The 124,637-nt window shown below is 36.9% G+C and overlaps 5 protein-coding genes and 2 long non-coding RNA genes across 13 annotated transcripts; 5 read left to right on the plus strand and 2 right to left on the minus strand.

Annotated features, from left to right (window-relative positions):
- Positions 1 to 5,876: 5,876 nt before the first annotated feature.
- Positions 5,877 to 22,092, plus strand: LOC129755365 (ras-related protein Rab-8A-like). Its single transcript, XM_055751816.1, has 5 exons — positions 5,877 to 6,698; positions 20,184 to 20,244; positions 20,321 to 20,525; positions 20,593 to 20,733; positions 20,803 to 22,092. Exons 1-5 carry the CDS (start codon positions 6,575 to 6,577, stop codon positions 20,896 to 20,898), a joined length of 627 nt encoding a protein of 208 aa, XP_055607791.1. The 5' UTR covers positions 5,877 to 6,574; the 3' UTR covers positions 20,899 to 22,092.
- On the plus strand, positions 11,639 to 12,404 carry LOC129755369 (uncharacterized). Its single transcript, XR_008739245.1, has 2 exons — positions 11,639 to 11,864; positions 11,958 to 12,404. It is a non-coding gene; the product is annotated as an uncharacterized LOC129755369 (long non-coding RNA).
- LOC129755368 (uncharacterized) lies at positions 11,708 to 13,210 on the minus strand. 4 transcript variants are annotated; one of them, XR_008739243.1, is made up of 3 exons: positions 12,920 to 13,210; positions 12,394 to 12,863; positions 11,708 to 12,092 (listed from the first exon to the last, which is right to left on the minus strand). It is a non-coding gene; the product is annotated as an uncharacterized LOC129755368 (long non-coding RNA). The 4 variants fall into 4 exon arrangements; XR_008739241.1 differs by having other exon boundaries at positions 11,710 to 12,092; positions 12,394 to 12,854; XR_008739244.1 differs by having other exon boundaries at positions 11,719 to 12,092; positions 12,394 to 12,597; positions 12,659 to 13,210.
- Positions 22,093 to 25,694: 3,602 nt separating the features above from the next.
- Positions 25,695 to 31,086, plus strand: LOC129753653 (uncharacterized). Its single transcript, XM_055749494.1, has 4 exons — positions 25,695 to 25,817; positions 26,016 to 26,341; positions 26,450 to 29,351; positions 31,030 to 31,086. Exons 1-4 carry the CDS (start codon positions 25,695 to 25,697, stop codon positions 31,084 to 31,086), a joined length of 3,408 nt encoding a protein of 1,135 aa, XP_055605469.1.
- Positions 31,087 to 56,202: 25,116 nt separating this feature from the next.
- On the minus strand, positions 56,203 to 117,914 carry LOC129755354 (trichoplein keratin filament-binding protein-like). 2 transcript variants are annotated; one of them, XM_055751799.1, is made up of 3 exons: positions 117,887 to 117,914; positions 57,679 to 57,983; positions 56,203 to 57,614 (listed from the first exon to the last, which is right to left on the minus strand). In XM_055751799.1, exons 2-3 carry the CDS (start codon positions 57,956 to 57,958, stop codon positions 56,380 to 56,382), a joined length of 1,515 nt encoding a protein of 504 aa, XP_055607774.1. In that variant the 5' UTR covers positions 57,959 to 57,983; positions 117,887 to 117,914; the 3' UTR covers positions 56,203 to 56,379. The 2 variants fall into 2 exon arrangements, with proteins under 2 accessions (XP_055607774.1, XP_055607773.1); XM_055751798.1 differs by lacking the exon at positions 117,887 to 117,914 and adding an exon at positions 114,144 to 114,391.
- On the plus strand, positions 67,562 to 97,560 carry LOC129755363 (peptidoglycan-recognition protein LB-like). 3 transcript variants are annotated; one of them, XM_055751814.1, is made up of 3 exons: positions 67,562 to 68,438; positions 96,891 to 97,208; positions 97,269 to 97,560. In XM_055751814.1, the coding sequence occupies exons 1-3, from the start codon at positions 68,360 to 68,362 to the stop codon at positions 97,481 to 97,483; spliced, it is 612 nt and encodes a 203-aa protein (XP_055607789.1). In that variant the 5' UTR covers positions 67,562 to 68,359; the 3' UTR covers positions 97,484 to 97,560. The 3 variants fall into 3 exon arrangements, with proteins under 3 accessions (XP_055607789.1, XP_055607788.1, XP_055607787.1); XM_055751813.1 differs by lacking the exon at positions 67,562 to 68,438 and adding an exon at positions 84,574 to 84,766; XM_055751812.1 differs by lacking the exon at positions 67,562 to 68,438 and adding an exon at positions 89,258 to 89,462.
- LOC129753654 (uncharacterized) lies at positions 105,975 to 119,079 on the plus strand. Its single transcript, XM_055749495.1, has 2 exons — positions 105,975 to 106,189; positions 117,973 to 119,079. The coding sequence occupies exon 2, from the start codon at positions 118,117 to 118,119 to the stop codon at positions 119,077 to 119,079; it is 963 nt and encodes a 320-aa protein (XP_055605470.1). The 5' UTR covers positions 105,975 to 106,189; positions 117,973 to 118,116.
- The last annotated feature ends 5,558 nt before the right edge of the window (positions 119,080 to 124,637 follow it).

Consider the following 124,637-nt stretch of genomic DNA (forward strand, 5'->3'; position numbering starts at 1 on the left):
GACTGACCGAACCCGCTTGTCCAGTAATAACAAGATCACAATCAACGGCGACGAGCTAGAGATATTCAAAGACTTTGTTTATCTCGGTTCACTGGTGACCGTAGACAATGATAGCAGCCGTGAGATCCGACAGCGATTTTTCAGCGGAAGTCGTGCCTACTAGACTTAGCCCTCGCACGAAGTGTAACCTGTATACTACGCTCATTAGACCGGTTGTTCTCTACGGACACGAGACATGGATATTGCTCGAGAAGGACCTGCGTACACTCGGAGTGTTCGAACGACGAGTGTTAAGAACCACCTTTGGCGGCGTGCAGGAGAATGGAATGTGGAAGGATGAACCACGAGCTCGCGCGACTCTATGGCGAATCGAGGATCCAGAAGGTGGCGAAGGCTGGCCGGGAACGCTGGCATGAACATGTTACGAGAATGCCGAGCGACTGTCCTGCAAAACAGGTGTTCGCTACGAATCCGGTAGGAACAAGAAGAGCAGGGGCGCAACGAGCGAGGTGGATTGACCAATTGGAGTGTAATCTGGCGAATGTGGATTTTCCGGCGAATGTGGGAATTGGAGAACGATTGCCATGGACCGATTGAGTTTTAGGAATTGTCGTGAGACGGAATACTATGAAAATAAAATAAAATAAATAAAAAATAAAAATATTCGATGCAATTCCTAATTGGACGCTATCTCAAAAACCATTCGACATTTCGTCAAATTTCATCAATTTCGATCCATGCATTCAGAAGATATTCAGAAAACAATGTGTTGCATTTTTTTCGAATAAACTCCTTAAAACAGTTTGCATTTTTCTAAATTTAATTTGAATGATTAATTTTTATAAAATATCAAATTTCAGTGTTTTTCGCCCTGATTTGTCAAACTTTTGATGCAGAATGTTATATTTCCAATAACTGTTAAAAAAAAGCTACGATTCCGACAATACTGGATGTTTTCAGCGACTTTTGGTTTACTTTCGATTTTGAACTCCGATTTCGAGTTGATGTGCATCATTTTTAGTTGCAATTGAATTGCAATGAAAGAAACATTCGGAATAACAAGTTTGGAGAAGAACGAAAATATGTAAAATGAATAAAAAAAAAGATTTTTCATAAAACATAAGTTTTGTCTCCAACCTTGGGTACGGCTTCATACTGACTTAATAATATTCACACATTTTTCCAATTTTCTTTCCGTCATCCAATACAATTTTGCTGTATTTAGCATTCGGATGATGAAAAGTTGAGAAAAGTACTTGTTTGTTCTGGAATAAGTTTGTATTTTTTTTTATAAAATCGGTTCTAGTGTGTGGAAACTAAACCACTGACAATAGTTCATTAAAGAACTGTTCAAGAAATAAAATAATGTATTCAGTTTGTTTAAAATTTAATGAGAAATCAAAACTAAGACAGTAGCATAACAATTTACTTACGTGATAGCTTTTCGCGCTTTGTATATATCAAGCTCATCTCTTCAGCATTTGTAAACAGTATGCTCTACATCACATTAAACAAATATTTGGAATTTATTTGCGGCTTTGTCGTTGGGAATTAATGCGTTGAAATGAAAGATGGATAGACCATCAGAGGAAATTTTTTAAGGCGTTGAATAGAGCAAAGAGCTTTTGAAATAGAAGCTTTACCCCGGTGTACCTTATCCATTTTCACAAAAATTGTGACCGATGGGAACCTCAGTTTTATCAATTTCTTGGGAAATCAATGGATATTCAAAAATTTTAAAATCCGATTAGTTCATGAATATAGGAACGTCTCTTAGAAATTAAAATCAGCAATGGATGGGGGGTGGTGGGGGATGTTTTTTAATTATCTGACAGGTTTACGCCGGAGGTCTTCAGATCTTTCCCAAAATTGAAAATTTGATTCATTTTTATGTCCGAAAAACACATGGTATTTTTTAAGATTTCTAAAATTTTCATTTTTCAAGTTAGATTTTGACAATAAAATGACAATAAAAAATAATGCGAAAAACAAATTAATTGGAATAAATTGCGCGGAGGCTTGTATGCAACAAAATCGCATACTATATTGTTGCACAAAACCTATAAATCAAGTAATTTTTTATCGAATAATTCAATGAAATCAAGAGAAAAAAGGTGAAATAACTCCCATCTTCTTAAATTTGTTTTTTAATCTTGTAATCTTTCAGATACTTATTGGAATATTTTTATTGGAATTCACATAAATTATTTCAAACTTCATTTATTTCCCCCTTCGGGTTTTTGGAAATTTCGAAGGGGGGGGTGACAAAAGAAGAAATTGATATTTGTTCCAGCATTGTTTAAACTTAAACTGGAAAGGTATGCCATTTTAAGATTTTGATTTACACATCTTAATATTTAATCACCTTTAGAAAATATTTTGAAAGTAAGTTTGTCCACGTGGACATGACCCAAACCCCTACCCCCTCTCCGTGGACAATCGTGGAAAAAATTTACCAAAGCTATCTTGAAAAATAAAAATTTTTAGAAATCTGAAAAAGCATGTGTTGTAAAAATTAACCAAATTTTCAATTTTGGGGAAGATCTGAAAACCCCCGGCGCAAATTGTCAGATAATAAAAAAAAATCCCAGGTAGTATAATTTATACACTTTTTTTACTCTTTCGCCAAATTGTGTATAATAAAGGATTTTTTTTCTGATAAGTTTATAAAGGTCTCCTATTAAACTTCAATGTTTTTTTTAAACCTTTGAAAATTCTTTCATAAAATTCGATTAATGACATTCTGGTTTAAATTGAAGCATTCAAATCTACTTCCCAACCTGTTTTTTTTTCTTCTAACGTAGTAAATAATCTGAATCTGGGAATTTTCCAGCACTTCCATTTTTTTTATTAAGTATACGCGAGTCATTTCGTTTTATCACCCCATCAGAAGCAAGCAACTCACGAAGACACTTCAGCTAGTGTATACCTATTTGCGCTAAGTACAGTAAACCGTCGCATTTCATAAAACGACCTGCCTGCCTGGGTCCGAGCCGAATATATGAGGACAAGACACAATAAGTAGCAAAAAAGCACGGTGTTACGATGTATGGTGCACACACTGCTACTAGCGAGGGGGTTCTTTCTTTTCTTGTCCTCCAGCCAGAGCCAGGGTGCTGGAAGCAGTTTGTCAGCCAGCAGATAGAGTCAAGTGATTCCAATAGGAGTAGAAAACTAACCATCGTCGAACGTTCCAACTACTGGACAATGATCGTCTGTCTTGCTACAGATAGAATACGCAACATCCCGATTAACGGGATTTCTGGAGTTTGTTATCAAAAAATTACCACATCATCCGTCATCATGTAAGTTTAGGAAGAAGATAGGATCCCATCCATCCCATCAGAATTGTAGCGTAATATGACTTCTGCTATTCACCTAGTGGATTTTTTTGTTCCGACTTTCTTCTAAAATGTTTTTTTTTGTTATTTTGCTATTCTGCAACAACGAATAGTCGCATTCTTAGGGGTTTCTTCTTTCCACTCTTTGTGCCATTGGGTATCCTTCATGGCAATAGTGACACAATTTCTTCGAGGAACCCTTTTCAACTTTTTTCTTGTCCCATTCCGGAACAATCGAACGCACTAACCTTTGCCCTTAGAAAACCCATCCACTCACAGGACACAGTTAAACGCGCAATTCAGGGAACATCCTCGACAATCAATCGCGACATTATTATTGTAAAGGTAGTAAATTAGTAGTTCAACGCAAAAGAAAACGCAGTAAAAATACTAAAAACTTCTTGCACTCGACGACGATTCGCGGAATGACTGGTGGAATGAAATTCCTGCTGCTGATGGCCTGACGACGGTGAAAAGAAAACTGCTGATACTGCTACGGACGGGCCAATGATGAATGACTACTAATGGTGCTCTTTCTTTCTGTTCCGTGCCAGCAAACGGCTTCCGCTCCGTTGTGTGATCTCTTTTTGGCGTTCGCAAAACCCTGCTGCGCCACTGCTGAAAAATTTAAATACACAAAGCCCCGTTCGATTCGATCGGACATCTCGCTTCGCACACTTGTCGCGTCGTTTCGCACACGGAACGTCATCATCGCCCGCGAGCACGATGATGATTTCAATCAACAGTGGTGAATATGGAAGCGAACGGGAAAAATGGCTGCGATCGAATTATTTACTTAGAGGAAGCAGTGGCGTGTTTATGAATATTATTACAAAAATAATTATTAAATATATCAAATATTGAGTTTAAATTTACAAATTTGAACAGAAATCTACAATTTTTCTTTAAATTTTAAGGAAAAATTGTAGATTTCTCTTCAAATTTGTAAATTTAAACTCAATATTTGTACCTAACATTTAATAGGAAATTTAACGGAAAACCTTTTTATGCCATTTGCCACCATCTAAGAGCACTAAACAATTTCTCGTTTAAGTTAAAAGTTGTTAAAAGCCCATTCACACTTCAAGTGAAAATGAACTCGAAAAATCTTATTTCGTCAATAACTCAACAACGTGACGAAACTAGGTTTTGTAACATAGTGGAATATGGTTGAAATTAATATGAAATTCCAGCAGGACTCGTTCCTTATAACCTGATAGAACTGTTTTTATTCCAATTCTCCAGCCATTACGAAATTTTCGCGATGAAAACTGTGGGAAACGGTACACTGTAAATTTTTGCCTCGATTTCCAGCAAAAAATTGCTGGAAACGTTCAGCAATCCAAATTTTTATTGGAAACCAGCAATCAGTTTTTGAATTGCTGGATTTTTCAGCATTCGATTGATTACTTGTCATTTTTGCTGAAAAATCAGCAACCGGTTTTCAAATTGCTGGACCTTCTAGCAATTGATTTAGTTTGCTGGAAAATCAGCAATCGTCAAATTGGAGTCTGTTTGTTTCCGTACGCTGAAGCAAGGTGAGACTCTATTTTATGAAAATTGGTTAGATTAATAAAATTATTTAATTTTCCTCTACATTCTAGCAACAAGATATCAAGTCAAGGGTGTGTTTTCATTGGACAGGACGTAGATATTCTATAAAAGATTCTAATCAAAACTATTCTTACATGTGGCGGATGATCAACACTTTGGCACAAAGCTGCCTCCTCAAAGCCGGTGTTATAGAATATTGAAAAAAATATCGTGTTCTTGTTCTGGGAATAAATGAATATATCCCATTATTAAAAGTTGGAAGAAAATAATTGTTTTTATTGCTTATTTTATATACAGCCAGTAATCAAAATTTAAATTTGAATTGAAATATAAATTTGATACTAAATACAGCTGGTTGTGTTGAAAGAAATAGCTGGTGTCTAGCAATCAAGATTGCTGATTTTCCAGCAATTTGAATTGCTGGTAATGGATGAAAGGATGGCTGGCTGTGATAAAAGCAGTTCAAGAAAGTTTTATTATTCATTTCTTGATAATCTTGTTTGGAATCAGAATTTGAGGTTGATAATCTGTTTTTTATTTTATTTTGAAAGCGGAAAATTATCTCCTGATTTGATAACAAATTTGAAAATGATGATTTTACGGCGTGTTGTAAACTGATTATTTTGGTGATGCATAATTTTTTTTTTGTTAGATGTCAAAATCACCTACCAATGCTTTTGCATACAGTTTGTTTTATTTTCGAACGCCAGCATCGATAGAAAAAATCACTTCGATAGAAAAAATCAATTTACGAACAGGTCGTTAAATAGCCAAAGAGTTGTAATTAAATGTATACAGGTAATTTGTAACGGCACGTTCGAATTTTCCAATATGATTGGGCTCACAGGATGCAGCCACTTTTTGCACACGCGTCAAAAATGTGAAACCCACCACAACCTTTTCCCTTTTACGGGACCCCGAGTTCACCACTTTTAATCGCGAAGGATGTCAATTCGAAAAAGAAGAGTCAAATTTTGACCATCATCGCATCGCAGCAGGGCCTTCTTCATCCAGCCAATCAGCCCAGTCACATACAAAATCACATTCGTCGCGTTTTATGTGGAAGGCAGCCATCAGTGAGTGGAAGATTACCCTTAAATCGGAGAAAGGGGAAAATCCGTCTGGCATTCAATAATTCCGTCGTTTCCGTCTCCCCGTAGAGTGTCGTGTCCGTATTAAGTGTTCCTTTTTTGGTTCGGTAGCCCCCGGGAATCGATTGGGAAAACTGGCGTTTGGTTCTATACTAGAGAGTGGTGCAGTCTCAGTCGAAAATCAAACAGAAGAAAAATCTCCAAGGCGGTGTAATCTTTTTTTTTCGTTCCTTTTGAGTTGGTGATATTTCTTGCGTTCACGGAACGATAATCGCAAAAAACAAAGACGTGTTGTGCAAGTTTTTCTGTTTTATAATTTGGTTTGTTAGTGTCGTTTATCGAGCCAGTTGCGGGAATCTCGGATTACTACGGATCATAGTAACGGGAGTGGTCACCAGCAAGCAGCGTAGGGGTTTCTGGCTGTGTAAAAATAGAGCAGGAGAAACCTGTCTTGTCGTCGTCGATTGGTGTCACTGCCCTCTGAGAAATCAGCCACAGCAAAGAAGAGAAAGAAAACGGCGCTAGCCATCCATCCATCCATCTATAGGGGCCTGGTGAGCGATCCTAGAGGACAATCCACGAGCCGAGATGGCCAAAACATACGACTATCTGTTTAAGCTATTGCTGATCGGTGATTCCGGTGTCGGCAAGACCTGCATCCTGTTCCGTTTCTCCGAGGATGCCTTCAATACGACCTTCATCAGCACAATCGGTGAGTCATAATATATGTAGTGCCTTTATCGTTAATCGTCTTTTTCTAGGAGACGTTGACGAGATTTTTTTCCACTGGTGGCTCGCACTTGAAATGAGTAATAGTAATCGCAAACGTTGCATTCTTCCGATATCATTTTCAAAAAACAGTTTAAAAGTGTTACTCCATTGCACTGGGGCCCGGTCAAATTGGCAAGCGAAAGTGGCCTCTATGTTCTCTGTTTTGTCTCTCAGCCTGGCCTGGCCTAGGCTAGCCTATGTCTGTTTGGTATGTGCAACCTTTAGCGGACGGATTCGTCCAACGGGTGGCCTTTTATGATACGAAAATGATTCAAAATCGAAACCGATTATACAGTGAGCGAAACAAGAATAGTACCACTATGTGTTTTGCTTGTTAAAATATGAATGGATGAAAAAAAATTAAAATTTTCTTCTATAATTTGTTTTAAATTGTTTAATGGATAAATCTAGCTTTTTTTGGATGATGCAATTGGCGTTGAGGACCAAAAATATGAAAAAAGTGCGAAATAAGAATAGTATCACTTATGTTTTTCTATAAAAATCAAGATTTTTTCTTGAAATTTTCTGAGTTAAAGTTAATAAACATGCTTCTAAAAACTATTTGACTAGTTTACAGTATTTCTAGACGTTTTTAATTGATGTTCTTCTTTAATTTTCCAAATTTTCAAAATTCAGTCAATATAAAGGAACGTAAATATTTGGTGACAAAAATCCTGTAGTGTTAGTTTAAAAATCACCAAAAGATCTTCCGACTGTTTAGCATGACAGATTGCCTTGTTGTCGAAAAAATATTCGGCTTATAACGGGATAGTTTTAATCCACAAGGAAAAAATTAAAACAAAGACAAACTGATTTTGGAAGATTTTTGCGTCCCAAACTCGATGTTTATATCAGATTTTTTTCTCATTTCTTATTTTCTGGCATTTAGTCATTTCAAAACTTATCAGCTTAGAGTGAAATCGATCAATGATAATTAATTGATAAAGTAACTAACCTACATGAACAACAAAAAATGTGTTAAATCTTTTCATTATCCTTTATTCATTCAACGATACAGATTATAGAGAAGAATGCCACAAAGTGGCCAATTCCCGGAAAAAACAATACAGATTTTTTCTCGATAATCTTGTTCCGAAAATACAACAATAAATTTAACATTTTTCTTTTGCTTTCGCTTGCTTTTGCTAGCATCGCAAAAAGAAGGTTTGTTTTGATAATTATTTGATACTGAAAATTTTGATCTTTTTCACAACTTTGTTGAACGTTGAAAAGCATTTTCACTCGTGCATTATCATAAAAATATCCAAGATTGATTTTGGTTCAAAATGTTTTTAAAACTCCCGCATTCTACAAAATGGGGGAAATACTTACTTCTTTAATTTTTTCTCCCAGAAGTCATGGTAAATTACTCACAGTCTTCATCGAAATGGATCTTTAATTGATAATTTTGCTGAAAAGAGCACAAATTTTTTCAATGAATTTTTGCCAACCAAAATTTATACCGGAAACAAGAGCTGATAAAAAAATCCAAATTTGCATTTAGTGCTCCTAAATAAGTCGAAATCAGTTTTCAAATTCTTTGCACCTCGGAAAATGTGAATTTTGTTTACTTGTGTTATAGTTTTGAATGTAGATTTTGGGTTCTAGTGATGGATTTGAATCTCTATCGCGAACACCAATTCCTTCATATTGAAACAGCTTTTATAAATACTTTTTTGTTCCTTTTTGGCTCTTAAAACCCATAGGGAACGCAAAAGTTATAACACGTAATCACTTCTTTCGATTTATTGTTGCTGGAATCTCTTGTGTTTCAACACATTAGCTGAAATTTAGAAATCTTAAGAAGATTTTTTAAAATTTTAACTCTTACTATGAATGTGTATGTACTTAACATTCGATTTCTGTTTGGCAGTACTTGCATTTATGGTCATCCGTAATGTGAATGTTTGATGTGATACATTTCAAATAAAAATTTAATAAAATCGGATCTAAAATTTAAATTTTTGTTTTTAAATTTCATAACATTAGTTATTTATTTTAAGTTTATAAATTATATTAGAATGATGGAAAATTGAGGGTGGAAAAAACTCGTGAAAGACAATCTTTGCTGTGATTCAGAATCTGAATTTTTATTTGCAATAAGTCATAAATTCCTTGTAAACGCAAGTGAGAATAGCAATGCTTTAGATTTTAGAATTAAGTTAGCATTAGACATCTGATATGACTATATAAAGTTTATAAATTCTCAATAAACCAGCTGTAAACAAAAAAAAAATAGAGTTTAAAATTCAAATTTATATTTCAATTTCAGATATGTATAAGCTTTTTTATCTTTAAGTAAAGTTTTATTAGAATGAATTTACCTGCTTCTGAATTGATATATTTCATGCGGTATCATGCGGTATCAACACTTGTTTTTGATTACGATTGAATTTGTTTAGTAAAAGACAAAAAGATAGATAAGAAAGTTAGAATTGAAATCATACGTTTCTTAAGGGGGGAGTAGGGTCTAACTCTTAAAAAAAATCGATTTTTTTATTTTCTTCTTGTAAAACATTTTAAGAATGTTGTGTAAAATTTTCAAGTCAATTGAAGCAAAACTGTAGAAATTATAGGCCTTTATCTCCTCCTATCTAATACTGCAAGAAAGCAAGAGCAGAAACTTCAAACGCGTTTTTCTCGAAAGCACATTTTTAAAGTCCGTGGACATCGTTATTTGAAAACTACTTCACCGATTCTTTTCAAATTTGGAACATATTTTCTACATATAAAATACCAGACCCCAACGTTTTTCTTTTTTTTTTTACTTTGGGGAGATTTTGAAAAATCTTAGTTTTTACTTCAAACAGCCACAAAAATTTCATTAAAAAAATTTAAGTTAAATAAAAACGTTGGGGTCCAGAAAAACATCTATTAAAACTATTTTTCTCTGATTTTTTGACTTCAGATGATTCTGTGCTGAGATACAGTGTCCAACGCAAATCCTGTTTTCTAAAAGGCATCCTCGAAAGTGCTTGATCACCGGCTCATTTTTCAATATTTTTCTACGAAAAAATTACTAAATGTTCTTTTAACAATGCTTTGTATAATGCAAAAAATTCGAATACATTTGTTAGAACGATAGCTCTAAAAAAAATTCGTGAAAATGGTGTTTTTTTTATCCGTTAGACCCTACTCCCCCCTTAATGTTAAAATATAAAAAAAATATTCATCAATGATTTCAAGAAATACCTACTCTAACTTTTTCATTAAATCTCTTTTTTATCTTTGCACACTTTTTTCAGTCATGTATTGATTTATTTTTTTACCACAGAAGCAAAATCATGATATTTTACACAAACTAACCTGGAAAAAGCAATTGGAATCTGGTTGGAACCTTTTCATGAGTAGGCATCTCGAAGAGTTTGATCTCTTAAATCCGGTTTTAACATAAATTTATTGGTGCATCAGAACACACCTGTAATATTGCGTAAAAACCGGATGCACAGATCATTATTAGATCTTTGTAACTGATCATTATTAGTTATTATTATACTTGGTTTCCACTAGTCAGACAACACTTTTTGCCTGCCGGAAATGGATTTTTAGCATTATTCATGGAGTCTGCATTCAGTTATCCCAAATAACCATAAACTTTTTACCATATTTAAGATCAAGGGTTGCACTCCGATGGTTGGATTGAACTTCGTGTGGATCCTTATACTCCGGACTCCTTATACTTCTTTACATGAGAGTTTTGGGGGTTAAACCCCTCCCATGAAAGTCCGAAGATTCCAAGTGAAATTTTGTACTTAACATAAAATTTGAATTTTCTAATCAAATTTTGATGAACTACGTAAATGATTCAAGAGTAACAATAGTGTAACAATCTTGACTCCAAAACTTCGAAATCTCATTCCAGGACCACAATTTTACAACAGTGTTTCAAAAAATTGCTCACTTGTTGATAGTAATTGAGTCCCAAGTATTGAATACCAATAAAGTGAGACTAACTCACCAGATTGTACGGATTTGGACCAGATTTTCACACTCTATTTGCAAAATTATACGAAAATTTCAATTGAGTCCTTAGAATCATGTATTTTGTCTCCAAATCATTTTTTTAATCGAATTTTATTAAAAAAACATAAACGATTTTTTACATGCCTGATTTTTATGACTCTGAATCGCCTGATGTTTTTCGAAAAAATTAAAAACAGTATTCCGTGTGTGATTTTATTGTGTGATTTTGGTGGTCTTCAAAACTCGACCTTATATCATAGTGTCCTTAAAAATGATTGTTTTGAAACAAATATAACTAATTTTTCTAAAACGGTATTTAAAAATTTGATAATTTCGATAGCGCTGCCTTGAACAGTACTGTTCGTAACAAATGGCAAAGTTTATGGAAGAGAATCTTTACAGAAAAAAGGAAACACAAGAAGACATGAGGTCTTCAATCTTCCTAATATTGCGATTCTAATCTTAAGGTTACTATTATTTTGCGCTGTACTGTAGATCCCTCGGCGCTCCATATGAAGTTGTCTACTACATCAGCTGTCCCCAACAAGTTGAGTCGAATATTGCTGGTACAAAATTGTACCTTCACGATGTAGCTACCTTTACTACTTTTGGGTTTAGATACAGTACACACACATTGTGATCTGTATCGAGTTTAGTCCGTCTTTTGGAATGTGATACATATTAACCAAACTTTCTATAACAACTTACTGTTCCGTTTTCATATAAAATCAATATCATTCCGGATTAAATTCCAATCTTTTTAATCTGTCACACTTTTGAAGCAACCTTTTATCGTGTCCAGTGTGATTGTGATTGTACTTGGATAGAGCCTGGTGGGTGATAGATGGTTTTCGTGTTTTTGTTCCTCCACACGGTAAACAAAGTTACTCTGTTCTGTATAAAAATCCATACAGAATCGAGAAAAGTGTCTCCACTTAGTTTTATGTTTGGGCGCTTTACACAGAGCGTGAGCAAAAAGCTTTTACACATTCGAAAGCTTCCAGCCAGTTAGTCAATTCTGTATATTTTGACATGGGGATGCCCATGCATTTTGGAAATTACGCTGCAAAAGTAGAGTTGGAAGGAATTTCTTCAAAAAAATAAAATCTTATCAACATTTAACTTTTTATTCATATCGTTCAAGGTAATAATTGGAACGATTTAATCACAAATCAATAACATTGCGGTGTCTGCCTGACGGGCGATATTAAAAGGCTTCCTTTTCTTTGGTTGTCAGTTGCAGTTCCTTGGGGCCGATCGTTGCCGAAGATAATCATCTTTAAGGGGTTATTTCTAAGCCGGCTCGGTTCTGTTCTGGAGCTCGTCAGTCTCCAGCTTTCGGTACGGATTTGCTTCCGTTCGATGCAGCCACCTGTGTATGATAGTTAAAAAAGAAGTATGTAGTATACATGGAAAAAGGATTGAAATTGTAATATTTTTCATAACAAAGTAATCAGTTATGTAATCAAATTCAAAATTGTTAAATTATGTTTAAAACAAATCTAAGATAGATTAACTCGAAATTAAATTAAACACTGATCTCAAAACCTTAACCATAGAGGGTGCTGAACTGAAAACCAAAAACTAAGATTTTCAACCAAATAGGAAACATCATGCACAGAGCAGGATTAGAATGAATTAATTCATGTAAAAATATATCAAATAAAACAAACCTGTTTCATCATGCCAGTTGATATTTTTTTGTTTTGACCCTCCAGAAAACTGTCACCCAGATGATGGTTCCCGTCGCTGTAAGGGATTTTCTGCGGGATCCGTTTCCAAGTGCTTTAGTGGTGGCTGCTCCGATTAGATGATAAGCACATCTCTTTTGGTTCCCTTCTTCCTATTCGGAGACTTTCTGCGCTCATTGTGAGGTACTTAAATAGACAAATTTAGGTTACCCATTATAATTTCCCTATAGAAAATTCAGTTACATACAATTTTTGAAGAAAAAAAAAGAACGTACCGCTGTGGTCCGCAATAATTAAAAAAAAACTCGGACCTCCCGATGCACTCTATCAACTTTCCCGAGTCATCGCGCAACTGTCCATTTTCGAAGCTTTGATTACTCTTGATGGCCTCTTCCGGGTGCGGTAAAGGTCGATTATGGGAAACAACGGTGTGGACAATATTCCTGAAATAACTTACATAGTAAGGTCAAACAATAAAGTAAAATGGTTAAATTATGAGAATACATACCTTTTGTAAGCTATTTATGATGATTTCGACGTAAAAAAGATGAAAAATTGAAGTCATCGTGACACACTATGCGTGTCTAAAAATTGTTTTGCTTTGACATCCCCGCCCTAAGCTTTCCAATAACAGCAAACTTTTTATACAGAGCATGAATAATCGACATTTAGTTCGTTTATGTATATTGGCAACCCAAAACTACTCAAAATTGAATTGGGGAAATACAAATTTTGAGCAACAACCGATTAGTTATAGTGATGGTGTAATCGCAACACATTTTATGAATAAGTCAATTTTTCCGTGCATAACCTCATCCTCCCACTGCTGGCTGACTGACTGCTACTGAAATAGCGAAGGTTGATTGAAACGAAAACATGACTCATGCCGAATAAACCTAAGTTGGTACAATACAGTGTACCACCAAGGACGTTTGTGTACCATCCACCTGTTCTACGTGGTTGATGAATGTTTTTCGCTAATTTTCCGGTGTCATTTTCGCTTTCGATATGCTTCTCGCGGGAAATGTTTCCCGCTCGGACTAGTCCCGGCTCTAAGTTTCCAGCACATGGTAGATTTAGCTAAGTTCGTTGTCAAACCCGTTTAAAAAAAAAAATTTTATTATTATGACTCATTAAAACTAAATGAAATGTGCAATTTAGAATTATATAATCGTGATGATCAAAAGGATTTTTTGATGGGTTAATTAAGCATTCCATGATTATTCCTCTCGTATCTGGGCCGGTCAAACCAAAGTGGTAGTCTCTAAAAACCTGGAATAATGAGGATATTCGATTCAAAAAATTTCAATGCAAAATCCGTACAAGTCCGGCATCATTAAATAAATCTTCAAATCTAGAGAATAAAGAAAGAGAAGAAAACATTTGAAATATTTCGAAAATCATCAGCAACATTTAATCATGGGTGGCCAACATTTTCATCAAAATTGCCTGAATTTGAAGCTAGCGGACAGCAGAAATTGAATTTTTTTATGCACATTTCGCATCATGGATCCGCCTGTGGGATCTTACTGTACATCGCAAAAGAAAACGTTTGCATAGATGCGGGGGTCTTCAATAGTCAAACAACAATTGGCCAGCAGGTCATAAGGTTTTGAATCTTAACACTCCTGAATATATGCATACATTTTTTCCATACCTACCTACCCAAGGGTCCAGCGCCGATTATCCGAAGTATAGCATAGGGTGACTATACACATCTTGCATGGGTTGATACACTAGGTACAACTTATAATCAAGCCCAACATACACTGCCGGCCAAAAGTTTGGGATCACCCGCTAAAAAACATGCAAATTTTGATCGTTCATATATCAGTCGTCTTAGTCATCATATTGCAAATCTTCTGATGTCATTTGAAAGATAATGAGCAATAGCTATTTCGGAGGTATTTTGCCCAGAAATAATATTTCAGTTTTGCACCTAAAACCTAACCTAAAGTTAGAATATTTCCAAAATATCGCACTCAATATTCAAAGCCGATCATCGCGGGATAGGGTGGACCAAATTTCAAAATTTGAGGTGCATTAGAATCCTTATTCTATACTTCTCAAAACACAATCAAAAAATTTTGTGCAAAAATTTAAGAATATACTTTTAATTAATAAATAGACACCTAAGTTATCGTTCAAAAGTTTGGGATTACCCCTAGTATGGTGTATCGGCAAAAAGTCTGGGATCATTCTTTTGAAAACATGCAAATTTATCTCATTCATATCTTTCTCATCTAACATCGTATTGCAGATCTAAAGGGTTCATTTGAAAGCTTAGAAATTGATGTTTTTCATAAATTCATCCAAAAATTATATTTTAAATCGATAACCATAAAAAATTCAGAATCATAAGGGTGAATTTAAAAAAACAATTAATTTCAGGTAAATTTTTTAATGGTTATCACTTAATAACTTAATAACTTTTAATGGGGTTGCATTAGAATGGTCTGATCACGTGAAGTACTTGGGACTCTCACTTGATCGGAATCTTACTTTTAAAAATCACATTGAAGATATTCGATCTAAATGTAATAAATACACTAAATTTCTTTATTCTCTCATCAACAGGAAATCCAAGTTGTGTTTGCGAAATAAGATGCTTATCTACAAACAGGTGTTCCGACCATCGAAAATGTATGCAGTTCCGATTTGGTCTAGCTGCTGCGTGACAAGGAAGAAAGCCATACACAGGATTCAGCACAAAGTTCTGAAAATGATTTTACGGCTTCCACTTTGGCACAGCACCGGAGATCTTCATCGGATTGAGGGCATTGAATCGATCGAAGAGATGGTCAAAAAAATCATCTCTAACTTCAGAGGGAAATCTTTACAATTAAGTTAGTTTTTAGGATTTAGGATTAAGTTTATAAATTTTTTTTGCTCTACAGGATATTCTCCTGTATATCAAATACTTTATTGGTATAGCAAATTTAAATCTGTATCCAGAAAATACGCATTTGAAAGAAATGCTAAATCATATTTCGAAAAAAGTAGAGATTTGTAAGAGGAAATGTAAGAGTACTTACTATGAAAATATTTTGAGCAATACATCTGATTCAAAACTATGAAAAAAAAAAAAATAAACTCTGTACTAGGAAGGTCGAAGACTAAATCCGACATCTTTTTAAAAGTGGATAATACCGTCGAGGAAAACCAACATGAAGTTTGTATTACATTTAACAATTACTTTACCAGCAATCTCTCGCAAGCACTATTACTAGAGACCCTGATTTTTACACTTTCTCGCATATTAACCGGGTTTCTAACTCATTGTTTCTGCGGCCTGCTTCAGTTAACGAGGTCACTGTTGCCATTGAATCTTTGGAAAACAAAAAAGGTTGTTGTCCAAACAATATCTAGCCACAAGTATTTAAAAATCACAATATACATTTTGCCAAAATTCTTGCGGAATGCTTCAACAAAATCATAGAGACAGGAGTTTATCCTGAATGTAAGCAGAATGAACAGCTTTGAAAACAACGTTTTTTATCATTTACAATACGGTTTTAAATCAGGATCCAGCACGCTTACAGCTATCTGCGAGCTGATGGATTCTGTCATTCAAGAAATAGACATATCACCTTTTAGCGGTATTTTATGGAGAATGGAGCGTAAAAGCATTTGTTCCACGTCATGTTTTACTGAAATTTTATTTTGCCTTTATACACTCCCGTCTATATTATTTGATAGCGGTTTGGAGCGCCATTTTCTCTCCTCTCTCGTTAACAAACCCTCCAGAATCGTTGCATTAAAACAATCTATAATCTTTCCCGTCTTTACTCAACCTATTTACTTTATTCCGATAGATCTTATAACATATTACCTCTCTCTATACTGTACGATTTACAAACAGTAATTTACTTATTCGATAATCTGCACTCGTCTAACCATAACCAAAACTTGATATTTAATGCGGGCCGAAGAGTTCATAATACCCGTCCAGCTCACCAGCACAGCTTCTACTTGTCTTAGTCAGTGTCGAATTTCTTTCATTGGCCCTACGAAGTTCAACAGCCTTTCAGAAGATATAAAAAACAGTTCCAATAGAAACATTTTAAAGATCAAACTAATACAATACTTCAAAGTAAACCTAAATCAATAACCAACCACTAATTTAGCAATTTTTAATTTTGATAATTTTCTTAGCAGTGAATTTAGTCCTAATAATTTAGTTTTAGTTTTTATTCTCAATTCTTATAAATATATAATTAATTTTTAAATAATTAAAATGGATCTCTTCAAAGGAATATTCTTCCACTGAGATTCATTGAGTAAAATTCATACTTCCTCGTAGTAAATAATATTTTTCTTGTTATTTTCTTGTTTGCTACCAGACATGCTGAGAACAGTTAGCGTCCATTACCAGGTGGCTCAAATGAGCTTTTTGGTATGGGGGAGTGTGGTGGGCCGCTAAGTATTAAAAAAAATCAAATAAACAATGTTTAGAATTTACCAGTGATTGAATTTTGCTGAGCATGAGTTGATCAACCATCTCTCGCTCAACGCTTTACTCGGAAGCAAAGGTTGCTTTGAGGCAGCGAAAACGACAAAACCGATGATGTATACGCTCTCAACATGGCCGCCTTCATGAAGCAATATACATTCGAGGCAGCGAATCCAAAAAACCAAACGAATGGCTCTCAGGCTGATGTCATGCTGGAGCAACTAGCAACGCGACCTACAACGCAACGTTCACACGACTAACCAGCTCTCATTTGATCTCCATGGAAATCGCGCAGACCTGTCATACTGGTCGCTTTGTGTAGCGCGACCAATCTGATGCCAATGTGTTTAGTAGCGCGACTAGTAGGAAATCCAATAGGAACATTGTTTTTTCTCGATTTGAAGCAGTGATTCCGGGTTTTAAGCACAATAGTACGAAGATCTGTCCGAACTTGTGATAATAAACTAAAAACTATCTTAATCGGCGAGAAAATTTTCATGAATTCTTAGTTTCGGCAAAAAAAACAAGGAATTTTGTCGGTTCAAATTTCGGCATTCTTGCAATCCGGGTCGTGATTTGATGAGTTTTTGATGGCTCCGGAAAGAAAGGAGACGATTCAAAGCATTATCAGATGTAGAGAAGTGATGATTTGTAGGGAATTTCAAAGTGACAGGTCGCGCCAGCATGACATACCAATGCAATGCAACGCAATCTTATTGGAACGTTGCGTTGCGTTGCGTTGCTAATTGTTTCAGCATGACATCAGCCTCACTCATCTCCTGTCACAACCTTGAGGGAACCGAATTCAAAAGGCAGAGCAAACCCGAGTCTCTTCGTTTGTGCCTGGATCGAATGCGTGAGGTTTTTCTGCTATTGCTATTATTGCACAGCAACCGCACACAGGCAGCTAGTTTTTTCATTTCTTTTTCTTCCCCCCTCTTTCACCATACGTTGCGGGCCGTGCAACGCAATAAGTTCGGTTGTTTTTGTTGTTGCCTCAACCTTTGCGGTCGGCTCGAGTTATTCAAATTCAACAACGTAAATGAGTGCCTCGTCTTCTTCATGCATCATGTAGCAACCGAACGTTGAGAGAGTTCGTTCGGGGCAGCAAACGGATAGTGTCTCTCAGAGCAGATCCTCCTCATGGAGGGAGGTTTGAATGAATGTATATGTATCGTCTCCTGTATAGCTATGCGAGGCCTCAAAGTGTGTATATTGAATGCCTCTGATGAGAAAATTGGTGAGGATTTCAATCACTGGAATTTACTGAATCAAAGAGTTGGACTGATCATAATTGATCTGAACACTTAATTTACTTTAATAATGTAACTTAAATGTAATGATTAAAAGACTAATAAAGACATATTAAAAAAAGCCCAACATAAGATGTCAAAATGAGTACCTGGATTCAATACCCATTTCAAGTGTTGCTATTGAGAATCAGTGTGGTACCACAATGCACACCGCGGCAAGTCAATGTCACCATATAGGGATAGTCTGGACAGCTGAACGAACTTTTCAGGCGCAGAGAACTCATACGATTCTACACCCACAATTCAGCCTCTGTGCCGATGGCGGCATCATTGGTACAAGAAGATAACGCGACCGGTGCTGATTCGATTTGCTCCCACCGGCATTAACCTCCCAAGTTAACCTAATTGCGTATGTCTGAAAGAAACAAAATAAAAACGAATTCACGTCCTTCCCTATCGCATCACAAGTACGAAGAAGGATAGAAATAAATACCGGCCAACACCAGGCAGCCAGCGAACCGAGAACTGTGCGTGTGTAGCAAAACCAACAACAAAAATATTCCTTCAATTCAATCCGCCGGCAAACAACCACGGTAGAGCTGTGCGTGTGTATGTAGTAAAAGCAACAACAAAAACATTGCTTCAATTCAATCCGCCGGCTAAGCTGTGCGTGTGTAGCAAAAGCAACAACAAAAATATTTCTTCCACCGGCCAAGCTGCGTATATGGCTTTGGCAACTGTGTATATGTAGCGTGTGTATGTAATAGCAGGAAGTAAGCAAAGCACAGTTCTAAGGCTGATGTCATGCTGAAGCAACTAGCAACGCAACGCAACGCAACGTTCCAATAAGATTGCGTTGCAACGCATTGGTATGTCATGCTGGCGCGACCTGTGACTTTGAAATTCCCTACAAATCATCACTTCTCTACATCTGATAATGCTTTGAATCGTCTACTTTCTTTCGGGAGCCATCAAAAACTCATCAAATCACGACCCGGATAGCAAGAATGCCAAAATTTGAACCGACAAAATTCCTTGTTTTTTTGCCGGAACTAAGAATTCATGAAAATTTTCTCGCCGATTAAGATATTTTTTAGTTTATTATCACAAGTTCGGACAGATCTTCGTACTATTGTGCTTAAAACCCGGAATCACTGCTTCAAATCGAGAAAAAACAATATTCCTATTGGATTTCCTACTAGTCGCGCTACAAAACACATTGGCATCAGATTGGTCGCGCTATACAAAGCGACCAGTATGACAGGTCTGCGCGATTTCCATGGAGATCAAATGAGAGCTGGTTAGTCGTGTGAACGTTGCGTTGCTAGTTGCTTTAGCATGACATCAGCCTAATTCAATGGGTTTCCCGTTCCTTCACTCCCGTTCCCTTTCCCGTTTCCATCACAAGACAAAGGAATGCATTGAAAGAAGGCCAAACGCCGGGAAGCCGAATCCATTCTTGTTTCCACACCACTGTTCTTAGACTGTTCCGTCTGTCGGCAGTTTCCACGCTCAGGATTTAAGCTGTTCTACGTATGGCTCCAACCGGTGATCGTCGTATCGGCATCCGGCTTGCTTTTCACGCCGTCTGACACGCGCAACTCCCAGTCGCCTCAGGCCCACAGGCCGATCCATGATGTGAAATTTTAGTAAAGAAATTCAGTTTCTGCGGACTATTTTGATGAAAATCATGGCCATTCATGATTTAAATAGTTTCTTTTAGATTTAAAAATGAATTTCAAGGAATTCTAGGATACATCAAGATTCTAAGATAGAAGAAAACGAGAATACTGTCGTAAGCTTTATATACACGGAATTAGTGCCTGCCAACGCTGAAACACTGCTTTCTGAATAAAAATACATATTTGATTTTTGAGATGGATTGTAGAAGTGGCCTTTTGAAATATATGGAGTATTTCATTTTCTTAGGCTGAAACTTCAAGAAAGCCCGTAGGCAATAATAGGCATTGACTTCACCAGCACATTTAATCGAATAAACTAGTACCACATGTTCTTTCAGAATTATCCATATAATTATTGTAATTTTTGCTTCTTCTTAATTCCAGGAATTGATTTCAAAATTCGGACAATTGAACTGGACGGCAAGAAGATTAAACTACAGATCTGGTAAGTAAACCTGAGTTAAACTTTTTTAGTTTTATGTCTCTAAGTGTCTTTCCAACACCAACACTCCCCTCCACAGGGACACAGCCGGCCAGGAGCGGTTCCGAACGATCACGACCGCCTACTATCGGGGGGCAATGGGCATCATGCTGGTCTACGACATCACCCAGGAAAAGTCGTTCGAGAACATCAAAAATTGGATCCGGAATATCGAGGAAAACGCCTCGGCCGACGTCGAGAAGATGCTGCTGGGGAACAAATGCGAGCTGAACGAGAAACGACAGGTGGGTTTATCTCTCTTCAGTGAAGATGGAAGATTTTTTAAACGTTTTTCCATTGTGACTTCCTTAGGTGACCCGAGATCGAGGGGAACAGCTAGCGGTCGAATATGGCATCAAATTCATGGAAACGTCGGCAAAAGCTAGCATCAATGTGGACGAAGCATTCTTCACCCTTGCCAGAGATATTAAATGCAAAATGGAAAAGCGAATGGTAAGTTTAAAGTGGCCTTCCGGTTTAAAAATGTTGTTACCTTATTCAAATCCAATTTTGTCTCCACAGGAAGCGAACAACCCGCCCAAGAGTGGCCACCAGCTGAAAGCGTCAGAACAACCCCGGAAGGCACCGAGTTGGTTATCGAAGTGCAATCTATTTTGACCTTGTAATAGTCCTATAAATTATTGTAACTTTTTTATATAACATACTAAATAATTATAATAACGATTACTGTAATATTATTAAAATTATACAATACTTGTGTAGGAACGAAGGAAAAAAAACGGCAAAAACACTAAGTGAAAAACAGACACACAGGCATACACGGGAAACAAAAAAAATAAAAACTCATAAAAAAAACTATTGCAGAAACCAGTTTGAAAATTACGGACGCCAATTTCCAACAATTGTTCCAACTATTGGCACTTCGATGTTCTGCGATCGAACCCAATCCACTACTACTGACGAAAACCCACTTGATCGAATATTTTAGAGAGCGCATGCATGTAAAGGTTCAGGGAACCAACTTGAGTGATTTCGTTTTTGTATCTTTGTTATTAACTTATTCCACTATCACACGGAGTGCGCACCGTACGCTACGATTCACTCATAACGAAACAATAGAAATAGTAATGCGAACAGGTAATATGTAAAAATCAGGTGTGATTAGAGGTTTAAATAAATTTCAACACAACACACAATAGAAACCGTAAACAAAATTCTTCGGTGAGATTGAAGAATGTCTTTGGAATGTCAATTTTTCTATTGTAGACGATAACAGAGTTACCGCAAAGGCGCGTTCGTTTTCAGCTCAAATTTCATCCGAGAGACCTTTCCTAGAGAAGTTTCTTAACTACATATTCCATTTCTTTCCTCATAGAACACTATTCTTTGCTTTCTACAAACAAGAGAAAAATACAAACAACATGTGATTAACTGTCCCCTGATAAAAAAGGTTGTTTCCATTTGTGATTTCATCATTAATCGATTTGTCATTTCAAGTCTAACTGCTACCTACTTATTATACATACTGGGTAGAACGAAAAAAAAACTTCATGAATTATTTGAATGAAACAATAGTTTTTAAAGTGATCAGCTGCTGATGGGTGATGCAGACAAAAATATTTAAAAATAAAGCCGTTTCAGGATCCAGGGTGTAACTCGTTTAGTAGGTACTAGTTCTTCTACTACTGCTACAACCTACCTACAAGTGTCGTATTTATGTAATGGTCAAATAAATCAACTCTATGTGGATGAATAAAAAACGGCTACGGTGGACGAACGAATAAATAGAATGATATGGAACAAGGTTTTGAAATAAATTAGGAAGATTTTTCTTCTCGTGCAAAAACAGGACTCGCAGCAGTTTCACTCAAAATCCGAACTATGATTGATGATTTTAATTTGAATGTATTATGAACTCGTAATTATCTCCAGATTTTTCGCTACAAATGTGGTGGAAAGTGGTCAATTACCTTTTATCTATCTCCTCACTAAACATCCTTCCTTAAAAGCTATAATGTCACTCGCTAACGGTGGCTCCAGAGATACCCCACTTGTCGAAAGAACTAACACCCTACTAGTCAAGCTTACCGGTAAACCCCTCCCCTCTGTCTGTACAAAAAACGGTCCATCAATTAAATATTTGAATGACACTAATCCAAAAGTAGATCTGAGCCTAGGCAGAGTAATCAAAGCCGGCAAAGCTTCAGCAATCATCCTGCCGCACTTTTGCCAACTTGTTAAAAACAAATACTCAGAAACTATCTACACATCTATACCGATGGCTCTAGAACGGCTGATGGAAAATTGGGTTGTGGCATACATGACGGAATCTGCAATAGAAGTCTGCCCCTTCCAGGCCAACGCTCCGTCTTTAGTTCAGAAGCCTAGCCTATGTTGATGCCGTTCAGAAATCTACCACAGACACCGGCACTTTTCTGATTCGCCCAGTGCTCTGTCTGCATTGGCAGCCGGCAACCCAAAACACCCCTGGATTCAATCTATTTCTCCGGCATTTCAGGTAACGAATCAGCCGATCGACTTGCCTCAGCCGGCTCCAAAACGACTCCTCCCTCGATTCTCATTCCGCAATCCGACGCTAGTTGAACAATTAAAAACCAGATACTGGTAGCCTGGGAAATCGAATGGGCTTCGAACAATCGCTAATTTTTTTTTTAACAAATGGTTTTGTTGTAATCTAGAAATCTTGAAATAAAACCCGGCTTGGACGGATTAATTTTATTATACGACTTGCTTTATTGAATGACAGTTAGCAACCCTCATTTACTTCGATTGCTTGGTTTTTTTTAATAAAAGATCTCAAAACTACCACATCTCCCTTTCTTTTAAGATTGAAATAAAAGTAAATTGATCAGTCTTGTGCGGCAGCTCCCCAAAATGATTTGCTCGCCTACAACATCGGGACCTCCAACACCTGTAGACACGACAAAGGCATGCTGCATTTATAAAACGATTGTTGTCAATTCTATCCTGGTTTCCAAATTGTTTGTTCTGCGAGAAGAAATCCTTTTCCAACAGAATAAGATTCACTGAATCTACAGGGGTCGCAGAAACCGATATCGGTCTGCTAGTTTAAATGTTTGTTGTGGGAACGGAATCTGACGCTTTTTAATTTGGTAAGCGAAAGATAGTCCCCTTCATCACAGCAGCTTAAGTTGTCCCTCGGATCCGGACTGCGTTGTTTCTGGTGGAAATCGGTAAACGAAACCTCTGTCTTTTCGGTTGTCTTTTCTAAGGAAGTTCCTCGGTGTAGCTGATCGTATAAACCGCTTCGAATGCGACGTCGGATCTGATTTTAATATTCTCGCTGCGAGCCAATCACGTTTCGCTTGTTGTTGCCGCTTTATCTACGTTAATTAAATTGAACGTTATAAGTCAATGATCAGCTTTCTCGAAAACCGTCAGTGATTTCGACTTTGCTCGAAATCGGTTTGCCATGGCAATCGAGATGACCCGGAGCTGGGGCACGGTCCAAAGCTTTTTGGTTGAACTAGGGTAAACCGGAACGGCTGCTGAACTCCTACCGCACACACAAGAATCATTCGGAATATCCGCGTTATCAGCTTCCAGATATCTAGGTCGGTACAACCGACGGCTTTTCTTCGGGCCTTTCTTGAGCGCTAGCCGTTCCTGATATTCCTATCGAAACATTTTAGCTAAAAAGTAGAACGAGTATGTTACCAATTATTTTTCTTCGGGAAAGTTACCAAGTCTTTTAAGAAACCAATCCGGGTTCTGACATCTGAGAAGACCGCCATTTGGACGTACGTAGCTTGCTTGATGGATATCATTTGAAGTAACGAGCACTTAAACGTGTTTCTAAAGCTGCTTACGTGCTTTCATGGAATAAACAGCTTTCTTGTTGATTAAAAATAATAATTACTATTTTTTTATTTGCCAGCCTTCAAAGAAAATTCCTACTTGAACTTTTAAGATTCTCATAATCTCCATTTTGAGACTTTTACGTTTGCTTTGAAATAGCTGCTTTGTCTATTTTGAGACTATTTTTACGTCTCCTTTGAGACCTTTTTTACGTCTCCTTTGAGACCTTTTTTACGTCTCCTTTGAGACTTGTATATCTCCTTTGAGGCTATAGATTATTTCCTTTGAGATTACTTTCATGCTCTTTTTTAAGGCAATTATTTTCGTCTCCTTTGAGACTATTAATGATGTCCTTTGAGAAAACTTTCATGCTCTCCTTTGAGACAGTTTTTCCGTCTCCTTTGAGACTTTTATCTCTCCTTTGAGGCTATTTAACATCTCCTTTGAGATTTTTTTTTGTATGTGTCGCGTCTCTGCTTAAGTACTCTAGCGGGCGAAAATTGTAGATGACAGAATTGTGGTAGAAGTAGATGATTGTCATAGTATGATAAGAAAAAGGAGGCAACAATCGCCATCGCTATTCGAGAACACGTTGACCAGTATCATTATCGTTAGTTTTCTAACAGTGAATAATCTCCTGGTAATTTACTGCGCACAGCTTAGTATGATTAAAATAGCTAATAATCCTTTATATTTAGATAGCTTTCTAGCGATAAAAGTTGAGCTGCGTAGCCGTAGTTGATTTAGTGCCAAGTGCCATCATAAAACCGCTCGCAACCAAAAACGTAAGACAATATGTTATTTAGAGAAATCAGGTTATTATTCCTAATTGAATCATTTTGATAGATTTCCATCATATACTCACCTTAAACCGTGAACTGCATCTTCCGTGCTAAGGAGAATACTTACCTTCTCGAACATACTCACCTGGAATACACCTGTAAGAACAATCTGTAAAGAAACAGAAATTTACCATTACTAAATACTTACCTTACATTAGCTTAGATACTCCTGCTAGTTAAATCAAAAGCTGCTAGAAAGAGTTGAGAAGTTGAGTGAAGTTGGAATAGCAGTAAAATCAGTAAACGTAAGTCATCATTCGAAAAATACTATACACACTAAGTAACACTGAAATCAATTGTAATTTTAGGATTTTTTTTAATACAACTGTTATTAAAAAAAACGGAATCATCGCCCACCTCATTCAACATCGAAAACTCATATTAAAAAAATCGTTTAAGACTTCCAAGGTGATGAAGAAGGTATCCTCCGCCCAGAATGAGAAGACCGCAACGGGAACTGTATCGAAAAGAGGTCGAAGTCCAATGAAGGTACCAACAACAACGTGTATAGGTGCTTCGTGTAGCTTTCCGGGCCTGACTACCAATATGCTACAGTGTAACAAATGCGGGTCATGGTTCCACTTTAAATGTGTAAGTGCTTCCGACGATGCACTTTCACGCGCGTGGTTCTGCAAAGGCTGCTCCCTCGAACCCTCGGATGTCCCACCGAAAAGGGGAACCAAATCCAAAGGAAAGGAGCAAATGACACCTCATTCCGTTAAAAGTGCAACTAGTCTCTGCCCTGTTTGTAATGGTCAACACACAGATGACATGGTGCAGTGCGATGCATGCGACCAATGGTACCATTTTCAGTGCGTGGGAGTCTCAGAGACCATTGCCGATATCAGCTGGAGATGCGCTAGTTGCGAAAAGGGCAAAGGTTCACAAAAACACGTAAGTTTCATTAGAGATGTCCCTGTATTTTCTACTGTACCCCCACTAGAAATTGATTCATTATCGAACACGATCGTTTCTTCGGATAATACGCGATTTCTCACCGTGCCGATAACGAATATTCCCCCAAATGTTCTCACTTACACCAGTATGCCCGCGAGCACGTTCGAAACAAAATATACGTACCCCCATCCTCAGCTAGTGCCAACCTTGTGCAGTGCCGAATTCACGAATGCCAATCTGTCATGCATTTATAACACGTCCAATCCAACAACAGCAACAGCTACAACCACAAACGTTTTTGCCAGTTCACTGACAACGTCTAGGATCGATCCCCATGTTTCGACATCAACGGAAATACCCGCCTCCATTTATTCTAACGATCGCCGTGTCAACCAGTTTATGGGTTCTACGGATCACCAGAAGCAGAAGGCCCCGAGTTCCACAAGGTCATCGATCAAACAACGGCGTGTGTCGTTGGAACTTCAGAAGCTGCTAGAAGAGGAACGTCTTAACGAAGAGGAGTATAAGAAAAAAAGTCAATTATGAACCGTCGTTTTGAGCTTTTACAAGAAGCAGCTAGCAACTCGTCATCTACCTCATCAATCCCCGAAACTGAACCAAAAACGAAGGTGGCAGAATGGTTGGACCGTTCACTTCCTGAATACACCCAGGGGCCTAGGATGGAAAGCCGCACACTCCAGCAACATCCGTATATCCAACAGCTTAACAGCGGAAATCCGCAAGAAGATGATAATCTTCACAGGCAGTGTTCCGCTTAATCAGCTGATGCACCGAATGCAGCTCAATCCGTATGGAACCAATACACACACTCGTCCAAACTTGGAGAAGGAAAGCTTCATTCCGGTGCAACAATCCACCCCGCAGCGTACCATCGGCTACCAACAAGCACACATTGACAATTTGAATAATTTTTCTAACAGTCAAGCACTAGCCCGTCAAGCTGCATCACGTGAGCTGCCTTCTTTCACTGGCGTTCCCGAAGAATGGCCGCTTTTTATTTCAACGTTCTACACTACCACGTCTATGTGCGGGTACACCCAAGAGGAAAATCTCTTAAGACTCCAAAAAAGCTTGCGTGGAAAAGCATTCGATGCTGTGAAATGCATGTTAATGCATCCCTCCAACGTTGAGTGCATAATATCAACCCTAAAAATGTTATTTGGAAACCACGAAGTTATCATACACAATTTGATATCGAGAATTAAGTCCACGCCACCGCCCCGTGATGATCGGCTCGAAACGATTATTGAATTTGCCTTGGTAGTTAAAAATCTTTGTGCTACAATTGTAGCTTGTCAGATGGACGAATATATTAACAACGCCGCGCTTGTGCGAGAGTTAGTAGATAAATTACCGACACAATTTAAGGTGGATTGGGCTAAACACAGGCGATTGAACTCGGATACTGGACTTAATACTTTCTGCAGTTGGTTGTACGATTTGGCTGAAACTCTTTCTCCTGTTGCTGCGTTATCGAGCTCCGATTCTAGAGCAGTCAGACCTGTACGAAAGGGAACCGGATTTTTGAATTTACATTCGGAATCAGAAGAAACTGACCAGCCTACTTACCATTCACCTCGAGCATGTATCATATGTAAAGGTGAATGCTCTTCTTTAGAAAGGTGCAAACGTTTTATTGAGTTGAGTAGTAAAGCCCGCTGGGCTGCAGTAAATGAGTACAATTTTTGCAAAAAGTGTCTTGGTAAACATAACCGATCCCCTTGCAAATCTCAGAAAATCTGCGGCACGAATGGCTGCACCTATAAACACCATCATCTTCTTCACAATCCTCAAAACGGTTCTACTCCACCAACGCCAGAAACATCGGTCGTCCCTCGTGATTGTAACACACACCATTACACGTCCAACCAAGCACTTTTCCGAGTGGTACCGGTAGTGTTGTATGGCGCTCAAAAGATGATAAGTACGTACGCGTTTTTGGACGATGGTTCGTCGCTTACCCATATGGAATCATCGCTTGCTTCCGAACTAGGAGTGTCCGGGGAGGTAGAACCACTTTGCTTACGATGGTCCGGTGATAAAACCCGTCAGGAAAACAATTCCGAAAAAATAACTATCGAGATTTCGGGTACGAACGCACTCCATAAGCGGTATCGACTCCCAGAGGTTCTCACAGTTTCGAATTTGAATCTTTTCCATCAAACATTGAATATGGATGAAATGTGTAAACGCTACAATCACCTGAGAGGAATACCAGCAGAATCGTACGAAGGAGTTCAACCTCGTATCCTCATAGGGAGCGACAATGCGAATCTCGGCTACGTTCTGAAAGGCAGAGAAGGAAAGATGCATGAGCCTGTGGCAACGAAGACACGGCTCGGTTGGATTGTTTACGGCGGAAACGAGTTCGGGCAACAAAAATATCTGGGCTACCATGGAGTACATATGTGTTCGTGTCAGGGTGAGCAGTATGATTCACTTCACCAGGCCATGCAAGAATATTTTTCGATTGATAGACTAGGTATCACCAAACCAGCAAGTCTAGTTGAATCCAATGAAGACAGTCGGGCACGCAAGATTCTTGAAAACATGAAGCGCAGAGAAGGAGGACGCTTCGAAACTCGTCTTCTCTGGAGATACGACAACATCAGGCTCCCAGATAGCAAACCACTCGCCCTTCGTCGACACCTATGTCTAGAAAACCGCATGAAGAAAGATCTAGGTCTGAAAACATTACTTTACAACAAGGTGCAAGACTATATTTCTAAATGTTACATTCGCAAACTTACCGAGGCTGAAATCGAGGACAGAAGTCAAAGAGTGTGGTACTTACCTGTGTTCCCAGTATTTAACCCCAACAAACCTAATAAAGTACGCATCGTGTGGGATGCGGCAGCCAAAAGCCATGGAATAGCTTTAAATTCACTTTTACTAACAGGACCAGATCAGAATTCCTCCCTTATCGACGTCCTGTTGAGATTTCGTGAGAATAAGATAGCAATTTGTGGCGACATACGTGAAATGTACCACCAGGTACTTATAGCAAAGGAAGACCAACACTGCCAAAGGTTCCTATGGAGAGAGAATCCGAATGATATAAAGATCAGCGAATATGTCATGCAAGTCATGACATTCGGGGCCTCTTGCTCACCCAGTTGTGCCCAATTCGCTAAAAATTTAAATGCCAGGGAACATGCAGGAGAATATCCACAAGCAGCATCAGCAATCACCGATAACCACTACGTAGATGATATGCTTATAACCACAGAAACAGTGGAAGAAGCAATCCGTTTGGCAAAGGAAGTGCGATTTATACATGCTCAAGCAGGTTTCGAAATGCGTAATTGGGTTTCAAATTCCTCGGAGGCTTTAGAAGCATTGAATGGAACGAATACCAATGAAAAAAGTCTAAATCTGGATGCAGAATTGTCAACTGAAAAGGTTTTGGGATTGTGGTGGTGTACAACATCGGACAGCTTTACCTACAAACTATCTCCGAAGCATGAAAAGGAGCTTCTGTCAGGAGCGCGCGTCCCTACGAAACGAGAGGTACTACGCACCCTTATGTCCATTTTCGACCCTCTTGGGTTCTTATCGAATCTGATGATATATTTAAAAATAATCCTTCAAGAAATCTGGCGCACTTCAATAGGTTGGGATGAGAAAATCACACCCAATCTCTTCAAGAATTGGCTGCATTGGTTGGCTGTCCTCCCAAAGGTACAATCAGTGCACACAAAACTTTCGGGGCTCCACTTAGCAAAATTTCGCTGTTACTTACCGTTAGCAAAAATATTTTTTTACCGTCGAGTTAGCAAAAAGCTAAATTTACTTGATTTTAGTAATTTTAAAGTTTATCTTGCTCGATTTTAGTTAAACGAAAGTATTTTAGCCGCTTTGTGCACAGACAGCAGCCGCCGCGTGTTGGGAGGAAAAAAACAAACTGACACGATTGAGCGCGGTTCCGAAAGTTTGATTCTGGTGCTCCTAAGAGCAAACGCACCAATAAGTGAGTATACGCGGCCCGGTTTTGCTCATTTCAGCGGACCGGTTTTGGGATACACACTCTTTCGCGCACCGGGCGGTAGCAAAATTATTTTTAAATTTAGCATTGCACTGAGAAAACGTTTGAAGAAAATCTTATTCTTGAATTAATACGGACCGAGTAAATTTTCGGAGTCGTCCACCAAACGGCTCTTCTTAGTTACATGATCATTTTTGGTCATAAAATACGATGCTTCGAGTTTGTTTATCTGAAATTGAGTGAGAAAGGAAAAAATGTTATCAAAATTCATAGGTAGAAAAAAGTCCTAAACAATATAAAATACAAAATAAATAACTCTCCACCAGAACCAGCAATTGCACTTTCTCGTTCAATTCCTGGATAAATCCGAAAAAATGTAACGAAATTGCGAATTCAACTGTTTATTCAAAAAAAAAAATCCATCCACAATTTTAATCTCATACACATTTTTTCTTAAAATGAATATCAACAAACATCCACACGCTGCGACGTCGTTTGTTTAATTCTGCTTAAATCTTCAACTTCTTTTTCTGTCCAACGTGCTGACTGAAATAGTTGCTGCTCCGAAAAACTGGGTCCCATTAGTTGCAAACTTATTGAGAGACCTCGTTTCGAAAGCCGAATTGGTAGGGACAGTAATGGAATGCCACCCATACGGTTGGATACAAAAATCCTGCACAGCGCACTGGTCTCGATTATTATTACTCCGAAAAAAATCCTTGAAGCTTCACTCAAGGTTGTGGGAATCAGTAAAATGTTTACTACACGGAATGCACAATCAAAATTTTCAGAAAGCAATCGTCGGACTTGAAGGGCTTTTCGGAAATATTTCATGGAATTAGTTTTTGCGCAATAAAAAAAGTTTCCGCTTTCCGTTCGTTTGTTTAATTCTGCTTAAAAACGGTAGAATTTTTTCAGTGCATGTTTGATCTCGCCCCTTTCTAGTGAGCAAATTTGGTGATTTTGTCGGTCCCGACGGCAACGGCCCTATTTTGCTCACCTTCATACTAACCCCCGGTGCGGTATGGAAGTGATCAAACTCGTGAGCATTTTCACTTTGCTCGCGATTGCTGCGGATGCCCTAAAGGTGGCTAAGTCAACTACGATATACTAGCCTAATCGACGCCGGAAGCGTACAGGTAGGATCAATTATAAATTATAAAGATTTTCCAACTTTTTAATTGTTTATTATTTTTCTACCAGGTTACAACTTCAAAAAGAAATCCTCAACAGTCTGGAAATGGAAAGGGCCGAGACTGAAAATTCAACGAGCTCCATCCGACACACAACTTAGTGCATTCGTTGGTAAGAATGGCATTGCAATCCGCTCGCCGGAAGGTGCGTCCCCAGGATCGGAACTTCTGTTCTACAAAGTGTCAAAATTTTTAAGAAAAATGTGAAAAATAAATTAAAAGTGAATGAAATTTAAGTATTGTATTTAAGAATCAAACATTCCCCCTAAATCACCACAGAAAAACCATAAATTTTAAAATTTCAGGTCCGGGCGATCTTTTTCTCCGGTTTTTGCTAAAAAAGTGAGCAAAAATAGCGGCGGCTAAATTTTTCGCTCGTTTGCTAAAATTTTAGTTCGAAAAAATTGCTAAATTGATTGCTAAGATTTTAGCTGGTCAAATTTGAGCAAAATTTTGCTAATTTCCGGCCTCGAAAGTTTTGTGTGTGAGCATCCCTCGATGCTACCGCTCGGACATAAAGTTAAACCCAGACATTATTGTGCAAATGCATATACTTTCGTCGACGCCAGCGAGTTAGGATACACACAAAACTTTCGGGGCTCCACTTAGCAAAAATTCGCTGTTACTTTCCGTTAGCAAAAATATTTTTTTACTGTTGAGTTAGCAAAAAGCAAAATTTACTTAATTTTAGTATTAAGAAAGTTAACCTTGCTTGATTTAAGCAAAAGGAAGGTTTTCTAGCCGCTTTGATTATTTAGACAGCAGCCGCCGCCAGTTGGGAGAAAAACAACAAACCGAAGTGATCCAGTGCGATTCAGATAATTCGATGCTTGCGGTTCGTTCGGTCGATACCGGATGCATACAGGTAAGGGCCGATCTTGAAGTGAACAGATTTTTCAATTTTTAAATTCCAAATTGTTTGTTTTTCTTACCAGGTTGCAACTGCTGGCAAACGCGACGGTTTATTTGCAACAGTTCGAAATGAAGAGGGACCAAAACTGGTATGTCAACGCGCTGCATCCGGCACAACCCAGGTGCATTTCTTGAAGAGGGTCGGAAGGTGCGTTCCTTGGATCGGAACACATTTCTAATTAACGAAAATTGGTAAATGAAGGTCCGAAAAAAATGTGAAAAATAAATTAAAAGTGAAGTTATTCGTTTATTCTATTTAATGATCTAACATTCCCTCCGAATTTGTCATGAAAAAACAAAAAAAATTGAAATTTAAGATCCGGGGAAATCTTTTCCTCCGGTGTTTGCTAAAAAAGTGAGCAAAAATTCCGGCGGCTAAATTTTACTCTCGTTTGCTAAAATTTCAGTTCGAAAAATTTGCTAAATTGATTGCTAAGTTTCTAGCTGGTCAAATTTGAGCAAAATTTTGCTAATTTCTGGCCTCGAAAATTTTGTGTGTATGCTGCTGTTGTCTATCTACGCTATGAAAGCGACGGAAATATAGAAACTGCAATCGTTGCCGCCAAAGCTCGGGTTGCGCCGTTAAAATTTTTGTCCATCCCAAGAATGGAATTAGAAGCTGCGGTCATCGGATCACGATTGGCAGCCTCTATTTGCAAAGCATTAACGTTGACTATCAAAAAACGCTTTTTTTGGAGCGATTCTCGTGACGTTCTTTGCTGGATCAGGTCAGATTTTTTTTTTTTTTTTTTGTAAATTCTTTATTTGAAACGGCTCATACCTCTACACACAAAACTTTCAAGGCTCCACTTAGCAAAAATACTGTGTTACTTTCGATTAGCAAAAAGAGTTGTTTTACTAACGCGATAGCAAAGTTATTATTTTGCTTGATTTTGGTAATAAAGCAGCCTAGCTAGCCGCTTCGTTCAGACAGCAGCCGCCGGTTTCGAGAAAAAAATAGTTCGACGCGAATCAGTGCGGTTGAGAAAATTAGGTCGAATTCACAGTGAGCGCGGTGCGAAGTGCGAAGCGAATTTCCAATTCGCGCGAAAAACCGCTTCTCATTGAAACACGTTGAAAAAAACATCGACCGGCCACAGTGCAAGCGAATTTTCGTGCGAAGACCCGGCTGGATCGCGCGAATTCATTCTGTTCATCTGGACATACACTGAAAATATTCTCTCGGAAATGTTTTATCGTAAAATGATTTATCAAAAAAATATTTTTCAAAAGTTTTTTTATTTAATTATCATTGCCGTTTCTGTGTTAGTAATAAAAAATGTACGGTTTTTTAGCGCGGATTTTCGAATAAAAAACGCGGTTTCAGTCTTTATCAATTGAAACAAATTCTAACTGGCAATAAACGACCGGTGGCATGGAAGCCCCACAATATGTGTATAGGGCGAAGGGGCTGAACGGATAGAAGTTGGAATTTGTTATCCGACGCCATCTTGAAATCCAATATGGCCCCTTCCACTCAACTTTAAAATGCTGGAAGTGACTAAAAGCCGATGAAACTCCCACAATATGGGTATTGGATGAAAGTACTCAATAAGTAGAAGTCGAATTTGACTGTCCGACGCCATTTTGAAATAAAAGATGGCGGTTCCCGCTTAATTCAAAATGCAATAAAGAACTGAAAATCGTATGGTCCATCCAAAATATAAGAAAAGAGTGAAAGGGATAAAAAAATTGATGAAAAATTACTGACAAAAATTTAACAAAATTTAAAAAAGCATGAAATGAATAAACAAAAATATGACAAGTGTTATAAAACTAAAGTAATAATGACAAAAATATAACAAAACTGTGGGAAAATATGAATAACTATTACTAAAATTAAAAAATATGACAAAAGAAATAAAGACAAATGACAAAACTTTGAATAAAACACGATAAATGTGGTAAAATAATTATGCCAAAAATATGACAAATTTAAAAAAATTAGACAAAAATATGAGGAAAAATTCACAGAAATAGCAGCAAAACTATGACAAATGAGAAAAATAATGTATGGCAAAATTATAATCAAAATTTGACAATATGACCTGACAGAGCTAATATAAGGACCAATATTTGTCAACAAATTTACAAAAATGACAAAATAATAACAACAAATTTACAATAAAATCACAAAAATCTGACAAAAAACAAAAACCCAAAATTAAAAAAAAAAATGACATAATGTTGAATATGTTAAAAATGTAACTCAGTTGGCAAGTTAGTTCCCTCCTAAGCCAATGTCCGTGAGTTCAAATACAAGAGTAATCATCGAATGCAGTTGTACTGGGTAAGACTTTCAGCACTGCTTTCAGTATGAAGAGAAGATGTTAAAACGACTAAAATCGAACGAAAAAAGACAAAACTCACAATCAAATGAACAAAAAATCTGACAGAACTATGACAAAAATACGACAAATGAAAACATGACAAAACTATTACAAAAATTAAAATAAAATGACAAAAATCTTACAGTACTATAACAACCTTTGTCAACTGTTTGTCATAATTTTGTTTTCTTATCGTTGTTTTGTTAAATTTTTATCATATTTTTTCATAGCTTTGTTACATATATATTTATTACATTTGTAAGATTTTTTTCATAGTATCGCCAGATTTATGTAATTTTATTGCAAAATTTTGTCATATTTGTAAATTTTGATTTTTCATATTATTATTTCAATTTTCATATTTTCCATAATGTTGTCAAGTATTTGTTAAAGTTTTTATTTCGAGTTTTGAAATTATTGTTAATTTTTTGTTATTATTTAGTCAACTTTATTAATTTTTGTCAGATTTTTTAAAAATTTGGTCAAGGCTTTGCCATTTTAATGTCAAATTTATCATAGATTTGGTATATTTTTATCATATTGTAATATTTGTGTCACCTTTGTCATATTTCTATCAAAGTTTTGTCAGCGTTTCGTAATATTTGTTGTTATTATATTGTAATTTTTTTTCATTATTTTGTTATATTTTTGTCATAGTTTTGGTAGATTTTTTCTACCAGAAAGAAATCTATTCTCCGACGTACTCATAAAGTCCAGGCAATTCATGACCTTAAGATTCCTTTTCATAATCCCCGCGGTCCTAGAACGCGCAAGGTTTTTCCGCGGTTTTCCGAAGTTAACGTGGTTTTTCGGAATTAACGCGGATTATTTTTTTTTGGCGCGGTACGTATCCCTCGCTCACAGTTTTGATTCTGCAAATTAATTTGCAAAGATTTTTTCACAAGTGATTAATTTTTGCAAAACAGAAGGTTTTTTTTCAGTGTTGAACCGCTTCGCAATTCGCGTACACTGTGGCCGGCCTTCAAAAATGAACTTGCGAAATTCATCCGGTGAATGAATATTTCGCTTCGCAGTTCGCTTCGCGCTCACTGTGTTCGTACCCTTAGATGCTGGCAGAACCTGCGGAGACTAGGCTGACAACGACGGAATGGAAGCCAGGTCAACTTGCTGCATGTGATGGAGATGGTGAATAAATTCACACCGGGAACGGACAGGTAATAGCAGATTTGGCCAATGGAAATCCGGTTTTAAATTTCAAAAATTCTGTGTTTTTTTCTACAGGTTGCGGCTGCCGGCGACAACAGACATCATTGCCATCAGGATGATCGACAAAAAGGAAACTGATCTGGCCGCATCGGTTTTCCGCTTGGCGGATGGTCAGTTACCGCGGACAAGTGCGGTTTTGTTTTTCAAGTGCAGGAAGTGTTAATTGAAATTTGAAAAAAAGTGTCAAATAAATTATGTGAAAAAAATTTTGTATTCTATTGTATAAGCAGATATTTCCCCCAAATTTCCTGGAAAAAGAATAAATATTGAATTTCAAATCCAATAGGATCTTTTCTACCGGTTTTTTGCTAAAAGAAGTGAGCAAAAACTGCGGCGGCTAAATTTTTCTCTCGTTTGCTAAAATTTTAGTTCGAAAAATTTGCTAAAATGAATGCTAAGTTTCTAGCTGGTCAAATTTGAGCAAAATTTTGCTAATTTTCGGCCTCGAAAATTTTGTGTGTATACACACAAAACTTTCGAGGCCGGAATTTAGCAAAATTTTGCTCAAATTTGACCAGCTAGAAATTTAGCAATCAAATTAGCAATTTTTTTAAACTCAAATTTTAGCAAACGAGAGAAGCCGTAAGTTAGCCGCCGGAATTTTTGCTCACCTTTTAGCAAAAATCGGTGGAAAATACCGCAGGGAATTTAGCTAATTATTATTTCATTTGAAATTCATGGGGAATAAAAATTCAATAACCGAATAAAATACACGGATTTTTTATAGATATTTCTATTTATTATTAAGAAATCTTCACGAATTTCACGTCATCACTACTAACTTATTTTCACTTGCACTTTGACTGGGTTGTGGAGTTCCATTCGATCTTTCCGGGTTGTTCCGAAGTGGTGGCCGTCGGGCTGATTTCAGTTCCTGGTGGGTTTCCGAACATGTCGTGCTAAATTCAATGCCAGCACTTGACATCTTCTCCGGCGATCATTCTTGCATTGTTCTGTTTGCCGGCAGCGAAAACCTGGTTGAAAAAATACAAAAAAATAACACAACATTAACCGGAAAAAAATAACACAACATTAACCGGAAATTCTACGTGTTGAGATCGATCCTCACCTATGTCGATTTGTCCACCATTTGGAAGTCGATTTGGCCACAAAAGCCAACGTTAGCCGCGAACTCTGCAACCGCACTACACTTCCGTTAGTTGAATTGGTTTGGAAACGGTTGGCGGCGGCAAAACGGCGTTTATCAAAGAGCAGGCGGCTACCGAACTTCGGTTTTACTCAAAAACAAGCTAAATCAGCATTTTGCTAAGTCGATAGCAAAAAAATGTTTTTGCTAACTGGAAGTAACCGACTATTTTTGCTAAGTGAAGGCCCAGAAATTTTGTGTGTAGGCTTTAAGGAGCCAAACTCGTTTTGCATTTTTACAATTGGTATGCTTAGCTTAACACTTGTTTAGAAGACAAAGAAGGATAGAAAGGGAAATATGAAAATAAAAAGAATTACAGCTGAAGATCAATAGCTTTTAGGAAAAGATATATTTCGAACATGTAGTCCAAATCCATCACAGCTAACACATCCCTCACTGGAACGTCAGGTGGTTTTCCTCGGGCCCGAAGGGAATCTATGAAATTCGCTCTGGCGACAAGGTGGTCCTCACACGACCAAACAATATGCTCGATGTCTTGGTATCCTAGGCCGCAATCGCATAAATTGCTGCTAGCAATATTTATACGATAGAGTACCGCATTCAAGGAATAATGATTGGACATGAGACGGGAAAATAAACGAATAAAATCCCGACTCAGGTTCAATCTATCAAACCAGGGTTTAAGGCTTACCTTTGGGATAATCGAGTGAAGCCACCGACCCAACTCATCCTCGTACCATCTGCGCTGCCAGTTGACAAGAGAGTTTCTCCGAGCCAAGAAGTAGAATTCGTTGAATACGATTTCACGCTGGTAAATGTTGCCTTCCATCGCACCCACCTTTGCAAGGGAATCTGCTCTCTCATTGCCTACTATTGAGCAATGTGAGGGGACCCAGACAAAGGTGATGAAAGAGCAACGTCTTGATAATGTAGTCAATATATCTCGTATCTTTTCGAGGAAGTACGGCGTAAACTTTCCTGGTCTTATAGATCGGATCGCTTCAACAGAGCTGAGGCTATCAGTTATAATATAGTAGTGTTCAACTGGTCGTGAGGCGATACTATCCAGAGCGCAATGAATAGCAGCTAACTCTGCGATGTACACAGAACATGGTGACTGGAGACTGTATGAGGCGCTGAAGATTTCGTTGAACACTCCGAATCCTGTTGTTTCCTCTATAAGTGATCCATCGGTAAAGTACATTTTATCAGCATCGACGTGTCTATATTTAGCTTCGAAAATTCTTGGAATCAAAAGTGAACGGTGCGTGTCCGGGATTCCACGGATTTCCTGCTGCATAGACAAATCAAACTGGACAGAAGAATGGTCGTAGTCTGGGCTACAAACACGAGTTGGAGAATACGAAGAAGGGTTTACCTGCATTGACATGAAGACATGGTATATAGACATAAATCTAGTTTGAAGATTTTGCTCAAGTAACCTTTCGAAATTCACAATCACCAATGGGTTCATGACCTCACACCTGATGAGGAACCGGAGTGAAAGTAAATTGAATCGATCTTTCAGGGGGAGTATTCCTGCCAAAACTTCAAGACTCATATTATGCGTTGAGGGCATACAGCCCAAAGCGATGCGGAGACAACGGTATTGGATACGCTCGAGTTTGATTATGTGAGATTTGGCAGCTGACTGAAAACAGAAGCTACCATATTCCATAACTGAAAGAATGGTCGTTCGATACAATTTTATAAGATCTTCTGGATGGGCTCCCCACCAGGTGCCAGTGATTGAACGGAGAAAATTGATTCTTTGTTGGCATTTTCCTTTCAGATACTCAATGTGGGTTCTCCAGGTACACTTGGAATCAAACCAAACCCCAAGATACTTAAAACACCTCGATTGAGTGATCGTTCTGCCTAGGAGTTGAAGCTTAGGTTGAGCAGGTCTACGTTTTTTAGAGAAAACAACCATCTCCGTTTTCTGAGGGGAAAACTCAATCCCAAGCCCTAAAGCCCAGGAAGACAATCTGTCTAAAGTATCTTGTAAAGGTCTGTGCAGATGAGACTCAGTAGATCCTGTGACAGATACCACGCCATCATCTGCAAGTTGTCTTAAAGTACAGCCTTCAGAGAGACAACTGTCGATGTCACTTACGTAAAAGTTGTACAAAAGTGGGCTCAAACATGAACCTTGCGGAAGGCCCATGTAAGAGGTCCTTCTAATTGAAATATCTCCGTGAGCAAAGTTCAGATGTTTCTCACAAAGCAAGCTGTATAAGATGTTGTTCAATAGGGGAGGCAGACCCCGGGAGTGCAACTTGTCTGACAACACCTCTATTGAGACTGCATCGAAAGCTCCCTTTATGTCCAGAAACACTGAAGCCATTTGCTCACGTTTTGCGTACGCCATTTGTATCTCTGAAGACAGCAAAGCAAGACAATCGTTTGTCCCTTTGCCCCTTCGAAACCCAAATTGAGTATCTGAAAGGAGGCCATTTGCTTCTACCCATTTATCCAAACGAAACAAAATCATTTTCTCCATCAATTTGCGTAAACAAGACAACATCGCTATTGGACGGTACGAATTCGCATCGGACGCTGGTTTTCCGGGCTTTTGGATAGCGATAACTCTCACTTGTCTCCACTCTTGGGGAACAATGTTGTTCTCCAAGAATTGATTAAATAAATTTAACAAGCGAAATTTGGCGGCGTCCGGAAGGTTTTTCAACAAGTTGAATTTAATCTTATCAATTCCCGGAGCTGAATTGTTGCAAGAGAGAAGGGCAAGTGAGAATTCGACCATCGAAAAGCTGGAATCCAGACCACACCTATTTGGCGGCACATTCCGAATTATTTTTTTTACAGGTGTAGAATCTGGACAGACTTTTCGTGCGAAGTTAAATATCCATCTATGTGAATACTCCTCATTTTCATTCGTAGATGATCGATTGCGCATGCTTCGTGCCACTTTCCACAAAGTATTCAAGGATGTTTCTCGTGATAATCCACCTACAAAATTCCTCCAATAGGCCTTTTTCTTCCCCTTGATCAATTTTTTAAACTGATTCTCAAGAGAAGCGTATGTTTGAAAATGGATAAGAGTTCCATATTTTCGAAAATCTTTAAATGCTGTTGATTTTTCCTTATAAAGCTTGAAACACTGGGGATCCCACCATGGATTAGGAGGCCTTCGACGCACAGATGATTCTGGGATGGATTTTGTTTGAGCAAAAACTGCACTATCGTGTATCAAGCAAGAAAGAAAGTGGTACTCCTCCAAAGGAGGTAAAACATGCATAGAGTCGATGGCTGTATTGATTGTGTCCGAGTACTTTTTCCAGTCGATGTGTCTTGTAAGGTCATATGTCATATTTATTGTGTTTGAAGAGCTGACCCCATTGGTGATTGTGATTTCGATAGGCAAATGATCACTACCATTAGGATCATGGATCAGCTTCCACTGGCAATCAAATGATAGTGAATTTGAACAGAGCGAGAGGTCAATTGCACTTTGTCTTGCAGGAGGTTTAGGCACCCGTGTTTTTTCACCCGTGTTTAAAATTGTTAAATTGAAACTGTCGCAAATGTCATAAATAAGAGTAGAACGACTATCGTCAATTTGTTCCCCCCAAACAGTTCCATGTGAATTGAAGTCACCCAGGATCAACCTTGGCTCAGGCAAAACTGAACACAGGTCCTCTAGGTGACTTCGATCTACTGCAACTCTCTGAGGCCAGTACAAACTGACAACACATATGTCCTTACCTCTTATTGTTGAATGACAAGCAACAGCCTCAATTCCGCCTGATAAAGGAAGGTGAATTCTATAAAAGGAGTGGCGCTTATTGATCCCCAAAAGCACCCCTCCATAAGAATCGTCACGATCCAGACGGATTATATTAAAATCGTGGAAAGAGATGTTAGATTGAGAAGAAAGCCAAGTTTCAGACAACGCAAAAATATCGCAATTAGTTTTATGAAGCAAATAATTAAGTGAATCCAATTTTGGAATAAGACTGCGACAATTCCACTGTAGAACAGTGATATCTCCGACCTCTCGGCGTAAATTAGCCATCGAGAGATACAAATACTGAAAGGAGGGGCCAAGTTTGCATCATCTGCATTAAAAATGTCTTAACTACAGGAAGCATTGCAAAAACAATGTCTTTGATGGGTTCTGATACATTGAAACACGAAAAAATTCCCTTCAAAATGTCTGTCAACTTAAAGAGGCCAGACTTTGTAGTTGATTCTGGTATCACGTTAGGGGTATGGGTTTGTGAAGCTCCCGGAGCTGTTGGTTTATTCTGCAGTGGTACGTTTCCGCGAAAACCTGGAGGAACTTGTTTTTCCTTTTCAGTAGAAGTCGAATTTTTCTCGTTTCTATTTGTAGAGACAACCATAGAGATTTTAGCAGGTATTTTCGGAGAAGGCGCCTTCGAACGCTTCCGAGAGCCTCCTGCAACGAAAACTGGCTGAACTTCATCAGCCGTATCTGTGTCTTCATTGTCAACTGGCAGCACTGAAAAAATGTTACTAGTCTGAGGTTGGACCGGGGGAGAGGCGCTCTTTAATATGGCGGCATAAGAACGTTTGGAACGTTCTTTTAAAGAACGCCTCTGTTTATCCCAGCTACCTTTAAATGCCTCGCACGAGGAGATTTCATGGGGTGAGCCCCCGCAATAGACACATTTCTGTTCTATTGCCGAGCATGCTCCTTCCCCATGATTCTCCCCGCAACGACAGCATCGCTGCTTATTGCAGCAATGAGATGCAGTGTGTCCCAATTTTATGCAATTTTTGCACTCCATTGGGCGAGGCACATAAAGGCGTACTGGAAGCCTTAAAATTCCGTCAATCAAGACGTAGTGAGGGAGGGCTGTTCCTGCGAAGGTTACTCGAATCGAGGCTGAAGGCGTATACTTTTTAACGCCATCAACGACGGTGGCAGTCTTGAGTTGGCGACAATCCAAGATTCCGACCGAAGTCGAATCAAGGCTCTTGAACTTACCAACGCCGTGGGCCTTAACGTATTCAGCCTCCAGACTCGATTCGGTGATCACGCCCTCGATCTCCACGTCCCGAGACGGAATATAGAGCTGATACTCTAAATTAAAAAAATTGCTAACAAGAATCCCGTTTGCAGCCTTCCGGTCGGCCACAACGACGCGCAATTTATTTGGCCGTACCTTTGAAACAGTGGTAACGGAGGGCCACCTCGCCAGATCTTTGGTGATCTGCACCACGTTCAAACCTTTACCGTTAGCTTTGGGCCGGATAAAAACCACCCACGGCCCAGAAAAGGTTGAGCTCTCTGGATAGGTCCGGAGTCGGGATGTTTTTTCCGCAGATATAGGTGGCGAGAGAGAACTGTCTACTAGAGAGGCATTCGAAGGACCAGCTACTGCTGAATCCTCCAGATGCTCCTCATCTTCGTAGATGATCTTCTCATCATCTACAGCTGGTGGATCCAACCCCCCGCCTTCGCTCATATTTTTTCGCGGAGACACGAATGTCTACCGTGTCAAAAATATGAGCGGAGCAAAAAATGTTCGAAATAAAAAATAAAGATAAAAAATAGAAAGAAGAAAAGGGAAAAAAGAATAAAAAGAACTCACACTTTCTATAACTGTGTATTTTTTCAACCACGTGGTCTTTCGATGAAAGAAGATGGCGTCGTCAATCAATCTACACGTCGTTAATCTCGGTCGACGCTGGAATGTCCTGAGAACTGCAACCCGATCACGGCAACTAACACCGGATTTATCGAATTACGGCCTCAACAGTATCCAAACTCGAATTGCGATGTTTCGGGAATGTGTCAGCGGCAACCTAACCTCCAACTCGGAAGATGCCGGAAGATTATGATGTCTCGGAGATGTTCTGGGCAATGCAATTGATGCACAGCGATCGCACATTTGTATGAATTGTCCTTAAAATGTCGGCTTTTGACAACCGAACAAGCAGCAGAACAAACAAATCACTCCGCGTGGAAACACTTTTCGATAGCACACTCCGATTTGTCGAAACAAAAGACTTGAAAACTGCGGCGAAAACAATACGTCCGCACTGGTCGAGATACTGATCGAGAATGATCAGGTCAGATCATCGAAGGTACTCTCAGTATGTAGGACATCGTGTGAGTGAGATCTTAGAAGCTACCGAAATTGCAGAATGGAGATGGATCCCTTCGGAAGAAAATGTCGCAGATGAAGGCACAAAGTGGCAAAAGCCACCTGAGCTCACCAACGACTGCCGCTGGTTTAAAGGACCCGAATTTCTAAAAGAACACGATTCAACATGGCCCGTAGAACGCACCTTGCACCAATCCACAACTGAAGAACTTAGGAAGACATTGAATTGTCATGAACACTTACCGTTATCCCCAGAACTATTTGATCCTTCGAATTTTAGGAGCTGGAACTTACTGCGGAGGACTTCTGCGATGATTCTAAGATACATGCAAAATTGTACGCTTTGTGCTAAGAACGAACCACGCAATGTCGAACCCCTGTCAGGAGCAGAGATTCGAAAAGGTGAAATAGTTATGTTCCGGCAAGCGCAACAGAAAAAATATTGGCAAGAGATCACAATACTGTCCCGCAAAGATTTGGTTGAAAAAGGCATTCCAAAATCCAGTTCCTTATTTGAATTCTGGCCGTTTCTCGATAGCGAAAACGTATTGCGAGCAAAAACCCGTATTGGAGCATGCGAGGTCGCTAGTATGGACACTAAGAATCCAATAATTTTACCGCAAGATAGTTACATATCATGGCTTATTGTCCAGCATTACCACGTTCGTTATTACCACCGTAATCACCGCACAGTACTGAACGAACTGAAGCAGCGCTTTCGAATCATCCCTCGATTAACAAATCTCTACACACAAAACTTTCGGGGCTCCACTTAGCTAAATTTCACTGTTACTTTCCGTTAGCAAAAATATTTTTTTACTTTTGAGTTAGCAAAAAGCTAAATTTACTTGATTTTAGTAATGAAAAAGGTCATTTTACTTGATTTTAGTAAAACGAAGGTTTTTCAGCCGCTATGTTCACAGACTCCAGCCGCCGCGCCAGTTGGGAGAAAATTAAAAAGCTGTCGCGATTAAGTGCGGTTCCGGATGTTCGTTGCTGGTGGTTCTTGTTGGTGGGCAACTTCACGAAGAAACGGTAGCTAAATCGACACCGGATGCTTACAGGTAAGGTCCAATCTTAAAGTGTTTTGATTCTCCAATATTTTAATTTGAAATTTGTGTGTTTGTTTTTTTCCTACCAGGTTGAAAGTGCAACACGAAACCCGCAACAGTCCGGCAATGAAGAAGGACCACAACTGGAATTTCAACGAGCTGCATCCGGAAAACACCCCGGTGCTTTCTTTGATGAAGATGGCATGGCATTTTGCTCGCCAGTAGGTGCGTTCCCAGGATCGAACCTTCCGTTTAACGAAAAGTGTGAAAAAAATTTAAAAAATGTGAAAATTAAATTATAAGTGAATGTAATTTGTGTATTCTATTCAATAATCAAATATTCCCCTGATTTTCCAGAGAAAAAGTAACAAAACATGAAATTACGGGTCCCAGCCATCTTTTTCTCCGGTTTTTGCTAAAAATTTGAGTAAAAATTGCGGCGGCTAACTTTTCCTCTCGTTTGCTGAAATTTTAGTAAAAAAAAATTGCTAAATTGATTGCTAAGTTTCTAGCTGGTCAAATTTGAGCAAAATTTTGCTAAATTCCGGCCTCAGAAATTTTGTGTGTACCGCAAGGTGCGGGCGAATTGCCAGGTGTGCAAGAATTTGCGAGCTGTACCTCATCCTCCTCCGATGAGCGATCTTCCTGCATCCAGAGTATCGGCATTCACACGACCATTTTCATACGTAGGAATCGATTACTTTGGTCCACTAAACGTAACGGTAAAACGTAGCACTGAAAAGCGTTGGGGCGTATTGATTACGTGTCTCACAGTGAGAGCAATACATATCGAAATCGCGTATTCGTTATCGGCACAGTCCTGCATTATGGCACTTAGAAATTTCATGGGAAGAAGAGGCATTCCAATAGAAATCGTAAGCGATCGTGGTACAAATTTAATTGGGGCAAGCAAAGAACTTTTATCGGCCTTGAACGAAATGAATCAAAATCTGATTATACAGGAAATCTCTAGTCCAGACACTACATGGACTTTTATACCACCGACATCCCCACATATGGGCGGTTCGTGGGAACGAATGATTCAGACAGTAAAACGAAACTTGAACCAAATCAACCCTCGACATCAACTGACCGACGAAGTATTACGCAATCTGCTGATTGAAGTGGAGAACGTTGTCAACTCTAGACCGTTGACTCATCTAGCGCTAGACGATTCGGAATCCCCAGTGTTGACGCCAAACCATTTTTTGCTAGGTTCATCTAACGGCTTAAAACCACCCACATTGTTCGATGACAGCAACGCAGCTCTGAACAACACGTGGCGTACATCACAAGTTGAAGCCAACATCTTCTGGAAGCGTTGGACGAGGGATTATCTTCCAGAGATTACGAGACGATCCAAATGGCTTACACCGGTGAAGGCTATCGAGATTGGTGACATTGTCATTGTCGTTGATCCGAATCTACCTAGGAACTGCTGGCCATTGGGTAAGGTGATATCTGCGAACGAGGGGAAGGATGGTGAAGTCAGATCTGCAGTTATTCAAACAGCGACAGGAATTTACGAAAGACCTGCTGTGAAACTCGCCGTGCTAGATGTTAGACGCTAAAATTGAGTAAACCACTAGTAGCTGAATTGCGGAGGAGGAGCCACTAGCTGGCGTACTGCGGGGGAGTGTCGCGTCTCTGCTTAAGTACTCTATATAGCGGGCGAAAATTGTGGATGACAGAATTGTGGTAGAAGTAGATGATTGTCATAGTATGATAAGAAAAAGGAGGCAACAATCGCCATCGCTATTCGAGAACACGTTGACCAGTATCATTATCGTTAGTTTTCTAACAGTGAATAATCTCCTGGTAATTTACTGCGCACAGCTTAGTATGATTAAAATAGCTAATAATCCTTTATATTTAGATAGCTTTCTAGCGATAAAAGTTGAGCTGCGTAGCCGTAGTTGATTTAGTGCCAAGTGCCATCATAAAACCGCTCGCAACCAAAAACGTAAGACAATATGTTATTTAGAGAAATCAGGTTATTATTCCTAATTGAATCATTTTGATAGATTTCCATCATATACTCACCTTAAACCGTGAACTGCATCTTCCGTGCTAAGGAGAATACTTACCTTCTCGAACATACTCACCTGGAATACACCTGTAAGAACAATCTGTAGGGGAGAATGAGGATACTTGATCCCTGGGGATACTTGATTCCTTAGCTATATCTCGAAACTGGAATGTCTTACAAAGATCAAATGTTCTAGAAAAATGTGCCAAAATGAGCAAAATAACAATGCTTGTAGTTTATAAAATTTTAATAAAATAATTGTTTGAGTTATTGAACTTTGTTTGAAAAATTTCACAAAATGTAACTTGAAGATCTTTTTTCATCACTTTAAAATGTTCCTTACATGGGAAAATTATGAAAAAAATATTTGTTCCAATGTATCAATCGTTCGAGCGTAAAATGAACTTTATAATGCCCTATTTTCAAAGTAATGGAAAACTCTCAACTTTTTTCAGAAAAAGTTTTCTAAAATGTTGATTATGGGTACAATTGATCCCCTAGAGTTGGGTACAATTGATCCCCCTTCCAAACGGCATATTCTTCTTCTGAATTGATCCATATGATTGCTGATTACGAAATTACTAATATTTATCCAAAAACTAATATTTATCAATCAATTGTCTGAAGAAAAGAGCAAAAATAAATAATTTTCTCTTAATTATAAAAAATAACGTCTTTAAGTATGCAATGTTATTAGCGTTGAGACAAAGTGATAGAATTTTCTTCTAATGTCTGCTATAAATTGTGAAATGAGAACAAACATGACTAAAATAGTCAATTAACATTCTATCTTGGGGTTTTGTTTGATTTTTATACAAGGATTAGGGCTTCCTGAATAAAAGATCAAGTCTCCTTCAATAGGGGATCAAGTCTCCCCTAACTTCAGAAAAATCGCATTTTTTTTACTCCCACGAAAATGCTTCTAGTTCATCAACAGGTTCAAGTATCGTTCTAATTTTTGGAGCATAGGAACTTGAAGTTACAAGCTGTCAGAAAATGTCAAAGACGGCGAGTTGCTAAATTTTTCCAAAAAGATATGGTGAAAATAAGAAAAGGGGATCAAGTATCCCCACTCTCCCCTAAAGAAACAGAAATTTACCATTACTAAATACTTACCTTACATTAGCTTAGATACTCCTGCTAGTTAAATCAAAAGCTGCTAGAAAGAGTTGAGAAGTTGAGTGAAGTTGGAATAGCAGTAAAATCAGTAAACGTAAGTCATCATTCGAAAAATACTATACACACTAAGTAACACCAAATATAATTGAAACAATATTCACCACACTTATTTTCTTCATATAATGAGAAGGCGACACCATCAGCATCCTCTAGCGGACAAAATGGAAGCATTAGTTCGAGAAATTCGTCTAACTTGTGAATAGCGTGTATTCCGACTCGACTTGATCAGGGATGCCAGTTATAATAAATGAAATTATTTGTTTCTATTCTTGCACTATAAAAATTTTAGTAAACCAACAAATTCTATTGTTTCAAAAAATACATAGATTTGGATGCGCATAAAGTGTTTTTAAAAAAAAAAGATTTTAAATTCAATCGGTCAACTGCTTAACTATTTATCAAAATTTTGCTTACTAATAATAGTTAAGGAAAAAAATAATACGAAATTCACGTAGAAATATCGTTATTTTCTCTTTACTAGATGACGGGTGTCGCTTTTCAATTTGGCAAAAAATGAGGTTTTAAACGATTCGTATTAAAAGATGGTATTGTTATTGTCTCATGCTAGATTTTTCTTGTAAATATTTGAACATTTTCAAACAAATTGGTTTATCATTATCAAACTATAAAGTTTGTTAGATCATTTATCAAATCCAGATCTTAGGTCAAAGGACATTATACCGAGCTTTTACCCAGCAATAACATGACAATAATCTCTCTTGAATGTTTATAATTGATGAATTGATTAAAAAAAATCAATTTTAACAAAACGTTTCAGAAATGCCAGTGCTCCAAAAAAACAAAAGCTAACAACTAATATCCATGTTGTCTGATTATGGACTTGGAATCATGCCTGAGAGACTTGTGACATTTCTTCTGAAAAACATGAAAGAAGTTAAGGCTGGTGGTGCGAATTTTGAATTCATTTCTTAAATGAGTGGAATTTATTGTTTATGTGTTCCTAAACTAAACAAAAAAAGTGATGAAAATATGTTCAGACGGCATCCCTGATCAGCATTTCGACAACTCCAGATTAACATTTTGAAAGGGCACAGATTGATTTTTTTTTATTAATTGAGACAAATGTATGCAACAGAATTGTTTTTTTTTTTCAAATTCAAACCAATTTTACTGAAACAAATAAAAAAAACTCTTTCGATTCGCAATTAATAATCGGAATGCGATATATTTCTTAATGTTTTCCCATCATTTATTTGTGCACGTGAACGCAAAACAAAAATCTTAACAAATAAAAAATCACAGCTAAAATAGTTTCACAGAAACGATTATCAAGGAGAAAACAAAATTTAAGCACATTTTTTTTTAATTAATACGAAAACTGTGTGCACATTAAGCATCATGTCATTCGTTATTACCAAGAAGGAAAAATTCTGTTCCCGCCATGGAATGTGACGAAATTATATTGGTATTGGCATGTATATTGGTTTTGAAATGAAACGTTTTTATTATTTTATACTATTGCAAAACAAATGATAATCCAAAACAAAAAAACTGTTTAAATATAACTAGGAAAAATTAATAATAATCATTTTTTAATTTCATTTTTTTTATTACTTTATCTATATTTAATTTTCGTCTCTTAGCTAAGCTTTTAAAATTTGTATTAAGTACTGCTAAAGCTAAAAAAGGACCTAGAATGTGTCCGGGGTTAACACCTGGGATAGCATTTATCGCTGCCGATCCTTTAAGGGTTTAGACAACGTTTAAAGAATTGTAAGAATATGCGCTATTAATAATTCATATTTATTCAAATAGTAATCATTTTACTTCCGCCTTTTCTATATGTAACGCCACACTTTTTGCGATTGTCAATTGAAAAATCAGGACACCTGGCATCTCTGATCAAAACTCCGAAAAAATTCACAGTGTAATAGTTCCATTTCTGTCGCCAGATAGCGCTAATCGTGTCTCCCGATTTCTCGTCAAGTGGTGTATATCGGTTCTAGTATATCTGGTAACACTGAAATCAATTGTAATTTTAGGATTTTTTTTAATACAACTGTTATTAAAAAAAACGGAATCATCGCCCACCTCATTCAACATCGAAAACTCATAGTATGAGAAGATCCGCTGCGACCAACTTTTTGTGATCTATTGTGGAATAACCCAATTTATTATTTGTCTGATCACGCAATACTGTCATCATTGATAGAGATGGCAGTTGTAGTCGAAATCGAGACATTTTTCCAATTTGCTGGGCTGGTATTTCTTATGAATCCCACCACCTTACTGGCTTTCATCTTCCAAATATCATCGGGCGTTAAGATTCGCTTACCAAGAACTTTCAGTCGATGTGTCATAAGATATCCACAGTCACAGTGCTCTGCAGTTTCTACTTTAGTTTGTCAAAACCGGCACATCTCATTACTGAGTTTGCCTATTTTATGTAAGTGGTAGTTGCATGGACAGTGTCCTGTAAAAAGGTCTGTAATTGTTTTAAGATCCCTTTTCGATAGACTTAGAAGTTCACAAGTTTTCTTAGAATCGGGCTTTATGAATTTTTTAGATTGTCTAGCACCGATGGCTACAAGCAGTGATAGTAAATTTCGCCCGTCACACTTGACTCGACTAGTTTTGTTCCATCACACGACTGGCACTGTTCTCAATTGACGGAGCCTCATTACTCGCATGACGGATAAAGCACGACAATAATCAACATTTCTCCATCATCGACTGGCGAAGCTCCTACACAAGGTCAAAATTTCTCCTGAGAGTGACTGGCAAATCTCTTCACACTTCGATCGGCTGATGACGGCAGGTACAACTAAGGTCGAATTCACAGTGAGCGCGGTGCGAAGTGCGAAGCGAATTTCCAATTCGCGCGAAAAACCGCTTCTCATTGAAACACGTTGAAAAAACATCGACCGGCCACAGTGCAAGCGAATTTTCGTGCGAAGACCCGGCTGGATCGCGCGAATTCATTCTGTTCATCTGGACATACACTGAAAATATTCTCTCGGAAATGTTTTATCGTAAAATGATTTATCAAAAAAATATTTTTCAAAAGTTTATTTATTTAATTATCATTGCCGTTTCTGTGTTAGTAATAAAAAATGTACGGTTTTTTAGCGCGGATTTTCGAAAAAAAACGCGGTTTCAGTCTTTATCAATTGAAACAAATTCTAACTGGCAATAAACGACCGGTGGCATGGAAGCCCCACAATATGTGTATAGGGCGAAGGGGCTGAACGGATAGAAGTTGGAATTTGTTATCCGACGCCATCTTGAAATCCAATATGGCCCCTTCCACTCAACTTTAAAATGCTGGAAGTGACTAAAAGCAGATGAAACTCCCACAATATGGGTATTGGATGAAAGTACCGTAAACTGGGGGAACTTTGATCACTTTTTTCATTCATTTTTCAATATTTTGGAAGGGGTTGCTTTTTCGTAATACCTAATATCTTTAAAACCCTTACTGAGGTGAGGAGTATTAATCATGATCATTGATTGCAGTGAATTCAAACGACATTGGTGGTTATAATTAAATGTTTGTTACAAAACCAGATTTCGAGTTTCGGGGTAACTTTGATCACTACGGTTTTTACGTATCTCAATATCTTCAAATTTATTGTTTTGATGGCATTAAGCACACAAGGTTCAAAAATCGATAACAGTAATTTTTTGTTGGGACTCAATTGAATTTTTCAACGTTTTCTTTCAAAAACAAATATACTGGAAAGATGGATAATGTTGCTGCATACATTTAGGGGCAAAAATTATTAACATTTCTGAATATTTTTTGGCCTCAAAAACAAATAAAATTTTACTTTCACGCAATTCCCTAAGTCCTCGTACTGTTCCCATGTTCTTTTTTTCTTCAAACTTAATCATTTGATAGGGTTTTTAGCCATTTTTTCTATACGGGCTATTTCATGGAAAGTGACCGTTTTTTTCAATATCCAAAAATTATCATCAAATGACCATAAAAACAACACTTAATCTTATCCTAAACCAAGAAAAAACTTGAACTTTCACATTAAACAACCTATTTGCTCCTAAATGCTTAAATTTGATCAGGGGAGATGTTTGTTTGTGAGCCTTCAAAAAACCAGATATTTTAAGATTTTAGAATTATATTTTTATTAATATAAAAAATCTCCTAATACAAACCAAATTTAGCTTATTTGTAACTCAATTTACATACTTTCAAACGTAGTAAACAGTTTTCAGATATTTTAACTTTCTACTTAGTTAATGAGGATTATCTGCAAAATTTCATGTTGATCAAAGTTACCCCGCTGATCAAAGTTCCCCCAGTTTACGGTACTCAATAAGTAGAAGTCGAATTTGGCTGTCCGACGCCATTTTGAAATAAAAGATGGCGGTTCCCGCTTAATTCAAAATGCAATAAAGAACTGAAAATCGTATGGTCCATCCACAATATAAGAAATGAGTGAAAGGGATAAAAAATTTGATGAAAAATTACTGACAAAAATTTAACAAAATTTAAAAAAGCATGAAATGAATAAACAAAAATATGACAAGTGTTATAAAACTAAAGTAATATTGACAAAAATATAACAAAACTGTGGGAAAATATGAATAACTATTACTAAAATTAAAAAATATTACAAAAAAAAAATAAAGACAAATGACAAAACTTTGAATAAAACACGACAAATGTGGTAAAATAATTATGCCAAAAATATGACAAATTTAAAAAAATTAGACAAAAATATGAGGAAAAATTCACAGAAATAGCAGCAAAACTATGACAAATGAGAAAAATAATGTATGGCAAAATTATAATCAAAATTTGACAATATGACCTGACAGAACTAATATAAGGACCAATATTTGTCAACAAATTTACAAAAATGACAAAATAATAACAACAAATTTACAATAAAATCACAAAAATCTGACAAAAAATAAACACAAAATTTAAAAAAAAATGACATAATGTTGAATATGTTAAAAATGTAACTCAGTTGGCAAGTTAGTTCCCTCCTAAGCCAATGTCCGTGAGTTCAAATACAAGAGTAGTCATCGAATGCAGTTGTACTGGGTAAGACTTTCAGCACTGACCACACTGACTTGACTCTTAGAACAAAAATTCAACCATTTTCTGTCTAATTTTTTGTTGTCAGATTTTGCAGGTTCGCAATACCGACGGCAGGTGGCGAACCTGAAAAATTTGACAAAAAATGCCCTGTAGGAAAAATGGTCCTGTTTAGCCCGATTTTATCGTAGAAATTGCGTGTTTTATTTTTAAAGTTGGGTGGCATTTCCTAACTGGGGTAGCATTTCTTCAAATCGATCCATGCGCACTCTGGAATCGACATTGCGTACTGTTGGAAAAATGATTTTTTTTTTGTTTTTTTTTTCTGGAAAACTTATCCAGAAAACGAAATCGAGTGTCCAGTCAGTATGGTCAGTGCTTTCAGTATGAAGAGAAGATGTTAAAACGACTAAAATCGAACGAAAAAAGACAAAACTCACAATCAAATGAACAAAAAATCTGACAGAACTATGACAAAAATACGACAAATGAAAACGTGACAAAATTATTACAAAAATTAAAATAAAATGACAAAAATCTTACAGTACTATAACAACCTTTGTCAACTGTTTGTCATAATTTTGTTTTCTTATCGTTGTTTTGTTAAATTTTTATCATATTTTTTCATAGCTTTGTTACATATATATTTATTACATTTGTAAGATTTTTTTCATAGTATCGCCAGATTTATGTAATTTTATTGCAAAATTTTGTCATATTTGTAAATTTTGATAAGTTATTATATTTTTCATATTATTATTTCAATTTTCATATTTTCCATAATGTTGTCAAGTATTTGTTAAAGTTTTTATTTCGAGTTTTGGAATTATTGTTAATTTTTTGTTATTATTTAGTCAACTTTATTAATTTTTGTCAGATTTTTTTTAAATTTGGTCAAGGCTTTGCCATTTTATTGTCAAATTTATCATAGATTTGGTATATTTTTATCAAATTGTAATATTTGTGTCACCTTTGTCATATTTCTATCAAAGTTTTGTCAGCGTTTCGTAATATTTGTTGTTATTATATTGTAATTTTTTTTTTCATTATTTTGTTATATTTTTGTCATAGTTTTGGTAGATTTTTTTTCTTGCGATTTTAAGTCATTTAAAATATTCAAAAGTTGAGCGAAAGCTGCCGTATTGGATTTTGAAATGGCGTTTCATAGCGTCAGACTGCAAATTTCGACTTTTTCTAATTGATTCTTCTCACCTAATATCCACATTATGCTTGTTTTATGCGATTTTCAGTCATTTAAAGCATGTTGGTTAGGGTGTCCCAAAATTGCATAACTTCTTGGAATCTGGGGGCTCACCCTCCAAATGGTAGATTAGGATGTGCAGAACAAACTTTTGTATGAGGCCGACTAAAAAAAATCATGTTTAGAGGTTCCGCAAGCGCGATCTTTAAAAAAAGTCCACTTCCAAAAGATTTGATTTTAAATAAATTCTGGGTCCAAAAATTTTCATAAAATTTATATATTTTATATTTTTTTAATTTTGTTTGAGTTAAAAACTACACGTAAAAAATATAAAACGAACCAAGTTTGTATCAAAATGTAAAACTAGCAGGCTATTTTCAAGAAAAAAAATTTTTTTGGTCCAAAAATTTTGAATTCGACTGACCAAAATGTGTACCAAGCGTAGAATATTTTTGATACCAATGCCATCAAAAGATGCGGATTTTTGTGCACTTAAACTTTGCTGAACAAAACATGTGGTTTGTATCAATGTGTGAACAGCTATACACGATTTAATGCTTAACAAAAATCACAATTTAGGATATTTTTTATTTAATTTATCAAATTTGTCTTAAAAAATACCTACTTTAAAATCAAAATACTTGCAAAAAAAGACTCCAATTTTGGAACAGCCATAACTTGTTTGTTTTAAGTCCAATCGAGTTGCAGTCTTCAAGTGAAATGTTAGTCTTAATTAAAATTTTAATAATACCTTCATAATCAAGCAATCGATTGGTAAAGACAAAAATGTATGATGAAAACCCAGTTTTTTATGCTTCTTTAGAACACTATGTCTCAGAATCCCTTTCACACTTGAGATTCAGTGTAACCCCTTCCTGTTGTCCGATTCTGCTCAAATTCGGCATATGGCCTTCTGAAGACTCCTTTAAACCATCAAAGTCTTTTTTTGCAAGTATTTTGATTTTAAAGTAGGTATTTATTAAAGCAAATTTGATAAATTAAATAAAAAATATCCTAAATTGTGATTTTTGTTAAACATTAAATCGTGTATAGCTGTTCACACGTTGATACAAATCACATGTTTTGTTCAGCAAAGTTTAAGTGCACAAAAATCCGCATCTTTTGATGGCATTGGTATCAAAAATATTCTACGCTTGGTACACATTTTGGTCAGTCGAATTCAAAATTTTTGGACCAAAAATTTTTTTTTCTTCAAAATAGCTTGCTAGTTTTACATTTTGATACAAATTTGGTTCGTTTTATATTTTTTACGTGTAGTTTTTAACTCAAACAAAATTAAAAAAATATAAAATATATAAATTTTATGAAAATTTTTGGACCCAGAATTCATTTAAAACCAAATCTTTTGGAAGTGGACTTTTTTTAAAGATCGCGCTTGCGGAACCTCTAAACATGATTTTTTTTAGTCGGCCCCATACAAAAGTTTGTTCTGCACATCCTAATCTACCATTTGGAGGGTGAGCCCCCAGATTCCCAGAAGTTATGCAATTTTGGGACACCCTAATGTTGGTGTTAGGCTGAAGCCGTCATACAGGATTTGGGTGTCAAAAATCTATTCTCCGACGTACTCATAAAGTCCAGGCAATTCATGACCTTAAGATTCCTTTTCATAATCCCCGCGGTCCTAGAACGCGCAAGGTTTTTCCGCGGTTTTCCGAAGTTGACGTGGTTTTTCGGAATTAACGCGGATTATTTTTTTTTTTTGGCGCGGTACGTATCCCTCGCTCACAGTTTTGATTCTGAAAATTAATTTGCAAAGATTTTTTCACAAGTGATTAATTTTTGCAAAACAGAAGGTTTTTTTTTCAGTGTTGAACCGCTTCGCAATTCGCGTACACTGTGGCCGGCCTTCAAAAATGAACTTGCGAAATTCATCCGGTGAATGAATATTTCGCTTCGCAGTTCGCTTCGCGCTCACTGTGTTCGTACCCTAATTGAACGACTTGCTGGCAGAGAGCAACAATAGCAATAAAAAACCGAAAACGGGCTTGCTGGCAGAAGCAACAATAATAATAAATTCTTTTCTTTTTCGTCTTCGGTCGTCTTCGGCTTTCTGGCAGGAGCAACAATAATAATAAATGCGTTTCTTTTTCGTCATCGGTCGTTTGAATGCGATTGCTTGACTACGTCATTCTTTTAGCTTCAAATGACTGGGGAATGAATGACTGGCAAACGGCAAACGAAGTGACTGGTCGTTAAGGAACGGTCAATTGAGTTTGACGGACCAAGAGGCTTCACAGTCACAGCTTCACGCCTCATGACGATGACTTTTGCCAAGCCTGGCTACAAGCCATTTGAATTTGATCTTTGAGTTCCCCCATTTTTTAATTCACTTTTAATTCCTTTGAGATAATTCGCATGCTCTCCTTTGAGGCTTTATCGTCGCGGCTACTCAACTGTTAGTTAAAATCTTATTATAGAAAGGAAAGGGGATTAACTGGGGTCACTTCCAAGAACAGTTTCCGTTAGGGTCCGGGAGTGGCTTCCTGTAGCTGTGGTTTCGATAGCTACATCAGGGGTTTCGACTTCCTGCCCAGCCTTATTTGTGGTGTTGTAGGACCTGTCCGGTGAAAGTTTGTTCTAATAAAAAGACGAAACGAGCATTAGATAGAGTACAGACAAAGGGGAAGTGGACTAAACGACCAAGTCAGACAGTTTGAGATATTTGTAGATAGGGTACAAATATTCAAGATCTAAGTTTGCCAAGATGTCTCGAATTGGGACACCAGGTAGTTTATCGCTCGAAGTTGCGGGAGATTGAAAACACGACACAGAGATGGATTGATAGATCCGAAAGAAGAGCTTTAACACGACTCCGCATCATCCACACCCGGCTCACCCATGAATACATAATGTCCAAAGATAACCTCCCAAATATATCCTTACCTCCTGTCTGCAATACCATAACCTCAGAATATCCTGTTCCCTCTCGCCAAACCTCCGACAAGCATTATCTTAAATAAATCATTCAAATTTCGGTATCAGAAAGAAATAAAGACATACTGAAATATATTTCGATTTATTTTCTTATCGCTACTCCTCGCTGTAAAAAGTCGTCCGCCAAAAGTCGGTAAAATTCGGTGTAAATCTATAGAACACAATTCTTTGAGTCTTTGAGCAAAACCCTTAGAGACTAGTAAGGCATTTGTTTAGTTTCGCTTTAAATTGAACACTCCACACTTAACACCAAGCAATTTTCTTTCGTCCGAAGCGAGGCACCTGCAAAACCGGCGAATCTTCCCGGCTACTGGTGCCCTTCTTCTCGGCCAGCGTCAGATCCCTTATGTTGATATCATCGAAGGGAAAAATGCTGCTGAAGGTGGAGCTGCGATGGGAATTTTGCGTCGAAGGTCGACTTTCGGGACGTGGTGGTTGCCTAGTTGCTGCTGCCGTCGTCGTGCCGTTATCCATCTGACCCAGTAGTTCCCGGATCTGGTTCGACGAGCTTATGACAGCGTTGTCGTTGGCCTTATCGCTCATCAACTCCTTCAGTTGCTGGTTGGTGACTTCCAGGGCGTTGATGTGAGTTTCTCGAATATTTATCAAATCTCTTTGGCGTTGAGCACAGTTTATGAGTTTAGCTTCAAAATCCACTATGCGATCTTCCAACATGCATCGAAGTTGTTGCTCCCGTATCAGGGCTTCTTCGTTCCATTTTTCTTCCCATTTGGCCAGGTTGTGCTTGGCCTCCGATTCGTACATGTTCTCGATCATTGTTTGCTGATCAACTTCCAAATCGTACTGCAGTTGAAATTTCTTGCGCAAATAGTTGATGGCATCGTTGGATTCCGGATTGTCAATCGAAATCCGCTGAAGCAGCTGCAGATCATGCTTCAGGTCGTTGCGAACCGATTCCGATCGTTCACGGAGCAACATTTTTATACGACGTAAGTTATGCATGGCCACGATACGATCTCTTCGTCGATCGTTGTACAAATGTAACTGATCAAGCTCCTTTTCGAATTCCTCCTTCTTTGTGCGCAAACGCATCTCGTAGATCTTGACTTCGTTCATTTCTTGCTCACGACTCTTCAATTCGTTCATGTGCGTCTCCTGACTACCTCTTAGTTCTTTGATTTGCTGGTCTCTAAGTCGATTAGTTTCCAAGATTAGCTCCTCGTGCCGACGAGCTTCCTCCTGTAGGCGCAGCTCTCTTTCTTGACTCTCTTTATTTTGCTTCTCACTTTCGAGTTGCATTTCCACTTGCCGGTCCAACCAGTTCAGTTTTGCCATTGCTTGGTGAGAATTTTTCGAATCCAGAATAACCGCATCCCGATCGTATCCCATTCGCCATTTGGTGTACAGTCGGGCTTCGAGATCCATCCGCTTTTTGGCTTCGTCAACGTCGTTCAGCCGACCTTTGATACCCTCAAGCAGTTCCGTTGGAATCGGTTTCGGCTTGGGACGGAATTTTTCTGAAATTTACAAATACGTGATGCAAGTCTTGAAAAAATCAATCAAATAAACCACAAGCCTCACCTTTGAGTTCCTGCTGGAAGTTGTCCTTCTCCTGTTGCAGCTGTATGCGAAGTTTCTCACGCCGTTCGGCCGCTTCCGCTTCCTTTTTGGCCTGTTCATCCTTCTTGCGCTGGGCTTCCTCACCTTGGCGGTAGAACTCGGGCGAATTCCAAGATTCGTACCGGGATGTGATGCGATTCCACTGGTCGTAGTACCGCTCGACGGCTGCCGACTTCTGGATCTTAAGCTGCTCGGCCTCACGGCGTTTGGCCAGGGCGGCCTGCAGTTTGGCACACTTCATGTTTTCCTGTTTCGGATTCGACGATCTGGAAAGAAAGAAAGATTGTTAGATCGGTCTGACGCGAGAACAAGCGTATAACCTTTGGTTTACAAAACGCGCCCGTTACTTTTCAGAAATTTTATCCTAATAATCCCTTCAGCACAGCTGAAAGTCAGTCACATGTCCATAGGTTTGAAAAGTGCGCCAGCTAGTTTTCAGTGCATAGTGTGATTTAACGGATTTAACACTAACCGTACCGGAGGCGGTCAAATGACGGATTTTCAACTGTAAATGATGATCATGTCTAATATGATCATTTTTTCGCAAATCTAGCTACAGGACTATTTTTATTTTAAATATGCAAGTATTTTTTCATTTTTATGTTTTTTCTAAGTTTTGTTGTTTTGAAATTACGCATGTGGTATACCTATTTATACCGCAAGGGGTAAATTAACGGCAGACACCTTTTCCGCTAAAACTCTCTTATTTCGCAACCAATTTCTACAAAATTCATAGTTTTAAAAAGCTCGTAATGTAAATAAAATACGATTCTCAGACAAAATTGAGCTACAATTATTTTTCTCAAAGTTATTCAAAATCGAAAAAAACATGCGCGGGCTTGTGATATAGCTCAGTTGGCAAGTCTGTTGTCTCCTGAGCCGATGTCCGCGAGTTCGAGCCCAAGAGTAAACATCGAACACAGTTGTACCGGATAAGTTTTTCAATAACGATCCGCCAACTGTAACGTTGATAAAGTCGCGAATGCCATAAAGATGGTAAAACGACTATAATCGAAACAAAAAAAAAAAGAAAAAACATGCTTAGGAAAAAAGGCTTTAAATCAGTTTTGAAGAGCTTGTAAAAAAAATCAATTATTACATGACGGTAGCCTACATCACGAATCGGTGTTCATCAAGAGCGTTAGAGAACACCACACCTGAGGAAGCATGGTCCGAAAAACGTCCGAACTTGCAGCATCTAAAGGTCTTTGGTTCACGTGGCGCATGTGGTGAAACAAAAACGCAAGAAGCTGGATCCGAAGTCCCAGGCATGCATTTTCGTTGGGTATGCCGAAGATTCCAAGGCATACAAGATCCGGTCCGCAACGAAGTGTTCATCAGCCGTGATGTCATCTTGGCCGAAGAGGGTAAGCCGACAGCTTTGGTAAATTCTTCAAGCCCAGATCCTGTAAATTTCATGGAATTGACAACGATGCAGATGGAAGAACCTGTTACCAAATCCGAGGATGACTCTGCGCTCCAACCGCACTTAGTAGACTGGCTGATCAGCAGCAAGAGTTTAGGCGCAGCGGTCGGGAGCGCCGACTTCCAGGCAAGTATTCCAATTATGTTACTTTTACGCCTTTTACTGTCCTGGAAAATTCCCCTCAGACATCCTTGGTTGCTCCTGACGATCCCGTGAGTTACACGCAAGCCCTGGCGAGGCCGGACCGAGGCCAATGGTTGGTCGCCATGCGAGAGGAGATTCGATCTTTGGAGGAGAATCAAACCTGGGAATTAGCTGATTTGCCGAAAGACCGAAAACCGATACGAAAGAAGTGGGTGTTCACTGTTCTGGACCAAACGGGATGCTGACGGACGAATGTCCAGGAATCGACTACGACGAGGTCTATTCACCGGTGGTCCGATATTCGACGATTCGATATCTGCTGGCGTTTGCAGTGGAGCACGACTTGGACATCGAGCAAATGGATGCTGTGAGTACGTATCTACAGGAAGTCTCGGAGATGAGGTCATCTTCATGGATCAGCCGGAAGGGTTCGGCGATACGAGCAATATGTGTGAAACGCACAACTGGATTATCGCAAACGAAGGTGAACAATTGCCTGTGCAACCATCTCGCGTGTGGAAAAATGCTTTTCGTCAACGTTTACGTTGACGATCTTCTTTTTTTTTTCAACGACCCGAGCCTGAAGAAGAGGCTAAAGAAATTTCTTTGTCAGAGGTTTAAGATGAAGGATTTTGGAGAGGCCCAATTTTGTCTCAGATTGCGAATTTTCCGTGGCCGAGCTGATGGTCAACTGTGGATCGATCAGGCTCAGTACGTGGAGAGCATCTTGCAGCGGTTCAACATGGGAAACTGCCACCCAGGGTCGGAAAACAGAAGAAAAAAAAACAAAAAAAAGCTCAAATGTCAAATTGATCTGATTAAATCACCGATCAGTGAGCAGGTATCAAATTTTGTTTCAATAGAATGACCATTCTTAAAACTTTTTTCAAGTCGTTGAGAGATGCAAATTGGATAAGTTTACAAGTTTCACCAAACTGAGCTTGCCTCTTCTATGAAACAACAGCTTTGTTGATTTTGTTTTGTTCCGGCACGAATTTTTATTATAAACATATCTTTTCAAAAAGTGCTCATTTTTGTTTCGAAAAGTAAAAAATGCTGCAAAAATGCTGCAGCAAAATTTCTATTTGCCTGACCTAGGGTAGGGTTAAGTGGGTAATTATGAACAAAATTAGCTCGAACAAGTAGCTCTTAAATGTTCAAATTCTGGAAAGTAACCAAAAATGAATGACTGGTTCCCTTCTTCATTTTAAGATTTTTTGCTTATTTTTAAGTTGCAGCTTGTGGGCGTAAAACACTTGTCCATGGGGTAATTATGAACACAGTAATGATTTTTGTAATGTGAAAACTTTTGAAATTGGCTATTTTCTTAGATTGAAACTACATCTATACAGTGCATTGTAGTGAGATTTGTTGATTTTTTAAATTTACTGTTGAGAAGTTGTGGGATATTTTCAGTTTTACATAGCTGGGAGGCACCTTTTCATATAATCACAGATCCACAATTCTAAAAAACCTATAAAGTAATGTTTAGGCTTATTTTCAAGTTTTTAATGGTTAGCAACCGAGGAAGGAAAATTTTAACAGGCGTTTGGCTGAATGTTTACTTCTGTTGATTCCTGCGGAACGAGTCGAGTATATCCACATGACAAAATCCACACAAGTATTCAGTTATTAGATTGAAGTTTCATTTGTTATTACTATTTCAATTAATAAAACTCACTTCCCACAGTGACATCAACTTCCGGATTGTGCATTCTGCCAAAGTCATTCCTTGAAAAGCCTGTGTTCCAGGAAAATATAGAGCAGTTTGGCCTAAAGCATCAAGCTAACATTTTAAATAGTGGAAAAACCAAACCGTCGAAAGATTGCGTTTTTACGGCTCAGTTGGATAAGATGCTGGAACCGGATTCTGATAAAAGAACAACATGGCAAGGGACCCACCACTAACCCACTAACGTACACCGATCAGTAAGTATTTTTTATGATCACCGTATATTTTAGCATAAATCTAAGTTTATCATCCAAAAAGTTCTTTTCCCATCATATCTAACTTTGAACTTTCATTTGTAGATTCCCAGCAAGTCCACCTGACAGGATGTTCACGTACCGAAAAAGATGCGAATGCTTCCGGCAAAATTGTCCTGATTATATCACCCCTCAAAAGATCTAATGTTAAGATTATAAATTTCAATTCCGAATCAGATATCACATTACACTTTCTGATTGAGGTTTTAGATTTGAGTTTTTAGAATACGGTTTCAGGTTAAAACGTAAATCTTAGAACCATTTTTTTGGATAAGATTGCTCCTTAGTTTTCTTGTTGAATTTTAATTCCATATTTGAAGTTTAAGATGATCATTCAGTTTTTATTTGGTCTAAGCTTGGACGCAGTGTTTTCTGGCAAATGAACCATCACTCATGTTTTTTCTCCAGTTTGTTGGCTAGAAATTTTTTTAAGATAGGGGCATTATTAAAAGAATCTATAATTTTAATCACAAATAAAAGTGCTATAATGAAATATATCGTCTCTTTTCGTAAGTCATATGCGATATATTAACACTGATGATATTAAGTTATTTATGAGTCGCCCTAAAAAATAAGTTATACCATTGACCCGACGTGTATATATTTGGCCTTGTTTAATTACTGGCCCTTATTCTGCGCCTCGCGTGACTTGACGATAGTAGAGTCAACCAAGTCACTCTATTCCAGCAGTCGGTTTAGGTGAGGAACGTCACTACTAGGGATGAACTTTGTGAGTTCTTACCCTATTCTCGTAGTCACCGTGGGTGAGGATCGTCGCATTCGAGTGACGATTTTAGGTGACAATTGTCGGTACCTTTTTCAGGTGGTGACGAAAAAGAAATTTAACAGAAAATTTATGTACATGGGAATGAAAGGCTCTAAACAGTTAGTTAAATGATAAAGAATGATAGTTTTGAAAAGACGTGAAAACAAGAACACTTTGAAAATAAAATATTAGCAATTAGTCTGGCCAAAAGGCTTTTTCGACGGAATACCACGACTTTCCTGTGGCGCAGCCTCGAAGATGGCAAAGTCATGTTGTAAGTTCTTGTTCAGTTCTAAGATTGCGACCACTTTACAAAATCTAAAAAATAACAATAAATTCCATTAGTGAGAATCAGTACGCCACGGATCGGCAATTTCCGGCATGCCACGGTGGTAACCTCGGTTGGGGATAAATAAACCGGCACCATTCGGAGCCGTCGGCATTTGATTTTATTTTTTTAAGTAATATGATCCAGCTTTGATGAGCGAAATTTCCTTTTACGTCGCACAAATCGTCCGTTTATCATCCTCAAGCAGCTTGCTGTGACCGTACAATCCGATGATGGCCATTTTCGAACCGAAATTTTAACCCGTTACACAAAAAACTAATTCGGGAAATCCGAAGCGAGAGCAAAATCAAAACAGCACAGCTAAATTCTTCCGTTTTGACAGATGTGTTCATTCGGTCACTCACCTAGAATGAACCTCTGTCACTTTACCCACATCGATCACGGAATAAAGTAACATCTCACGGTGACTCCGAGGTGTGGTGACAATCATCACGTCACGCGCGGAGCAGAATAAGGGCCACTGTGTCTAGTTTCAGTTTGTAGAACTTTATTTTACACCAAATTCAAAAAATTTTGAGATGCGTATTAAAACTAGGGTGGTCTAACCGGTTTTACCGAAACCGGTAAAACCGGTAAAACCGTCCATTTTCCAATACCGGAAATACCGGATTTTGGGACGGTAAAAAACCGATATTTCCGGTAAATTTTCCATCATTCTTTAGCACTGTTAAAAATTGACATAGCTAAATAAATGTTTTTTTTACCAGATATGTATGAGTACAAATACTTATATATACAAATACCTATATATTGTTTAATCAGTTTCAAACTCTAAGCTCAATAAACCTTACTACAAGGTTTATGTAAGATTTGATTATTGCTAAAAGTTGCCAATGTAGTTTTTTTAAATTAAAGATTGGCGTTAAAAGAGCATTGACAAGCTGCCATATTTTTCCGTGAAACTATACACATTTCAGTTAGCTATCGAACTAACGCTCCACAACATTTAAAGACTGTATAAGTGTACAATGCTTAAAAAAACGATACAACTACAAGAAATTTAAGATTGCTCCACAATAATCACTGTGTTTTTCATTGAAACAACTGAATTTAGTCAAGGATGCAAAAATGTATTATCTATAAACAGGTCAGTTAATCAAAAACGTTCTAAGCGGTACCAGGTTTTCAAAAATTTTAAACCAAAAATGTTGATAACTGATAAGAAACTTCCTAATTTGTTTAAAACATAATTGTTTCAGCAGAGTCAGCATTTAGGACACATGTAAGAATATTCGTATGAAATTTCTCTAACATATTTTGAAGGTGATAGATGAAACTCTGTTGTTTTTATTTTGAACGCTGTTGAAGCATTTTCTTTTTCCAAACAAAGCAGTAACAAAGTTTTTATAAATTTGCAACAGTATTAAAGCAACAAAGAGCGTATGGATCAGAGCCAAACAACTATATTTATTGCTGAGTTTTGACTGGTTTTTTTTTATAGATTTTGATTTCTATTTGTTCGTTTTAATTTTGGAAAGGCAAAACTTAAGGCGATCACGACCTAGGTTGCGGGGAAAACATCCGTAGTTAAGACAACAATAATCCGTAATTTTGTGAGTCAACCAAAAACTTTGTAACAGTGTTTGAGTTTTATTTAGAAATTAATGAAGTCATTTTTTTAAAGAAAAATCTTTTTGTATATCAATTTTCATATCAGAAAAGATGAAAGACTATGAAAACTATTACTAAATTTTTAAAATGTGTTCTTCAATCTGAATACTGTTCCTAAGAGTTCAATACAAAAATTTTTCGGAAAATTAAATGAAACATCTTTAACTTCTTTAACCTCAATGCGAAATTATAATATTAAAATGACGATGATAAATGTTATAATTATCATGAGAGTGATGATAGATTTATGACAAAGGGATAATTTAAAGTTACAATACCATCTTTTTGAATTGAAAATGTTGCAAAATCTATTGCGTTATAAATTCTGAGCATTTTATGCCATTACTACTGCAATCAGACGAATCCTTTTCATGAATTCGATATACTTTGAAAAAATACCGGTTTTACCGGTTTTTATCGGTTTTATAAATTACAAATACCGAAATACCGGTTTTGAAAAAAACCGGTAAATCCGACCACCCTAATTAAAACGTAGAAAAAGTTATGTACACGGAAAATTAAAAAAAAAAGGTAAAATTTACCTTTTTGCGAGGTGATTTTTTCCACCCTTCTTTCGAGGTAAATTTTACCTTTTTTTCATTCACCTAGCGAAAAGGTAAATTCTACCTTTTTTGAATTCTCCTAGCAAAAAGGTAAATTTTACCTTTTCGCGTTCACCTAGCAAAATAGTAAACAATACCGTTTTCCAATTCACTGATTTAAAAGGTAAATGCCAGTTCGTTTGATTGGTTTCCTCAATAAAAAAACAAATTCATTCAAAAATTTGATATTTATTTCAAATAAATTGGGACTTTCACCTTATATTAATATTTGGAACGTATCCCCGTTTTTAAAAAATAATTGAGGCAAGTCCTTTTTTTTGCCAGGCTCGTGACAATTCGGCTTTCGCGTTCTCCCGAGCCACCATGGCCGCTGAATCCTTCTGCATTGCGTTAACACATTCATGTCCTTCTTCGCTCTGTGGGCCGGTCTGAAAAAAGCAAAGTTTTCAACGAGAACCATCACAACTAAATGATATCTAAGAAAACACTTACCATTTTGTTTCCGATTTTCACATATTGGGCACGAAGCAAAACTTCCTTCCTGAACGACAAAATAGCTTAACCTCAATAAACGGGTTTGGTAAATAGCTACTTTTTTTTCGAGATGGATTGTACCGTTTTGTTTAACTCAATCCAGGTCAACTTCACCTCGCTACGAGGTAAGTTTTAACTTATTTGGTTTTACCTTTTTTTTTAGGTGAATTATACTTTTTTATTCAGCATAATTCAGGTGAACTTCACCTCGCTACGAGGTAGGATTTACCTTTTTTTGATTCACCTTTTTTCTTGGTGAATTGTACCTTTTTCCAACCTCGATTCAGGTAAATTTTACCGCGCTGTAAGGTGAGTTTCACCTCCAAGAGGTAGAAGTTACCTTTTTGGCTTTCACGAGCATTCACCTTGCTATCTCGGTAAATTTAACCTTTTTATTATTTTCCGTGTACGTTAACTAAAAAAAGATGAAAAATTATGGATATGCCTCGGGGTTTCAACTTTTGATTGAACTTCAACAACTCTAATATCTCCGCTATACAATAATTTTCGTTATTTTTCATTACATTTTTATCTTGTCACCACCTGAAAAGGTACCGACAATTGTTACCTAAAATCGTCACCCGAATGCGACGATTCTCACCAACGGTGACTACGAGAATAGGGTAAGAACTCAAAAAGTTCATCCTAAGTGACGTTCCTCACTCAAACCGACTACTGGAAAAGAGTGACTTGGGTGACTCGACTATCATCACGTCACGCGCGGCGCAGAATAAGGGCCACAGAGTTTAACACTGACCATACTGACTGGACAGTCGATTTCGTTTTTTGGATAATTCACAGCACTCTGGAATCGATAGTACGCAATATCGATTCCAGAGTGCGCATCGATCGATTTGAAGAAATGCTATCCCAGTTAGAACGTGCCACCCGACTTTCGCAAAAAAACAGGCAATTCAGACGATAAAATCGTGCAAAACAACTACATTTTTTCTACAGGGCATTTCTACCGGAAAAAATTAATAGGTCGCCACCTGCCGTCGGTATTGCGAACCTGCTAAATTTGACGAAAAAAATTAGCCAGAAAATGATCGAATTTTTGTTCTAAGTATCCTGTCAGTATGATCAGTGGTTTTAAGATGAACTGTAAACAACAGCACACAGTGGAAATCACCTGTTTAAACGTTAACCGAATGAGCAGAGTTTATCAAAATCGTGCTTCGACATAATGGGACACACTATAATTTCAGGGTTTGAAATCAAATGTCCGGATATTCCCAGGTTTTTAGATAAAATAGTCGGAATTTTACCAGCCCGAAAACATGCTGAAAAATTTCTGGCAACCGCAGTCTAAACATGTGCAATTTCTGCTACACTTCGGATTACGTACATGTGTTACAGTAGATTTGGGGTCATTTTTGAATTTCTCAAACGCTAATGTCTAAAAAGCTTTCCAAACTCATCCATGATTTTTTTGCAGAATTTTGTAACGTTTACATGAGTAAATTTGAACTTTTAAGTTTGTATGAGAAATCGAATATTTTGTATTGGAAAATCAATATCATTTTTGTTTCTTCTGTGGAACCGAGCCTGCTTATGAATTTTGTGCCAGTTATAAATTCTCTAAAGAAAATTTTCCGTTGTACAACTTTTTAGAAAACTTTAACTTCGTATCTTTTTAGACAAAAAATCTATTAGATGTTGAATGGGGGCATGTCTTTTGGCATTGAAAAACAATAAATTCGATTGACATCACTGCTTGGTGCCTTGCGAGGTATTGCATGACTTCTTTCAATCAATACTTCCCGAGGCACCAAGCAATGATGTCAATTGAATTTATTGTTTTTAAATGATGCCAAAAGACTTATTACCCCTGATGAACAGTTGATAACTTTTCTGCCTAATAAGATACGACGAATTATGGTTCTCACCAAAGTTGTTCAGCAGAAAATACCCGATAGAGAATTTATAAATTGGCACAAAAATCATAAGCAGGCTCGGTTCCACAGAAGAAACAAAAATGATGTTGACTTTGCAGTATAAAATCTTCAATTTACCCATACAAACCTAAAAGTTCAAATTTACTCATATGAACGTTACTCACGCCCGTTTTCCTATGACCCTGGACACTATGTTATTTCTTGACATAAAGTGCAGAATTCATTTTAAGATTTAGTTTTGATCTTCTAATTTATTTCTTGGACTTTTCCACGATTTACAGGGGATTTTTCTCGATTACATTATTACAGTTCACGGAGTACACTCAATGTTTCTACAATTGATTCAAGAAGTGGAATTCATTCAGGGTTCGTTGACGTACTGGTGTAGAGAGAGATCCAGATGGCAAAACGCCAGACGATCGATCCTGATCGATGGTATGAAGAGTATAAATTCCTATACGCTACCATCTGAACAAACCACTCCAAGCTAGAGCTTCGAAGTTTTAAGTTTGAATTCTCCGATTGGCAAGCTGAGTTATTTTCAATTGCTGCAAAGATCAGGCTATCTGGTTGCTTATATTAATTGAATAATTGTGATTTTTCTGCACATCTATCTGAATACCCCCACCCTTTGACACGTGTTCCATTTGTCGTGCAGCGCATTTAATTGTATTCGGATGACTTTTTTTTCACTTGCGAGTGGGGAAAAATGGGCACCAGAAACAGATAGAGAAGTGACTGACGGCGCGTTGTGGAAGAAATTTTCACGTGTGCAAATATCCGGCTAACGAACTTATAAAATCATCGAGCGTGGTGCTATAGTTCACATTCACCAACAACTTGAACACAAAGTGTATGCGCCTTCTAAGCGGAACAATTAAACGCCAAGTCATTAGATTATTTTATTTTTTGTCCCCGGTCACAAACAAATTTTCAAGTGTATTAAATATTTGCTTCCAGCAAATAAAGAAAAAATCATCTGTGCGCGCTCGAAAGCATACATAGCTGAAAACTTAACTGGTTGGTGGTTTACAAATCGACTTTTGATAAGGAAGCGGAGTCGAGTTGAATCGAGTCGTTGCTCTTTTGCGCTAAAACGTTCCGGCAAATTTCAAGTGTCAAAACGCGGGAAGGTGAGGAGGTCGCAAATGATAAGTAGGTACCTGCCTATGTAGTGTCAAAAAATGCCGCACCAATGATGAATGAATGCTCAGTTGCGTGAATTGTCCCGCTTGGGCTGGAAGCAAGGCAGATCGATCGCGTCTGGGTAGGATCTGCTGCCTGGGACTGTTTCTCAGTTATTGGCGATATTCGCGTTCGAGTTAAAGATTAGTCGGGTAAAATAGGAGCCCCACAAGCATCACAATGGTATCAATTCAAGGATGCCTAACAGCTGTTTTGACGGTTACGGTGGTTTGGAATTTCAGCGGAATAGCTGCGTGTCGTAAGTATTGGAATAATTGATGTGTTGAAACCTCAAAAGGACAAATTACGCACGTCGTAGATGAAATTTGTGCTTAGAAAGTGTATTGGATGTTTTAAAAGTTTCCATTATGGATAACAAAAAATTTAATGTATGAATTAGTTAGACGTTAACGTTAAAAATTAAAATTTGAAAAATTAGGAATAAATCAAGCGTTGACGAGGCGAATTTTGGCGACTTGAGGCTCCCATACAACTTTTGTTTTTATTCTCACGAACCAAAAGTCATGGCACCCATTCTATCAAGCAATTTTCGTTTCCTTTGGCGGGGTTATTTTCACCATGACTATGGGCCGGACATTAGAAGCCCCTTTTTACTTTTTGAATAACGAGTAATAGTGTGCGTTTTTGTTCATCACCTTCTTTGTACCACATTGATTAGAAGCAACCATCCAGAGTTCACGTGTACTGGATAGCAAATCAAAGCTTGCTAAGCATTAACAATTTGAAAGGGGAAATTTTGGCGGATGTTTTTTTTTTCTTCTATTGTTTAAAGCACGTGGTACCGGTTCGAGATATTTGGATCCACTAATGAGCCTAAATGTTGGATTAAAAATACTACAAACCTGTTAGGATTATATTGACTAAAATTGTAGTGGCTGTAGTGCTCTTTACCGCTGCTGGGGGGATTTGAGGGTCTACAAAAACAAACAGTGAACTGAACAGTGAACAATGAATTGACTTCTTCTGCTGAATAACTGTTCGGACTGAGTGCTGAAAAACTGATGAACCAATTTCCATAAATTCAAGCTTTTAAAAGCCAACCAGTTTCATATTTTTGGAAATCTTCATAGAGAAGAAAAATTAATTAGACTCCGAGTTATAAGGCTAAGGCTGCGATTTCAGAGCTTCAATAACCTTCGAGAAATTTAAATGGGGGATTTGAAAATTGATTAGATTATTAAACCTGAGGTTTTGAGTTTTATACAATTCAATTTCATTGGCCAATTTCTAACTTTTGAGTTATCATCATCATCAACAGTTTTTTGAACCTGACACGTTGTAGATTGGATGGAATGGTTCGCAGTCTTTGAAACATAGTTGTAACAAGCCACGATCTACAATTGTCTCATACATTATGATGAGTTTAAAAGTTGCTGAAGCTCTATAGAAAGCATTTAGTGTATTTTATTGGCAATTTTTGAAGGCTCCTCCATCAAAAAGTGCACATTTTCGCAATACCCCCTTTTTCGTGATTATTTTTGATGATAAGCGGAACCATTTTCATTTGAAATTAGCGGGGAAATCGGTGGAACTAGTAGAGATTTGAATGATTGAAAATACACTTTTTGTATAAAAATTACCTATTTTACTTATAGAAAAACCGTTGAAAACATTTAATTTATTAATAAACTATTGCAGTTTTCCTTTATATAGTTTGTTTTATTAAAAGACGTTTAAATTCGATTTTTGAAATCATTTAAACTCAAAAAAAATCATGGAACTAATCTGTTAAACTTAGTAGAAGCAGTTATATTGTACTGGCAAAACCGGTTCTATTATTCATTTATATGATATCAATCGTTCCTGAAGGGATGCATAGATAAAAGTGTAGTCAAAGTGCTCTAGACTATTTCAGTTCTTACACCCGAATAATACCTGAATCGGAACATTTTACCCGATTAAACTGAATAGCTGTGAATATTGAAGTGCGACCATATAAAGTTCAGTGCGTGTGTGAAACCGAAAAAGCAAAATATTGAATTTTCGTGGTCCAACAAAACATACCACAAAAGTTATTGTGTGAAAGACTCCCTTCAGAAGTGCTTGTTAAAAGCGAACATTCGGACATCAAAAAAAAAATGTCAAAGTCAACGCGCTCAACAACGCCGTCATCTTCACTACTTGTTGACTCCGAAATGCAAACGAAGAAGCGATCAAGAGAGGACATCAACCTGACCGGTACCGAAACAATAAACAGCTTTGATGAACTTTGGAGAAAGATCGAGACAAAATTGAACGATTCCCATTCCCGTCTCGAAGAACAAATTGAAAACTGCCGCACCGAGCTCGTGAAGAGGATTGACACTATCGAACAAGAGGTATCCACCTTTCAGCGAGAATGTTTCGACCAAATAACCTCGCTGAACACTGCTGTCAACATGCTTAAAGAAGAATCTTTTTCATCCGCTGAAGCTTTAGAGCGTTCAGAAAAAAGTCGTGAAATCATTATCTCTGGAATTCCCTTTGAAGCTCAAGAAAACCTTAACGATGTCTTCAATAATATTTCCCAGCATTTGAGCTACACCGTTGGTCCTTTAGTTGAGCTCAAACGACTTGCTAAAGTGCCGATCGCTTCCGGATCTACACCTCCCATCCTGTGTGAGTTTGCTATGAAGAACTCGATGACTGAATTCTATCGCCGATATATCGCCCAACGCAGTCTAACTCTACGTCACGTAGGTTTTGACTCTGATAAACGCATATTCATCAACGAACATCTAACACCACATGCCAGAGGAATTAGGTCGGAGGCAATAAAATACAAAAAGCTAGGCCTCATCGAAAAGGTTAATACCAGAGAAGGAATCGTTCGTGTGAAGCTGGCCCATCAGGCTGAAATGGTGTCCATCAATAAACAAGAACACCTTTCGAAAATATGCAAAAAACCCCTATCCAATTAAGCTATTCTCTTCCTACCCACTTTTCCTTTGACTCCCATCCTTATGTTCCTTTGATTCCCCACCCCTCCTAAAAGTCAACAAAAAAAAACACCTTTCCTAGCATTCTCATTTTTCCTTCCAACATTCCTTTGACTCCGATCCCTTGGTATCCCGTGACTCCTAGTCCCTCCTGAAAGTCATCTCATCGCCGCCGAGCATGATCTACGATCATCATCATCAACCGACCCTGCCGTCCTGTGCTGATCTGAGAGGTACCCGTTTCGTTGCTGCTCTAAAGAGAATACTCCCAAAGGAACATCGCAACCCGACGAAGTCGAATAAAGTACGCTTTAGAATGCTGCTGCCGTTTAATGCTCTCGAGAGCCATCCTAATCGATCTGATCCTGTCTGCGAAGCAGCTCTGTTCCCGGTATAATCATCCCATCACTACCACTCGATCTGGGAGACAACCTTCAGTGGTGCATCGTTTATGTAATTATGACTTCGTCGAATAATGGACACCGTAATGCTGCTGCCGTACAGAGATCTTGAGAGCCATCCATATCAATGCCGTTCCAGCCTGAGAAAAACTCTGCTCCCGTAAACTTTTCATCCACTTTCATCGCCACCACTTTATCTGAGAGACAACGTAAAATATCCAAAACCGTCGCCCTATGATGCTCTTCAGGTACCCGAACTGTGGACGGTCATCGCTGCTCCCTTCGCTGTAGCCGGAACCCACCACCACTGATTGTCATCATCCGCCGTCATCGTTGTTAGAGAAAATTCGAGAGCTGCCGGAGCTACTTGTATTGATGCTCTCCCCAAGAAATAATCTACCACCCGAAAGAATCATCTCACAGCCGAACATTACCTATCATTGAACTTAGCCCAAAAATCCGCTGCCTCCTGATGAAATGAGAACCACCCAAATTGTTGCCGCTCTTGAGAGACCACTGTAACCGAGTGTTCTACCAACAATCGCCTCTGGTTAGCTTATCCAGTTGGATTTTGTTTATTCACCATTAACCTTTGAAGCCCTTCGGATGCCGATACTCGGATGGATGCCTGGATGCTGTTGTTGCTGCTAGCCCTGATCAATACCCTGGCTTTTTCTCAAAATATTGCTTCACCCCGAATCCGTCACTGTTGTGTCCTGGAATGGAATCTAGAGAAGGTGGGCCGCCCAAGTCGATACTGCTGCTGCTTTGAAGACACCTGTTTGCTATGGCTAATATAGTCAGTGGCTCCGAGGGACATTCGATCATCGTCATCTGGAAATATTAGACGTCAGCTAGTTCGAGAGCCTGTACCGAGCCATCACCACCTCCACTGCCATCACCACCACTACCCATCTAACCCACCACCTGCCATCCAATCATGAGTCTGGCTCCGATGTACGCCCGATCATCGTCATCCGAGAGCAACCTCCGAGAGCTAATTGCGCCGTGAGTATCCCCATCTTCGCCATCACCACCACCGCTACCCGCCATCCGATCGAGAGCCATCGACGCTGCCAAGGAGAACTGCCGAGCTGCCCACACGTTCTTTTCTACGATTCGTCGTGAATTGCGCAAAGGTACATATTTATATTTATTTTTTTTTCGTTTACCTCGTCATGGATTTTTGGTTGAATTGATCACATGAAACTTCAAACTTTTTTTATAGACACATCTCATACGTATTTAAGAATATTTCCGTTCCGTTATCCTTTGATCTGAATAGTCAGGAAAACTTTTTTTTTTGAAATTTGTTCTTCTACGCAAAACGAAAGTTTTAATGTCGTTCCAAACATGAATTCCTTTAGTAGATACCTTTTGAACTTTGAATTAGATTTAGTTTATCCCAATGGATAATTATTCTAGCTACAATGCCTCGACGATAAATATGATACCGAAAGCTGTACTTCATAGTGTACTTAGTCAAGATATGCTTAACATTTGTCACATCAACGTTCAAAGCCTTTGCGCACGTCGCTTTTCAAAATTCAGTGAACTTAAAAATCTATTTCTTGAAAGTAAAGTTGACATTATTTTTATGACCGAGACATGGCTTGGTGAAGTCGTCAACGATACTGTAATAGCAATTGACGGCTACAACTTGATAAGAAATGATCGAAACAGGCATGGAGGAGGTATTTGCATTTACTTCAGAAATAATCTGAAATGCAAAATTCTTCTGAAATCAGATAGTAATGAAGGTAATTGTACTGAGTTTATTATCATGGAACTGTTCTTGAATGATACTAAACTCTTGTTTGGTGTTTATTATAACCCTCCCGAACGCGATTGCTCTGAGCTTCTTCTTAATCATGTACAACAGTTTGCTTTAACCTATAACGCCTCTTTTTTCATTGGTGATTTTAATGTGGACCTTTCAAAACATTCTTTGAGAAAACACCGATTCAAAGACTTCATGAATTCTACCAACTTCAGCTGCATTAATAGCGAACCCACCTTCTTCCATTCTACCGGCTGCTCTCTACTTGATTTACTTATATCAGATTCACCTGATAGCATACATCGTTTTAGCCAAATTTCTTTACCAGGCATTTCTCATCACGATTTAATCTTTTCTTCATTGAATTTTCCAAAAGCTAATGAACCAGACGGTTATTGGTTTCGCGATTATAAAAACTTTGATGAAAGTGCTCTTTTCACGACTCTCTCTAATGTTGACTGGAATATCTTTCTAAGTATTGAAAACTCTGATATGCTTGTTGAGTTATTCAATAGCTTTCTGATGAATGTTCATGAAACTATATTTCCTCTCAAATTCAGAAAACATCGTAAGAATGGTTGGTTCTCTAATGAGATTAATCATGCAATGATTAACAGGGACTTGGCTTACAGCACTTGGAAACATTCAAAGTCAGTTGAAGATAAAAATAAATATAAAATATTGCGAAATAAAGTTAATTATCTAATTTTAAAAGCAAAAATGACGCTTGATAAAAGACGATTAAACCTGGATGTTCCAGCAAAGACTTTCTGGAATAATTTGAAAAAAAATGGACTAAGTAAATCACAAGGGAACACTGATGCAACCAATTTTTCTGCTACTGAGGTTAATGATTATTTTACTTCGAATTTTTCAAGAAATATCACTGAACAATTGGATTATCCAAATAATTTGAACGGTTTCAAGTTTAAAGCTTTCGAAGAGTATGAAATTATAAATGCGATTAACTCAATTAAATCAAATGCGATAGGAATGGATGCTATTCCTATCAAATTAATCAAAATACTACTGCCCTACATTTTACCTGCTATTAGCCACATTTTTGATATAATTTTAAAAACTTCCAAATTTCCATATCAATGGAAAAAATCTAAAGTTATCCCCATTCAAAAAAAGGCTAAATCACACGACCTTTCAAACTTAAGACCTATCAGCATATTAAGCGCTACTTCCAAAATTTTCGAAAAATTGATAAAAAATCAGATAACAGATTACCTAAATCAAAATAACATACTATTCCAATTTCAGTCTGGTTTTCGTTCTTCCCACAGTACTGAAACTGCTCTTATGAAAGTACATAACGATATAGCGCTCACTTTGGATAAAAAAGGTATTGCAGCATTGCTTTTGATTGATTTTGCAAAAGCTTTCGATCGCGTATCGCATTCTAAACTCATCATTAAACTGAAAACTAAATACAATTTTTCAAGACCAGCGGTTGAACTCGTCCAGTCGTATCTTGAAGGTCGTTCACAGGCCGTATTCTTCAACGGTTGTTTTTCTGAGTTTACTTCCATTGAATCAGGTGTTCCTCAAGGATCGATTTTAGGACCACTATTTTTCTCGCTTTTTATAAACGATCTTCCATCTGTTCTACAGCACTGCTCAATTCATCTATTCGCAGATGATGTTCAGATCTACCTCTGTGAGAAAAATGCTCCAAATTTGGACGAGTTTTGTTCCAAAATAAATCAAGATCTAGATAAAATAAAAGTATGGTCCGATGTTAATCTTTTACCTATAAACCCCTCCAAAACTAAAGCTCTTTGTTTCGGTAGTAGGTACATATCATCGCCAGATTTTCCTCCATTAGTTCTCAACGACACTATTATTCAATTTGTTGACCACGCTGAAAACCTCGGAGTCATTTTCGATCGGGATCTTTCTTGGAACCGTCAGATCAATGCTCAATGCGGTAAAATTTATGGTGCACTCAAAAGATTAAACCTAACGACAAATCACCTGGACGTTTCAACTAAACTTAAACTTTTCAAGGCTTATGTTTTCCCTTTGTTTATTTACGGAGATTTTCTTTATTCTAATGCTTTAGAAAGATCCGTAAACAGAATGCGCATTGCTCTTAATTCCTGCGTAAGATACGTTTTTAATTTGTCGCGTTTTTCTCGAGTGTCACATTTGCAAAAATTACTTATCGGTTGTTCTTTCGATAACTTTCAGAAATATCGATCATGTGTGATAATGCATAGGATTTTAAAAACAGGAAAACCGCCTTATTTGAAAACTTTACTAATCCCATTAAGGAATTCTCGAACTGGTAATATAGTTATCCCTCCGCATAGTTCGACTTACTACGGTAGATCCTTTTTCGTTAGAGGTATTGTCAGTTGGAATAATCTTCCTCTCAATTTAAAAACAATACAAAACAAATCAGAGTTCAAAAGGTGTTTGCTGGAGGAATTCGTGGAGTAGAACGGCATTTAAAACGTAACAAATTAGGAACGATTAGTTATTAGATGTTAAGGAAATACAAGAATACTACCTACCACATTGTAACAATTAAAAAGATTGTAATCTTACGTTGCAAGAATGAAATAAAGGAATAATAATAATAATAATAATAATAATAATAAATACTTTCTGACTGTCTCCCTATAGACTCGAAAACTACTGAACCGATTTGCGTGAAACTTTACAGATGGAGGTATTTTAGGCCGGGGAAGGTTCCTATAATAGTTTCGGGTCTCTCAAATAAAAGTATGTAATATATAACTCGAGAGAACTGATTATGCAAATGGAATCAAATTTGGCATGGAAGTGTATTTCGGTACGAAGGAGATAGGAAGGGTGAAGGGGGGCTCTCTTAAATTTTTTTTTTTATAAATCGAGAACAAAGCAAGCAAATGGAATCAAATTTGGCATGTAAAAATATTTGAATACGAAAAATGTTTCTATGGTTATTTGAGACACCTCCCTTCTTCCAGGGGGGGGGGGGGAGCTTCCATAAAATTTTCTACTTAACTTATCGAGAAATGGAACCAAATTCGGAATGGGAGGGTATTTGAATACGAGAAATGATTATATGATAAATTGCAGCTTCTTCATTCTTTCAGCGGGGATATATAAATTAGGAAAGGGGGCTTCCATACATATTTTGCATAACTTGAAAGTGAATCGAGCAAATGAAATCAAATGTGGCATAAAAGGGTACTTAAGGTCAAGAATGTCTATGTATGTTAAGTACTCACCACTCCATCCAATGGAGAGATTGAAAATGGGATTTGGGAAATGGGGTTAATTTCACTCTCTTAATCGATTAACCAACTAACCAAGCAAATGGAACCTAATTTGGCATGGGATGGTATTTTAAATACAAGAAATATTTCTATAATTATTTGAAACCATTCTTTTCTTGCAGTAGGAGCATAGGATCGACGATACAGAAAGGGGGGACGAAGGCTTTCATACATTTTTTTTTTTGCATTACCCAAGAATTCGTCAACAAATGGACAAAAAATGACATGAGAATTTTTTTTGATATGGTTCTATGATTATTTTAGACGACACCCTTCTTCAATACAATTTTGTTAGCATAAGTTCTAAATTTATTTTGACAAAGCCAGCAAATGGAAACAAGTATGGCATGGAAAAGATATTTGAGTATGAGATATGTTTCTACGATTGTTATAGATCCTCACGCCTTGCAGTGTGAAGAGGGTAGGAAAGCAAGGGGTTTCATATATTTTTTTAATTTTTCAACCAATGTGATTAATTTTGTTTTTGGGCACGGAAGAAATGGGTATGATTATTAAAGGCCCCGACTTCATTCCGGCAGTGGAGGATGGGACGGACAGAAGGAGTTCCTTATCAGTTTTTTGGCATAAATCGAAAACATATAAAGCAATGGAACCATATTTTATAAGATAGGTTATTTGCGTATGGATAGTTTGAAACTTTCCCTTTTTAGAGCGTAGTTGGGAAGAAAGACGGAAGCATATTCATATTTTATTTGACATAACTCGAAAACTCTTATCTAACAAATAAAGCCAAATGTTGCAAATGCTCCAAATGTTCCCGCATTGGAAGGGGGAGAAGGTGGGAAATGTATATTAACTAATTGATTAAATTAATTAATTAATTGAAGAACTCGTGAAGCTTTTACAATCAGATTTTAAATTTAAAATCTTGGAAACAAATTAAGATATCAAGTTTCTGAAAATTAGTTAAAAATATAAATAATATGTAATCATAATTTTATAAAGGTGTAGCAAAGCACACCGGGTCAGCTAGTCTTTTATAATAAAGAAGTTAAGAAGCAAAGAAAAAGAGTGGCCCACGATACCCCACTCCCCCCTATGGGAGCTCCCTCTCTTCCTTCCTTTCAATTTCCCCTAAAAAATATCGTTTCCAAATATCCTCCCGTAGCAAATTTGATTTCATTTGCGTGTTTAGCTTTCGAGTTATGCCGAAAATATTGTATGGAAGCCCCCTCACGTTCCCCATTTTAAATAATCATAGAATATATTTTTTTAGAAAATGAACATCCACTTCCTAACAAGTTCAGCTAGAGCAGTAGACAAAGGTACGCGTTTGGTTGGTAATGCGGGATGGAATCTAGACTTATTATGAGTTCTAGTCTCAATTGGGATTGCCAATTCCTAAAATATTATTAGTTGAGTTACAATTTTGTTTTCTATGAGTATCGCAAAAACAGTAAACACATCAAAAACATAAACAGTTTACGGAATTTGCTTCAAATTTAAACTGTAAGAGAACTTTTCTCCTTAGATGGAAAAGCTTTCGAACAAAAACGAATACTTGCACTTAGCTTCCCAAGTAACACTATAATTTTGAAAGTTTTATTATGGTTTTATTATGGCATTTTAAATGCAATGCAATGCACTGTTTTATTATGGTCATGAAAATGCTTAGATTTTTACTTCGACTATTTGTTTTCAGATAGTTCTGAGAACGCTAATGAAGTTTTTACGTGCTTTTTCTAAATAAACTGTTCAAGTTGTTTAGAAAGAGTTCTGGATGCTCTATTAAAACTCCAATAAAACATAAACTAAGAAGTTTGTTTCAAGCCGAGATGTACCGATGTACCGGTAGGCCGAATACCGCTCAAAAACCGTCAAGCTAAATATTATAGGCTCACCGAATAGTTGAGCTAGGTTCTAGGTTCAGCCGAATAGGCCGAATATTTATTATTTAAATTTATACAATAACAGACTTGTCAATTTTTTTTAAAAATGATTTTGGATAATTTATTATATATCCAAAAGTAATGTTGAAAGGGCTACACAATCATCAAAAACTTATGTTTTCAGCAAAACATCTTAGGTGTATGCTGACGAGTATCGCTTTATACTTTCATTATCGGTTGTTCCAGATTTTCTTGATATAACAAGGCTTGCCCATAAATCCAGTATGAAAACGCGATAAGTAAACTCTGGCCAGGATGCCCAGATATTTTTCTAAACTTTTCGTATTTTGCCCGGGTTCATTCAGATTATTTGCTAAATAAAATAAAAAAAAAACTTAATTTTTAAGATTTTGTGTTCGGAAAAGATTTCTAAGAAATTATAAAATGCACATACATTTTTGTTTTATCCATAGATAAAATTTTTACACTACTGCTGTGATTCAATGAAAACTTTCAATTTTAAATAGTTTTCTTGCTTTTGAATGTTTAAGAATGAATGTTTAAGAATTCAGATTTGCCCTTTTTTAATTGTTTTTTTTTTCAAAAATGGGCCTAAATTGTCTGACCATGTGGATACGTCTGGGTGAAAGTATGACATGCTTAAGGTTAAATATCATCGTTGTTTTAGACAACTATTCTAAAAATATCTTTCCTAAATTCCACCTTCATCTAATTTGTTATCAAACAAGCAACAGAAGCCCAATCTCTTTGGTGATAAACTCCCTAGAAGCGACTAGTCATCTGATGTCCTTCCTGGTTGAAAATAATCGACTCAAAACATAAGGGAAATTAGAATGGAAGAAATAGAAGGAAATTGAAATAATCCCTTTTTTCATTAAAACTCCGAATAGTTGAAAAGGTCAATATTCGGTATTCAGCCGTTGGCAAATACCTATTCGGTACATCTCTAGTAATAAAATTAGGTGACAGTTCTCGATCAAGATGTCAAAACAGGACACGCTCACTCAGGCTAGATTGAACATATTTGAGTTGGAGCTCCCATTTTTTGATAAGTCATGTGTGATATGTTTGAGTTAAATAAAAAAAAATATATACAAAAATCTTTGAAATACTTCAAATCAGCGGAAGTGGTATGAATATCTCATCAATATGAGTATTGAAAGGGTCAACTAATAGCAGAAAAAAGTTGTTGCTTGATGCCATCATTAATCAAAGATGGCGGCTTCCGCTTTTTTTTCAAAGCTCCGAATGACTGACAATCTCATGAAATATCCACGATAGGTATTGGGTGAAAGGACTAGTCGAGTAGAAGTCGAATTTCGTTATCCGACGCCATCTTGAAAGATGGGATCATCCGCTCTACTTGAAAGTGCTGTAAATGGCTGAAAATCGCATGAAACCCCCGGAATATGGGTATTAGTTGAAAGGGCTCAAAAAGTAAACACATCGAATTTTGCATCTTGAAATCTTTTCTTTTCAAATCTGTATATTAGTGGTAATAGCTTGAAACCCGCAAAATATGGGTGATGAAAGGGCTAAACAAGAAGAAGTAGAATTGGCTGTAACTCCCTGAAACCTAAATGAAAGCCCCACAATATGGGTACTGGTTGAAAAAGCTTTACAAGAAGAAGTCGAATTTGGCTTTCTGACCAGGGTTGGCATAATTCAACGTCATTAGTCAAATGACTGTGACTGTTGAGCCTCTTGGTCCGTCAAACTCATTTGACTGTTCCTTAACGACCAGTCACTTCGTTTGCCAGTCATTCATTCCCCAGTCATTTGAAGCTAAAAGAATGTCCTAGTCAAGCAATCGCATTCAAACGACCGATGACGAAAAAGAAAAGCATTTATTATTATTGTTGCTTCTGCCAGCAAGCCCGTTTTCGGTTTTTTTATTGCTATTGTTGCTCTCTGCCAGCAAGTCGTTCAATTAGTTGTACGTGTACCTGCCGTCAGCAGCCGATTGAAGTGTAAAGAGATTTGCTAGTCACTCTCAGGAGAAATTTGACCATGTGTAGGAGCTTCGCCAGTCGCATGACGGAGAAATGTTGATTGTGTCGTGCTTTATCCGTCATGCGAGTTGTTGTGACCGATCAGCAAGTCACAAGTGAGAAGCGCTCATCATCATCTGTCGCGTTGACACGCCGCGAATTGTCACTGATAAAGAGGAGATAATTAAGAAGCCGATAAGTGAAAAGCACATTCTTCTTCTTACATCAACATGGCCAAAACGTGTAGGCATCCTGGAAAATAGGAGACTTGTGTCTATCATTTTTCTTTTCAGCGTATTACCTGTTACATATTCCTATGCATTGCAGAAATTACTACGGCCAGGCCAACCATGTGATGAAAACCGCAAAAGATACAGGATACAGGGGCGGAATGAAGCGTGGAGATCCCTACCAAACGCTTCATATGATATTTTGAATATGGAAAGACCTAAATATGAATTTATGTCATTTGGGAAATTGTATATGGAATAACCTAAAATTAACTTAGTAAATTGAAAATATAAACATGAAATCTACTTGTAAGTACTTAAAGTATAGAACGAGCTCACCAATTTCGTTGATAGGTACAGGAATTACATAAATTCTGAAAATATGGTATGTTTCACGCTATGGAATTCCATGTTGCGGGTACTCAGCATCAAGTTGTTTGATTATCAGGCACTTTTGTACGATCAAGCAACCCAGAAAAATCGATTCAAGCACATTCGCTAACTATTTTCTGCTTTTATCATCACAAAAAAACTGTTTCTGATAATTAGTTTGAAGTTTAAAAAGTTAATTTTCACTACATACAATTTCTAATATGTATGCGTTACATACTTTTGACACATCAGTTTATCTAACGAAATTTATCCTTTTCCGGCGAATAAGCGTTGCTATTTCACGAACAAAAGGCACTTCCGGCTACTCACGTACAACTCCTAGGGCATTGGTGTCTATTCAATTTTCTTGTAGTGTTGTTGTTGTAGTGTAGTATTTAAGTTTAAATTTATTCACCACTTGAAAATTAAAATTTTTGCGGACTCCGGGTTAGCCCAGATATTTGAAACAAAATTTAAGAACAATCAACAAACACTTTGCACTAAATGTGCAAAAACTTAGTCCCAGCCCATTTCTTACACCAAAAGTTTTTGATCAGGCGAACCATTATTGGTACACTAACCACCGTTATCGAGTCGAAATTTGTGAGATCTATAGGTGGTTACATCTCAGCGACATTATGAGACAACTTGTTCGTAGACTTCGTTTAGTTTTAGGGAAGAAACAATTTAATATTCAGGATATCCATGAACCGAACTTCAATTGCACAGCAAAAACACTATTCACACCACAAGCACTAGCAATCAACCCACAGGGCCGTTCCAAACACTTCCGGTGATCAGTGTTTCAGTAGACATCCGGTCACTCTTACAATGGAATAAATTTTCGAACAATTAATCAAACGTTTTCCATTAAAAACAATGAAATCAGAGAAAATTTCCACGGACCCGAAAAAAAACACGTGCGTTGCCATCCAGACAACGCCTACTCCTCCGATAAGTGAAAAGCACATTGATTCCAAAAAGTGCCGTAGCAAATTCAGCAACGTGGTATTTTGTAATTTCGGGATATTTATAGATTTTCCTAGTTAAGTTTTCTGTGAACTCCTTGTAAGTTTGAAATGAATCTTTTGAAGCATTATATTTCATTAATATTATATTCTCGATAGCGTTTTGTGCGAGGTGTTTTGGCTTAGAATCACTTAAAGAACTATCTTACTCAATTAGTTACTCTGATTAACCGGATAAACAATAAGTCTACCTCTTGATCTTTCTATTAAAAATACCCTAATGTTAATATTCCTCCAGCTAGCCGTATTGTTAGACGGACCGGATAAAGTTTCGCTCAGATTAGCTGGTCGAACAAGAAAAGGGACTAATTTGTAAGTCGATTTTATAATACTTTTTCTACCTCAAATACTTACCTATTGAAAATAAATTTCAGTTGAGTTCAGTCGAGGACGAACTGCAAAAACCCCAACAGAGTAGTGAGGCTCCGTTAATTGAGTACGGTCGTTTGATGAAACAAAACTAGTCGGGTCAAGCGTGACGGGCGAAATTTACCAACCCTTATTCTGACGCTATCTTGAAATCCAAGATGGCGGCTTCCGCTGAACTGGAAAAGCCGTAAATGACTAAAAATCACATGAAACCTCCACAATATAAGTATTGGGTGAGAGAGATAAACTAGAAGAAGTCGAATCAGGTAGCGAAATTCGCCTTCTTTAGTTTATTAACCCAATACTCATTGTCGTACTTTTTACCAAACTTTTCGGATTTTTTTTTTTTCATAATATTTCATTTTGTTTTGCTCCCCAAGCACAAACACAACTTTTCGTTCCGAAATCCGTCAACAGACTAACTTGATTCGTCCGTGATCGTGATACTCTTTCTCTGGAAGTTTAATGCGATTTTCCGTGATAAACAGCGTTTTAATCTTAAGCGGAAGCCTTCATCTTGGATTTCAATATGGCGTCAGAAAGCGAAATTCGACTTCTACTCGTTTAGCCCTTTTTTCTAGAGACTTGATGAGGCGCATTTATTTATACTATTTCATACATACTGTTTCATGAAAGCTTATAAAAGCTTTGGTGATTAAAATGTCATAATGATTTTATCGAAGATAAAAAAAAGTCATGATGGCGTTTCTAGAATAGGGCCAAATAGCCAAATTTTTGCTTTATCAGAGTTCGGTAATGTATAGAATGCGCTTTAGCTTTTTATGAAGATTAATGCTCCTATATCTCTAACGAAGTTGAACTGACCATAATATAGCCAAGTGTTACTTGGGTTGATTAGTTCTCGAGTTATAACCAAAATATTTATTCTATTTATTTATTTGTGACACTTTGCCAACGTTTTGGCCTTCGTGTCCATACAACCAAAATATGAGTTTTATTTTATGGGAGGTATTCTTAAGGTAAGAAACGCCTCAGACTGCGAATACTTTCATACGCTGAATTTGGTTCTATTTTGAAGTTTGATTAGTTCTTGAGTTACGCCAGAAATTGTGTTTGGTTTGTATGGCAGCTCCACTTTTTCGCTGGAGGGAGTAGATTTAAACAAGAATTTTCAACACTCGAGGCCTGTTATCTCAGGTTCAACACTCCATTCAATAATACATCGAATGATCGATGCCGGTCGATCATCTCATTGCCAACGACCAATTTCTCGCAGGAACCCCAGAATAACGGTAGCAAAGATAGTATCATACCACAGAGAGACATGACCTCAAAACTGAACGAGCCTCTGCGATGATAAGTATGTGGCTACCTACCTACGTATGCACATATCAACATCTGACAAACTCGGTGATTTTTTCAGTCAGACGCCACGGGTGTCCAGCCAGACAGATAAACATAGTAGAGGAAAAAAATGGCACACGAGGGAACCCATTCAACAAATCGAAAATAACAAATCAAATAAAAAATGGTACGCAAAGTGCGATCATCGGTGCAGTTTGAAGGTTGATCGAACCATAAACCAGTTGGTTGAAATTTACAGAATTCTAAGCTGATAATACTTCAACCTGACGAGCCAAATTAGTTGGATCGAAACCGATTGAAAGTTTTTTGCAAGGTTAATCTAAATTCAAGAAAAAACCTCACACACAAATTTTTGAACGAACTAACAATTCTAACCACTTTAGAATGAAAGTTGACTCACTGTCACCGGAGCAAGTTTCGGGGATTTTTATTTTCATTCTGTTGTTATCGATAACAATTTCCCGCGTATTTTTTTTCATTATAATTTCCTACATTTCCCATGGAACCTGTGTTGATGGGCTCGCTCTAATCGCTGACGTCTGATGTGAATGCGAAGCGAAGGTGTTACCAATCAGAGTGATAGCACTGAGGGTGACTGCTCCTACATTCGACTTGAACTCATGAAGTAGAATTATTCGTTGAATAGGACGATTGACTGAAGGAAAATTTCGCCAAGAATTGACTCAGCTACACTGCTGGACTCTTCACAAGAATCTGTTGAACTGCTGCTGCTACTGGTAGAATTTTTAATACATATGGTGGAGAAATTTTCCCAACCAGTAGTCAGTCAGATATCTAGGTGTTTCGGGATCGGTTGTTTACTATATTCCGAGTATCTGTCGTCGCGACACACGGCGAGTGAGGTCATGAATCGGAATCCGCGTCACCTTCCATCAGCTGCTGGTAGTCAGTATCGTTTGGTCGCGTCAACAATCGTGTGGTGTGCGCTATCCGCGATTCTAGTCGAGGCCATGGCAGCTAATTACGAGCGATTATCAATGAAAGGTACTTAAGTACGGTGAGCGAGCGTGTGTGAGATTATTTTAAAGTGAAATTTAATTCAATTGATCATTTAAATCCGATGTGATGATTAATTTGTTTTTAAGAGACAGTCAATGGGAATCACCGTGTGGAATCGATTTATTGTTGTTCTAATTTTGTGTTGGTAAGGAATGTTGTAAATATTTTCCCGCACAGAACATTATGTTGTGGTTCACAACTGGTAAAAGAAATAGGTCGCAAAAAGGTACAAGACTTAATCATCTCGAATGAATTTTAAACAATTTAAGTTTAAACAAATTTCAAAACTTGACAGTGAAGTGTGTAGCCTTTCTTACAGATAGGGGGTATAAATTATTCATTGGATACAGAATAATAATCAATTCTGAATCATAAAATTATGATAAAAGAATTTAAAATGCAGTTAATCCAAAATTAATTTAAAAAAATATAATATCAAAACTGTTTACAGGATTGAAGTTTTAAAAATAATCATAATTTTCAAATAAATTACATTAAAAACAAATTGGCGGTTTTGTAATGTCTGGAACATCGTGTAAATTTTTTTTTGAATAATATTAATTCCAATGTACCCTTTTTGAAGTCACAGCATATGGTAACCTTAGACAAACCCAACATAAAACTAAAGAATACAATTTAACACTAGAAGGACCGGCAAATTGAATATACCTATTCGGACCGTGACCAGTCAAAATGACTGCTAAAGGAGAAATTTTTTAAATCATAATATTATTAACTTTTGAAATTATTTTGTTATTTTTTCGCTAACATTTTTTTTATGAAATGGAAATATTTTTTCACCATGGGTGCACGAAATCACCTCATTTTGGTATAGATGACGAATGCGTGTATGTCATAAAATGAATATTTCAAGTAATCATCAAAATCATCATCATCAAAAAATTAAAACACATTATTAATTTAATTATAAAATAATGTCATCTATATGGATATTGACCATGGGTGCACGGTTTCACTTCAATTTCATTTTAGTAGTAGCATCCATCGCTCTGAAATTTTTCAACACGTTGCCTATAAATTATACCTGATATTGTAGGTTTTGTGGCATATTTTTTCTATAAGTAGAGCAATTTACCATGGGTGCACGGATTCACCGCCATTCATCCAAAATCAATTTTTAAAGGTAAAGAATAAAGACTTTAATAGATTCAAATGAAAATTTGTGTTATATACATGGTTTTTCACTCTGGGTGCACGGATTCACCGCGTTTTAATCAAATATTGGACTTTTTGCAAATTTTTAATCTATTTCTAAAATCTGAAACAAATTTTTTAAAAGCATTTTTACAAATCTTAACTAAACCAAAGTCGAAACCATGTCTTTTATGTAGAGACATAATGATATAAATAACGATTTTTATTTCAAGTTCCGTTTTTTTCATTCCTGGAAAAGAAATATTTCAATTATATTTTAAAATATTAAATTTGTTAATTTATTATTAAAAAAAACAAGTTTTTGAAATCGTATATTTATCTGATAAGATGGTAATTGAATTAACATCCAAGAAATTGGAGAACGGTTGCTATGGATCGAGTGAATTTTAGGAATTATATGCATCAAGTCATGTCGTGCGACGGAAAACAGTAACAATAAAAATTATGAATCAACATTGTTAAATTTTACGTTGATTTTTTTTCCTAAACAGTTTTTCAATTGGCCAATATTGCATTTTAAGTACCTATCACATCTGGCTTAAAAATATGCTGTGTTCTGAAGCAATCTGAAAACTATTTCACTCTATATAATTTACAACGGTGAATTTGCAACCATTCCGTGCACCCATGTTGAAATATCTTAGCGCCGATGTGGTCTAGTAGATAGGCTTCCGCGAGTCTGCTCTTGGTATGCCAGGCGTACTGGGTTCGATTCCCGGTATCGGCAAGAAAACTTTTGTGTCCCATAAGTTGCCGACAGGTAAGATGTGTTTCCTCTAATAACTGACTTTATAATAAAAATGTTCAATCAGTTGCCAGCTGGCCAGGTATATAAACGGGTGCCGGAATAACTGTAAGTAAACTTGCATTTGAAATTTGTCGAATCTAATAATCTAAGAATGCATGTGAACACATACTGAGGCAGAAACTGCATTGAATCCGTGCACCCATGGTGCATAACCAAGATGTAAAAAAATATTCCGTGCACCCATGTTGAAATATCATTCAAATTATTCAGTTTCATAGCTTATGTCTTCGAATTTGAATCAATGAGTACACAATTCATAGTTATTTAACTCATACTAGTTTAGTATAAAACATATTTATCACCTAAAATTAATCAATTAATCAAATCTAACATAACTTTCACAAATCTTGATGAAATTTCGCAAAATTTTGACAGAAAGTTCGATTATAGTTGAGTAACAAAACAGACCAAAGAAATTGGAATTCAAGTGCTTGAAGCGCCACACAGCGGCCAATCCGAGAACTTTTTCTACAAATCTTCATGACTTAGCACCGCAAATCAATAATTTCATTATTTCATAACGAATGACACACTTTTGCCCACCATAAATCAACTAGGGCTCATTGTCTTGAATGTAGATTGCAAATGAAACCAAAAGCAAGCAAAAAAAAATATCTTGTTTGAGTTATAGGGTTGTGAATTTTAGCAGTCATTTTGACTGGTCACGGTCCGAGTGTCCATGACGTAATTTTTCTCGCTTATTAAAAGAGCTAGTGAAATAAAAAATACACAGTTTTGTAGAGATTCAAAATTCATGAAAAGTCGTATTTTTTTCGAATTTTTAAAGCGAAGTATTTAAAAGATATTCAACAAACAAAGTGTCCAACCAGTCATTTTTACTGGTGCGGTCTTTCTAGTGTTAAGTGGTATAAGGAGAACAAGATCGATTTTGTTGAAAAAAGTATCAATCCACCAAACTGTGCGGATTTTCGTTCCATCGAGAAATATTGGGCAATATTTAAGGACAAACTGAAGAAATGTGGTAGAACCATGAAAAAACCCGCTCAAATGGAAAAGTGGTGGAACAAGATGGCGAATGGGGTTACCAGCAGTACTGTGCAGAAACTGATGGGTGGTATCACAAAAAAGTTCGAAAATTCATGCGAAAAGCTGACGAATGATTTTTATGTATTTTTTTTCTTAAAGTGCAATAAAAACCCTACAAAATGACATTTTTACTTTTGTTGTACGTTATTTCTTTGCGGAGAAATGATCTATTTTATCCGACCAGATTCTATGTGAAACAGACTTTATATCTCTAACGAAGTTGAACTGACCATAATATAGCTAAAATTGGGTTGGTTAGTTCTCGAGTTATAACTAAAATATGAGTTTTATTTTATGGGAGACTCCTTCCTTCTTTAGGTGAGAAAGTTTCAAGACTGCGAATACTTTCAAACGCTGGTTCTATTTTGAAGTTTGATTAGTTCTTGAGTTACGCCAGAAATTGTGTTTGGTTTGTATGGAAGCTCCACTTTTTCGCTGGAGGGAGGAGATTTAAACAAGAATTTTCAACATTCGAGACCTGTTATCACAGGTTCAACACTCAATTCAATAAAACATCGAATGATCGATGCCGATCGATCATCTCATTGCCAACGACCAATTTCTTGCAGGAACCCCAGAATACCGGTAGCGGAGATAGCATCATACCCCAGAGAGACATGACCTCAAAACTGAACGAGCCTCTGCGATGATAAGTATGTGATGATATCTACGTAGATATGAACATCTGACAAACTCGGTGATTTTTCAGCCAGACACCACGGGTGTCCAGCCAGACAGATAAACATAGCAGAGGAAAAAAAAGGCACACGAGGGAATCCATTCAACAAATCGAAAATAACAAATCAAATAAAAAATGGCACGCAAAGTGCGATCATCGGAGCAGTTTGAAGGTTGATCGAACCATAAACCAGTTGGTTGAAATTTACGTTAAAGAATTCTAAGCTGACGAGCCAAAGATGCTGAATCGAAACCGATTGAGAGTTTTTGGCATAGTTATTCTAAATTCTAGAAAAAAAAACCTCACACACAAATTTTTGAACGAACTAACAATTCTAACCACTTTAGAAGGAAAGTTGACCCACTGTTACTGGGGTAAGTTTCGGGGATTTTTATTTTCATTCTGTTTGTTATCGATAACAATTTCCCGCGTTTTTTGTTTCATTATAATTTCCTACATTTCCCATGCCAGCCTGTGTTGATGGGCTCGCTCTAATCGCTGACGTCTGATGTGAACGCGAAGCGAAGGTGTTACCAATCAGAGTGATAGCACTGAGGGTAACTGCTCCTACATTCGACTTGAACTCATGAAGTAGAATTATTCGTTGAATGAAACGATTGACTGAAGGAAAATTTCGCCAAGAATTGACTCAGCTACACTGCTGGACTCTTTACAAGAATCTGTTGAACTGCTGCTGCTACTGGTAGAATTTTTAATACATATGATGGAGAAATTTTCCCAACCAGTAGTCAGTCAGATATCTAGGTGTTTCGGGATCGGTTGTTTACTATATTCCGAGTATCTGTAGTCGCGACACACGGCGAGTGATATCATGAATCGGAATCCGCGTTACCTTCCATCAGCTGCTGGTAGTCAGTATCGTTTGGTCGCGTCAACAATCGTGTTGTGTGCGGTATCCGCGATTCTAGCCGAGGCAATGGCAGCTAATTACGAGCGATTATCAATGAAAGGTACTTAACTACGGTGAGCGAGCGTGTGTGAGATTATTTTAAAGTGAAATTTAATTCAATGGATCATTTAAATCCGATGTGATGATTAATGTGTTTTTAAGAGACAGTCAATGGGAATCACAGACTGGAATCGATTTATCGTATGAATTTTAAACAACTCAAGTTGAACCAAATAGGTATTGCTTAAAAAAGTGTACAAGTTTATATGGTCGTGAATATGCAATAAAAACAAAAATATTTCGTATCACTTGGATCAACAATTTGACAGAATATTGAAAATTTGGGTCAGTCCAGAATCAAAAAAGTGCATCTGTAATATCACAAAATCTGTTATAAGGTTCAGCTTCATATTTTGTAATATGTAATTATTGATGGTCAACTCAGTCAAATCGGCTTTAGTTCGAAAGCCATAGGCATAACTGATGATTCAATTTTACTGTACATATAAATTTTTACAAAATTAAATACGGTTTTTTAATACCAAATAAATAAATAAAATTATTTCGTTGTAACTTTTCAGGTGACGTATAATGTAAAGACACCACTTGAAATATTTGGAGAAGGTTTTGCAACTCAGCAGAATGGTACTTGACCGAATTCCTCGTTTGTGTGTGTAACAACCTTTTGGTCATGATAAGTGAATACTTTCCAGCAGCTTTTATCTTTGCTCATCCATTGAACTCAAGAGTACGAATTTAACGCATCATAATTTACAAATTCAAAATTTTTCATGAATATTTTATATATATTAGCTGACCTGGTAGACTTCGTACTACCATAAATTTAATTGATTTAAGAAATTAAATAATCTTGTTATGTCCATGTTTGGAATCATTACGTATGTACAATGATTCCATATGGGATCCATTCCGTTTTGAAAATGGGAGGAGGTTTTCGATACAATAAATCATCTTTATATGTCAACAATTTAAAAAAAAAGTTTCTTGAAAAGTGCATAGATATGATTGATATTAGTCGTTCTTGTAGGCTTAACAAATTAGAATAAAATACCTTTAAAAATAATCGAGCTATTCAAAATTTTGTATGTAATTTTCAATTCAATACATCTTGTGTTTGTGTTTCAAGTTAGTTAAAAATCTCTTGTAAATTCTTTGCCACGTTTTTATCGACTTTTAGTCACACTACTCCGTTTTGTACGCGCTAGAAATTTTTCAATATAATTAACCTTTTTTTTATGCCAAATTTTCATAAAATTGATCAAACTCTTTTGTATTTTGTTGTTTTTCACATTGATTTTATATAGAAACCCCCGCGTTTTTTTAAATAAACTGGGTTATTAATGACAATAAATTATCTAGTCATGCCATAACCATGACTAAACCAAATTTTATTGAAAATCACTTAAAAATTGTTTAAAATGTGTCATTTCCAATTTTGTTTATGAAAAAGTAGCACCCATTCTCTTTTTTTAAATAAGTCTTTCAGTGTAATGAATAATCTTTAAAAAAAGGTATCAAAACTTTTTGCGTTCCCATCTTGATGAAAAAGCTTTTTTACTGATTTTGAACCGAATTTTACATTGAGCTTCCATGCGATCATCTCGTTTTGAATAAGTAAAAGTCATTCATTGAAAAACATATTATTTCAAATGTGTTATGTTTATTATTTCAGTTGTGTCATTTTATGCATATACATTATGTATACTCCTCATCCCGTTTAAAGAGAGAAATTTCGTTTGTGTGTTTGTGAATTAAAAAAAGCTAGAAAATAGTTCGATTTGTTTCGTTTCGTTAAGTACAACGGGTTCGAAAGAAATTACTTAAAATTGCTTCAGTCATGTCGAATTTTAAATTAATTTGACCTCAAAAATTCTTTGTTTGTGGGTTGTGGCTAATTTTATGTTAATTTTGTACTGGGCACCCTCTCGCACTTCATTTATGAAATGGATAGGTTGGTTATTCAGTAAAATTTGTAATCTTGTTGTGCAAATACCTGATTGTGTGGCATTTTGAAAAAGAAAAAAAAACAGTACAAAATTGTTCGAGTTACCTCATTTTAAACGTAGATCATGTATAGGAGTCCCCCTTCCCTCAAGTAGGAGAGACTTTCAAATACTTTACGATTCATCCACCACTATACGACAAACATTCGAATATCAAAACTCACTTTCAAACGATTACACAAATCATCAAAGACCCTGAAAATTCTCTTATAGCATATTACACGGAATTTCGACCACCGGTTTGTACGTCATGGTTTCACAAAAAAAAATGCTTTCATTTCCATACATATGAATTTGAACGCCCATCTTAACAAATGTATTCTCTTCAAACTTTGACAAGCTGCCATTTCTCTCTCGGTTGATATTTTTCATGAGCTATCTATGTCAGAATGATAGCATAATTTGTTAAAATGTTAAAAGGTTCAGAACCAGCTTGTTCTACGTTTAATAATTATTTTCATGAAGTATACATACAAAAAATGACTTTTTTGGATAGTGGTTAAAGTTTGCTCAATTCTCAAGAAAGGTTATAACATGAACTTACTTGAAAAAATCCTTCACCCGGATAAAAAAGGTGGATAAAACCCCATGTTTAAGTTCTCGCTCCGTTTTTTTTATGAATTTATCTCGTTCTTCTGATTATCGTTCTTCGTAATTATTATTAAGGGTTGTCGATACGACTCGACTCGGTTTTAATTCGAAATCGGTCAGTTTTACTTGATAGGGCTTGCATCGTCCGAAAAAGTGTTTCATTCCTTTTCCATGTCAATTCCCCCCCATTTCATTAAAAGCCATTATCGATTTTTCTCTGAATTGATACCAGATGTTTTCAATGAAAGCTTATACACATGAAAATATCCGGACTGTTTGAAGGTTGCCAAAGTCATACGAATTCACAAATCTATGTATTTATAAAAGGAATTAGAAGCTGTAACGAATCATTGAAAGTTGGTAAGTAACTTGGGTCCACACAAAATTTCTGAACCTCAACTTAGCAAATATTGGCCATTACTTTCCGTTAGCAAAAAAAAATTTTTACTGTCGAATTAGCATTTTCCATTTTTGTTTCGAAATTCGCTCAATTTGAGTAAAAAACCTCATTTGCTACTAACTTTAGTATTTAAAGTAGCATGGACCCAAACTTTTAGCTTGTACTCAAACCGCAGTCAACGTTTGGTTTTGGCGCGTTTTATTTTGTTTTCTTCGGGTCAGTGCGGTTGATCGCGATTTCAGAACGCTTCGATTCCGTTTTTAATATAAAATGTCATTTTTATCAACTAGTGTGCCGGTTAGAATGTTTTTTTTTTATCGTTCCCGGGGAAGTTCATTCCAGCTGTCCGTCGCGGACGAAATTGTAGGTTGCTATAGCATATCCGTATTCTCCTGCTCCGATTTCCGAAGGCTTCTGGTTATCATGATGAGTCGCACGACTGAAGCAGCCTGAGGTCGCGGCAGACCACGCGCAATCGGTCGAAGCAGCACTGCCGGCAGAGCGAACTCGACGGAACGACTAGTTCGACGAGGATTATAGGAGGATGATGGACGAAGAGAATGCCGCGCGGGCGGCAAAGAGGCACCCGTCGAAATGTGGAAAATCACCGACAGCGGAAGAGGCAGCGAGTCCAAGTTTTCCAGGAGAAAAAGCGCCGCCTGGAGGAGAAGGAACTCGAGGAGATGGAGCAGCTGCATCGTTCCTAAGAAACACGAAAGTTCTATCAGAAACTCAATGCATCCCGCAAAGGCTTCGTGCCGCAAGCCGAAATGTGCCGGGATAAGGACGGGGGCATCCTGACGGACAATCGTGAGGTGATCAAAAGGTGGAAGCAGCACTTCGATGAACACCTGAACGGCGCACATGCAGGAGATCAAGACAGTGGGGGAAGGTACATCGCCGGCATAGCCAACGACGTAGAGGAGCCACTCCCAACGATGAGTCAAGTTAAGGAAGCCATTCGCCAGCTGAATAGAAACAAGTCGGCTGGGAAGGATGGTATCGCAGCTGAACTCATCAAAATGGGCCCGGACAAGTTGGCCGATTGCCTACACCGGTTGATAGTCCGGATCTGGGACATAGAACAGCTACCGGAGGAGTGGAAGGAGGGGGTAATATGCCCTATCTACAAGAAGGGCGACAAATTGGACTGTGAGAACTACCGAGCGATCACTGTCCTCAATGCCGCCTACAAAGTGTTGTCACGAATCCTACTCCGCCGCCTAACGCCACAAGCAAACAGATTCGTGGAAAATCATCAGGCCGGCTTCATGGAGGGACGGTCAACGACGGACCAGATATTCACATTATGGCAAATCCTCCAAAAATGCCAGGAACACCAAGTCCCTACGCACCATCTATTCATCGACTTCAAAGGCGCATACGACACGATCGACCGTAACGAGCTATGGAAAATTATGGACGAGAACGGCTTTTCCGCGAAGCTGATCAGACTGATCAAGGCGACGATGGATGGAGCGCAGTGCTGTGTGCGGATTTCGGGTGAATTGTCGAGTTCATTCGAATCGCGCAGGGGGCTTCGACAAGGTGATGGTCTATCCTGCATGATGTTCAACGTGGCGCTAGAAGGTTTTATTCGACGAGCGGTGGGCGAAATGCGGGGCACGATTTTCAACAGATCTAGTCAACTTATCTGCTTTTCCGATGACATTGATATTGTCGGCAGATCATCTGCGGCGGTGGAAGACATCTACCGCAAACTGAAACGCGAAGCAAGGAGGATTGGATTGATGATAAATACGTCCAAGACGAAGTACATGCTGGCCTGCGGATCCGGACCGAACGAACTCGCTTGTCCAGTAATAACAAGGTCACGATCGACGGCGACGAGCTGGAGATAGTCGAAGGCTTTGTCTATCTTGGCTCACTGGTGACCGCAGACAATGACACCAGCCGTGAGATCCGGAGGCGAATTATCAGCGGAAGTCGTGCCTACTATGGACTCCACAAGCAACTGCGGTCGAGAAGACTTAGCCCTCGCACGAAGTGTAACCTGTATATGACGCTTATTAGACCGGTTGTTCTCTACGGGCACGAGACATGGATATTGCTCGAGGAGGACCTGCGAACACTCGGAGTATTCGAGCGACGAGTGTTAAGAACCATCTTTGGCGGCGTGCAGGAGAACGGAGTGTGGAGGCGAAGGATGAACCACGAGCTCGCGCGACTTTACGGCGAACCCAGTATCCAGAAGTTGTTGAAGGCTGGCCGGATACGCTGGGCGGGACATGTTGCGAGAATGCCGGACGACTGTCCTGCAAAACAGGTGTTCGCTACGAATCCGGTAGGAACAAGACGAGCGGGGGCGCAACGAGCGAGGTGGTTAGACCAAGTGGAGCGCGATCTGGCGAACGTGGGGTGCCCGAGAAATTGGAGAACGGTTGCCATGGACCGAGTGAATTATAGGAATTATGTTCGTCAAGTTATGTCGTGAGACGGTATACTATATAAATAAAATAAATACTGAAGTAAGTGCAACATGTGGCTTGTTATGGAAAATGAAGAGATTTGTTCCAAGAAAACAATTGTTGTTAACGTACCAAGCATCCGTCCAATCTAAGCTGCAGTACCAGGTATTTCTTTGAGGTGGATCAGCAGATAGTCATTTGAAAAAGCTTCAAGCTGCTCAAAACCGCTGCAGCGCTGCTTAAAAGCAATTTACAACCGGCCGAGACTAAACGCCTCAAGACTGCCTTACTATGAAGCATTGAACTCAACTCTACCTATAAAAGCTTTAAGAGAATTACAAGCCATCTTGATCATCCACTCGCATTTAAATGATCAACGTGCTCATCACAATGTTGTGTACGAACAACCAATAAGAATATGCCCTTCGCCTTTTTTCTTTTAATTAACGTTCCGAAACCCGATGATTCTTATTAGTGAGTCCTAGCCAATAAGCGCTTCCTTTACAGAGATTTATCTCGCTGGAAGCAATGTGAACATATACCTTCCATCATTCGGCTGTTTTGAATAGGCAACAGCCACCCCACAGATTACTAGGTATTCAAAAATTTTACAATTCCATTTAAATTTATTTCGTTTCCGCCACTACCACCGCCTCCTCCGATCGCCACCACCAACCGCCCTCATCAATCACCGACACCAACCATCAACATCACCTGCCGTCACCAACCAACTTCACCCGAAAGCAACGCTTAAAACTACTATAAGTGCTATAAATGTGAAATTTTGAATGTACCTACTTTGAAAGAAGTGTTAACAAACGAAGGGAATGCACCTATTGTAAAAAAAAATTGATAAAAACATAAAAAATAAAGAATGATGAGGAGGTATTGCGCCCACTGGAGAAGGACCTCAAGAGGAGATAAACTCCCGCGGGCTTTTGCCATAAATAGAAAAAAATTATGAGCATATTTTTGTTATGAACTATAGGTTTCAAACCGAAGCAATTTTCGGATGCTTGTTTAATTATCTAAGTAAATTTTTTAGCTTGTTAAATAAAACAAGCATATGATACGTACATAAGTCAAAACAAATAAAAATATATGCTTACGCCAAGTGACGACGATGACAGTTGGATTGAGATTTTTTTTTATCACAACACATAGCTGAGATATTTAGAGTGGTCCACGTATCCCCATCACCCACGTTACCTCAGTCTTCCTATAGTTTTATTCTACGAAAAACTTTATTGATGAGGAACAAATTTGAACTATTGATATGTTAACTCATACGAAACAACAACATATTTGTCTTTATTTTTTCATCCCTTCTACAACTATTAAATACTTTAGGTTTATTTATTCTCAAAGTTGTAGTCTAGTTGTAAGTCTCAGACCCAACTATCAAAAAATTTTTTAGATCGAAAAACACATGAACCAAGGAAATACATTTTTCTATGTTCAATTGAAAAACTGAATCAATTTTTTTCCAAAAGCATTAACTCCAAACATATTTAGAATTATGTGTACCGAGTATAGAATTGAACACTCTCGATCTATGATCTGCCAAAAAGCTCATTGCTAATTTTCGGCTTTTTTGTCAACTCTAGAGGTCTGGGACAACACATTTGTATGGGATTTTGCCAAAAAAAATGAAATCATACTTTTAAGATGAATTTAATCACCGTTAATTATGTTTGTTTTATAATTAATCGGCCTTATGGGTAGAAGTGCTTTCCTTCTTTAGTAAGGACATTTCAAGATTATGAAATTTCAAAAGCGGATAAAAAGTAAGAAGAAATGAAAGATTTATTTAAAAGCATTATCATCAGATACGTAATTTTGGTTGACCAGTGCCGAATAAAATTTTTTATGTGATTATAACGCTTCTAAATACAATTCTACTCGCTTATTTTCACCATATTTCATTTCTTCTAACTTTCTATCCGTCTTTTCGAAATATGTATCAAATTAGAATCAAATTCAATTTCAGTACTTTTTCAAAAAAAAAAAATATGACAAGAATAACAATTCAATTCTGTTTTCAGTACCCTATGTCCAGCGAGATGGTTGGGATGCCAAGCCGCCCAAGGATGTGCAGAAGTTTTCCGGTCCGATACCGTACGTAATCATTCACCATTCCTACATCCCGGCAGCTTGTACCAGTGAACGGGACTGCATTCAGGCCATGCAGCTGATGCAGCAAATGCACCAGCTGGATCGGGGCTGGAACGATATCGGGTACAGTTTTGCGGTCGGCGGCGATGGCCGCGTCTACGAGGGCCGGGGATTCAACGTGATCGGAGCCCATGCGCCCCGGTACAATGACCGCAGCATTGGAATCTGTCTGATCGGTGATTGGAGATGTAATGATTTTTTGCGAATTTTTTTTATGTAAGTTATTCACAAAACTCTAATATTTTCAGATGAGCTTCCATCGCCAAAAATGTTGGAGGCAACCAAGGATCTGATCCAGTACGGGTTACACAACAAACTTATCTCGGCCAACTATACCCTCATCGGGCATCGACAGACGCGACCTACCGAATGTCCCGGGGATCGACTCTACCAGGAGATACAAAGCTGGCCACACTATTCTCCCATGGAGGATGTTGTTGATCCTAACAGTATTCCCACTTAAAGTTGAATGATTGAAAAAAAAGTTTCTTGGAAAAGAGTATTGAATTTTGTTACAAACTAAACCCTTAAACACTTCAACTTGCGTTCAATTATTATTGTGAAATTTTAATCAAATAATACCACTAAAGAAGAATTTTGTTACTCCATCTCCATCGTTCAATGTTTTTAAACCCCCCTAACGAGAAAAATTCATGAATGAATCTTCCCGAACGCCTTGATTAGTTTGAGTAAATGTCTTACTAATCACAAGATCAGCTTTTGTGCAAAAGTCACACGTGCTTAGTAAACGACACACGGAGAAGCGCGCACAATTTTTTGAGTAGGCGCGAGAATGTAAAATAAATGACTTGATTTTATTCGCCCACGCAAATCGTCACCACCGATGACCATTTTTCGAATGTGCATGCGAACGGTCTGTATGTATTCTAGAAGCACCAGACACGCAGTGACCCATTCGGTTCTAATGTATCTATTTAGATTTGTCAGGTATCAGGTATAGACTGTTTCGATAATTATAAATATTTATACTATAAAACAACCGTCATCTAAAAAATTGGTAGGGTAACGGACTTATTTTGGACAACCTTGTCTAGGGCTCTTATATAGGTACTAATCATGAAAAAAGTGCAATGTATTTAGTGCGCTCAGGCTTCAATAATGTTTGTCAAATTGGTTAAAGGTGGTAAAAAATGAGTCTTCTGGTCCAAAATAAGCGTTGTCATGTTATGTAGTTTTTTTTTGGCTTGAGCTCGCTACTCTAAGGATGCATTAAAGTGGTATGAAGTCAACAAGGTCATATGTTTACCGAAAGACATGTTAAGTATCCTGTTAGTATTTGAAACGAATTATACGAATGTCTAAAAATGAACATCTAACAACGCATGAGAGAGAGTGTTGATCGCTCTGTTTAAAATAAAGTAGGTTCAATTGAATCTTAGCCACTGGCAAAGGTGGAGTCTACTAAAAGCTGCTTTTTTCGATCTTATATTGAGTTGATTATCTTGTGTAAGCCTTTCTTCTTAGCACTTGTTGAGTGTTTAGAATAAATATTCATAAACCCGGTCATAGAATATTGAAGTCATGAACCCACCAAACTGTCCAGAGATTCATCCAATCGAAACATTTTCGGGCTTTGACGAAGGCAAATCTGAGGAAATCATGAAACCAGCGGACGTGTTGAAAAAATCAAGAAAGATTGGCTCAAAGTGGCAAAAATGGTCGGAGAAAGCACTGTGCAGAAGTTTATGAGTAGTGTTAAAAAGAAAAGTAAGAGAACTCGCCAGGCCCACGCGAAGGACCCGTCGAAGGGGGGAGGCAGGGCTTTGAAATTCAAAATTAGCCAGAAATAATAACAATACCGAAAATGCACAACACATAGAGAAATTGATCCCTAAAACTATTTCTCTACTAATGTGCATACTGAAAAAAATATTTAGATATGTATTTTTTATTTCGATGATACGATTAAAATAAACCAGAATAACAGTTTCAATTTAATGCTTTTTTCGATAAGTCATTATTATAATTATTCAAAACGATGTTCTTTTTATGAATTAGAATTTGGTTTGAAAAGTAATTTACAGCATTCAAATTTGGCGGTATCCATAAATTACGTAACGCAAAAATGCACTTTTTTGACCCCTTCCCCCCGTATGTCACAAATCGTAACGGTTCGACGTACCCCCCTATGAAAATTATGTAACGTTGATAATTCCCCCCCTCCCCCATCTTGTTATGTTTTGAAATACTGATTTTCGAAGGTAAAAAAAGATTTCATTGACATTTTTTTAACGTTCTTCAAAACGGAATTAATATCTATTCAAATCGCTTCTTAGTACTCATTGATGATAACTCTATGATGAAATAAATTTAAAGTCTTATTACCAGTTGCTCTGTGCTAGTTAACTGGTGATCTATCTTGTTTAATTTATTTTGTGCAAAGGGCATAACTTGTTATGCAAAATATACTCCATTTATTAATATTCGTTGGAATAATCAGAATTGCACTTTTTTAAACAATTGAGAAAAAATAGTAAAATTTCCGTCTTAAGATTGGATGTAGTTCTTGGGGGTTGATGTACCTAATATTCGGTTTTCCAACGGTTATTTCACGGATATCGGATATAGAATTAGATATCTGTATCTTAAAGATGATAAAACTACTAGGTGGACAGATCAAAGCTAGAGCGCTTTGGGTAGAAGAAACGAATAGATGATTGAAGAATGTGAGCTAGGGCTTTGTGTTATCGACAACATTATACTGCCTACCAGCACTAGCTGGTTGTTTTCCTTACATTTTTCAATTAATTCAGAAAAAAGCTTGTTCGCACAGGAAAATTTTGGAACAAATGATTATTATCTGGGGTGATTTTTTCCGAGGAATCGGATGAAGGGCTGTTTGAGCCATCGAACGCATCGGAAAATGGAGCTATGGCTTAAATATTTCTAAAATGTAGGAGAATTGAAGGTTTAATCGGTCATTACTCCATTTTACGAAATTGAGGGTAAAATGGCAATAGCTTCAATTGACGATGCGTGCGGTGATAAGTCTCGATTGGTCCAATAAATTCAAATCAGAACCTGTTTTTTTTCTCAATTAATTGAAAAATGCAGGAGAATAGTGGGCAAAAACAGCCATAGCTCCATTTTCCAATGCGTGCGGTGGCTCAATTAGCCTTCAATTTTCCAATCCGAACATGCCTTTTCTGAACTAAATTAAAAATGCTGGGAAATTGAGGGTACAAAGGCCATTATTCCACTTTAAGATGCGTGCGGTGGCTTGAACAGCCTTCATTCGATTCCTCGGAAAATTTCACACAAGGGAGGTCGCATTTGAATCAATATTTTCTAGTCCGAACATGCTTTTTTAAGAATTAGTTGAAAAATGATTGAAAATAGCCAAAACCCAATTTTACGATGCATTTCACGATGCGAGCGGTGGCTTAAACAGCCTTCATTCGATTCCTTTTTAAAAATACATAAGATAAGTCTCATTTAATTAAAAATTTTCGAGTCCGAACATGCTTTTTCTGAAATATTTCAAAACCGTAAGGGAATTGAGGGTAAAACAGTCAAAACAGTCATTTAACTATGCGATGCGTGCGGTGGCTCAAACTTTATTTGATTTCTCGGAGAAAATCACATAGATAGGTCTCATTGGGTTCAAAATTTGTTAGTCCGAACTTACTTTTTTCATAATTAATTGAAAAAATATAAGGAAATAAAGGGAAAAATCAGCCATAACTCCATTTTCCAAAGCGTGCGGTGGCTCAAAAAGCCTTCATTTGATTTCACGGATAAAATCACACAAGATAGGTCAATTTTGTTTAAAATTGTCTAGTCCAAATCAGTGTTTTTCTGGATTGTTTGCAAAATATAGGGGAATTAGGGGTTAAAAGGCACTATATCTCCGTTTGTAAGCTGGCGGGGGGTCTGAAACTATGTCCAATAGATTTTCGGACATTTTCACTTAAGGAAAGTATATTTTCATAGATTTGGATCGTGTAGGAGGGAAGGTATTGAATTTCTTCGCTGTTTATACACTTAGTTCCTCATTGTGCGCCGAGGGTCGAATGACCTCTAACATATTTTCCGCTAAAACTCTCTTGTTTTTAACCGATTTTTACAAAATTTATAAATTTCAAATACACTTCCTATTTTTGAATTCTTACAGCATTTTTAATCTCAATCAATCACGCACATATTTCTGCACCAAATGAACAATGTTTGGAAGAAATTTCCAAAATCGTATTGAAATAAATCAACAATTTCCAAAACTATTTTTCAACTTTGATTGGCCATAACTTCTATAAAACACAAAATTTCAGCTCTAAACCTGTTCAATTGTGTTTTTTATTCAAATGATATTATATCACCGAATCAATAATTGCTATGATCATTTTTAAAAATTCAATACTGATGTTATGAAAATTGCTTGGCACCTGAAAATAATCACATTTTCGTAGGTGATGGAAAGAATTAGAGAAACATGAGCTGACAAAGAACGAAAGAACATAAGCCGTAAAAATCATTAATTTTTTGAAAAATATACAACGACTCAAGTCCTGCCGATAAGCCATTGTATCTTTTTCGAAAAATTCATGATATTTACGGCTTTTGTTCTTACGTTCTTTGATAGCTCATGTTTCTCTAATTCTTTCCATCACCTACGAAAATGTAAAAAAAGTCACGCATTAAAGGGTTAAGTGGTCGAAAAAAATTGACTTACTGCCTGAGAAAGCTTATGTTAGAAGCTATATGTTGCACAAATAGAAATATTTTTTTTTTTAATTTCTTAAGATGATGACCACAAAAGTGGTGTAAAACCCGTACTTTTTAATGAATCAACCGCCAAAGCTGCTCCAGTCTCAATAGAATTTTTTTTAAAAGTTGGTAAGTATTGGAAAGTATACGTAATTTGTAACATTTTGGCATCCTTAGATTTATAAAACACGAAACACAGAATTTTTGACGACTGTTCGAAGACGTGTTTTAAGAAATTTTCATCAATCTGCATTTTCTCAGACAATTCTAACACCTAAATTCGGCTTTGCACTGGATTTGTAGTATGTTAACGCAATGTTATCGTAATAAAACTATGTGCAAAAAATAGGCAATTTCATACCGGTTCATTCGAATTTAAAATTTGAATTTTGAATCTTTGTCCGTATTTCAATACGATTTATGAAATGTACGAAAAAAAAATCTGTATCAAAGTTCTATGTCAGAATTATAAATATGAGCCAAGAAGTGAAATTTGTTTCAGAGCCCTCAATCAAGAATTTTTTTAAAGACATACACCGTCCGATTTAGGCTTTACAGCTTGAATAAATTACATGGATAATTTAAGATTAAAATTTAACATCCAGTACTGAAATGGGAATCGAATCCATGCCAGTGGATCAGCGATTACCGTCTTACCACTCGACGTAATTCAAATTCTTATGTTTTAGGTTTAAATTCCGAATTCATTAATTCAGTTTTAGTATTTGTAACCCACCTTGTGAATCCGAATAAAAAAAATAATTTCGAATGATCAATCTGATTCTGATGTTTAAAATTCTGGGTCGCCAGTTAGCTCTGTGAAATTTTCATTCTTCATTAGAATTAAGTTTAAGAATTTCTGATCTGAATGGTGAACAAAAAGTCAGGATGGTTTCTAACTGAACTGTTATCTAAATATTGGAAATGCATTGGAGTTACGAAAATTATGAATCAAATTTTAAACGAAATGCAAAACCAAATTTGACCCAATTTAAAACCGAAACACAAAGTATTAATATCTAATTTAGAATTTAATAAATCGAACAGAATTTCAATCAATAAGCGAACAAATTTTTAAAAACTGTAGCAGAATTCTGGACCTGGGATTAGTTTTAGAGGTTTTGTCATAAAAAAGACCATACATTTTTTTTTTAAAAACGTTATACCAAATCTGAATGTCGAAAACATTTTTTTGGAAAAACAAATTTATAAAAAAACAGTTAAAGGTTTCATTTTATCATATTTTCTACGCATAAAACTGATTTTGTCCAGATGATGTCTCCAATAAGCGATTAATAAAACTGTAAATGTAAGTTAATTCACAACACAAGAAAGTTTTTTTTTATTGCAAAACAAGAATTTTTATTTGTTTGATTCACAACTGTGGGTTAATTGGGGTTTGCCACTTCTTTATAATAAATTTACAAGATTTTATTTTGATTTGGTCATCGGATTGGATTACTGTTTGCATTATCTTTCGATCCCAAATAATCTATATATATAAAAAGCAATTATCTGTATGTTTGTTTGTTTGTTTGTCCTCTATAGACTCAGCCGTCTTAAGAGCTAGAGATCTGAAATTTGGCATGGATGCTCATTAGGACCAGGAATGATGAAAAATGTTTTTAGATTTTTGGACGACCCCTTCTGGAGGGGGTCGTCCATACAAGACAAATATTGTTTTCACGTTATTGACGTTATTTTTTGTCGGATTGTGATGAAAATTTGCACATGAGTGTTTTTAAAAGACGAGCAATCGATTACAGTTATCAAATTTAGGGTCAGGGGTCAGCCAAAGGGGTCGTCCATATTCACTGATTAATGTTTTTGCGATATTGGCGTTATTATACATCGGATTGTGATGAAAATTTGCACATGAGTGTTTTGAGAGACGAGCAATCGATTACAGTTATCAAATTTAGGGATAGGGGTCGGCAAAAGGGGTCGTCCATATCCACTGATTTATGTTTTTGCGATATTGGCGTTATTATACATCGGATTGTGATGAAAATTTGCGCATGAGTGTTTTGAGAGACGAACAATCGATTACAGTTATCAAATTTAGGGTCAGGGGTTGGCCAAAGGGGTCGTCCATATTCACTGATTAATGTTTTTGCGATATTGGCGTTATTATACATCGGATTGTGATGAAAATTTGCACATGAGTGTTTTGAGAGACGAGCAATCGATTACAGTTATCAAATTTAGGGATAGGGGTCGGCAAAAGGGGTCGTCCATATCCACTGATTTATGTTTTTGCGATATTGGCTTTATTTTACATTGGATTGTGATGAAAATTTGCACATGAGTGTTTTGAGAGACGAGCAATCGATTACAGTTATCAAATTTAGGGTCAGGGATCGGCCAAAGGGATCGTCCATATTCACTGATTAATGTTTTTGCTATATTGGTGTTATTATACACCTGATTGTGATGAAAATTTGCACATGAGTGTTTTGAAAGACGAGCAATCGATTTCAAGTTTCGAATTGCGGATCAGAAGTCGGCTGAAGGAGTCGTCCATATCCAACTTAAATGTTTTAGCGATTTTGACGTTATTCTTCATTGGATTGAGATGAAAATTTCCGCATAGGAGTTTTGAGGGACGCTTTTTTGCTTTCAGGTTTCAAATCTTGACTCAGGGGTCGGCAAAAGGGGTTATTATCTGTTCACTGTTTTTACGATATTCTCTCGATTGAGCATAGAATTGTAATGAAAATTGGCACATGAGAGTTTAACAGAAAAGATAATTGATTTCAGGTGTCAAGTTTTGAATCGTGGTCAAAAAAAGGCCGTCCATGTTAGTTGCTCACTGTTTCCGCGATATTGTCGTGATCATGCATCGGATTGAGATGAAAATGTTCAGATGAGGGTTATAAACTATGTGCAATTGACTCCAGCTAGCATGTTCCGTGTCAAGGGTCGGCGAAAAGGGCGTCTATATTCACTGTTCACTGTTTTCAAGTTCCTGACGTTATTTTACATATAATTTGAAAAGAAAAAATGGCACAAGGGAGTTTTGAGGAACGTAAAATTGGTATCAATTATCGAAATTTGGGCCATGGGACAGAAAGAGAGGGTTTTATTGAAAGTTCAGTGTTTTGTGCAATAATTTTGTTGGAGGCAGTTAATTGATACCACTTTAAGTGTGAAGGTCAAGCAAAAGAGTCGTGCACACAAACAAATAGTACATGTTTCTGCCATAATGTCTAGATTTTGCAACCGATCGAGAAGAAAACACTCTCACATAAATTTTAATAAAAAGCCAATCAACCGTTCAATTTGAATTTCAAGTAATAGTAATAGTAGCGACTTTAACACTGTTGAATTTTTTCCCCAGAACTGTCGAAAAAATGTTTCGAATTCATTTTCTAAACTCATTTTGACGTACCAATGATTTAAAGCGAAACGAAGTTCGTACGGGATCAGCTAGTAATATATATAAGCCACATTCAAAAAATGTTCAAAATAGTTTTTCGTGAATGAAATTGAGCGATACTTGACAGTTTTTTTTTAAATGAAATAAACCATAGAAATGAAATGACAGAGTTTTATGTCCAACAGAGATGAACGAGCAGCTCTGAATTCCAAATTCATACAAATTACCACGCTGAATGAAAAATGCAAAATTTGCAGAATCAGGCCGGGCCAATCGTTTTGCCAAAAAAAAAAAAAAAAAAAATCAAAAAAATATCATTCACCCAGGTAGCCTTTCAAAAGCATCATCTTACTCAGGACCATCAGAAAATGACGTTTAAGCTTGTTGCAGCCATTTTTGACGGTCGCCATTGAACGAGAAATGTTTTGATTCGTAAAATTTAATTTAACAAAAACCAAAAATAATACTCTAAAACCCCACCGGCAACGAGAGGGTCACGATTTTCCTCCCACCCACACACACATGTGTTTGTTGTTATTTCACCCCGTTTGCCGTTGTAAGGAGGAACGCATTCTGCACAAATTCTGCTTTATTATTCTTCGAAGCGTCTCGATCAAACGGGCGAATTGACAGTGGTTGGAATGTAAATTTGCATCCACCAAACCCGGATGACCACAGGATACGCATACTAATACATTCCTTTGGTTAGGTGTATTTTTCTCAGAGAAGATTCACGAATTTTCACGACCACTCTACCAACACAGCATCCAATTTGAGAGGCTAATGATGATCAAAAAGTGCAGGTTGGAAAATTTTGAGTGAAAATTTCTCGATCACCCCTGCAGGCTGCGACAGTTTGTTCGGGTCCACCATTCAGTACGCGCGTGAAAAATCCTCCGATTCGGTCTTTGGTCCATTCGTTGTGCGGGCGATTCCGTGAGTGAAAAATTTTCCCGACTAGGAGAAAAAGTGCAAAGAAGTAGCAGCCAGAAATCATAAAAAAGATTTTCCTTGGAAGAATTCTGCCATTTTATGAGCGGCTCGTGTGATTTCCGTTGGCTTTTGGTAAAATGGGGCTGCGTTGTGATTAAAAGAGCTATAAATCGTTGAAATTTTTGGGATACCTTTATGGGGGGCGAATTCGTGGAAAATTAGGTCGATCGTTAATGACACCTGAGATATAGGAGGAAAAAATGTAAAAATTTTCTTTGTTCTCTGGTAAAAATTAGCTAAACTCAAGTGTGTCCCGGTTTTGATAGTGGAATTTGGCATCGAAATTTGTTAAGAAGACAGAAGAAGTGTTAGAACAAATAATTTTTCACAATCAAGGATTTTTCATCAGTTTTCCGACATTTTAAAATTTTCGCTCGCCTTGTGATTACGCATACAGGCCTCGGACGGTGCAGACAGCAGGAAAAGTCAATGGCGATCGGTCATTTTCTGACCGAGGCCACGTCTCTGGATCTGTAAAGAAGAAGAATCCGATAGCTAGTTAGCGAGTGTGTAGTGACGTCAGTTGGCGAAAATTTGAAAATCGTGCGCTGCCTTCGAAGATCAGGCAGCAGAAATGAGAGAAGAAAAATAAACCTCGATCGACGACGACGACGGGTTTTCCCCGTGTTTTGGTGGGAGTTTGGCGGTTGTGTTTTTTACTCTTCAAATTTCTCCTAAGGAAAAACGACTCATTGAGAGTGTGAAAAATTCGTGAACCGGCTGCTGGCTGCAACAGATGAGATGAGATCAGAACGAACCCATACACAGACGAATAGTTGATTGCGTTTTCGGGGGAAAATTTGTTTCTCAACCAGAATTCGACCCGAGTAGCAAAACAACCTACTCGGCGAGGAAATACGACATTGTTGGGTTGAAATATTACCATCACGTCCTGCAAACCACAACAAAAGAAGAAGAAAAAAAACACCACAAAATACCGTGTCACGACTTTCGTCACCCAGATCGTCGGCGTGAGGATCGAGGTGAAATACGTCTTGATTATTGCGTGGGCAGATTATGTCCTAAGAATATCAAATCGTGCGTTGTTTTTTTTTAAATCGGCTGTTGAAATCCGAGGACAATGAAGAAAGAGAGTTGATTTGGTGAAAATATTTTTTTTTCATCATTTTAAAACCATACTATCGAAGTTTTAAAGATCGTTTCAAGAACGTGTTTAATTAATAGAACGACTGGAAAAATGTAGGTGGAAGTTTAACCTCAGAGATCGAGATCAAGGAAAAACATATCTTTAAATAGCTGCTCTTACAATTGCCATTAAAATTGAACAGATAATTAACAACCGTTACAACCCGTTAGTGGCACCAAGCCGATTGAAGAGTGCCTCTTTTCTATGGTCGTAAATCGGTTCCATTCATGCATTTGCAATATATTATCCGCAGTTGTCATGAAAGTACCACCCTCGCAGTTGGCTTACTTTTTATGGACGGATCCTTTTCACGGCCGCCTAAGATGTGTTTCATGGTCGTCGCGTTCGATTCAAATTTCTTCCTACATTGTATTGTTTTGCAATTTTGCGAATATTTGATGTTTTGGTCCTAGGTGTTCCATCTAAATTGTAATACCTATAAGTCATTTTTTTCCAAAATTTTATGGAAACATTAATAAAAATAAAAACAGCTGAAAAACGAAAACGAACACTAACACATATAGGATCTCAATAAAACTTTCGTTTTTATGTTTCCTCGAAGAGATTCCTTTAAACTTAACACTAAGCGTACACCTTTCGAGGATATGATGGCTAGCATCTTACAAATGCCAAAACCACCAACCCACAGAATGTGTACTATGTATGCCGTGACCGAGAATCGATCTCATGACCGTCGGCTTAGAAGACTTGAACGCTATCCTCTAGTGGCGGGCGGCGGCGAAGTGTTAAGTTTTGCGAAAAATCTATAGAATGGACAAAACCAGAATTTTTTACAATGCAATGGAAAATATGTATTCCAACGAGAAAAAAAAATCTATAAATAACCGTTAAAGGTTTTAAAAGAAAAGAAAAACTACGATGAATTGTTCATTGGAGTTATTATGATACATAGAGTTTGTGGGTTTTTTTATTTAAAAAAATAGTCCAAAATACGTTAAAAATCACGTTTTTTGGCCACTGGCTTGAAAGATCTAGCTCGCGTAGCTTCTGAACCAGTTCATAGAGGTTTTTTTTTAAACTTGGGGGTTTGTTCGAAATTCAAGTTTAGAAAAAACTAATATCAACACCTAAAATCCACAATAAATAAGGAAATTGATTTCTAACACCATTTTCTTACTCATGATTATAACACAAACTCAAAAATATTAAAAATACTACCGATAAATTAAAGCCAAATTTTCAAAATAAATCACAGTCAAAGTTTCGAATCAATGCTGTACTTTCAAAATGATGTTCCTTATTCTGAACTACATATTTGCTTCAAAATAAATTCTAAGCAGTCTAGTTTTAAAATTTGGAATAAACATTTCCAAAACACAAATTTCAAAAAAAATCTGAATTATAAAAAAAAGTCAGATCAGGTAAAAAATTATCCATGACTTAAATTTGTTAGAGATTATAATAATTGTTATTTATTATTCATCTTAATTTTAATTTCTTTACTTCATTTTCAATTGAAGGGTTCATTGCAAAATTCCACTATAGTATTTCGAATTTGAAAAAAAAAATCACAATTTGAAATGTGCTGTAGTTGAAAATTGAATTCGATTTTTATCAAGTAAACATTTGATATTACGCCAGCGATCAAAGTGTGGGATAAAACTTTTTTCTACAATATAATTCTTCCAGATATCAAAACAAAAGGCAAAAAAGGTTCATTTTTGAAGTTAAAAATAAAAACTTTATATGATTATAACACATGTTTAATTATACTGACGAAGTACATGTCGTGTCGCGAATGATCAATAAGAAACTGATAGGAAAAAATAAAAATAAGGAATACCAAGTTTTGTTGTGAATATTGAAGGCACAAAACAAATAAAAATTTAATAAACTTTGCGCTTGAAAAATTAGCTTAAAAGTTGCTCATTCGTATCATTTTTCGAACTTTTTAAAGATAAATTCAAAATCATTATCGATTCAAAAAACGTGATAAATGAAAAGTTTAGAAATTTTGAATCGCAGGTTTCAATGTTAAAATTCCAAGCTCTGAAGATTTTGTAGCTTTCAATTGAATTATTGGGTCCTGGGAAGAACAGAATATAGAAACTATAATTTTCTCATTAAACATTTGGATTCAAAGGCTTTTGTTTTTAGAACACATAAATTCAGAATTGAAAAACAAAGACAAACTATTAAAAATATTTCTAGATATTCAAATAGTTTGACTTTAAAAAGTGGTAAATAAATATAACAGTTCCAAAACTGCACTATAAAATTCGGTAAATTTATTTGAAAATTAAAACTAAATATGAAGATGGAAAAGATTAGTTTTTTAACATTTAAGAATTTCTTTTTTCAGTAAACACGTCTAACGTCAATTTTTGAATGATTGATTTTGTATCTTTTGTCAAATTTGGTCTATCACCTTTAGTTTTGGTGATATGAAGTTTATAAGTTTTAAAATAAGTAAGTTTTAAGTGAAATCAATCATTGAAAACAGATTAATCAACAAAACTACATTTAAAAATTAAAATTGATTCTAAAACGATGTTTATTATACTTTATTCAATTTACTTTATTATACTTTATTCAATTTAGGAATAATATTTTGCTGATAATGATGCATAAAATAAAAAAGGAAAATTCTACAGTTTTTACAAATTTGGAAGGATATCATTTCAAGTATTTCTGACATAACAGCATAAACTAAAAAAACTTGATAAATTTGTTGAAACCTGTAAGTCTATTAGATTTATGCTTTAGAAATTTTTTAAAATTCAATTTCAAAACTTTGAAAATTCGTTAAATGAGAAAAGTAAACAAGTAAAAAACTTATTTTAACTTTTTTCGCAGAACTAAGAATAACAAAATTACAAAGTCATGAGGAAACGCAGAACCAAAAATTAAAAAATTAAAAAGTCTCGAGGAAAGTTGATAATTGATTTGAAACTTTTTTAAAATGTAAGGTTTTTGTTTTAAATTATTTAAAAAAAAAATGAAGGAATTTCTTGAATGATTTTCACATTTTAACAGAAAATTTTCAATATCAAAGGTGATAAAAAATTGGTTGTTTAGATTTAGGGCACCCAAATTAGTCAAATTAGATTTCAATTGTTTGCACTTCAGAAGAATGCCAATTTTGTGGCCTTGTGTGATTTTTGAATATGATGTTGAGCATTTAAAAAAAAACAAGAAACCCCTTCATCGTTGACTAACAAAGTACAGGTAAATTATTAATACGAAACCGATAATAAGGAATGCAAAGTTTCCATTGAAAACACAAATTTAATACTAATTTAGTCAAGATATAGCTTTAAAGTTGATGTTTCGAATAAATTTTCGAACTTTAAAAAAGATAAGTTGAAAACCATGGTTATAACAAATATTCAAATAATAAAAATAAATGAACCGTTTATAGATTAAAATTTCAAACACTGAATATTTTGTCACCGTCAATTGAAATACAAAAGATAAAAAAATGTTTCTGTTATTAAAAAGATTCTTCCAAGAATGTTATGTTTTCAGAACAAAAAATTCAGATTTGAAAAACAAAAAAAAAAAATTACAAAAAAAATCAAATAATTGAAATAGTAAATTTATTTGAAAATTGAATAAAACTAAACATCATGCAATAGCAGGGTTAGATGCAACATTCGTATACCACAATACTTATTCAATTTTTATTTTACTATAATTTAATAAAGTTATCATCTAATGATAATAAAAAGATGCAGACATAATTGCTCACATCGTGAGATGGTTTTAAAGTTTATGATTCTCATAGAAAATTGAAAAAATCGAGCAACAGATGTAAAAATTGTAGGGATTTGGTAGGCCTAAATAAGTTTCAGATAGCTTAGGAGGCTAAGGTAAATAATTGTCAGAAAATCTCAAACCTTCAAGTAATAAACATGTAATTTGGAATCTCGTCTTTCAATCCGGCAGCCTGCATTTTTTTTCATTTTTCGATGCCGTAAAAAACTTTACTCAGTATGACGGATTAGCTTAATGATATCACCTACAAACTTTATATTGCTTTTATTATTCTTTAACAACAAGGTTGGTGTAAAAATATTTTTGGGACAGTCACCAATTTTTTTTTATAATTCGGTCCAGTCTGGGCTTAAATGCATCAAAATGCAAATTAAAGATTCACCTTTTAAATCTTGTATCCAGATGCTGGAATCCCGATCAGGAGGGAAAAACTAAATTATATCAAGATGAGATATTTTGATACTAATTTTTTCCTATCTAAATGAGTTATTATTCAGTACTCGTAGGATGTTAAAATATCTCAAATTATATCAAAAAATCTATACGATCATAGCTAAATTATATCAATTTTAGATATGCTCCTTTCAAGATTCTATCTGGTTCAGATAGCATAGTTTGATATTGGGCAGAACAAAACCTATCAAAATTATAACTTATCTAGATATGAGTGCTTCGAGAAAAATTACTAGTGGAATGTCAATAAACCATATTTTTTGCTAAAACCATGTTCCATTTTTGGTTTCCCAAAAATTGGATCCAATTTTAAGGATCTGTTGAGCGAAACTCATTAATGTACGGTTTGGGCCGTTGACTTCGATGTCCGTGTTTCAGAAAAAGTTGTACTTATGTATATCAAAATAAGATATAATCATTTTATTTTGGGACAACCCGAAAAAAATCTTTATCATTGAAAATTATCTCAACCCCATTCAAGTCTGTCAATCAGAATAAGATATAATTCAGATTGGAGAAACTTAAAATCTAAATTTTTCAGTACTTAATTATAACTGAATCAGATGTAAATATCTTGGTGGATACATTTGAGTTATTATTTTGATATGCTCTCCTGATCGGTATATGATTGATTTGCATAACGCGTTTGTTGATTTTAAAATTTCATCCAAACATACATTTTTATGATTTCAGCTATGTAGAATTTTTTGTAGTATTTTTTAACCCCTAAATGTATGCAGCATCCTTATGCTTTTTCTTCAAAAACATTTTCGACAGAAAAACTGTAAAATTGAATACGAACAACACCAAAAAAAAAAATTACTGCAATTGCGTTGCGTTATGACATTACAATTAAAACCATTAAAACCAAAGTTGCAACTTACCACTTTTTATAAGTAGTGTGGAAATCGCATGTTTATGTAAATTTAAAAATAATTGGCGAAACCAATAATTCCTCTGACTACGTCAATATGATGTCCCATCAAGCTTAAAATGTTTGATGTACAAGCGGTATGATTATCAGTGAACATTAATTTTTTAGAAATCATTGAAGTTGAAAAGTATTATATATTGTTTTCATGATGCAAATGAAAACAAAATATGAAAATGCAAAAGAGGATGAAAGCTGCGTGAAATGTGTTTAGTATACAGTTGCGTTCAAAAAAGAATGAAGTCCGTGAGTCCGTGAAGCTGCGCGCTATCTTCCAACTTTGACAAGCTGCCATTTCTCTCTCGGTTGATGTTTTTTCATGAAATTTCATCTAACGCTCTACAAAATTTGAAGTCTTTACAATGACTGAAAGCAAAGATACAGCTATTCCCGTAAAAAAGGGAAATTTGGAATTGCTTCACTAAATTCGCTGTATCTTTGACGATTTGCATTGACATTTGGTCCAAAGTTGTAAAAATGTTTGATCTAGTACCTGGCCAAGTTTCGTCAAAATCGATTAACGTGATCAAGAATAGTGCCGTGTAGAAAATGGAGTTCGTTATTGCCCAGCAGATGATTTTATTCTTTTTTGGACGGATGAAGAGAACTGCATGAGAAAACTGCATGAGAAAACTGCAAAAAACTGATTTCAATTCATCCACTTAAGACTTTACGTGAAATTAATGTGTCAGTTATACAGAAAAACAGTAGCTTCTACAAAGCACACGTAGAATCGATGTGATGCATCAAGGGAACAGTTTACGTGAAAAATCCCGTATATTTAATTTCTGTATTATTTTGCGTGTAGGACTAAATTCCGCCGAGCGAGTGTTTTTCAACCCTTTTTTTTAAACACATTTTGGGATCAAGTAATTTCCCGTTACTACGGTTAATTAATTCCTTGAATTGAAAATTTCACTTGGTAAAAACTTCATGGGGGAGGGGAAGGGGGGGGGGGGTTGGTTAAACTCCTAAAACCCTCCCCGTTCGCACGGCCTTGTTTCCCTAGTACAATAACGGCCAACTCAGCAACGTAAACGGAGCAGGGCTCTCAGTAAATATTCAATTTTCCCATACAAACCAAGTTCAAATTTACTCATGTAATGGTCAAAGTTGCAAAAAACTGTGAATTTTTACAAAGTTGTTCAAATGTGTTGAATATATATGCTTTACTGGATTGAGCATTATGAGCTTGTGGAATATATGCCAGCAGTTATTTTAATTTTCGATGTGATTATTTGAAAATTCATTCAATCAAAACTTGGCTGTTTAACAAATTTGAGAAAATGAACTTGAAAATTATTCGAGTAGTGTCTTATTTTTACATAAATTTTGTATGAGACATCCTTCCCTGTTTTACTAAGTGACATGGGTTATTCAAAACAATAAATCATCTATTACGTCAAATGTTCAAGTTTAACGAATTACAGTAAAAATGTAACAATTGTAAAAACCATTTTTGTTTTCAAAAACTCGTAAACCAGTTTCATGACTGTCCATTAACAGGTGATGCTAAGATGAACGCATATTTATACATGAAATGCTAAACCGTAAGAAACGTTTTAATTCATATTCAATCCGCCACTTCATCATCCTACGCACATTTGCTGTTCGACATTGTTTTAATAATTCGTTTGAATTTACATCTGGTCGTTTCACGTATAAAATACAAAATGTAATACTCATAATGGACTTATAATATTTGGTAGTTACTTCTAAATAATTTAAGGCTACCGAATCACTTATTTTTAATTCACCTATGCGACCGGCATTGAAAATTCCATTGTTTGTACATCCGAATTATGCAGCTCCTTGGCGTATTTTCTCCCAGTCCTTTGGCGCATAGGTAGTATTCGAATCGATATTTCTCACTTGTATATCAGGACTGAATAAACATAAAATGGTGTTGTCAAATTTTCTCGAGGCACTAGCGTGGTAGCTTCATAACTGGGCAGGACAATCAGGTTGTTTGGCTTGCAAGATTCTTTCCTCCTGGGATCCTATATCGGAAATTCCGTCTGCTGTACAGCTGTAATACGATTTGTTTTGGATTTGAAACATAAATTTATACACTTTCAAACTGATCAACTTACCGGAGGAATAGAAAATTCCATTTTTCTCGAATTCTGCTAAAATGTGTCGCACTGGCGAACGATCGAGTTCGGTGTAGGTTGATTCCTCGCAAGAACGGGCAGCCAAAATTAATGATTCATCGGTCTAATTGGTTCTTCTTGAATTTGTCATTAGCCGTTCCATCGGATACTAAGCTGAAATTAAATTCGTTGATAACACATTCCTGAATCTCCTTCTTGGATTCAGAATCAAATTTCGTTCACTTTTAGTTTGTTGCTGCTAGGGGAATACGTTCCGCCGGCGAACGATCGGAGTCAGGGTTGCAATCGTCAAGTGCAAAGCTTGGATCCCATCTCGTTGGATGGCAGCACCATATGCATTGTGTTGTTGTCTCCGAAGATTCGTTCGTGAAATAATATGCCCGATTATCTTGATAGTTAAGGATCTTTGGGAAAAACGAAGCTTTTAGGCCTCAGGGGTTTGAGAAAATCAAAAAATATTCCTAAGTCGACTCAGTCTAATGTACATGGGAAACTGTCCCAAAGGCACTTATCTTTGTTCTTATTCAGGGTGCATTTTTACTCTTTCGAGGCATGTTTCCGCATAGCGATTAATTTATAAGTTTTAAAAAGATATGAGATGTACGTTATTGAAATTTAAAAAAATGAGAAATGAGAAACAACGTTCTTAAGGAGGTTGTTCATGTCACGGCTGCCGTTTAATAGAATCAATCAATCAAACAATTAATTGAGAGCGTGGTTTGAAAGTGTACGTCTCGGTGGCTGATAGGTTAGCGTGGTAAGACCCCAAACAACCAAAAGTCTCATATCTACTTAAACTCGTTCCTCCAAAGTTCGAATTTCGCTGAATAAAGGTTTCAAAGGGAATTGGTACCAAATTTTCTCGAATGTGAGCATGAAAATTACAAAAGGTTCCTCAAAAAGCCTTCTATGGACTTGAAGTTCCAAAAAGTTCCTCAAATAGCCTTTTTTGTGACATGTCAATCGCACTCACACAGTATAAAAGTTACAAATTAGGTCTCAAATAGCCTTTGAGCCTTCAAGTTCTAAGTAGTTCCTCAAATAGCATTCTGTGAACTTCAAGTTCCAAGAAGTTCCTCAAATAGCCTTTTCTGTGACATGTCAATCGCATCATTCAGAATAAAAGTTACAAATTGGATCTCAAATAGCCAAAGTTCCTCAAATAGCCTTTATTGAGAAATGTCCGCCATTACATGAATATGAAATGTGAACGAACATCACAAAAGGGCATATATCTAATAAATAAATCATTTTTTGGAGCTTGGAAATTGTTGAAATGTATAATTTTTTTTGAAGCTTCAACTCAGAACAACTTAAAGCTAACTCGCAAATGATTGTTTTTTAAAAGAGTAAATACTTTGACTTTATAAAATTTCGTCCAACTGTATTTACTTACAACGAATTTATCACACATTGAAAGTAGTTGAAGCAATTCATTGAGTAAATATCAAGATAAAATCAAGAATTTGTATAATTTTATGCTTAACAGTTATAAACATGGAATTTCATTTTTTTTTAAACCGATATTATTTTAACGGATGATTGATTTATACGCCGTTTCGTAATGTTTCTTAGTAATAATCAACATGCGTCTTTGTTGTTGGCCGCTGGTTGCCCTATGCGGGTATTCTAGGAAGCTTATAACCACTTCGAATTTTAGCTGCCGGCAAGGCAACATCTAGGCGTGGCGTCGTGGCAGCGTGTTTGGCTATCATCTCGGAGGATGGGGTTCAAATCTGGTACCAGATCTAATTTTTTTTTCCATTAGGTTGTTTGATTGCTTGAGTAAGCGAATCAAATAATTGTGTAGCAGAACTGGCGTGCGGGCCGGCATCAATCTAACAAAGTTAAAAAAACAAAGCAATTAAGTAAGATCAAATGAGGGAGGTGATGGAAGGAATAAAGATGGATGCCGAGAAACCGGCAGCACCACATGGGCTGGTGATGACCAAAATAAGAGAGAAGAGGAGAATTATTTTTTGTTTTTGCTGATTAAACGTTTTCTTGTGGGCTGAATAGAAGGCCGTTCAAATCTGTAATGGAACTTCAAAGTTTCAATAAGAACTTAAACTTTGGGCTGAATAAAAGGAACTTCAGCACATTGATTATGCTGATTAAGCTGTGTTCGATATTTTTAACGAGACTTTTGGTTGCTTGGGACGGTAATCGCTGGTCTACTGATGGCATGAGTTCGATTCCCATCTCGATACTGGGTGTTAAATGTAAATCTTCAGTTGTCCACGGTTGTTCAGTATTGAAAGCCTAAATTGGCTAAGACGCTGTATGCCTGTAAAAATTAAAATAAAACAAAGAGCTTTTGTTTTCGCAATTAAGCTTAAACAATACTTATTTTGAAGGTTTGGGAAAAAATGGTATTCAATGCCATAACATCAAAAGCCTTAAGTCATTTAGATTTCTTTCATGTTTAGCAGATGAAGATTTTGATGGATTTTAATTTGGTCAAAATTCTCCTCCATTTGTGAAATAGTGCTGTTCAAAGTACTGTTGAATGAGTTTTAGGGTTGTAGAGTGGGTAGAGTTTAGGGTTGAATGAGTCTAATTTCGCAAGGTAGAAAATTTGTAGCATTCGACTGAATCCTAATGATGATTCTCCGACGTACAGTTGAAAATTTTGATAGTATTTCGTTAAAATCTTCGAAGTGCCGTTGTTTATTTTCAAAATGAAGGAAGTAGCTTCTCCCCTCAATGTTCATTTTAAAACATTAATGGGATAAATTGCTCGCCAAACCGAAAGCACTCGAAACGCGACAGTTCCCATTTCCTGCAGACCTTCGAACCATTTTTACGCACATTCAAAATTCGGTCATGTCTTCTTAGGAAACGATACCATCTTGCGGAGCGGGACAACACAAGTGCCAGGGTAAATGGGCCAGCTGACTCCCCCGTGTCTTAGTTGTTATGGGCGAAAGTGGTGTTTTAAGGTGGTTTTTCTACGACGACGCGACGACCTCGACGTATCCCAAGTCCACGTTTATTTTAATACTGAAAACTGAAATATTTATAGCGCCCCTTTCGTATTTTTTTTGTGCCTGAGGTGGTTGGACACGACCGTGTTGACAATTTTAAAAATATCCTGTTAGTAATGAATGTGTTCCGAGACAGTCTTATTTCAGTGAATATTTTTTTTATATACCCACGTCCGTCGTCGTCGTCATGTTTTATATTGGTCATACAATTAAAAATTGCTCGTCGGTGAGTGATTAAGTGGAGTCGAACTATTTTGTTGTGGTGTGATTTGTAGCACGATGTATAGATGTTTACAGAAGTAGAATTACGAAAAGGGCAGACGATCTCATGCAGCCACCGTTCTGTTTTGTGACTAAATTCGCCGCATCTGAAGAATGTAGTCTTATGCTATGACTTACCGTTTGGTCTTCGGGGTTGTTATTTGGGTGTTCCTGGGGGGAAGAAAAAAAAAAGAAAAATATAGTTGATCAGTGTTCTGATTCAGGTTTGGCGTGACGAAGAATACTAGGTGTCTGTTTTTTCAGATCGAGAGCAAATGGTGATTCAGACCAGTGAGTGATTCGAAAGAGGGTTTAAGGTGTAATTGTGTTGTTTGATTTGAAGAGCCTTAGCTAAGTAGTACAAGAATATGCCAGTGAATGGAAGCAATCGACCACCTTGGCTGAAAGATAGAGTTGAAACAGTCAATAAGAACGTTCCGCCGTCGTGGGCACGGAAAAATTCTACCTCGACACCACCGACGCTTGCCGAATTGAAGGCGAAAAACGCACAAGAAGCCAGTAGTGATTCCAAAACGGCAACCGTTGCAAAGAAACCAGTCACTGCCGCCGTTCCTCCGGCGGCCACAGCAGCAGCAGCTAAAGAAAATGGAGAACCTACCAAAGTGGCCAAGCTCCAGTCCAAAGAGATAAAGGTTCCGGTGGTGGTGGCACAGAAAAAACCCGCTCCACCACCCCTCACAAAACCGGAACCAGCCATCAAAAACACCACTCCTCAAATGACGGTCCTCCGGGAATCCAAGCCCAAACCCAAAGAACCGTCTCCGGAGTCCGAATATGAAGAGGAAGAGGAAGAGGAGGAAGAGGAGGAGGAGGAAGAGGAAGAAGGAAGCACCGAATACGAAACGGAAACCGAATCCGAGGAAGAATCACCTCCACCACCACCAGTGAAAAAACCGGAACCCAAACGGGAAATCTCCCCTCAAAAACCGAAAACCCCAATCCAGCTGAAAAAACTGTCCCAAAGTCCGGACAAAACCACCGACACCGACAAATCTTCCAAGTCGGAAAAATCCTCTTCGCCGGAACCGAAAACCTTCATCAAACCACCACTCAAAAAAGTGAATCGACCTCCTCCAGCTGAGTCACAAACTAAAGAACGATCTGCTTCGCCGGAACCGGCCAAACACTTCCGGGTGCAGCTGCGGAAGGTGCCGTCGAATTTGAAGGCCCCCCGGCTCAAGGAGAAGCTTCCCGAAGTGCAACTGAAGAAGGTCGAAAAGCCCCTGCTCGAGGACAAACCCAAGAAGGAGGAAGCCTACCCGCACAAGCCGTCGATGCTCAAATCGGAGAGCAGTAAAAGAAGTAAGTAATTTATTTTTTTAAATGTTAGATTTTAATCAATACATAGAACCAGGGATGAGAATGTCATCCAAAAGACAGTCGGGATCGTGATAGTCGCATAACATTTTCCAATGACATTCGAAAATTTCTCAATGACATTGACGGTAATCCAAAAAAAAAAGTTTAACGACTGGAGAAAATGTCATTCAGTTTTGCAATGACAGTCGCTCAGAAAAATGTCATCGAATTATTCATCCCGATAACATTTTTGACTTGTGACAGTCGAAGATTCTGTTGGGCCTCTGACTGTCGGAATGACATTTTTAAATTTTGGAATCCGTGACTGCCACGGAAAAATTTTAAAAATGTCATGGTTTTGACAGTCATGACATTCATTGGCCACGGCCAATCTGGCCGGTTCTGGCTGGCTGAAAGTCTCTATAGAAAAAAAAAAATAAAAATAAAAAAAATAAAAATAAAAAAAAAAATTAAAAAAATTTAAAAAAAACTTGCGACACATCATTAGAAAGCTCTTGGCCTGTACATGATGGGAATTGATAGGAAAAGTGGTTCGTGGCCATCTGGTCATGGCCACGGCCAATCTGACCGGTTCCGAAATCCGGAAAATCAAAATGATCAGATTTTAACTTGCGACACATCACTTTGCCCCGAACCACTTTTCCTATCAATTCCCATCATGTACAGGCCAAGAGCTTTCTAATGATATGTCGCAAGTTAAAATCTGATCATTTTGATTTTTCGGATTCCGGAACCGACTAGATTGGCCAGCCCACATGGCAAAGTCAGCAAGGAACCGTTTTGACTGTCGCGACATTCATTTTAATAACATTTCATTGAGATTCTTATGAATGTTACGATTATATTCTGTGACATTTAAAATGTTAAATGTCGCTATAACATTTGCCAATATGAATGTCATCGAAGCAACGACCGACTGTCATCAGCTTAGCGTAACATTTTTTTTCCATGACTATCACAATCTCGATGCAAGTTGTGACATTCCCAAATGTTATTTGACATTTTCTCGAGGGAATTTCTTATTGATGACATTCACAAAATCCAAAAAGGACATGACTGCGACAGTCGTTTTCGTACTGAGGAATGTCGCTCTAAGCTTCAGAAAAATGACAAATGGCATTCGGACAGTTATCACCCCTGCATAGAACAATTTTAATTTTTTTTATTCCTGATAACTTATGAGGTTTTTTGTACTGTTAAGCTAATAATTTTTAAAAATATTAAAAAAACCCAGTTAGAAACATTAAAACACGATACTGGTTCTAAATGCACACGGTCTATAAAGAAATTGAAAAAGCCTGTGTAGCAGCGCAGCATCAGGTCAGAAGTCTGTTTTACGAATATTCTTCAGGATAGATACATGACTACAAATACTGAAAAATCATTTATCATTTGTCTATACTTTGGTTTTGAAGAAGATGAACTAGCCTTTCCAACCTTTCAACTGTCCCTCGCTCACGACAGGTTTTTATAATCCGATAGTGGCTCGATCGGTTGGCCTATGCAAAAAAAGAGTTTAAAAAAATAACACAATAAACAAAATGTTGGTTATCCACTATTCACCGCAGTTTTTGCCTAAGTATGTGCTTTTTTTTTATTTGTATGTGCATATATTACACAACTTATGCCTAAGACCAATGAGATCCAACTTGGCGAAAGTCAAAGTACTCCGCTAAATTTGCAAAACATACATAATAGAGCTTATAAAGGACTTGACTCAGCAATTTTCAACTGACTAGACGTGTGTTGCCAATTTTAGTAAAATTAAGCTGTGATTGTGCTATTTATTACTAGAATTAACCTATTTTGATCCGTACTATAACTTGTTCGTAATTAATTTATTGCCGTGCCGTAAAATATATTTTGTGTATTGAGTGGAATGAGCATAAACAAAGCTGCCCCCGTGGGGGCAGCGGCTACTAAGGAAGATGATAACCTCAAACCGATGCATACACCGGACGACCAAGAGATGGTAGATACGTTTACAAATGAAAATGAAAAACCGAAACAAACTGCTCAAGTAAGTCAAAATAAACCCGAAATAGAAAAAATGAGAAAAGTATACCAGAAATTTAGCTACTGTGATACTGATAGCAGACCATACAGAGTCATCATAGAAAATACAGATCTAGAAAGGAGGAAATATATAAATAGGCTTCAAATAGGAATAGTATTGAACCAAATAGGCTTTGACAAGTGTATAGACGATATTAAAAAGACCGGACGTAATAAAGCTACTGTTTATGTTGGGAACATAAAGGATGCCAATAGACTAGCTGATTGTCAGAGCCTAAACTTAAAAGGTTACAAAGCATACATACCCAAAAAATTTGTAACTGTTACGGGAGTTCTGTCTGATATTCCAACGGAATTGGATATCAATGAAATAATTGAGAATGTGATATGTGATGTCAAAGTGGAATCAGTGTTTAGAATGACAAGGAAATACAACGATGAAAGGATCCCCACCAACAGAGTAGGTATTGTCTTCAGAAGTAATGTGCTGCCAAGGTTTGTAAGAATGTTTTCTGTAATAAATCGAGTCGAACCGTTTATACCACGTCCTGTAATATGTTTTAAATGTCTTAGGTACAATCATCTGTCTAAAAACTGTAAGAGTTCCGTACTAAGATGTAAAAACTGCACTGACGAAACAACCAAAGATCACGAACCATGCTCAAAAAAGTCTTACTGCTTACACTGCAAACAAGAGGGCCATATCACCACAGATAGGAACTGTCCCCGGAGGAAGATAGAATCGGATACACAAGCAGTGATGGCAAGGAAAAATATTACATACCAAGAGGCTAAAGAATACTTCAATATTCCAATGATCAACCAATTCGACATATTAGGAAACACAGAAGATTACCCAGCTCTACCGGAAACCTTTGCTCAGGTATTAACAAATGGAAATCAGGGCCGATCAAATGGAAGAATAAAAGCACCAACCATAATGTCAAAATCCAGTTTACAAAAACCCAATAAAATATTTACAAATAATAGAAAAACAAAATCAAAAGAAATAGAAGAAGAAGCAGGAGTAGCTAGTTTATTAGGAATGTCCAGAAGAGATTTTTTGAAAAAAAGGAGGCTTGAGGAAGAAGAAGGAGAACAAGATAGCGAAAGGCTTATAAACAATCATCGCACTTCGGATGCAGACAGGTTTAGACAAGAAATAAAAACACAAACTCCAACGAAACAAGACTACGATGTAATGATTGCAGGAATAATACAAAATATTGCCAAAATCCTTCAAAATCATGGTATAACAGGAGAAGAAATCACAGCCAGCATTGTTGGGGAGTTGAAAAACATTGCTGATAGCCATAGTGATGGCAAATAACAAAAACAAACATGGATAAGAATTTTAAAATACTACAAACAAACATACAAAGTTTAACAAAAAACAAAAATGAACTTATACATGAAATAAATACAAATAAATTTGAAGCCGTACTATTAACAGAGATTTGGGTAGATCCAAACCATCTTACAACAAAACGCTACAACATCTCAGGATACCATTGCATACTAGCTCCACGGGATGATGCTTATGGAGGAGTTGGATTTTATATATGTGATCAATTACATTTTACTAGAATTAATTTGACGACAACAGAAAAGTTTGAAACATTAGGAATAAGATTGACTAAATTAGACCTTGTGTTAGTAGTTGTCTATGTCAATCCCCGTATTAATGTCCAAGAACTCAAAACTGCCATGTCGATTTTACTACAAGAACTAAGTAACTATAATAAAGTCATCATAGGTGGAGATTTTAACAGTCATCATGAGATATGGGGCTGTGAAACAACTCAAGGAAAGGGTAGAGTAGTACATGAAGCCATAGTCGACTCAAATCTTGTATTACTGAACACAGGGGATAAAACCTTCATACCTGGAATTCTTAACCAAAATTTTAGTGCAATTGATCTCTCGTTATGTACAGCAAATCTACATAATTTCACTAAATGGTCTACTAAACCTAAATCCTTTGGAGGAAGTGGACATCTTTTTATTGAAATATCGGTTGAACTACAGTGGAGTAGAAGAGCTAATACGTACTATGACAGAAAAGCAATTGGAGAACAAATCGCCCAAATTCAACATTGGGAATTTGAAAATCTCCAGGAACTTTCGACTAAAGCTAGAACGATTATCAAAAACAACAAAAAATCAAGTAACCATATTGCAAAATATTATTGGAGTGATGAATTATCCACTCTATATGAAGAAAAACAGAGAGCACTTAAAAAATACCATGCTTGTTGTAATAGTACAAATTTAATTGAATGGAAAAAAACAACAGCTAAATTCCAAAAAACAAAACTTCATCATATACGAGAAAAATTAAAGGAACTATCAGCTTCTATAGACCCTTTGAACATGAAGCAAAATTGGAAGCTGGTAAGTGGTTTAAAAGGATCTCCAGCAATAAATATAAAAAACAATTGCATAAAAGAACAAAAACAGTTAGCTCACGAGTTTTTGATAATGAATTTTGGAGAAAGTAGAAGAGAAAACATAATACTACCACAAGAAGAACCCCGAAATAACATCATAGATTTAGCTAAATGGAAATCTATAATAAACAAAAAACCAAAAAGATCCTCTCCAGGAACAGACAATCTAACATACGACATGCTAAGAGTATTAGATTGGAAAACTTCGACAAAAATTGTGGAATGTCTAAATGAGATGTGGAGAAAGGGAAGTTTACAAGATCACCTAAAGGAAATTAAGATAATACCTATTCTGAAGCCAGACAAACCACCAAACGAGGTAACTTCTTTTAGACCAATTGCGTTACTCTCTACCTTAACCAAAACACTAAACACAGCGGTACTAGAAGATATAAATAAAACTCTGTACTCAAAAAACATTCTCCCTGTTACATCATTTGGTTTCAGGAAAAATATGTCTACAGAAAACTGCGTAACATATGCCACTAATTTTATAATGGAGAGCAAAAGACAGGGAATGACAGTAATTGGAGTATTTTTTGACTTCAAAAATGCTTTCAATTCCATCAATGTCAGCCAACTGAGAAACATAATGATGACAAACAACTTTAGTCCTGATAGCGTAACATGGATATATAATTTTCTAGTGAATAGAAAAACTATCATCCAGACAGAAGAAGGACTAGTGGAACATGTGGTTTCTAGTGGACTTCCTCAGGGAGATGTCCTATCCCCAACCCTTTTCAACATTTATACCTCAAGCCTTCATGAAACAAATCTCGACCCTAACGAAACTACTCTCCAGTTTGCAGATGATTTCCTCAAATTGGTTAGATCAAAAAACGAAAGCCAAGCATTAATAAAAATGCAAGACAAAATAGAAATATTTGTTAGAAAAGCCTCAAGTCTAGGACTCGTTATAAACTGCGCAAAAACTAAAGCTATGATATTTAAAAACAGTGCAAAAGTTCTAAATCTTAAAATAAACGGAGAAACATTAGAGACAGTTAGAAATTATAAGTACCTTGGCATAACACTAGACCAAACACTAAGATATGGCATACACATAAAAACAATGATTA

This window comes from Uranotaenia lowii, chromosome 3 (genome assembly GCF_029784155.1).
Source record: "Uranotaenia lowii strain MFRU-FL chromosome 3, ASM2978415v1, whole genome shotgun sequence".
NCBI lineage: Eukaryota > Metazoa > Arthropoda > Insecta > Diptera > Culicidae > Uranotaenia > Uranotaenia lowii.

Coding starts and splice junctions, on each gene's coding strand:
- LOC129753654 (XM_055749495.1), top strand. CDS start 118,117: ATGCCAGTGAATGGAAGCAATCGACCACCTTGGCTGAAAGATAGAGTT.
- LOC129755365 (XM_055751816.1), top strand. CDS start 6,575: ATGGCCAAAACATACGACTATCTGTTTAAGCTATTGCTGATCGGTGAT. Junction 6,699..20,183: donor GACCTTCATCAGCACAATCG/GTGAGTCATAAT, acceptor TCTTAATTCCAG/GAATTGATTTCAAAATTCGG. Junction 20,245..20,320: donor AAGATTAAACTACAGATCTG/GTAAGTAAACCT, acceptor TCCCCTCCACAG/GGACACAGCCGGCCAGGAGC.
- LOC129755354 (XM_055751798.1), bottom strand. CDS start 114,181: ATGTACAAACAATGGAATTTTCAATGCCGGTCGCATAG. Junction 57,984..114,143: donor TTTCAATGCCGGTCGCATAG/GTGAATTAAAAA, acceptor CTTTCTTTCCAG/ATCGTCGAATCCGAAACAGG. Junction 57,615..57,678: donor CTTCCAGCAGGAACTCAAAG/GTGAGGCTTGTG, acceptor TGTAAATTTCAG/AAAAATTCCGTCCCAAGCCG.
- LOC129755363 (XM_055751813.1), top strand. CDS start 84,628: ATGAATCGGAATCCGCGTCACCTTCCATCAGCTGCTGGTAGTCAGTAT. Junction 84,767..96,890: donor CGAGCGATTATCAATGAAAG/GTACTTAAGTAC, acceptor TTCTGTTTTCAG/TACCCTATGTCCAGCGAGAT. Junction 97,209..97,268: donor TCTGATCGGTGATTGGAGAT/GTAATGATTTTT, acceptor TAATATTTTCAG/ATGAGCTTCCATCGCCAAAA.
- LOC129753653 (XM_055749494.1), top strand. CDS start 25,695: ATGGTGCAGTGCGATGCATGCGACCAATGGTACCATTTTCAGTGCGTG. Junction 26,342..26,449: donor GAACGTCTTAACGAAGAGGA/GTATAAGAAAAA, acceptor CCAAAAACGAAG/GTGGCAGAATGGTTGGACCG. Junction 29,352..31,029: donor GCGTCCCTACGAAACGAGAG/GTACTACGCACC, acceptor TTTTTCTACCAG/GTTACAACTTCAAAAAGAAA.